The 142,232-nt window shown below is 38.7% G+C and overlaps 3 protein-coding genes across 5 annotated transcripts; 1 reads left to right on the top strand and 2 right to left on the bottom strand.

The window, feature by feature from the left end:
* Window positions 1–19,512: 19,512 nt before the first annotated feature.
* On the bottom strand, window positions 19,513–36,550 carry sfrp5 (secreted frizzled-related protein 5). The gene is made up of 3 exons (XM_036574135.1): window positions 35,671–36,550; window positions 27,273–27,350; window positions 19,513–20,985 (listed from the first exon to the last, which is right to left on the bottom strand). The coding sequence occupies exons 1-3, from the start codon at window positions 36,200–36,202 to the stop codon at window positions 20,657–20,659; spliced, it is 939 nt and encodes a 312-aa protein (XP_036430028.1). The 5' UTR covers window positions 36,203–36,550; the 3' UTR covers window positions 19,513–20,656.
* A 42,790-nt stretch (window positions 36,551–79,340) lies between these two features.
* golga7bb (golgin A7 family, member Bb) lies at window positions 79,341–102,970 on the top strand. 3 transcript variants are annotated; one of them, XR_005007418.1, is made up of 6 exons: window positions 79,341–79,480; window positions 92,197–92,322; window positions 93,693–93,845; window positions 97,760–97,861; window positions 100,015–100,199; window positions 101,748–102,970. XR_005007418.1 is itself a non-coding variant. In XM_036574134.1 (6 exons), exons 1-5 carry the CDS (start codon window positions 79,469–79,471, stop codon window positions 100,096–100,098), a joined length of 477 nt encoding a protein of 158 aa, XP_036430027.1. In that variant the 5' UTR covers window positions 79,341–79,468; the 3' UTR covers window positions 100,099–100,118; window positions 101,748–102,970. The 3 variants fall into 3 exon arrangements, 2 of the variants coding, with proteins under 2 accessions (XP_036430027.1, XP_036430026.1); XM_036574134.1 differs by having other exon boundaries at window positions 100,015–100,118; XM_036574133.1 differs by lacking the exon at window positions 101,748–102,970 and having other exon boundaries at window positions 100,015–100,377.
* An 8,271-nt stretch (window positions 102,971–111,241) lies between these two features.
* Window positions 111,242–141,513, bottom strand: crtac1b (cartilage acidic protein 1b). The gene is made up of 15 exons (XM_036573439.1): window positions 141,415–141,513; window positions 137,049–137,251; window positions 135,996–136,192; window positions 135,540–135,676; window positions 131,384–131,540; window positions 127,997–128,131; window positions 126,291–126,436; window positions 121,326–121,462; window positions 120,435–120,517; window positions 119,331–119,431; window positions 118,857–119,025; window positions 114,566–114,711; window positions 113,650–113,692; window positions 113,372–113,515; window positions 111,242–111,718 (listed from the first exon to the last, which is right to left on the bottom strand). Exons 2-15 carry the CDS (start codon window positions 137,240–137,242, stop codon window positions 111,603–111,605), a joined length of 1,905 nt encoding a protein of 634 aa, XP_036429332.1. The 5' UTR covers window positions 137,243–137,251; window positions 141,415–141,513; the 3' UTR covers window positions 111,242–111,602.
* Window positions 141,514–142,232: the final 719 nt, after the last annotated feature.

The following is a 142,232-nucleotide window of genomic DNA, read 5'->3' as shown; positions in this document are numbered from 1 at the left end:
TATCACCTTCAGAACATCAATAAGATTAGTGATTTTTTAACTGAACCAGACCCCGTCCACACCTTTATTTCCACCAGGATTAATTACTGTAATGGTTTCCTAAATGTAATGGACCAAAAAGAAAAAACAAACAGCTTCAGTTAATTCAAAATGCAGCTGCCAGAGTCTCACTAGGAGTAGAGGGAGAGAACACATCACCCACATTCTTAAATCCTTACACCAGTTACCGGTAAGTTAGAACAGAATAGAGTTAAAGGTACTATTACTGGTCTATAAATCGCTTAATGGTGTAGGACCAGTATATTTATCTGATATGCTGCAGCGATATGAGCTGAGCAGACTCTCAGATCATTAGGAACTAGTCAGTTAGTCCTGCCTAAGGTAAAGACTAAACATGGAGAAGCAGCATTTAGCTACTATACTGCTCTTAAATGGAACTAGTTGACAGAGAGCATTAGTAGAGCATCAACATTAGACACTTTTAAATCTGAACACTGAATACTAAACATTCCGATTTAGCTCAGATACTATATAAATCAACTTGCTTTGCCTTGCCTTGCCTTGCCTTGCAATACCCCAACACTGGGGTTTGTTGTATCTGCACACATAGACCATTTCATCAACTCAACTTACCATATATGTGGATTTAGTGATTCTACAATTACAGAATGTAGTCCATCTGTTTCTCTGCATAATTTGTTAGCCTTACTTTACCCTGTTCAGAAATGTTCAGGACCTCCACAGGACCACCACAGGGCAATTATTATTTGGGTAGTGGAACATTCTTAGCATAGTGGCGTGTTAATGTGTGTAAGTGGATCAGACACAGCAGTGCTGCTGGACAGCACTGCGTCCACTTACTCTCCACTCTATTATATACACCTGCCTTGTTGATCCATCTACATGTGAAGTCAGAGATGATGGATCTGTTAGTCCTCTGGTCTAGTTCTTCATCAATGGACACTTTTTTGCTACAGGGCACAGCTGGCTGGATATTTTTGGTTGATGGACTATTCTCAACCCAGCAGCAACACTCCAGCAACACTCTATCCAGCCACTACTAGTGTCAGTATCATTGTAGCGCTGAAAATGATTCACCACTTAAATAATACCTGCTCAGCAGGGCTAGAAGTTGATCTCAAAAAGAATAAATTCCCAGCAGTGCTGAGAATGATGCACCACCTAAATAATATCTGCTTAGCCGGTCTGTCAGTTGAAAGAGTTAGACAGTGCCACAGTACCATATTTAGCTAGCATTGGCTCTCCAATTTCCTTGTTAAGGTAAAATATAATTAATATTTTACTCATTATGTTTGCCAAATGTCTTTTTTGTATGACTTATCTTTTGGAATCGAGATTATTGTGTGGAATCATGTGGATTTGGAGTCGACTCCAAAATTCCTGGAATTGAAAAGCCCAGCTGCTCAGTGGTGGGCCTGTAGGGGTCCTTACCCTGGGTAAATGGGGGAAAGGAGGGCTGACAAATTAATGCAGACACAGATGGACTACAGTCTGTAGAATTACGAAGTGCACCTGTGTAGTAAATGGACCTGATAAAATAGACAATGACTCTGCATACAAGTTAGGTGTACCTACTAAAGAGGCCAGTGAGTGTATATCATAGCACACTGTTTGACATGCAGTTCACTGTGAGGCCACAGTGGAAGAGGGGGCGCCAAAGAGCAATCAGAAACCCTAACCTACCCCTGAGAGTGTGTGTGCTGTAAGCTATAGTGAGATCTTATCACATAGCTGGTGTGAGATGCTGATTTAAGAGGCTATTTGGGTTTGAGCAGCAGCCAGTAGCACAAGGGCAGGAGTTTGGCAGCCAAGAGGTGAGGCAGTATGTTCTTGACAATTACACCTGCCTTCCTACAGCCTTGCCATTTATATTGTTTATTTGTATGCTTAATTACACTTTCTGATCTTTGTTTACTTCTTTTATAACATCTCAGGCCAGCAAATATCTGAAAGTATGCTTTTAGCACAGTACTGTTGATCAGCTCTTGGATGAGAAAGCACTGCCCTTGACATACATTTTTTATGTGGTAGATCATGACAGCGTGGTGGAGAGCAGAGGCTGGAGTTGGTTTCCTCTCTTTATGCCATGTTGCCTGGGAATATTAGCGGTCAGATCAGAAGGAAGAAATGAAGGCAGGCTTCCCTGTCCTTGTGGCTGCACGTGACCGACACCCCCCCAAAACCCTCAAACATCTTGCATACACTACTTCCCCACCATCCACATGCTCTGAACAGTCTAAAGTTTGGCTGTCTTTGCACTATGAGGCAGGAGGGAGGTTTGACTCAGCACAGGAGGGCCAATGGCTCTCTGTGTGTGTGTGTGTGTGTGTTCAGTACTACCATTAAGAACAGCATGATTTCAGTTTGATCTTCCAGCTTTGGCTCCTACCACTACCCTCAACAATTCCTGTGGCACTTAAACTGTGTCACATGATTTATAGCATACGGCATAAACAGAGAGACATGCCGGCCTTGGAATCTGTGATAAGGGCTTAAACCCTGTCAACTGCTTTGAAGTGCATGATCACTCGCCTTGGAGAGAGATCACTGCACACATAAATAGAGTTCTCAAATTCGCGCCCTGTATGAACATATATAGAGTAGAAACAAAGAGAATGAGACAGAGGGAAATAGGAGGAGAGAGATTTTCCAAACCCCAGTAAGCTGAGTTAAAATAAAAAAAAAGCTGAAAAGAGCAGTACAGTTGATCATAAATCATTTCAGTATGTGTTCGAAACCAACTCGCTCCTGCAACATGGCCACAGCTACTTTTTCTCCCCCTTTTCAACGCACTCTTAAATAAAAGGTTCCTAAATGGTTCTTGGCTTGGACTTATGGTTCTAAGAAAAAGTTTTAACAGCATTATGTGAAGGATTTTCAAACTTTAAAGTGTTTTTAACTTTTGAACTTCTCATTTACAAAAATGTCTTTAAAGAATCATCCACTTAGAGGTTCATTAGGGAACCAAAAGCAGTTCTGCTGTGGCATTACTTCTGTTGATTAGACTTCAGCCATGTTCTTGTTACTGTTGCATGAAGTTCGATACTATAACATATAAACAACTCATTCAAAACATACTGTTCACTCCCCAGTCCATTTGAAACTAAGCTACAAAAACAGCCTGTTCAAGAATCACTGTTTTTGAATGTCACAAAAACCAAAACATTTACATATATCAGCTAATTAAGCATAGAGCAGGTTAGCCCTGCCCATTCATGTTGAAGCTATAAGGAGTGCTTCAGCCCAGACTACTCTTTGAATGAGGCACAATACAGGACAGCCAATCAAGACATAAACGCACAGTAACAAAAATAGCCTTTTTAATTCTAAGGGATAAAGAGAGGTGGGGTTGGGGGGGGCGGGCGGTGCTGGAGCCTATCCCAGCGGTCATTGGGCGTGAGGCAGGATACACCCTGGACAGGTCGCCAGTCCATCGCAGGACAGACACAGACATATACAGCCACACACACATTCACACCTGGGGGTTTAGTGTGTCCAATTAGCCTGACTGCATGTGTTTGAACCCAGGCCCTTGTTACTGCACCACCGTGCCCTTTATAGAGATACATTACATTGCATATAATGAAATGTTATGTTTTTGGTACACAAACCCATGCCATAAGAACTAGGATACAGAAGTAGGATACAGGCCCATAGGCTAACACTACTCCGGTACTGTATTTTGTACACTATTAAGCTGTAACATTTTAAATAACGTTCTGTGTCTAATCTGACAAACACTGGTTTTATTTTTTTGCCATAGCATCGTTTTGGTATCGAACACTGTGATACTATAGTTGGTATTGAAATCAAAATACTGGCATTTTGGAAACCTAGTTCCTGTCATGTACAGTCCTTTCATTTCACCGCCTGTACTTAAATGCTCTGGCAAGGAAAGTGGCCACAACCACATTCTCATCCTCCATCGTTCCTTTTTCTGCTGTGTCTGCTTCACCTTAGAGTCTTGAAGACGCGCAGTAATCATTCCACACCATGACTTGGCAGGTGATAACCTTCAAGTGACACTCCTGAATAGATGGATGTGTTTGGGCGGAGCCGTGATGTAAATTAAAAAGTGAGAAGGAGATATTATGGCAGTGACCGTGTGCTTAATGAAAAGCCGTGAATCACAAGTCTTCGCTTTCCATGTCCCAGACTTGTTCTGCAGTAATGACACAGTGTAGAGCAGCACTTCCTGCAGGTGGAGCCCCAAGTTCAGCTCTCAACACCTTTACAATTCATACACATTTGCTCCATATCTTGCTATCAATAATTTCTTTTTTAATGCCTGGGCTGGATTAATCCAGTACAATTCTGCAATCATATCCATAGTTTTCACAAGTCTGGCAAATAATAATTAAGTGGAATGAATTTAAAAGCCTTATTATAGACAAGGCCATGCACCATGTTGTTATTGTTATTGAGTGTGGTGCCTATTCAGTAATGGTGATGCTAACATCCAAGCTATGACTTTTCAGTCTGGGCTGTATGTGGTAATTTGAAGTAATACACTTTATCTTATATGAATCTGCATGTTATATCACATTTTTAAATTACATTGCAGAATCTCCTCTAGAAAAGTACAGATTAAGCAGTGCTATATACAAGCATTTGATTTGTACTGCAATGCTTTACCCAGCATTTTTTTCTCCAGAGCCAACTTCCTTCCCAAAAGCATGCTAGTTTTGACCTGATGCTTGTGTACATGGACAAATTGGGCTTGGTGCTGCAGATGAAATCCAGAAAAGAGCTAGGGCATTTGCAGTATGGGAGGTGTTGGATGACACCATTATGGCAGGTCTGTTAGTCTTGTTGGGTACGGCAATGCTGGCACATGGTTTCCTGAATACGAGCATTGAAAAGAGTTTCCAAGTGAGGTGCCAGGTGGATGTGTTCTTGCTGCTGGTAAAGGCTAAGCAGACACACAGCCAGGTACACACCAAGAAACACGTCACACTGTTGTATCGAAACACTCTCCTCTCACAATTACATCTGTACTGCAACACTAACAGACCCTCCCTTTTGATAAACATCACACTGGCAAGTGTCTTATTCACTCATTGCAGCAAGAAGACAAATTCTTTTTAGATATGTGAACCTGAAGTTTTCAATTAATACAACATTTGCGTTTGTAAGAATTTTAATTTTTATTTTAATTTGTAATATTTGAATTTGATGTTATGCATATACAGCCTGATTATGTGGAAAGGCAAAATACCGTCTACATTTTGCCATATTTTATTATTTTTTGACATCAAAACAAACAGAAAAAGTCTGAAGTGCAGACCTGTTGATACAGAATGTAAATTGAGTGTAAATGTAATTCATAACTTAACCATGTAATTGAATATGCAATTATGTAATTGGATTTAAATAGTACATCAAAGCAAGAATAATAACTTTAGGGGGAATTGGGAATACACAAAATTTCTCTTGTTCAGAGTTATGTACAATCATACGCAGAACGTTTAAAAACCCCTGTCACATTACATGTTTTGATTTTCTAAGTGAAAAGAAGTTCATACATTAACTTATATAGCATTTGTGCAAATTTTAGAGCACAATTTCTACTCTTAACATATTGGAAAAACTAAAATATTAAATATTACCAACTTTTGCACAGGCCATATTTTCCCCTAATATAGTAAATTCAGCAAATGGATAGTATTTGTAAATTAACCATATCTAGATCACTGTACCAGTACCAACAGACCAAGATCATGACTAAAGCACAAAGTGTGTGGGAACAGTGAACCCTTTTATTTTAGGTATTCTATTGTAAGCAAAAATGGGGCAACAGTTAACAGGTTAAAGGTGCTGAAATGTCTTCTCTGTAGATTATCTGTGCTTATTTTCACTTTGAAAATCAACAAAACATAATTTGACCAGGAGCACCCAAACATTTGCATTTGATGACATATAGTGTCAACACAGGCTTAAGTGTGGCAAAGATGTAACATCTAATGGCTTAACTTCACATTCAGTATGCATGATGCCCTGGTATGTATAAGAAGAAACAGTGCATAATGAGCCTGTTAATAAAATCTTACTTGACTCTAATGATCTTAAGGCAGCTATAAATGGACTGCAGTGACATAGTATGTTGTGCATGAATGCTGGGTTCTATGAGTGAATGAAGAAGATTGAAGGTCACTGTTACGTGAACAAAGACATTGCATCCTGTGAACTTAGAGTTCTTTTGAGTTAAACCTACTTAGACAACATTCAGCACCACATAGCATATCCAGCACAAGATTGATCTTATCATTGAACAAGAAAAAACATTCAGAGTCAAACAAAAACAACAAAGATGACACTAAAAGGACTAAATTGTGTTATAGAGAACTCCACCTTAGTAGCAGGTCTGCTCCTCTGATAAGAATAAGTGGTGTATAGTAACATCATGGCCAAGGGGTGAAGTTAGTTCAAGGTAGTAGGCCTATTGTCCATGCACATTAACCCATGGTGTCTCAGCAGGGAGAGTCTGAGTACCAGGAAGACACAGTTTGAGATAATAAACGTGGACTGCCTATGCTATTTAAACAGCATGCTATTCTAAATAAGAGGAAGTGCATATCATTCCAGATCAGCAATATGTGTGACCTGCTTTGGTCTTTGTCCTCACAGCATTCATTTCCTACTGACTGAGAATTATTCCTCAACACAGGAGAGATGCACCTGTGATAAGCGCTTTGTGTAATGTCACACTGTGCATGAGAACCTCGTCCAATAGGCATTTCTCCAGATGCATGGAGCAAGAAAGCAGGACTGGGAAACTCTGATCAGATTATTTAAATGGCTGTGTAATGCTATGAACCACCTAACACTGAAAGTCCACTTTTTTGAGTAAAGATATAACTGTTAAGGCCACCAGCCCCAGCAATCGCAAACAAACATCAAATCTGGCACATTTTCCTGCTCTGAACAGTGACACGCAGAAGTGAAACACTTGAATCCAATCATGTGGTTGTAGTTTATCTGACAATTCAGCATCAGACCATGGAACATAATTCTTTGAGGGACACCAAATGCTGTTCTTGTTGACTTTAAGCATGTGTGTCTGTAAACAGATGGTGAATGTACTGTTGGAAATTGGAGATATGTCAGGGCTTCAGCTGAATCACTTTGGATTGAAAATCACTGGATTCAGTGAACACTTAGTTCTGTATTAGAACCTCTCTTAACCAGCTTTAGGATGGCTTTTATTTTGTGCGTCAGCAGGCTATAGTATATGTGTGCTGTCTAACAATGAAAGTGCAAATTAGAACAGTGGACTAATACCAGAAGATTTGCCATAAAAAAGGAAGTATTACATGATCTTTACAACTTGTGTTTGCAGTAAATGTTGCACACTCTTAAAATCCTTCATTTTCTTATATGTCCACATACAGCATTTATGAACCAAAATCATAATAAATATAATTTTTATATGACCATTTCAAATCTCCTTTATTTGTTAGATAAACTATGTTTATTATGGTGCTTTTAAGACTGATAAATGATAAATGCAAATGAACTCTTGGCTGCCCTGTATTGTGGCTCATTCGAAAAGCAGTCCAGGGTGAAACACTCCTTATAACTTCAGCATCAAAGGGCAGGGCTAAAATGCTGTAGGCTGAATTGAAGGTGGTATTTGTAAATGTATTGGTTTTTCTGACATCACAAAAACAGTGAATTCAAAGAGAGCTGTTTTTTTTCAGCCGGACTGTGTGGACTGGGGAGTGAATGGTATGTTTTGAAACTTTAACAATGCTTACAAACTTCATCAAACTCTCTCATGTCAAGAAAGTGATGATATGAGTCCTTAGGTTCTTAATTGGTTTTTACGTGGTCTTACAATTCTGAGAAAACCCTTTCACTTGCTATCGAATCTTTCAATTATGTGACAGTTCCCATTTACCACAACGGTTCTTTAAAGAACTGTCTGTTGAAAGGTTCTTTCAAATGCTGGAATGCATCACTCCAGCCTTTCTAACAACTTTCTATTTAAAGATTGCCTAAATTGATCTGTGCAGAGGCCTTCAGGTTTGGTCGTATGTCCAATTTTTAACAAACAACACTTTTGGCCAAAGTATCCGGACAGTGGATATTTCATAAAAGTGGGAAAGATTTGAACCGAGAACCCAGCACTCAAAACACCATGACAAAATACTTTGTCTTTCTCACACATATATATTTTCGTGAGTATTAGAAAGAATAGGCTAGTTTTTTATCCCATTCTCCATTGTGTTCCAACAAAAATTCAAATTTGATATAAATTCTACAAACGCATCACAGCCAGTCGACTTCATCAGGCCAGTTCCCACAGATCACTCACAACAATGTAGCATTGTGTTTGGCAGCTAACTAAGCCCTAGTGCAGAAGAGGCAGTCTGTTTGAATCGCTGCCACTCTCCACTCCAGCCCCGGCTTGCTGGAGGTCTTTGTGATTGCCTCAGACGCTGCATTGAGTCTTCAGACAGTGGGCATGGATTATTGTGCCACCCAATTGTGAGATAGAGTTAGTGTCTGTCATATACCTGTTTGTTTGGCAGGTCTGACTGACACATTGATTGGCAGGTTATCAGTCTCTGAGCTGCTGTCAGTCCAGCATCTTTTCACAGCAACCAAATTCATATCAATGAGAAAGAGTGGTGGGGGGGCGAGGGTGTGTGATGAGGGCAGTGAGGGAGGTAAGGGTTAGAATGGGGGTGGCACAACCTTAATGACCCCAATTCTTCCGCTCTCATAGAAAGCTGTATTACTGCCCCAAAAGAGGCATTGTGCTCACCCCCCTTCTCACATGGGAACTGTGTTTGAGGGGGGACTGGAAGAGGTGGGCTGCAAGAGCAGCTATGGCAGTCAGCCATTGCTAATGAACAATGCCACAGAATAGCTTTATTTGTCAAAGCTTCCTCAGGCAGTACATAGAGAAGCTTTGGAGGCCTTGAATGGGCCCAGGCTATTACCCCCCCCACACACACACTTCCCCCTCACCCAACTTGCGTACCCCATTGATTAACCTGGTTCTACGTCTGAAAGGAGGCTAACAAGACAGAGTCTAAAGTTTATGTCAATTAGCAGTCATAGAGCGACAAGACAGCTGCGAGGTTTTGTGTGTTAACTCCTAGCTGTCCACTCTTCCCAGGCCTGGACTCAGGGCCCTGAGGTCAAAGTTCACAATTCTGCTGCCAAAACACATCGGCTTAACCAACAGCGTCACTGCCTGCGACCTCTCTGACAACCTTGACCCCCAGAGGCCCTATATTGATGAGACTGACAAAGAGGTGACAGAAGTGCAGGATTGTCATGAAGTCGCTTGGGAAATAGATTTATTTATTGGATATTGTTGTTTTTTCCACAGTGGTGTAAATCTCCTTGGCAGACATGTTTGTTTTGTGAAGCGGGCAGCAGGCCTGGGACACTGTGATGGACATCACAGATGCTCTGTTCTTAGCTTATGTGCTCCTGTGTGGCTAATGCCATTACAGTCATTTTTAACCATAGATGAGTCAAGCAATGCCTCTTTGCTTGACTGCTTTTCAAGTTAGATGCCCATGCAGTCTGCCCACTGCTGCTGATTCATTTACAGAGGGGCTCACTGTGACTCATGTTGTTCAACTGTCTACAGCTCTATTCAACTATCTAGACTCTCTGTCTGTTTTATTCACTCTCTCAGTCTCTCATTCATTCAATTGCTGTGCATTTGCTCACTTGATCCAGCATTTATAACTGGGGTCAAAATGACCCAGGGTCTCAAGGATAGTGGTGAAATGCACCATTTACTAATTTTCCATGCTTTCCACTGAAGAAAATAATTTGGAACCTGTTTCACTCAAAAACTTTTTGGTAACTTATAAATCATCACACTGTGTTAAGTGTATAGAGTGATGTTGCCTATATGAAGGCATATATGAAGTACCACCTATAGAATTCATACCTTGGGTGTCCTTGTCTTACAGTAGATATACACACACACACACACACACACACACACACACACCTTCTAAGCCGCTCATCCTTCTGGGTCGCGGGGGGAGCTGGAGCCTATCCCAGCAGTCATTGGGTGGAAGGCAGGATACACCCTGGACAGACACGGGGAGAACATGCAAACTCCACACAGAAAGGACCCCGGTCGCCCGGCCGGGGGATCGCAAGTAGATATACAGTTCATATAAAACTTTGCAGAGTTGATGTTTGTTGAAGTCCATGGCACATAATTTGGATTGAAGGTCTATTCATGTGTCAAAGAAAAGGAAGACAGTAACTCTCCCATGCATTATACCGTGCGTGCACCATACCAAATGATGAATACCAACACCTGTTAACAAGATGGGCAATGGTTCTCTTTTAGATACGTCTACACTGCACATTGCCCAGCATTGTGATTAAGAAAGTCAGTGCACTGTAAAGAACTGCTATAAATTTATCACGGAAATCCTGCAGTGGTCTTCTGTATTCCCTAAATACAACAGATTGTTGGAGAGGTATGCATTGTACAGGTACAAGGTACAAGTCTGGCTTCCTTGCCAAAGAATTAAAAATGCCATAATTTATAGTAATTAGCTATAACTGCAAAGCAAATTTGTAAAGTGACTTCCAATTTATGCAGTCTTGTCAGCTTGTCTCTGAATATTGTAGCACAGGAGGCAGAGCTTCCCAGCATTTCTTATGGTTGTTGATTTCTGTTAATAAGCTTTTATTTATTTACAGTCATTTCACGAGTTTTTAACGTTATTACTAGCCCAAAGATGTTTTAATACATTTTAAATGCTATATTTTTTTCTGATACCGTTATCTAGCTCACCCTATAATGTCACATTAAAACAGTGTTATTGTACATGGTGCAAATATGCAGGCACCCCCCTCTTACCTGATTGAAACCCCAGGTGGTACAAACAATCAAGCAGCTCTTGTAAGCTGAGTTGGGAATGTGTTTGTGAGATCTACTCAATATAAGCATACCCTTAACATAAGAGACAAAGTCCCCTGTAACAGAGTTAGGGAGTGTGCTGATAATTCCCCCACTAAAGTACTCCCCCAACACAAGAAACAAGCTCATGTAAAGTGAAGGAAGTACTGGCAAAATACGCAAAACAAAAGCACGCTACTAACACAAGATGAAAAATAAAAACAAGCTAAAATACAGCAGACATGTGGTAGCAGACCTCACAGCCAGCTTGAAAATGGCTTTTAAGCATTAGGCTCCTTGCCCTAATTACACCAGCCAGGCTTTTACACTGTTAGAAATAAAAGTACTCTGCATGTATATTTTTCGTTCATCAAGGTACAAGCAATGGAAATGTTCCCTCAAAGGTACAGCAGTGGTTTTAAGGTACAACTGTGTACCCCAAATAAGTTTGCTCCAGGTGAAAAGTGCATATTTGTACCTTTTCATAATCAAATGTTTTGAAACAGAGCAATAAAATAAAAAGCCTGGAGACGAGACGGGGTGTGTGGAGAAAATGTAATTTCAATGGATCATGGTACAATTATGTTCCCTGACTAAAGGTACTGAGATGTACCCTTCAGGGTTCCACCCCAGTGACAGTTTCATACCTTTTATTTCTGAGAGTGTGATTGGTCAGAGGCCCTCGTCAGGACTGATGGCAAAAGCAGTAGACCTGTGAAGGGAGACACCAGGAAAGAGAGAGAGAGAGACAAACACACACACACGCAAAAAAAACAAATAAACCAAAAAAAAAAACATGCTCATATTTAACAATATACATTGGGTTTCTGTAATCTTTGTAATTTTAAAGACTCCATGTAACTAACACAATGTCTTGTGTATGTGGTGTGCTTGGTAACCAGTTTAACGGTGTTGTAATTAATAGTGTGATCATGCTGTTAGCTTTAAACAGCTATATTTAGCTTAAATTCAACAATACATAGTATTTCCATGTACTATTTATGTCACCACTATACTGGAGAAAATCCTGCCAATTAATTAGTCTAATATTACAGATCAATTTTTCACTCTGTAGTCAGACCACAAGAAGATGTCTGCAAGATGTTGTTTAAGGCATTTATAAACAGTAAAGATACAAAAAGAAGCACTTTCCAACTTTCTACCTTTAACTATGTATAAAGCAACTTATTTGGCATATGAAACCAAATAAATTCGTCTTTTAATTCTTAATGAATTTGACCCATGTTGTGCAGAGCAGGGAAGTTCACATTATGCATTAAAGGGTTAATCTTTGGCATGAGCACAAGTGCTCAGTCTTTCCGTACCCTCTGCTAAATTTTTTATCTATTTATTTATTTGGTCCACAGTCTTCACATGGTGTTAATTCTAGTATACAGAGGGCTTCGTTTAGGTGATGTGCTCTAGGGCCTCATATTTGACAGGCTATGATAAACAACATACCCATCAAGCCCACAGCCTGAGACCGTCCTAAGTAACACTGTATATAATGGAGCCGCTTTTATGCTGTCAGCAGTGGGAGATGAGAAACATCCCGAAGAATTCTCACACAAACACACCACACAATTAGCTCCCCTTTAGACGGGAGAGCTGCTGAGCTGCAGGGTCACAAGAGCTTGTTTCAAACCCTGCACAGCTGCCAGAGAGAACTTTCCATTTAGATTAGAATGCTGGTGCTGAACAATATACACACTGCCTGGTCCACATGACAGTGTACACTGGCTTTGGTGAAAGACTTACTCATCTGAGTGCATGTTTTAAACTCCATAAGTGAATGTAGCTTTAGCACCTACTCCTTCTGCAGCAACTGATGAGTCTCAGCATAATGTTCTTCATGAGCTCCTTAAAATAGCTTGTTTATATAGAATCGTAATTACACACTGGCACAGAGCATGAGAATGTCCATCCTTTGAGGCTCATTAGATGTACTCAGTGATGAAATTATAAGTTAAGTAATTTAGGCCTTAAATTAGAGCCTATTTGGGCATAAAAGCAAACTGTGAAGTGGTTGCACCATTTCATTAATTTAAAACGTCATTGTAATGACACGATTTTAAGAGCTGTTCATGAGCACCATAAAAGAGTCTGTGCATTGGAATTCTAGTAGAATGTCAGCACAAAGCTAAGGCAACTCACATGAACATCTTCTGGCTGTTCTAGATTAATCACAGATTAGACATTTAAAGCTTGTAAAAGACATTCCTCTACGGTGGCCAACAAGACACTATGCACAGTACAGTACACAGTAAACTGCATTGCAAGTTCAGAAAACACTTTCATCAACATGACTACACCTGAGCTACATCTCACAAATGCTTTGCAAATACAGAAAAAAATGTGATGAAAAATCACTGACAAAACTTGATAGGACCGCAAAGACTCATATTCCATGATTAACTTGGCTGGCTAGTTAGCTGTCAGACATGTCATACTACAGTGATGTAAGTTTCATACTAAGAGGTTCTTGTACTGTTACAAAGCCAAGCATGAAACAATGGAAGAACCCTTTTGGTTCTATATAGTAATCATTTTCAAAAAGGTTCTATATAGAACCATGTCCAACACATTCTCCATCAATCTGAAAAACCATTTCATGATGCAAAGAACCCTTTAGCTCCTGAAGGCCTAACTAAGGCCTACCTACTCAGAGCCCACTGGGCCATGTCTATCTAGACACCATGGAAAAAAACCTGATATTACAGAAAAATCCCTAATTTTACAGAAAAAACCCTGATTTCACAGAAATCTTCAGGCATTCTCTGAAGGCCTAGAAGGCCCTGAGTGTTCCATAGTTATTAAGCAATTTAAGATCTGCATGAAATCACTTGCTGTTGACAGTGGGGTTTACGAGCTGGACTTGCACTGAGACATGACTGACCTGGGTGATAACACATTGGACATAACTAATGATTTTTACTCAAAAGCAAAGCATAGTCTGCAAATGACATAAAGACCAGAAAAACCTCTGAAATCACATCCATGCTGTGTTGTTGTGTCTTACTATTAACCCAAAAACGCTCCATTTTCTCATGAGTATAACTGTATTGTTTATCATATTATGCCAGTACGGTTTAAAGAACTAAAGGGCACTTTTACTTGTGTCGGTGTAACTCTGGATGCATTTCATTGCATTTCTGTCTCATTACAAACCACTTACACACTTTTTGTGGAACACTAAACAAGGTCTCATAAAATCTTTTTCAAAGATAAAGGCAGATAATATATACATTTGGAAATTCGTTACAGAGCTCAGACTGCAATGGGACAAACAGTACATAGCTTTTCTCTACACTCCTGAATCAGTGAGAGAATGAGGAAAAAATAAAGTCAATGTGTATCAAAATACATAATGAATATAATGCAAATAGGTAAGATAGACATGAGTGTTTAATGAAGTATAATGCATGTATGTATGTTTTACTTTATTTAGTAAAGCCACAAAGTAATGTTATGAACTGGCTATGCCTGCCAGCATTCAGCCAATGAGCTTCAAAACAGCAACGGACACATGAATAAAATACAGCAGCTACAGTTACTGCACTGCTACCTGCTATACGATGAAGCAAGCTGTAAGAAGAAGGGAGGAAGAAGAAGGAGTGTAGAGGTAAAGAAGAAGAGGAGCAGTAAATCTCTGGTCTGGGCCTGTGTTACCCAGTTGAAGTCACTCAATCTTCTTTCCAGGGCCAGCCAAAGCCCTGTTTTACCCCTTACACCATATTCACAACTTCTAAATCCAAATGAAGAAGTTTTTCTTTCTTTATTGTGGAGGGTCTGTGAGGACAGTCCTCATCAGCAGATCACCCTGCTTCAAGTTATGGAGGATGGATTTTGGAACATTAGAGTCAGAAACTGCCAGAACCATATTATATAACACATTCTAGATTGTAGAAGATTTTTAGAGCACTGTTTGGCAATACAGCACACTGTATGTAATGTAGATCAACATTTTGTGGCTAAATAAAGATAAAAGACAGGATCCTGCAGAGTTTCATTCATTCATTCATTCATTCATTATTCTTTTGTCTGTTGTTTCGTCTGAGTTTACTTTTTACATTCTTGAAAGTATGCCAGTCCTCCCTTGGGGCTATGTCCTCTTCCCTGGGTTGCCGGAACAAAGAGACTGAACACTGCATCTTCCTGCCCAGCACGGTGGACCTCCTTGAGTCTCACGGCATCACTCCGCGCACTACTGGGTGTGGTAACAACAGCAGCGGAGCTCCCTTAGCTGCTCTCTGCCTCCTCCACCACCCACCATGGCGTAGATGCCAGTGAGTTTGCTGTTTGTGTAGGCTGGAGCTCTGACGCCTGGCCTTGACAAACCATGCTGCCGGCACCTGCACGAAGCATTGCTAAAGGCTGTGGTAAACGCCACCAGGCTGCCACGCTGCCCTGCCGCTGTCTCTTTTGCTGTCTTCCAGCTGGGCTCCACTGCTGAGCCTCATCGTACCTTCACCGCTGTCTTTATCACCTCTCCGGACAGTCCTCAGCTAGGCTCGACCACCTCCACCATTTTACCTTTGAGTCTATAAAAGTGGCATTCTCCTCCAGACAGCTGTGGGGCACGTCCCGCTTCTGACACCAATGTGGCATCAGTGAAGAAGAAGATGCAGGTGACATAGTGCTTTAGGCAAATGCTCTTTGATTGAACACAGTAGCAGTGGAGAAAAACCGTTCAGCGCTAGCTGAAACGGCGGAGATAGGAGGCAGGTCACTTCTAACTCTACACCCCATGTTCATAGTAGACACAGACTGCACCAACTACTCCACAACCCAGCACAGAACAGCAAATATAACATAGCTGCACTAGTAACATCCACAACTTATTTACGGTTTAAAGGCTCTCTTACTGGGAGTCCAGTACTCCCTTGGTGCCATGTGCATTGCTGCTTTGCAGAACAAGACAGTTGCGGGACGCTACAGCATTTTGTGTCACTTACAGCAATACACTGAAAAACACTAATAAGACCAAAAAACACACATAATAAAGCCATGTATGAATAATTCAGTATATTTATATGAAGTGTCTTTTCATTGTCCAAAAACAGCGGCAAATTTACCGTGACAACTGCATTCTTTATTTCTCTTTGCAGTGTGAAAGACCAGTTTTGTTGTAGAAACTCATAGGATCTGTTTGGTATGTTGATGTGAATATTTTATTTTTAGGAAAGCGGTCATGGTTTTGTAGCCAGAGGTTCATTCTGCTCATTAGCTAAATGTGTATAGTGGTTTGAGAATGTATATGTGAGCATTTGAGAGCATTCACACTGTGTCCTGAATTGTGTGTAAGCAATGAAGAAAAACTGTAATTGGAGTACTTTGCACTCACTTTTAGGCCTATGCTCCTTGCACATCATGAAAAAATGGCTACCGTTGAAGTTGTTTGAAATGTATTAATTTGATTAATTGATAATCATTAGAAAGTAACTGTGTAGACGGAATGCGTGCACACATGCACTGTATGTGCGGTTGGGCATCTATGTGTGTGTTCTGCACTTACGTCTGGTATAAATCAGTGGAGTCGCTCTAGGAATTTTCCAGGTAACTGCTGAGGGCAGGCAGAGGCTATGCAGGACTACCGCATGTGCCAGTCAGACGCTACCTCAACATGACTTGTCAATGCACCCAACAAAATGCACTGAGGGAATAGACTTAACCTAACTAGAACTCCTCATTAATGGACAATAACAAACTCTCAAACTCCTCATTTGGGGACAATAACATATGTATATACTGCGTTTGGCATATAACTAATTATAATTCTACTGTAATCTCTTTTGACATGTGCTATATTCGTATAAACCAAATTTGAACCGCTCATCTAAATGCTTTTGCAGGATCAGCTCTTATGTCTCTGACTAAATCTCTCAGCTGGCTGACAGGTCACTCAACCACCTTGCCATCTGGAAGCACTCTCACCTTCTAACTTGGTTAGAAAGGAGCTTCCCGTTTAACCACAGAACAATGCGGCCCACGGCGCTGTCATCAGCAAGTCTGCTCGCAGCCAGAGCTACAGATGTTTGGTCAGTGTAATGAATCCCAAGGTGGCTTTCTTAGGCTAGACATTACAAGCAGACTGACCCACTGCATTTGCAAACTGCTGAAATGCCCCAGTCGGTGAACACTTGTGACAGGTGAATCACATTGTGCTGAATGGGTATCGTTTCCCAGCAATAGAAGGTGAATAATTTGTGTCATAGTGAATCTAAATAGGCTAAAGCCCTCGAAACATACATGGCTAGCAACTAGCGAAGCTGTGAAAAGGTGCCTACTATCACTGCAGCAGCAACAGAAGCATACAAAGGCCCTATTCTCCATCTCAGCCAACAGAGGAGAGAAAGAGAGAGAGAAAGAGAATGAAAGGCAAGGAGAGCTCTTGGCGAGGCGCTGCATTCCCAGTGATATTAACCTTTCAGGGAAATCAGTCTGACACAGAAGCTGACGGAGGATCTAAATTACCTTTTGATTGCCGCTGTGACGGCCTGTTTATATTATCGGTCATCTGGCACAATGCGGGCCCCTGTTCAGCCCTTCTGCAGTCGTCAGGCTCTTATTAATTATGGTAAGCGACCTTTGAGGAGGTGATGACAGAGGCACGAGGGTCGGAGGCCAGGCCCACAGACAGACGGCTTGTTTGATGAGCTCCTATGACTAGGCTCTTTTTCTCCGGACGCTCTGTCTGTCTGTCTTTCTCTTTTGCTCTCTCTCACGTCTCTGTTGCTATCTCCTGCTCGCTATCTCCCCCCTCCTCCTTCTGCCTTTGATTTGCTTTTTTTCCCTGGGTTACCTCTCATCCTTTGGGTCTCTAGAATGTTCTGTACATGGCATGTCTTGTAAATGTGTTTTATTTTCTTTAGGATTTGTACTTCTTTATGAGATGTACTATATTTGCAATGCTTTGAGTGGCTATGTTAGTTACATTTGTCACAAGGGCCAAAGCAAATGACTCTATAATGCCACAAGCAAATGACTTCATAATGTTCATTCACTATTTTAAAGGACAATTTCCATGTCCTAATTCTGTCCTCAGTATTACTCTCTTCCTTGTTTTTAAAGAAAATTGACATTTCCTTTGGAATATGACCGCTTTCTGCTGATATTGCCAAAACCACATGCCGTTTCTCAGCAGATTTGCTTGAAAAAATATCAAAAAAATGTAGAATGTCCCAAATTACCATGCTTCTATGTCACAGACAATCCTCACAAACAAATGAATGAAACTAAAGGCGGTACTTGTGTTTTAAAGCAGTGATACACTCTTAAAAAATGATTCCTTTGGAGTGGCCCCTCAGAGGAACGACATTTGTTTCCCTAGTGCACCTTTTGATCATTGATTCTTTACCAAATTTTTAAATGAGATGTGCGAGAACACTTTCTTTAAACTTTAAACACATTATGTAAAGATCCTATCCAAATGAATATTTTTTTCCTAGCCTATACATCCAAGCCAAGATCCACTAAGGAGCCTTTATTTTTAAGCATTTTTTTTGCATTTTCTTTTTCTGAATGGCTGTCAGAAACAGGTTTAGTGTCAATGGCAGTGCTGGGGACTGCAGTGTGTATTAGAGGCAGCACTGAATGTGAGGTGTGATGCAAGCTGTGTGGGAGCGTGAGGGTGTGCTGATTGGCTGCCTATTTGAATGTGAGCGTGGGATTGTGTGAGTCAGTCTGGCCAGCAGGCTAATGAGAGGCGCAGGGTCCTACTGTGTGCTGGGCGGACCTCCCCCAGACAGCAGGCCGCTCATGACAGAGCCTCACACCCACAACCCTCTGCTCCAGCAGCAGACAGAGCCTCAGTCACTGCTGTATTAGAGGGCATTAGGTCAGGTCTTCGAGACCTCAGGCTGCAGGATGGCTGCAGCAATCAGTCCAGCTACAGCAGCTTTTATGTGCCTCTGTTCTGGAACAACTGGTGCTGAGAGCAAACAGATGGAGTGTCTTTTCTAATTGCGCCGAGTCAGGTCTTTGAGTCTAATTGCCCGTTTCAAAATAGGCTATGGTTCATTTAAGTCATGTCAGATGTTATCTTTCTATTCTTTGTTTTATTACCACCTTTCATTTGGGGATTGGTTAATTCAACAATATCTTTGGCAACAAATCTCTGATGTAAGGGAAAAAATGCAATTGGATAAGTTGTGCTTGAAAAATTAAAGGGCTCATATCATGATAAAACTAATTTTCCTCATTGTTTTTTATGTTTTCATTTTCTCCTCAGTCTGTACGGTCCATATATGGAAACAGAGCTGCAAAAACAACCCAATTTGAACACATTGTTTTTGTATGTCACAAAACCCCACTAATTTTACATATATCTGCTTATTCAGCCTAAAGCAGGTTAGCATTAATGTTACAAGGAGGGTTTCAGGGTGATTTAGGTCAGTGACTCTCAAATCAGTTCTCAGGGACCCTCAGATTTTTGCTTTAACCAAACTCACAATGCATACAATAGAGCAATAATGTGGACCACCTGGGGGTCCCTGAAGACTGGTTTGAGAACCAGTTTTAGGGTATTTTTGAATAAGGCAAAACACAGGGCAGCCAATCAGAACAGAGCTCATTTACATATATGAGTCTTAAAAGCAAAGTAACCAAACAGCCTGTTTAATAGTAATGGATAAAGAGAGTGAGATGTGAAATCATGATCCATGAACAAAAAGACACATCATAAGTGGAAAAACAACACAAGAAACATGTAGTATATGGGCTCTTAAGAAAAGAAAGAAAGAAGAAAGAAAGAAAGAAAGAAACAAAGAAAGAAAGATTTTTTCCCTTATTCAGTGCTGATTAATGACAATTCTAGCATAATGATTTTAGCATTTATTTCAGAAACAGTGAATCCAGATGCTATGCCTGCCAGATGTTTTCATACTATAAAAAGTATATTTGAAGCAGTTGATAATTTCAGTTAAAATAAAAGAATGTTTCATGTTTCAAAGGAAAAAAAACAGAACAAAGGAGGCCAGAGATCTCACCAGCCAAACTGTTAGGTCAGTCCACAGTCTGTGTCCGGCTGGCTGGTGCGAGACGCTCTTTCAGGACAGGGAAATGGTCCAGGTACAGCTCATAGTCCAACTGACCAACAGTCAGGGACAACTGCAATCAGTTATCCTTCTCCCTTTTCGTTTGAGCCACATCTCAGGTGGCTCTGCATCCTAGAAGGTTTTTCATAACCATAATCTTATCTACATAGTACACAGTATAGCATTTTTCCCCCATATCTACAAAATAAAACAGAACAAGAAAAGCTAGCTGGCACTATGTTTTCAAAGTGAATACTCTTTACGCTTTTTAATCAAATATTTACTCACTGATTGTTTTCCCTCACTCTGACATTAGCACAATCAGCTCAACATGGCTTTGACGTTTTTCTTATCGCTCCTGATAATTTTGTGCCACCCTTTGTGGGAACTGTTTACCGGAAAGAAGGTGGCATTCCACCTAGAACAGTTTCTTTGGGAATGATATATTTTATCTTTTACTATAATGAAGAAAATGAGTTGGTTTCTCTCAAACATGTATGAATGTACTGATTGTGCCATAAAGCATTTTCATTTAGCATATATATACAGTGAACAGTAAAGAAGAAATATAAACATTGCTGAAGTATCAGACCATTAGCAAATGAATGATTCCCAAAGGCAGCTTTTGAATAAAAAGAATTGTATGTGCTAACTGTAAAAAAGTGATTGGAAGGGTTTGGATGAGCAGACTCTGTGATGTGGTCATTGGTCACTGGAAGACAGTGTGGTAAGTTGGGCACTGCTGGGACTTCATGTATTTGACGGCGTACTTGAGTTCCTTGCTCTTCTTATCCCACTTGTGGATGGACGTGAGCAGTAACTGCTGGTCCACCTTGCGGCCCATGATGAGGAAGTTGCTCCCGAGGTTGTCCAGTTGGGAACAAGGGCAGTTTGCTCCGTTCTTAATGTACAACGTCAGCTTCTTCAGGTCTTTTTTACGCAGGATGCCCATCTTCAGAGCCTTCTTCTTCTTCTGCGCTGCGATAAGCTTGCGGTCGCCTTTCTCCTTCTTAACTTCTTTGATCTTCATCTTGAGTACTGAAGGAGAGATGAAAGGATTAGATCTTTTAAAAACAAATGACATTCACTGGGCTTGAAGGAACACCATGTGTCGATGGAAAAAGGCCTTGTTTGTGTGTATATGGCCTGTCACTCATCTTTACACATCAGAAAAATCGGGAAATCCTCCTTCCACTTTGGGGGCTCCCTGTGTCACACTGGTTCTTCCATTCATTTGTACTAGCTCAAGCAGCAAGACATTTTACAACAAGCGCACAGGAAGAGCCTGGGTATTCCCATTCAGTGGAATAGTTTACACTTCCCCAGAGGAGCATCATTTAACCGTGGACAGCACTAATTGCAGTCACCCGGGAGAGGACGGAGAGACGGATGGAAAGTTTCAAAGACAGATGTGAAACACCCCTTCAGTGGCCCTAGCACATCCCCATCTCTTTCACTGCTGTTTCACAGAGGCACAGAACCTCCAGCTTTAGAAGCAGCCTCGCCAAAGAAAATCATAAGGACGTTTAATGTATTATAAATGTTCATTCTGACATGCAATTAGATGATTAAATGCTCTATATATTACCATGTCATATAAAGAAAATCTGGCCCTCTCTTCGCCAGCTGGTGCTAACCTCAATACATTTCTTTCCAAACAATTAAGACTAAACTCGCTGACTCGAATAAGTCAAATGATAGCGACTGATGAGATTTTTGCTAAGTGACCTGAATTAAGGGCTGCATTTCTAAGAAAAAAACTTCATAGAAGTTCATAGGAATGTTCTTACATGAAATTATCTTACTTAAAAAAGTTAAATTCTCCAATATTTGATTTAGAATGTCAATTATTTTCTACAAAATAGTTTTTGTCATGTAGACTGTCAATATCATGTTACATTTTACAGATTCCCAGACATTTTACCATATTTTGTTAACCAGTTTTTCAGTTTAATCACATCAGCATCTGAGGACAGCAAAATGAAGGTAAACAAAATCAAACCAAATGTTCAAAAGAATTAAGCAAATAAAAACTAGACATGATGGAGGAAAGAGCCCACATGAAAAACCTCTTTGGTTTATTTTTTAAAATTATATGTTATAAAAGACATTAGAAGATACAGTTTATGAGGTTAACCTTAACAATTTAAGTGAGACTGTCATAAGGAATATATATATGTATATATATATATATATATATATATATATATATGAATACTACTTGTTCTTACAGTTGTTCCTTTTAGAAAAATCTAAAAATTAAATTTTCTCTTTATTTTAAGTATGTAATTGACAAACATTTACAACAAAATTCTACCCAAGTGCAAATGCCACAATGTAAATTGACAGAATGAACTTTAGTCTCTGACGAAAGGACTGCTTTGGAATGCTTCAAATCATTAACAGTTCAAGCCTCATCCTGTGTTTTGTAAAAAACATAGTACAGATACATACACATACATTATCTCTGCATGCTTGCTGTCAGTGCAAGTTGAAGTGGCTTCACCCAGGCACTGATACATTTCCAGCTTCGCTCTCTGAGAGGTTTGGCAACAGCATAAATATTAGTTCAACAGCAACATTTTGGCGAGAGTCATCATACTGAGAGAATGCAATAATGGAAAAGCAAATAGCACGATTAACAAAAAAGCCCAATTAAAGAGCACATGTTGAAGCTCCCACACAGACAGTGTGTGGGCCGAGAAGTTCGCAGGCGGTGGAGAGAACAGAGCAGGACCATCTGGGTGGCACAGTGACCAATCACACCAAACACTGGATACTAACCAAGCCAAGGATCCTTCAGTCTCACATGTACTCTTAAATAAGGGGTTCTTCAGTGGTTCCTGAAGAAGAACCATTTGAATGCTTAAAGTTCTTTGCAGTTCAGAATTTAGCTTAAAATGTTCTTTGCACTGTAGTTATTTTTATGTGTGTCATTTTAATTATGCTACAGTTGCCCCCACAACGTTATCAATGCTGATTATTTATTATTATATTATTATTGTGTGTAAACTTCATGATGGAGAACTCATTGTATATGGACCATTTGGAGGTGGCTGTCCCAAAGCCTAACCATTAAATTTTAGCTTGTGAAAATAATAAAATAATTCTTATTTTTTTCCCAATTTTTTAAAATTGTTTTAGTTTCTTTTAAAGTGACATTGAACAATTTATATTTACTATGAGTTTAATTTTAAAATAATAGTAAAAAAAAGCATGTTTTCATGTCACAACTTAAACATTCTGGTTCATGGGTGGAGCCTAATTTTTGCCACACCTCTGCATTTTAGACCAGGAAGTGAGACTGCATCCCTGTCTCTCATGGCCACATAGTGAGCAGTTATATTCCATACTTTTAAAATAAATGTATCCCAAAGCCTGAAAATCAGTATGTAACATTAACAACTATCAATACTAAAACACACATATTCTACAATTAAGTAAACTTTTTAATATAACACTATGATAATATGTGTGTACAACTGTTCAAAGCTGTGTTTGATAGTCATGTACTGGCTAGCTAAAATTGTCACTATTGATACAGTCACTACTGAACCATTTGGTAGGGTTTCTGTAGTGTTATAATTGTTTTGGTAGTGACAAAATGGTATGTTCAAGTATTTGTTTTAATAAAATTAATAAAATTAAGGTAAAGAGTCATTTAAAACAAAAGGATTTTAGTCTAAGTCAGTTAGGAGTCCAAAAGGTCTTTTCAACTCTGACTCTGAATAGCTTGGTAGAATGACCCATATAGTTCTTTAAAGAACCTTTTATGGCTTTATAGATCAACAAATACTACTACATAGAACCCCTTTTGCTAAGAGAACAGTTACCAAAACATATATATTGTGAATGAGATAACAATCCATAACACAGTGTAATTGTGCATAGGTTTGACATCTGAGTTTGGTATTCTCCATAAGCCATAATGCTTGTTGAGTTTAAGCTTGCCTGGGCAACATCGTGATGACAAGCTGAACCCACTTTATAAACAGGAGCTGGTCTAAATTGCAGGCGGTGGGTCTGATGGGCGGATGAATGCAGGTAGAGAGAGGTATTCACTTTGAGCTAAAACAGATCTCACTCTTTAAGAGGTTTTGAGGGAAATATAGCAACAGTGCTAATACCCAGGAGCTTGGATAGCTTAAAATAATAATAAAAAAAGAATGAATAAAAAATATAAAAAAGGAGTTCAGCTTTTTAGTGGTATAAATGGGGAAGCTGATGCTGAAACTTTGGCGTTTGTGAACAACATTCCTTGCAATTTCTTAAAAGCTATTTTTGTCCGTTACATTTAAGTGAGTGTTGTCAGTAGGCCTATCTGCGTAAATCTCTGTGCATCACTTGGCATTTAGTTGCTGATGTGCTTGTTTGAGGACGTAACTTTGGACTTGTTCTAGACTATAAAAACAAACGAAGATAGAAAGAACATCAATAACTGAATCTTGACAGAGTTCCCATTTTTCTGGTGGTCCTCGGCCAATAAAACTATTAAAAAGAAATTCATTCTGGAGAGCACATTAAAGCGCTCAGAAAACAAATGAGAAACGAGCGAGGGTGAGCAAATGACTAATGCAGTACATGAACCTATGTATATTTATACTGAAGTCATTCTTGGCAATCTGACAGCTATACCTCTGTACAGTACGTACTGCTGTGATCAGCTCTGGATTCTGTTCAGCTCCAAAGCCTGTCTGCTCCAAGCCACAGGCCAGTGCTTTAATGAAAATAACATTTGTCTTGTGCCTTCACGTGTAATTGTGTTTTACACTAATTAGTCACTTATTGTGTAATGTTTATACCACATAACATTTTGTTTAGCACTCTATCTGAAGAATTTGAAGCTGCAGGAAAAGTACTTTGTAAACTGGGATCTGAAACTTGACTGGAAAGATATAATGAATAACAATGGTAACAGACAAAGAATACAGCTGCATTTTGAAAATCTGATGCAAGTAACCTCATTTAACCTGTGCGTAGTGTATTGCTTTTCCAACTGTGTAAGTGAATCAGACTAGATTTTATGGTTGAGGAATCAAGAATTTGGTTAAATAATTAATTTTTTTCAACATAGTGTTAATTAGTAATTCAGTAAGTGGTCTTCTCAATCAATTCTTACCTTTTTCACCTATTAAGTTGTATTAAGAATGACTTGTCATGTTTTACAATACTTTTTTCCCAATAATCTTCCATCAAAATGTAATGACTTGTGCTCAGCTCTAAAACGTCTTCTGATTTTTGGCTGTCACGGTGTACCTTCCACTCCCATCACCCCCACCCTATTTTTCATGCAGAACTAGCTCAGAGACTCCCAGATGTCATGTTTTACTTATTAGAAACACATCACAGTATAGAGGGAAAATTCGTTATGATTTCTGATTCTCACTGGCTTTGAGTTGGGCTGCACCGTAGATCTGTAATGGCTTTCTCAAACACAAACACATTTGAAAGCTGTCCTATCCATAATGTAGGCAATAATTGGCCATGGAAGCAGTCAGGGGTGTTTTTGGCCATGCATTCTGTGACATTTAGATTCCAGTCATGCACAGTGACTAACATTCTGTTCCATCTTTAAAGGAACATTGAGAGTACCGCTTTTGAAAAGGAGAGCTGAAAATAAGTAACTTTGCTTGTAAAAGCAATGATAATTTTCTTTCTTTTAATGTCTTAAAATCCCAGGCTTATTACATGCTATTACATGCATATTATTCAGTAACTACTGGGATCAATGCAAATTGGCTGAGCTATTGTTAGGCTATAGAAGTGTGTAATAAAAGTCAGGCCATTTAAAGGGTTAATACATGGTTATTTATATGAAAACCTAGTAGTAATTCTGTCTCATCTTCATTAGTTGTCTGTTTCATTGACTCTTCAGGCTCATTAGAGAAAGCTGCTCTCACTCTGAATGAGTATAGAACTATTGATAAAGAATAAACTAACAAACATTTTAATAAACATGTACTATCAATAAACCATGATAATATTGGTGTTGTTTTGCAGCCAGTGAATACACAGAGACAATGAGTTCTCTTTCAGTAATGGACTTGTCAATGCTCAGATATGGGACTCAGCCGTAAATCAAGTAATAAGTGTGTTGGCTGAGTACCATGCACAGAAGCACTGATGTGCTAAATGTTACAGTCGTGTGGCAGCTGGAAGCAACACTGCAGAAATGAACATTTCCACAACATCCAAGTGAGTCAAATGAACCATACATTTTACCATAAAGCATAATCCTGTTATAGATTATGGCATAAAGACAACAAATGAATACATCAGAATGGCACTGGAGGTAAGACAAATTATGCTATACACAATGAAAGACTATTATTAATTAGGTTTATTTTGAAATAGCTGATTGGGGGAGTCAGAAATGTTGAAATGTTTGGTTGTGGGCAGGGGCAAATATTTCTCAAATAAGATTGCTCTCTCTCTCTCTTAATTTCTGCAGGAACAGTCAGTCCTCCCACTCAACACGCTGGTGAGGGTAATTTGTCATACTTAAAAGTGGCTACATATAAAGGAGGCGTCTGCATCCAAGTGAAACACACTTCACAGCCAAAGACAACCGAGGGATGAATGAAGCCTCTTTATTTTATAATGCTCTGGTCTGTTTAGGGTAGGCCATGCCAGTGGCTTTCAGGTTTGTCCCATGCAGGAGATATAAGCTCTGAGAAAGCCATCTCTGATAGGTCAGTATGAGGTGTATCAGTAGCTGAGGATCCCATACTTTAAAGTAGAATTCAGATAACCATAATTTCTGAATGTTGAGTGATTGAGTGATTTATTGATTGCAGTTGGCTTACAGCTTACTACACACTGTGGAAGACACAGTATTATCGTACTATTGCATCTTGCATTCCAGAAATGACTTCTTTATCATGAACTTTTAAATGCAAAATTCAGTATAATTCATACGTTTAAAGAGGCGTAGAAAGATGTTGGCCTAAATACCAAAAAAATTTCTAAATCTGACTGAAATCTTTCATCATCATTCTTGTCTTGCCACTTTTCTCATATCTGATGACATGAACATTATTTTTCCTCTAAAACTATGACAGCTCTAAAGTGATTGCTTTCCCACACAATAGAGTTCACCAGTCCATTTGAATGCTGCCAAATAACACGGCTTATTTCATCACTTTAGAGAAATTAACTAAGCAGGCAAGCAACCGTTGTCATTTTCCTAGCCAGTACTATCAACACAGCATTCCTCTAATCAGTGATGGTCCCACTGGTATCTAATCACTGACCTACCACTTTCTCCAGCTTGACTTCTCCACATATTGGTGTATGTGTTCATGTAGTGCTGGAATCTGTCTTACCGAAGTCACTGGCGCAGAAGTGTTCCATCACTGTGTCGGCCTTCAGTTCGTTGTCACACGGTGGACATGCTTTGGAAACTGTCAGGAAAAATAACAAAAGAACAACAACAAGAAGAAAAAAAACTGATTATGTGAGCATTTGATTTCCACAGTGCTCTGTTTAGTTTAGCATTTTGTGATTTTAATAATCCATTGTCTTTATATTTTAATCTCATGCAGGACTGACACAGTGTTAGGTCTTGTAGGACAAAGCTGGAGAGATATATAGGCCGACGGTTATGCCCACTGAAGCACCAAGTACTTTGTAAGCACTTTGTAAATTCCGTCTTGTCAGATGCTATTTTCTGCAGGGAGGATACGTCGAGCAGGACTCTGCTGCAATGTTTGCGTTGCAATTAAGGCGATGAAAATGTTTGAATTTGGATATCTGTATATTTTAAGTGAACAGGCATGGCAAAAATCTACTGGGGAAAAGTGCCCTTTTATGAATTCAACTTGTTAGTCACAAGTTGTCTGTTGAAGAAGTAAGTTACAGACTTTACTGGCTGGTGGGCCATCATCTTGAAAACAATCAGACAAATACTAGAGATTGCTCTCATCTTTGAGTACTTAAAAAATCCTTGAGATCTTCACAGAATCTGTTGTCCATTTCCAGGACATGCTTGAAACTTAAGGGAGATCAAGCATTTACTCTTTAGACAAACTCCTTCCATCTCTGTTTTCAAGTCCAGTCTGAAATCCACTTTTTTCTGGCTTGAGGCTGATTGCTGAACATATAGTCTGCCAAACTGCTACTTATTTGTTTTTGCGTTGTTGTGTATGCAGCACATGCGTGATTGGTTGCTTCTCATCGATCTAATTAATCTATAAGCATTTCACGAGCTCTATGATATTACATTAAATTTTCCCACATAAAACTTGGTGAACAGTGTGGCTGATAACATAGGCTATGATTAAAATTGTAGCTCTTGCTCTTTCAAATTTCAATTTCAATATAAAAACAATTCCTCTGTCAGTCATAGTCTTGAAGAGATCTCAGTTCATTGCACAGGTTTCTTAAACCATATTATGAATGTAACCTGCATTTGAGCTATTGCACTTTACTAACTTTTGTGATTCTAGCCTGTTTCACAGCTTTCCTTGTGTGTATATCACTGCTATCGGATCAAAACCTCGTATCTCCATGTTTGTAGTTTTTCAGTTTTTGATGTTATTTGAAAATGCCTGTTGCCATTTACATTGTCTGTCATTTTCATGATGAATGGATCAAAAGAAACAGCCCAAAGTGACTTGACAAAATGCCTGGTTCCATTGAACTACATTAAAAGTAAAGCATGTTTTTCCTTCTCCTGTAAAGTTACCATTTTGGAGATATGAGGTTTTGTTCCGACAGCAGCGATATGCATTCTATGTGCATGGAGTGTGCAGAGAGCAGTGGAGGCATGCAGGACGCGCCACTCTGCTACTCTCAAACAGAGGCTAAAGGCCAGCGCTAATGGTGCTTAATCCATAGCTTTCAGATTAATGAGTGCGACCACTCCTGGCGACCGGATGTTTGATTTCCTCAGTGTGAAGGGAAAGTCAAGCACTTTCGCTTATTCCACAAAGACAAGCAAATCCTGACAAGCCTATGCAGCTGTAAACACTTTGATGAGGGCTTTCTACAAAAATCGACTTTGTTACAGGCCATTGGTGTGAAAGTGGTGGTCTGCCAAATCCATAATGTTGTACTGCACAGGCCCGCCAGAATCTAACAGCTCAAGTTGAACTAATGCAAGGAGACTCTGGCCTACTAGTGTACTATAGCCAGAGGTTGTCAGCACAGTCTTGTGTTTTAATAGGCTTTAACAAAGGTTGACCAAAATATGTTTGGCCTCATGAAGTCTCAGATCAATGCAGAAAAACAGGATTAGTTTCTGGTAGTCATGGGAAAAGATTTCAAATATTAATGTGCAAGTGTGAAAAAAACATCTTAAAAACAAAATCAGAGAGACTGAAAGAAGAACTTTCTCACAATTAATAAAGCACCATATAAACAGGAATAACAAAGTGTATAAGAATGTACAGTAATGTGCAAAATTTAGAGAGTAAATTGACCCTTAAGTACAAGTAATTCACTGTCAAAAAAAGCAGCTTCTCACAATCAAAGTAATCCCAAACATCTTTGGTATTGTTGAGGTCTAGGCTCTGGGGCAGCACCAGCAGCTTCTTTACTTGATCTGCAATTTATCTTTTTTTTGTCTATTTCTTTTCCTAAGTAACAGCTTATTGACAGCTACACATCCTTTCAGATCTATAGCATTGGTGAGTTGTCTTCTAACAATGGACAGAAAACTAAAGGGTGGAGCTTGACTTTCTCTCTCAGATATGAAAGCTTTAATTACTGTTTATCTGATGGTGAGAGTTTAGGTGGTCTACCATTGTATGGTTGTTGAGAGCTTCATTTTTTAAACTTTTAATCATTTTTTGGAACACAATTTTTAGAAACTCATGTTTTTTTCACTTATTTTCATAAGAGTGGATTATCTCCTCAGAAATATCTCCTGAAAAATGAATAATGTACTGAATGGCTGTTTTTTGACAGGAAATTAAATAAACAAAGGGTCTCTAACTTTTGTACAGTACTGTATGCATAAATGGTAATGTAAAAAAAAACGGTTCCTCAATGGTTCTTGGCATTGATGCATGGTACCGGAAAAACTTCAACTGGGATCAAATCTTTACATTATGTGAAAGTTCTTTAAACCTCAAAGGGTTCGTCTGACAAAGTTGGCTCCAAAGATCCTTTATAGGCACCTTCATTTTTAAGAGTGTATGAGTGTAGGAAATGTTTTCAACATGACTGAAGCAACAAGCATTTATACTGTACCCTCTGCTGGGTCACTGTGTTCCTGGGCCCTGTATGAACACTAACATTCTTTGAAGTAATCTCTTTCTTCGCTGTTTGCTCTTTCCCCTAGCTGTTGCCTTTATTGCTAATGCCAGCAGTATTGCTGTAAAGTGTTGCGTGCTCCGTTTGTGGACCTTCAGGTCTTCTATCACCTCGTTGATCTACTAAACAGAGAGGTTTGGAGCTATGCAGGATGTGGCTAGAGAGGATTTGGAAAAGTTACCCCTTAAAACAGCTAAAAATACAGAAATGACTGTTCCTAGGAGGCTGTTCGGACTGAACAAACCATGATCACTTGTAACGTGTGGTTGGCGAGAGTCACAGGGTTCCTCCTGGAACTGCTGCCGAGTCTAGATCTTTTTTCACACTGTGAAATGAATGTGATTTTGTCATTTGCTCACCACAACATCTACAACCCTTTGCTCCAGCTAAGACAACAGAAACGCCTGGTGGCAGGCAGTTACACGGCTCCCTGCCTGATTCCCGCTTCCAGGTTAAAAAGCGAGGGTCAGGGTTTATCACCTCAGTCACAAGCGCAACCACAGTGGAAGATAATAAGGAGGGTCAGAGTTCAGCAGGCTTTAGTGTTTGGGTGGCGGGGAATTGAACCCCCTCTGTGCAAACTAACCAGCATTTGGTGCCAGTGCACAAATTCCCATACATTCCCTGAGAGCGCTGCAAGCCAGCGGGTCGGAGATGCGATTGTCTGCCGATGACATTCTGGGATTTCACTCATGGCACCATCGCTAACTCGGCCCGAGAGCCACACTCTTGACGCTGTAATGTCTTATTTGAACAGCAGAGTAATTTATTCACTTTTTCAGGGTGGTTTATTGGCAGGCTGCCTTCTTGAAGCGGAGCCAAAGCATGCGTCTGACGACAAGCAGTGGGAATTCTGCAAACTGAGTTCCTGTGTGTGCTGTGGATTTACTGATTGACTCACATTAGTAGACTAAGACAAGTTATTTACAGCTGATTCAGTCAGTCGAGGGTGTTGTTGGATACTTCCTGATTGTTGTGTAATTTTCTTGTCATTTTCTTTCTCTTTTTCTGGTCCTTAGCTTTGTCATGGCAACAAGTGAATAAGACTGACTATTTCTGCCATTAGCACATTATTACACATGCCAACTAATATTTTAACCCCTTCTTCTCCAGGTGTATTGTTTTGTTATTAATTTTAATGCTTTTCATACAGTAACTACTGTGAATTATTCAGCAAATATGACTATGGACCTAACATGTAAGCTATGCTTGCAAAAGTGTTGGCATTACTGGTCAAATTACATGTTTTATTGAATTTAAACATAACAGGTCCTCTAGAGAGAACACACTTCTGCACATTTTAATGCACAATTACTGTTTGCTGAATTTACCATACTGGGAAAAAAAAAAAAACATAAAAAGTGACCTGTGCAAAAGTTGTGGCACATTTTATATTTCATGTCAATATGTTAAACTTGAGAAAATAAATAGAAATTGTGCTGTACAACATGCAAAATACCAAATTTAAGGTTGTTCCCTGTAGATGTTTTAATTTTTTTTCTTTTAGAAAATCGACAAACCATGTTATTTGACTTGGGAGGTTTAGAATTTTACACATGAATGTAGTCATGAAAGTGAGAAAGGAATATCTGGAACTGACAATAGTCACTTAAAGTTTAACAGGGATCAAGCTGGCAATTACAGTAGCAAAAGCTTTAATGAAACACTGAGGCACCTCTGAAAATGATGACACTGAATATCTTGTTACACGCTATTTAATATGCTGAATACAAAAAAAATGCAAAAAAAATCCCTGCTTGATTACTGAAAGTCTCATTTAAAATAACTTTTGATTTGAAAATACCATGTATTCAGCAGCGCTGCTGCCTCTGTTTTCATCTAAGCTGAAATAGGAAACCTGATGTAATAAACTCTAGTTGTATATCACATGCTGAGAAGCCTTAGCTCAAGATTGCAGCCTACCCACTGTTTACTGGGACATTTCCTGAAGGCTGCTGCACTGTTTTCTAGGGAATAAAGTTCCATTTAGACTACTCAGAGGTCATAATTTTATGGCTTATTTGGACCCTTGAAGTTATGAGCAGTAACACATATGACATAAAACATCACTACGCTCAGGATGAAATACGGCGAGTAATTTATGTCACAAATCCCAACACATCTGTTTAAATGTGCATGGTGTATAGACAGAGGCTGGTTTAAATATCTCCCCTCGAGCAACCCCCTAGGGGTCCTAAAAACACAGCTCGTACTGCATTCACTGGGATCCTATGAATAATAGAACGTACATTTTCTAAAAAGATAGAAAGTGTTCTCCATAGCCTGTTTTGATGTTGTCCCAGAGTGCTTGTGGCTTATATCAACCAAAAGAATTAGCTGAGTGCACTACAATACAGGACAGTTACTGAAAGTAATAACAGGCACAACCACACAGCCTACATGTTATTTGGCTGTTGTTTGTTCTTCAGTTTAATCCTAAACTCTCAAAAATAAGGATACCAAAAGGGTGCCATGGAAGAAAATATGTATACAGCTGTGTCAAAATGTTGTAGAAAATAAAATTTGATTTTTTATTTTAATTGCAACAATATAATGTCAGGATTCCAGTTCACATTTTTACTAAAACCATATTTTTAAGCCAAGAATCAGTGAAGAACCTTTATTTCTAAGAGTGTATAGATATTACATATGCATTGCTCACTCACTCCTCCCCGCTACCACTGTTGAAAAAGAAAAAAAAACTCTATTATTCAACCAACGGTAAATTGATGACTCAGTGCTTTAACAGTGGGTCACTTTTGTTACTCAGTCAGCTTGGCTTTAGATTTGAGAGAACAAGTCTTATGCCTCGCATTTGAAAAATGCTCTTCTGTTAGAGTAATTAATGTCTAAAGAAAGCCCCTCGCTTTGCTTCCCCACTTCAAAAATGCCATTTACCAGAATGTATCCATCATTTAGCCATGGCGGTCTCTAGATACCAATTCAGGAACATGGATCCTGGCTGTGAACTGGCCTCCCTGGACTTCACCTAAGACCACAGAAGAAAAAATTCCTGTGCTTTCCTCGGGCTGCTGCTCAGTGTGCGCTGGAGCTACGCTCTTCTCCAGCTTGCTGGGAACAGTCCAGACTAGGCCATGTCAAGTGTGTTTGTGTTGCCATGCTATCTGCAGACTGCTGTTTCAGATCATCATGCACCCTTACCAGAACGGACATTGATGCGAACGTTTGGCTGCTCTCCAGCTGCGAGGTGGAAAGTGAATTTTACTCTGTACTGCTACTTTCCACACAAACACTCGAACCATGCAATGTCATGTAATTGCAGAATGGATACAGTGTGAACCGGGCCTCATAGTCTCATAGAGTTAGCTAAGAGAGCACTGACTGACACTGGACGACTCACACTTATGGTTATGTGATCAGTATCTCAGGGAATTCTGCACAACAATTAAGTGAGATTACTGTAACAACAGAAGCCAAGCTACTTAACTGGAGGAGGGGAGTTAAATATCAGAAAACAGAGTAAAATAAAACTTTTTGCATAGCCCTCTTCCCAGAAAACATTCTGCGTCACCAGAACATTAAAGTAGCTATAAGTTAGAGCAGAAAGCAAATAAGATTGATATTTCCCTCAGGCAAAATGTGTTACATGCTCTTGCCTTTCGTCAGCCAGTGCCCTCAGATACATATAAACTCTTTTGCCCATAGTTGTGAATAATAGACTACACATTCTGATGCGCAGTGAAATCACCAGTGCCTTGTTAACTTCTTTAAAGTTAAATGACAAATGACACTAAAGTTAAATGATTATTCGGTTATTTGGGCCCAGAAGTAGAGAAGTTAACACTGTGTATCGCTGCTGTTGGATCAAAACCTAATATCTCCAAAATGATAACTTTACAGGAAAAAACATACTTTACTTTTGATGTAAGCCAATATAACCAGACTTTTTTCCAAGTAGTTTTGGGCCATTTATTTTAGTCCATTCATCATGAAATCTACACATAATGTAAAGGCAACAGGCATTTTCAAATTGTGTCAAACCTGAAAAATGACAAACATTGAAATATAAGGTTTTGTTCTGACAGCAGAAACATGTTCATTTAATATGTACTTTCCATTATACCAAGTAATTTAGATCAACTAACCGGAAAGCTAAAAGTTAAAGGTTAAGCATATACAAGGAAAACAATTCCTATATATTATAGAACAACATTGACATTTTCCATTTTGTACACCTTTAAGTTTGTTGACACCGAACAGAGCTACCTTTGTTTCACTGAAGCCTCTCCTTGTTTAGTATTCTGTATACCGCATACTTATTATGATGCAGCTCTTAAAAGACAAAAAAAATGCTGATTCAGAGTAAAAAGAAAAGAATTCACTGCGCATGTCTATCATTTTGCCTCACTTCTTATTTTCTTTGTCTATTATGTCTGCACATGATCTGAATATCGATCCAAGAAGAACACACTTCTCAAAACTTCCCATGGCTGTGTACTCTCACTCCACCTCTGTTCTCTCTTCCCTCTTCTTTCAGCTCCCATCTCCATTCTTTTCTATCTTCAATGACGCTAACTAATGTACGACCATCCAGACTAATTAGTGATCCACAGTAATTGGCTCCCTGGCTAATTGGCTACCTAACTGCCAGATTAAACAAAAGAAGAGAAAGGCCAGACACAACAGGAATTGCCCCTTCACATTCCAAATGAGATTCCGTTTTTAGATAGTGAAAGCTCAAAGTACTTATTGTCTTTCGAAGCGTACAGTGAATTCCCTCACTTCACTTTCTGGAGATGCTCACAGCTTAGAGAGATAAAGTGTAAGAATGAGCAAGAAGATCTGGCTGTGTTTTTTTTATCTGTGAAAGCAAATATGGCCAATTATTTTATCAGTTAATGTGGTCACTGCTTCACATTACTCACGACAATATTACAAATGCTGAGTTGTGATTGTTATTTTAAGCCTGGAAATACTGATGGCATTTTCTTATGTTTCTAATGAGATTGTTTCAATTGTTTGATATTTACTCTCAAGTTAATTACAGAATCAGAAGATTTCAATGTTCATTTTTGTTGTAGATGTACTCACAGTCATTGTTCATTCATAGTTCACAATCATCGTATTACCAATAGTTGCTGAGTATAGGAGCTTGATGCGTTTTCTGTATTTTGTTGTTTAGTGGACAGATTTTTTAAGATGACTTCATAATATAATATTATTGGAACAGTGTTGGAGTAGATTTTGTTCTGTATTGTGTTTTGGCATTTTTATGACTAATCGTTTATTCTTTCCATGTCCACATACTGAGACTTATTGCTCAGAAAATGCATGAAAAACATTTATGCAAAATGAATAAGTTATTATAAAGTTATCTGGACTGAAGTTAGCTGAGTCTGTGAATGTTATGTGGTTTCAGTAACTGTAGAAATGATTTTTAATTTGCATGTAATGGACAACGACTGACCTCAAAACTAATGACTTCAAGCTCCATAAGAGTCCTACCTGGGGTCTGAGTGGCAGGGTTCCCAGAGAACTGCATGGGGATGCAGAGGTCATTATCGATGGGGAACTTTTCGCACTGGAGCATCTCTGGCCAGGGAAAACCGTAGGTCTCCATAACTGGAGCACAGCTGTCTCTGACGGCCTCACACAGTGAGCGGCAGGGGTAGATGGGCCGGTCCAGGCAGACTGGAGCAAACAGAGAACAGAGGAACACCTGTGTGTCGGCATGGCAACGCTTGGCCAGCAAGGGTACCCAGCTGCCCGCCTGCTGCTGCACCTCAGGCATGGTCTCGTGGTCCAGCAGGTTGGGCAGCCGCATCTTCTTGTAGCCCACAGTGTAGCAGAGGCGCAGGTCAGCCGGGATGTCCACACACTGTGGCTGCTTGGTGTAGAAGCGCCCGTTTTGAAAGTTGTCGGACTGCCAGCTGTAATAGTCGTACTCCTCTGCTGAGGCACCTAAACTGATGAAGAAAAGTCCTAGAGCCAATGTTAGCAACCTGGCCAAGCACACATGCTTCTTCTCTCCGGCCATGCTCCTGAAGTTCTGCTGTGAGTCAAAAGGGAGAGGGAGAGAAAAAGAAAACCAACAATAATCCTTTTCTTCTTGGTTAGGAATAAGAAGAGATGATAGAAAAGCTGTGAAATGATGTTAAATGTCTTGTAGTATTCTCCCTTTTGCTTCTTGTTCAGTATTGTCCTGTTAATCTTCCACTCTAGGAGGCTCCTGACTTTCAGTGCTTCAGGTGGCTTATGAAGCTCTAACTGCTGTGCTCTTTTCTACTCTAACTGAGGTGCACTTAGAGTATATGAAGAGGAGTGGATTGCTGGCCTTACCAGCCGACAGCCCCCTAGCAAAGCTGCAAGTCCACTCCACCTCCCACAGGCTTCTCCTGTCCTCATTTAGCCCCGCCTTCCCAAACCACAGCCAACTGCTGCAGAGTGGGCGGTACCCCGGCCTGCTCTGGCAATCCCCTCCAGTCCGGACACTCCTACAGGCAGTCACACGGCCTGGCCTGCAGTGCAGTGTGTGTGAGGAGTGTGCTTAGCCACACACACCCACACCCACACATGCACATACACACACACACTTATTCTTCCCTTCCTTTTCAGGTTTCCATTTACTAGGAAGTAAAGCATGTGGTGAGAGAAGTGCTTTTATAGAGTATTGAGATTCAGCACAGCTACAGGTGGTCAGGACGTTTGGCCACGCTGTTTGAGATATGCTAATGCCCGGCCTGGATGTGAATAGAGTCAGGCTTTCTCTCTGTCGCCTTCTATCAGCTGCCGTCACACACACAGGGGCCCTGCCTTCGGTTTGTAAGCAGTGTGCAGCAGGGGGTCTCGCTGCCATACTGCAGCCCACTCCAACTAACCTTTAACAGGTTGCAATATCAGCCTTAATCATAGACCTCACACCACATCTGCATCAGTTTCAGGAGTTTGTACTGTACACATTATTAACTGTATAACATTTATACTGTACACATCCTTAACAATGGGCATGTATATATATATATATATATATATATATATATATATATATATATATATATACATATATATATATATATATATATATGCATAGTGTGCCTAGTATCTACATGATACTATAAAACAATTACACCTACAATTATTGCTAAGTGTAATTAAACTAGAAGATATATGTGTTGATAGAATTTATTCATGTGGAAACTATTAATTTTTTCTTGATTTCAGTCAAGTAAATTCACTGCATTACTTTTTTGCAATGTACTCACAGTTCACTGAATGATGTAATTGACCTGTGTACAGATAGATATGTCCGAAGGCTACACAGCAGAACCCAATGCAGAACCCTCAGGCCTTCTATTAAAGATTTCTATGAAAAAAAAAAAACAAATGTCCTATACATTTGTATTCACTATATACATCATGCTTGTTATACTGAAACTCTGCAAGTATTGCAGTTTTACTCTTATTTGACTATTTTCATGTTTTGATTTGAAATCAAAGGGTTAAAATCTTAAAACACCCAGTAGAAAGTTATACAATCAGGATTTTTACACCCAAGCTGTCTCTCCCATAGTTTAGGACTTCAGGAGTACAACTAAAGGCCTGAAGTGTCTGGTTAACCACAAACATAATTAGGACATGACAGAGGAATCAACCAATCATGTTTTTACTTCCAATGAATGGGGCCAGTTTTGTGAGAAAACCATCACTATAGGCCTTCTGGAAGGACTATATCACTGACTGTGAATATCAGTCAGATGTCAGACACAGTGGTGGCAGCTCTGTGCCAGGCCTCTCCTCTGAAGGAGTTACTGTAAACTGCTACATGGTAAAATATATGTTGATATGTCTGTTACAAGCTATAGATGTACATGTTTAATTGTGAACAGCTAGAAGATGTTTGTGTTCATGAAAATGTTTAGTGCGAACATGATACTAGCTAACAGAAATTAAAGGAGACAAAGCAAACAACCCTACATTTTTCTTGCCAGTTTACATATGCATTATTTGTTACTTCATGTTCCATTTGAGAAATCCTGAAACGTTACATCTCTGCTGTTTTGGCGTATTTTCCAAAAAGACAAAAAAAAATTCTTTTTAATTCTACAGCAAAATAGTGCCTCACCCTCCACTAGAATAACCACACCCACCAATATGCCTTCACCGCCGCCTCTGCCTTTTTCTAATGTGATTTCACAGTGAACACTATTTCGGATGAAAACAAGAATAAATGTGCTGTCACTCACAAAACAAAACAGGGCTGTGAATGTGAACCTAAACTCTTATTGGGTAACATCGGTAACATCCTGCTGCATTCTGGTCAGTGGTTGGCCTTTCACAGCAGTCTCTTCATGTTCTTTGCTGCAGTTCGAACATACGAGGCCACCACACACCAGAGGCATCGCACAACATCTAAAAACTCATGAAGCTGTGCACTGGTGCAGTTACTTCACATCAACACACACCCTTCATACAGAGAAGTGCAGTCAGTCTTCTAGATAAACAGACAAATGCTAATGGTAGCTAATGTTATTAGCCTAGTCTTTTTTTCACCTCATATCTTTCAGCTCAAAAACAGCAAGTTTGTAAAGAGGTAGTAAAGTGGTTCCAATCATGATAAGTCATGTTGAAAGAGTGGCATGTAAAAATGAACATAAACTTGCACTTATAAGCATTCTTTGGCACAGCTCTGCTATGTAAGGCTATGAGTTTTCACAGTGTTGTGGCCCACTGTGGCTGTTTTTGTTCTATACACAGCAATGTTCAAGCAATGATGACCCTGATCACACCCCCCAAATGTTTCTGCTCAACTTATGAGAGTCTTCTCATTTGAATATAGAATCAACGCCCAGAAAATGACCCTTTCTGCACAGATGAGAAAATTCTAGGTTAAAACACACTACACCATACAAAAGCCAAGTTAAAGCATTTTTCCCCACTCTCACCACCAATGTCTTTCATAAAGTCTTTCATAAAATATGTCTTCTTAAATATTTACCTTGTTTTTGACAGAGTTTTGATGTTTATGGCCTGTGAAGGCCTAGCTCTAATAGTCACAATATGCCCCTGCTATACATACAACTGCCCACCAATCAGTATCTTCAACAGTGTAAAACACTGCGCTGTCCTGTGCTTTAACACAATTCAAGCAATATTTAAAATAGCACTGCTTTCCCCAGGTGAGCACTACAAACATGCAAAGTAGTAGAATAGCAAATCAGGGGCTCATTCATAATGCACAAAGCAACACGCAATTCCAATGCTCCCCTTTTCAAATTTAACTGGCTATTCAGTCTATTTTGTCATGGTTACTGTAATTTGGCAGTTGTAATGTTGAAATGTAGTGTCGTAATGTTTGGTTCAGACAGATTGTGGGCCTGATTGAGGAATCTGTATGTGTGCCTCTCCGGCTAGACAGATAATGCTGGAGACATAACCACTGTATAGTGTCACTGAAGTAGAAAAGAAATGCAGCCAGGTGACACAAGTCAGAGAAATATCCTGGGCCTAGTCAAAAGATGCCAAGGTACACTGGAGCAAGCCTTGAATAATGGACACTATTGTTGTCTGTACAGGCTTCTCTCCAGATGCAGCAGAACAGTAAAAACACTGCCTTTAGCCCAGTAAAACTGATAAGAGCAGATGGATTGGCAATCACTCAAAATTCTTATTGACCCGATGCAGAGCGATAACGATCTAAAGGATTACACCATTTCACTGTCCTTCCTTGACAGATGCAGGAGATGTGCATTTTGACACAGGAAAATCAAGACAGGTTATCTTATGCCGTATGCCTCCATGGTTCATTGCTGAATAAGTTAATAAAAGGGAGCTCCCCTCCCCATGCTGCTCTCAGTGGAAGGAAATGGTGCTTGGCCAGCAGTGCTCTCTGAGGTTCTGCTTTAGTCACTCCTTCTCTCACATGGAAACTCTCTCTACTGCCCAGATTGTGTCAGAGGCTAGCAGAAATAGTGTCCTCAACCTTTGCCCCCTGAAAAATCAATAACTGAGGCAGCAGTTATAAATGAGTCTTATTCCCTCTGAGTGAAGATGAGGAATGTTATCAGGGTAAATATTTAGATGAGTTTATTGTCTGACCATGAGGCATTTGCAGTGTGTATTACCCTGTGACACCTGCTGTTATATCAAGAGAGAAAAAAAAAACAATTAGAATTAAACATTACCTGGAATGCACTATCACTCCTTCAACACTCTGTACTGTGACCTTTCACAGTCAGTAAAACCACTAATCACTCTAAAGATTTATCTTACAATAATGGCACCTCTGCATTATTTTATGGAACTGTTTTTGTTACATGACAAAATAAAAGAAAGATGCTGAGAGCTACTGACTTTTTCCCCTTGGTTTTATTAATGACAGATTTGGTAGCACTTCCAAAAACAGATTTTCCTACTATTCTCTCCTGTCCTCTTTGTAAAACACACCTCATGGACAAAAAGAAATAAAAGTTAACTATTGTGCTACCAAATTAGATACTCGTCTGTAATGCAATTCTGAAGCTACCATGAAGTAAATGTGTATTTAGCTTTTAAATTGGCACTGCAGACTCTGCTCTCTACTCCTTTTCTGAGGATCAATAATTGCATTCCATTCAGGTCATACTAACTACACCAATGAACGCACAAATCATTAAAAACATTACTTACACTGACTAGACTAGATATTCAAACAATGCTAAAGGTTTGAGGAAACACTTTGATTATTGATTGTGGAGGTTTTTTTTTTTTGCTTTACAGCAAATCCTGACTTTGACAGCTTCAGTGTATTTGGGAACTTTTCACACTTGGGGTGGAAACAGGCTGTTCTGAAGTCTCAACTCATTGAAATGTGTTTAAGTCCAGTGAGAAGCTGGAGAGGAGTAGTATGTTACTCATTACATGTTTACATATTGCTGCTGTTAGAACAAAATCTTGTATCTCCAAAATGATAACTTTGCAGGAGAAAGAAAAAATGTACTTTACTTTTCAGTGTACGTCAATGGAACCAGACTTTTTTCCAAGTAATATTAGTCCATTCACTGTGAAATTTATATACAATGTAAAGGGTGACAGGCATTTACAAAAATGGAGATATGAGGTTTTGTTCCAACAGCAGCGATATTCATATTTGTATTTAATCAGTATTGTCAGAGTCAGCATATAATACTTGAAGTAAATCAAAATAGGCTATTAGGTCACCTGAGAACAGTGTGTGAGTTGGCTGACTCCATCCCCCACCTCTAGCACTGTTATGTTTAAAGTCAACGTGAATGTTATTTTGTTCCATATTGTGATGAGTGGGGTCTCTGAGCTGAGCATTCAGGATTCAATCTGAAACATGATATTATTGGCTAATATTGTTTTCCCCTGCCCACTGGTGCATGGTGACATAATCAAAAATCAGAAGATATTTACACGGTGGGCAAAAGTCACTACATTGCAATCGAAGATTTATAGGAAAACAAATATGTTGTCTTTTAAATGATATATGATGAATCGTGTTTAATATGACAACGGACATGAGCTAAGGTAAAATTTGATTTCATGTTGACTTTAAAAATAAGTAAGTGCTACTATGATATGTGTTTCATTCCTGTGCAATAAGCTTTTCAAAACTGAGTACAAGCTGAGGATGAAGTACAAAATGGCCAGTAAATGCATTCATTGGTTCAATGAGTTACAGTTATAGTGGTTCAGCTGTTTGCGGTGTGTTCGCTTTGTAACTCTTTTCCTCACTGTTGTTCTACTCTGATTAGTATAAGACTTTGTTCTGGTGCTGTGTTCAAATAATGTCATTTGTGCTGTGCTATTATTTCCAGGTTTCAGCCTTCATGAATCTCTGACTTTCTGTTACCGCAGTCCTTTGCAATGTGAAATTCACATGGCAATGATAATAAGAAATATAATTCATCCTGCAGCCCCATTGAGAAGGGTCTTTTGCATCAACAATTTGCACCAGAACTTCTCTGCTGAGACTGTAAGCTTCTAGATCTTCACATTTTCTTGTAATTTACTAAATACACAAAGGAAACAAGCATCCATTTGTGTCCTATAAGCTGGCTTCATTTAAACAGTCTGGTTATTTTCTCCTTGCATGTCTGTGACTGCAGTTTGTTATGTAGCCATATCAGTGCTTGTATGTTGTTTAAGTAGGCCAGGTCCTAAAGCCAGGGGTGCACAAATCTGGTCCTGGAGGGCTGGTGTGCAGCACAGTTTGGAGGTTCCCCTACGCAAACACACCCACTTAACCTGGCAATTAACAGATAAGTGTAATCAGGTGTGTTGCAGCAGGTACCACCAACCCTCCAGGACTGGAGTTGTGCTCCCCTGTCTCAAACTTACAGTCTCCACTCTGCTTATTTATCATCACATAAATCTGTATAATTGTAGTAAGTATGATAAAAGGAATGACTTGAGCGGAACTTAAGCATGTGGCTTTGAGAGATTAGGTTCAGCAGGCCTGAAAGGACACTTCAGGTCAACTGCATTTAAGATGTGTTTGGGTGGTCATAAAAAAGGGCTGGTTTCAGGGGGCTGGAGAGATGGCCCGCTGCCCAGATATACTCTGTAAATTCTTGATAAGCCATGCAAGGAAACCCTGAAGAATGGAGAAAATCCTCATGACCATACAGATGTGCAAAGTGTTTATTTCCTCACAATGTACATTTATTCCTTTGCACAATATTGACATCGATGTTCTCACAGTATACAATTCAAATATGTTTACAGGACAAGCCACGCCTGTTTAACAGAGGAAATAATATAAAAGGTTATTCTTTCTCAGGGCAGCTTTGAGTAAAGTTGTTATGGGATGCAAAGAGAAATGTTTTAACAGTCCAGTTATCAAGATCCAGTGTTGAGGAGAATGCACTGTCAGGGTGTGAGCCACCTCAAAGACCTGTTCTTAGTTCATTTACCTAGCTGTCAAACAAGTGGGCTACAGAGGCCAAATGAAAATCAGCTCTGTTCTAAAACTCAAATATTTGATTTACTAAGAATTGTCTATTACTGCTGTGCTTTGTTTGAGACCCAGACTCTGAAAGACACAATTCATAGTTTTTGAGAAAAAAAAAAAAATTGTAATTTGTATCAGAAATTTGTACTAGAAAATGCACCTGTAGTCTTTGATAGGCAACAGACTCCAATTTATACTATACATTAGACCTAAGACGTTTTTGCTGTCATCTAAATCATTTGAAAACAGCTGGCCTTTAAATTTATAACATTTCATTATTAATGGACCAATTGAAATGGTGCAAAATTTCTTGAAATAAAATCTTGTTACATTTAAATACCTTAAAGTTAAAGCCACACTTTATGTGTTAATGTTACATGCACCAGCTCAAAAAGAAGGTCCGGCTTGGTATTTAGGTTGTCATATTCATCTGCTCAGTCAAGGGGTCCGACGCATAACCAACGTTATAAATAATTCTTCTGCATGGTGCATGCAATTACACATGTCCACCAGAGAGGTCTCCAAGTCCCAGAATCTTAGATGGTGTAGCTTTAAGTAAATAAAATGACCATGTCGTATTCAAGCCGATGCATTGTATTAAAGACTGTGCATGAACACAACAAAACTGACAGGCAAAGTCATGTAAAGTTGGTTTTATTTACATACTGCATTAATGTTGGTGCTCCTAGTTTTGTACATGTGAAATTCCATGAGTCTCAAGTCTTGAGTCTGAATCAAGATGCGAGTCAGTTAAGGGCAAATCTGAATCGAGTCACGAGTCAGTTATGGGCAGGTCTGAGTAGAGTTGTGAGTCAAAATGTGACTTAAATCTGAGTTGCTGACTCGAGTCCCCATCTCTGGTGATAATTGCAGAGCCTAGACCATATGTCTCCAGATTGGTTGTTTCAAGGGAATCAGGTCTTAGATGAAACATATTTGCTTGTGGGTGTGAAGTTTTTGTCCAATAAAAGAAGCTGCAAAAGGCAACCTGGAAGGTATGGATAATATTCAACATCTAAACAAATCATGAACTTCTTGAGATCTTGAGATCCAGTTGAAGGAAGAAGAGGGCCAGGTTTTGCCAGATGACTTCCGCTAAAAATAAAATGTAAATGAAATAAAGTCATATTCAAGTTTGGGCGCCCCTAGTCAAATAACATTTTGTTGATTTCTAAGTGAAAATAAGCACACGTCCTCTGCAGAAAACACACTTCTGTGCATTTTAAAGCAGAATAATTATTTGATCATTTTTATACATTGAATAAAAGAACAAAAACATAAATTGTGGCCTGTGCAGAAGTTAGGGTACATTTTATTTTATTCTTTTCCAATAAGTAATTTTGCACTAAAATTTGCAGAAAAATGCCATATTTAAGTTCTCTGTAGAGGATATGTTAATGTATTTTCACAAATCAACAAAACATGGAATTTCGACCAGGAATGTTCAAACTTTTGCATACAACTGTATATGAGTAAGAAGAACATTTGTAAAGTTTAAAAAAACCTCTATATAATTTTAAAAGGTTCTATATCAATTTAAGGTTTATTCTAGAAGTATAAGTTTAAGCCAAGAATTTAGAAACCTTTGTTTTTAAGAGTATAGATACATTTCATGTCTGTGAGTAACTGATGCACTCTTTGGTTGCCAGTACAGGCATGAGGTTTTTCAGAAGTAGTGATTGAAAGCAGCTGTTGGCATATAATCCAAATTCACATCACAAGGTGGGTTAATAAACAATGAGAAGTCGTCTGAGAGCAGATCAAGAGGAAGGTGAAGTGCCAAGCGATTTAGAATTAACAGAACCTGACACTTTAATATTTTTTGCCCGACATGCCTCAACCGCATAAGGTGATACAGCTCTGCTTTGTGCTCAGTGTTTGCAAACAGTTTGAGGTCAAAGCCCTCATTGGCTAAAAGTCTATAATCCAACTCATAACTGAGAGGGTTTGTGCTGCATGGTCAGCGCAGCCAGGCTGCAGCGTGTTCAGTTATACCTGATCTGTCTCAGATATTTTTATTGTAGTTAGCTTTTTAAGAGTTAAAGACTATAGTACAGAACATTCATTTTTACTAACATGCATCTTGAGGTCTTTTACATTTTTTCTGTGAAAATCACGTGCCATAATGGCATCGGAAAAGCACATGCAGAAATGTCATCGGAAATGTTTCTCCTTGCATTTTTGAATTAGAATAGACCTCAAATAGGCTTCATTAATAAATGACTGAAATCCAGACAGACATTTAAAGAATCATTTACTTAAATTGAATCACATACTGAGACAAGCTTTCAGGTTTTGGATGGGGAGCTGCAAAACAATTTATTTATTATCCCAGGAAGTTCAGGCTCTCTTTTTTCAGTTCAGTAAGATCCCTGCTTGGCTCGCAGCCTTCAGGCCACCGTTGGAGGGTCACCACACATGCACGGCAGCCAGGAGTCAGGCGTGCTTGTGGGCAACGCACTTCACTTCAGATTGTGCTTCCTCCAATCATGGGGGAGCTCTTTTAAAGGACCCTTGAAAAGATTGTGGTCATGGACCAGAATTCAAAAAGACAGATCAGAGAATAGCAAGGCCTCAAAGGCAGGAGCCGGCCCTCAGCGCGGGCCAGAGGAGAGCTGGAGGCCTGGGGGGTGAGTGTCTCTCTGGGCTTTATTTCCACTGAGATCTGACTCAGTGAGGATGTGAAACTTCCACTGACATTCTGTATGGGAGATTAAACCATAAGAGCTCAGGGAGAATAGAAATACAACATATTCATATATCTGTATGGTAGGGCTGCATGATACAGAGAAAATGCTATTAAATTGCGATTGCTATTAAAAACATTTGATATGACTTGATTATTTTGATCAAAATTATTTGCATTTCTTGGATCATGTGAATGTTTCAATACATCATAGTGTAATATCTGAGGCTGTTCAGGATGCTCACAGCACAAAATGAAAAAGAAACCCCAATATTCTACATAAACAGTTTTGCAAGAAATTGGAACTTGAGTCAGTGACTCGGACTCTAGAAACACTAGGCACATTCTGACTTGGACTTACAGTCATCCTTAACTGACTCATGACTGGACTCATGATCATGAGATTTCAGCAAGAGACAAAATACAGATTCAATTAGAACCTCTTTTTTGGGGGGACAGGGGGTTCCCAGTTTGCTCTTAAAAAATGTAGTCATATCCAGTTCCACCAACTAGCCTCCCCAGTCACATGATATCACCAGTGCTAGGAGGGCGAAGGCTAGCACAGCCTTCCTACAAGACCCATGAAGCCAGCCACTGCATCTTTTCGAACTGCTGCTAACGCAGCGTCATTGCACAGCTGAACACGCTCAAAGGGAAAGTGCCAACTACCAGTTCTGTTATGGCAGCACTGACTAGCATCATGTTAAGTGATTGGGGGAGGTGGGGGATCATTATGGATAAACCTTCAGTCTCTTAGAGTGAATGAAGCGCCATGTGCAGTAAACACAGCATTTAAACAGCTGCACAGTCTGTAGTCTGGATGGTAAGTTTGTAGCAAGTATGCTACCAAGTGCACAAGCTAATTTAGCTGATGGCAGCTAATGTAGCTGAAGATTTAGGAGTAAGATCACATTCCTTTAAAACATAATAAAACATCAGCTAGATTAGTTGTTACACTCGCACCCCAAAGACTCAAGACTCGACTCTTAACAAACAATATATACTGCTTCCCTTGGACTCTGAAGATTGTATAGATTTTAGTTTAATGAACATTATATACAGAATTTGACTCTTCTCTTGCGCAAGTTGCATTTATTTAATTAAAAATACTGTCTAAAACTGTGTGCTAAAGCAAACTCAGACAGACATCATGATGAATATTACTCTCAGAGTTGAGAAAGTGCCAGTGTCGCCTTGCTGTCTCACAAACCATTCGAGGGGGAGGGGATGCTTGGCACAGCACTGCAGCCAGCGATGTGGGTTACTGTGTCAGCAATTTCTGCACAAATTGGAGCATTAGTGTTAGAAATCACACTGCTGGTGTGCGCGAGTGGGGCTGCATGTGTGTTTGTGTAAATATTGTTATCTAATATGTTATTATGTAATGTTTGCTCATGGTATCTGTTTTATATGACATATGCAGTTCATTGCTTTGATATTATTATTGTGTTAAAAACACGTCCACAGAGTGCAATGTAAACTGCTTTTGCCAATTGCTTGTGGTGTCAGAACACAATAGATGAGTGTGGATCTCCTGTCCTGGCAGTCAGCAGCAGTGTTGAAACAAAACTGGGACCCAGACAGCTCCACATTGTTTCAGTGTTGGCCTGCAGATGGAGGCTTATGAGCATGCCACGTCTTTCGTTCTTCCTCTAGCAATTTCATTTCCCTTTTCAGTGCTCTGTGAGGTGAGTCTGAACTTTGTTGCCATAACAATCTGTCATAGTAAGGGTTCTTTATGTAGAAGGAAACTTGAATGAGACAAGCTCTTAGATTTTGCCCAGAGAGCTGAGAGAACAAGAGAAAACACACAGGGTGCATATCAAAACACGTTACATGTTGTGCTCTGTCCACTCCATTACATCTGAAACTGGAACTGGGATCATTTTCTTGTGATAATAAACCCTTATCTGCCCACTTTACCTCCTGCTCTGAATTTATAAGGGATGTGTGCATGCAGAGACCACAAGTAAGTTAATCCTTTCTCTCTCTCTCTCTCTCTCTCTCTCTCTCTCTGTCTCTTTAACTCTCTCTGTCTGCAGAGAATATGAGAAGGATGAGGGATCAGAGATGCGATATGGCTTTTACACTATGACCTTGGTTGGATTGTGTGTTGTTGCTTGTATTAGATTGCATACTCTTGCTGTATTTGCATTTGCTGTGTTTGTGCAGTGTAACCCACACTACGCATCCCCTCAATTCACAGTAAAAAGACCTGATAGCTCATCCTCATGAATCTTGTCTGTTTTCTTCTCACTTGTCTAATAGATTTCCCAACAGAGTGTACAGGGTCAGTGCACTAGAGCAGAGATGATGTGAATTACCCATACTGTAGCACATACTCTCCTGTTAGCCATAATATCAGTCTTACATGATGTATCTGTGCTGACAGCTCCTGTGGTCTGATTATTTGAGGAATGATGTAGCCTTTTGTGGCTGAGCCTGAGGGCTCATTCTTGTACCTCTCTTTTATCTTTTTTATCTTTTATCTCTTTATCTTAGATTTCTTTCTCTCACTCTGTCTTTTTATGTACATATCAGTGTATATATAATAATATATATATATATATAATGTATATATAATAATATATATATATATATATATATATATATATATATATATATATGTATATATATATATATAATATGTACAGCGATCAGGCGTAATGTTATGACCACCTCCTTGTTTCTACGCTCATTGTCCATATTATCAGCTCCACTTACTATATAGGTGCACTTTGTAGTTCTACAATTACAGACTGTAGTCCATCTGTTTCTCTGCATACTTTGCTAGCCCCCTTTTACCCTGTTCTTCAGTGGTCAGGACCCCCATGGACCCTCACAGAGCAGGTACTATTTGGGTGGTGGAGCTGATAAAATGGACAATGAGCGTAGAAACAAGGAGGTGGTCATAATGCTGTGCCTGATTGGTGTATATATATATATATATATATATATATATATATATATAGAGAGAGAGAGAGAGAGAGAGATTGTTTTGGTAGCTAATTCTGAACATAAAGTGCATGTCTAGCAATGTCAGTGTGTGACTAGCACAACTTTGATCAGTTGTACGTATACAAAATCATCATAATATTTTTCTTAAAAGGTTTACTTAATTGGAGAAAATGTGTTTCGGCAGAAAGAATTGTTAATTTTATACACTGATTTTCAGACTTCGGGACACACAAAATCTAACTGCTCACCATGTGGCCATGAGGGACAGGCATCACTTCCTGCACTAACATGTAGGGGTGTGGCTACAATAAGGCTCCACCTATGGAATAAACTGTTTGTTGTTCAGTAGTGACATGAAAATGTGGGACAGCATTTTTTAAAAAATTAAATCTAAATCTTTCAACTTCAGAAAAATCTTACAAAATACTGAAAAAATATATTCAAAAAATCAAGAGTTTGGGACAGCTACTTCCCAATAGAGAGTACCCGATAAATAATTATTTTGTATATATTTAGGTTATTTCTCATAGCATAATTATTGTAATTATATTTGAGTTCTGAATACTTCATTGTTTTTGTTTTTTTTTGTTTGTTTTTTACTGTGGGAGTGCAGTTTGAACTAATTTGGTAGAATAGTGCCTCTCATGTATGAATTTGAAAGTATATGAAAATAAAAAAGTGTTTCTGAGTCTAAGCTAAGCTATATTTTCTTCCCAGGTGTCAATGGATCCTATGAATTGCAAGGCTATTTAGCAGTCAAAATATAAATGATGCTATGTGCTATGAGCAAGTTAACAAGTTTCCGCACACTGAAATGATGTTGCATTAAAGTAAGCCTACTATCAAATTTCAAAATTGTTATATACTAACACCAGCTATTCAAACTGTGGCCTACTACTGCCAAAGCAACCTAACTACCACATTTGACAAAGCACACTGGTTTGAATGAGGTATTTTGGTGAGGTTGTCTTGTGATGTCAATTCAGTGCACAATAGTGTTAGCTTGCATATAGCAATAATGTCATATTTTGGCTCTTTAATGACCTCATAATTCAGAGGATCTGGCAACATTTGGAGGAAAAATCTTTGTTTTTACGAAATGTAGCAGCTTTGGGACATTTTTGTTTACCACCGGGTGCAATAGCTGATTTTCCAAAAAGCTGTTCCTTTTTCTAAGAGTGAAAATTAAACCTGGGTTCCTAATATAGGCATGACACAGACTACAGAATGAGGATGTGACCTTAATATAGTAATGATAATTACTTACTATTCATTGCTCATTTGGCTCTGTAGCAGGATACAATGGTTCACAAACCTCTGTTAGCTGTTACCAGTGGCGAACCATGACTATGAGAGCTAGACTTTCAGTTTAGTCCATAAATATCAAAGCAAACCTGAAACCAAAAACACCACTGTAATAATGCTAATGCTAAGCACATTTTTGGGTAGTTCTAGTTCATGTATTGACATATGAAGCTCTTAAAAAACATTTCATATTGTGTATGGCTGGAGCAGTGTAGGAGTATATTTGGTTCTTTTGCTTGCTCAGAAGCCTTTGCATAGCCCTTTCATGGTCTAAAGTTAGCCTTCTTGCCGTAATTACCTGTGCCTGATGATAAGTGTGCGCACTTCATTGATGTATGTGTCTGTTTAATTAGCCAGTGAGCCTGGGAGTGTTTAATTACCCCCTGTTCATGTGAAGACTAGCTGAAATTATCACCCCCCTGTTGCTTTCCTGGTGGGTCAGTTGGTTAGCCAGCCACCCAGCACTTTGCTACAGTGCTGTAAGAATGAGCAGGCTGCTGAATAAAGAACATACACGTTTTCACTGATGCTTCTTTGCCAACATCACAATGTTTTATTTAAAGCTTTTTACAGACATTCACATTTGTTACCTTCTATATTGCATTTTTACAGTGACTTTTTGGAAACATTTGTCATACTTCTGACAAATCTGTCATTAGATTTATAACTTTGTTTTTATGTTTGATTCAGTATTTTGGGGCATATTTTAAATTCGGTAGAATGCAGAAAATACTGAATTTAACAAAATCCCAAAATACTGAGTTTAACACAAACCCAAAATCCAGAAACACTGGCATTCTTTTATATTCAAGATTATGTTAAATTAATATTATTGTAGGTGTGATTAAAACATGATTTTCCACTACTTAAAACAATGTAATGTCAGAATATTGCACACCATTATGACATTAACTTCATTAGATGCATATTTTTTTACACAGTACCATTTATATGCCATTGCCAATCATAACTGCTTCATTTACATATGTGCCTTTCTAAAGACGTGGAACTGAAGACAGCAGTGATATCTGAAGAGAAGGCAATCGAGCAAGGCTCTGGATAGCATACCAGCCAAGCTGGAATGGTTGATACACTAGCAGAAAACATAAATGCAGTGGAACTTTGACTCAGGAATATATTTTATTATTTATTTAATTTTTTGCCAGACCTTTCACTTTTTTACCTTATCTTTTCACCTTTCAGGGCTCTTGTAAATTAATTTATGTCCAAAAGTGTTGTCCTAATTAGTGGCTTGTGTTCAGTTGCATGCACACAGTCATATAATATCTATTGAAAAGACAGTGACAGTAGAATGGAGCAGCTGGACAAAAGCCTAAGGTCACCAGGAGCAACGGCAAGCATTGGCTAAAGCGTTGTAAATGTCTCTGCCACTGGACTGTCTGCCACTGGCCTTTTTGCTGTAATGTAAGCATGTCCGTTGCACATGATGGAGCATCATCAAACACCTTTAGGATGAGCTGGAGGGCTGTTTGTGAGCCAGGTCTAATTGGCCAACATCAGATGACCCCACTAATGCTCTGGTGACTGAATGTATTCAAATGCCCATAGCAACAGTCCAACATCTAGTGTAAAGCTATTACAGAAGAGTAGAGGCTGTTACTGCAGAAAAGTGTGGAGCAAGTCCCAATTATTGCCCTTCATTTAGGAAGAAATGTTAGATGATATTGTATGTAGACCCATGATGAATGAAGATCAGATGACCTTTTTGTACAAAGGCCTCGAACATGGTCAATATCATAAATATGCTTAAGTTTGAATAGTGATCTAGCAATAGTGCAGAATCTTAAATTTTTTCTTCTTCATTTAACTCATGACTTTTTAAGTTTTAAGTTTTAAGTTTGTATTCCCAGGTTTGTTTTATTTTATTTATTTATTTTTTGTATTGCTCCCCTCAAATTAACAGAAAATGTGTTTTATGATCATACACATATTGCTATATGCTTACAATTTACTGCTGAAAGCCAAAAATCTTAGACGCTCTTTGTATTTTATAAAAATAATTTTTACAGAGTATATCACTGAAGAGACACCATCTGTTTATAGTTTATAGCCCAGATTTGTGGAAAAATGGGTCAACTTTCAGTAGACAAAAAAAATTGTGAGTTCAGCTTTTATTATAAGGGTTTAAAATTACATTACCCATCTATTTGACTGGAAAGAAGACAGTTACAGCTCTCATATGACACCCACTTTTTGAATATAGCTTATGAAATATGGAAGTTATGAAGAATATGACCAAGTGCGTTCTGGAACCACCGGTGGTCTCAAGGAGTTGAAGAGGTTAAAAATGATTCTATATAGGATTAACCAGGGTTTTGCTACTGTTACAAGTCATATAACCTTTTTTAGTACTTTATAGTTTTCAGTACTGTCTTTTAGCAAAGAGTATAGAATTTGTATAGTTTTAAATATACAGAATGGTCATGATTTGAAATCATATCAACAGAAATATAAGCTTGTAAGTGACTGACAAAAGAGCAGTGGAGAGTGTGCAATGTTAGCAATGTTACTTTTGTCTCATTGCTGACTTTTTTCATAGCTTTACACCTCAGGGCTTAAATATCAGTGTGCACTGAAAAAAATGAAAAGCTCACCTGTTTGCTAGATCTTTCCTCTCATTCACTAGAAAGACTCAGCCGCATAGTAATGTGACTATTATCGATCTCTTCTGTCCCTCTCTTGGTATCTGGGTCTAACAGCTGCATGTAAAGTGGGGACACTTCTCAGTGTGAGGAGCCAGGGAGCTGCTCCGAGGCGAGGAATGACTGTAAGGTTAAAAATGCATCTTGGCTCCGGCTCCCAGGCTTTGTGTGCAGTGCTCAGCATGACCCCTCTGAAGGCCTGACTGGCCTTAGTCCAGGAGACACATGCCCCACCTCCACCACAAGATGGAGTTGCAGCGAAGAGGGTTGGCTAGATCAACAGTGGAAGACTTGTTAAAGGTATGCACCAGCATTTTTCAACATAATTTCTATCTGCTGCATTTGTATTGTATACTTCAGCACCTGCCCACTGGCTTCTATTTAATGTGTTTTGAATCAACATGTTTTCATTTCTTTCACCAAGTACAGTGAAATGTATTAAAGTTATCTTCTGTGGTAATCAATTGAATGGGTACATATGCGTCAGATAGAGATTATGTTGAAAGACATTGGGATATCCCTTTAAGTCATAAGACTTTCGGTGTTTACTAATGCTGATTAGGCTCCTTTGTTGGAATTTGTGTGAGATCATCCTAACATGTCTAGGTTTATTGCTATCATTACTGAATTCAGTTCAGAGACAGTTTTGCAGTACCCCTCCTAACAAGTTGCAGTATTTGAAATCATGGAGTTATTTGGGAGTGATTAATATTGCAAGCCAACTCCATACAAGTTTATTTAGTCTTGACAAAAGCCAGTTAGGAATGGTCCAAGGTATGGAACAGAATCAGTCAATGCACCCCTTACCATCAATGTATGAACCCAATTGTGTAATTACTGAGGGTGCTTTCACGGTACATTTTATCAGTCACAGCTGCCGTGTAGTCATATCTGCTGAGGTCAGAGCACATTGAGGAGAAATGAAATGAGACCAGTGTTCAGTGCAGCTTTTCTTCAATACCAGCAGGAAACTGGACCTGCACCAAGCCTTGATAATGGCTCTAATAAGCACTTTTCTCATGACTAGTATTCAAAAGACAGAAGAGCTTATTGATGAAAATATGAAGCTCTTCAGTTTTTCCTCTGACTCTGCTGAAACATCCAGGTGGTCCACCTACGGTCATTTTTTTTCTGCAGGAAGTATTTGAGTCTGTTTCTCTGCGAGTATGTACATGGGAGATGTTTAAATGACCCTTTTCCTTTTCAAAATGCAAGAGGTTCCAAAAGCAGCAGGAGAATGTGAAGACTAGTGATTGGTATGTGAACTGAAGATGCATATTCACCTACTGGGGGAGTTTGCAAACCTAGGACAATATTTAACATGATATTTAAAGCAGTATGTTTTGGACCCCTCCTGTCACTCCATATGATGGAAAACTGAATTTGAGCACTTGGAAGATCCCAGAGAAAACAGTGAAGGTGCTCTTTGGTAGGGAATTATGTGCTGAATGAAGAGAAAAACCAAGGCACTCTTCTCTCCAAACATTAAAAACAAATGCTTCATTTACTGTGTACAAACTCTGAAAACAAGAACAGGTAACCTACATAGTAATAGGCATTCAAGCTACAGCCTAATGTAGTAACAACAATGTCTTCTTCAGGGCCTTTATTGATTAATAGGTGAAGAGACATGTTCACCTAGCGGAGGGCTGAACAAAACTAGAAAAATATTTAACATGATACATAAGGCACCTCCACTTGTACCTTTCTTAGGGCTGGGCAAGGTGACAATATTTATCATTATCATGATAAATTACTTCACAACGTGACAATATGCTGAGCATACTGTGGATATCAGTACTTAAAAGCACTTCCCAACTGCATGTTTTATTACAAAGAAAGCATAATTAGTCCTGTTTAATTAGATTTGATGCAGTGTTGACTACAAATCACTGTATTCATAGTTTTAGATTACAGAAGACACTAGTTTTCCAACTTACCATATATCAGAACAAAATATTGTGACAAAGTGTATATAGTGAAAACTACTTAAAGTCTTGTGAGTTTGCATTTTTGCCATATCGTGCACCTCCAGCCTCACTAATCATTTTCTTTAACGTACCAATATGATGGAAAATCCCTAATTTTCCTTGCCTTCTTGAAATCAAAGTGTTGAACCTCTTAAAATCCTAGGCTTATTACACATTAAGGCTTATTATTCATTAACTATGGGGACTTCAATGCAAACTGGCTGAGCTATTGTTAGGTTATAGAGGTGTAATAATATTTTAGGCCCACCAGCAGGCCTATGGTCATTTAAGGGGTTAATGTAGTTACTAAACAAAATGTCTGGAGTGCTTGAAAGATCCCAGCAAAAATAATAACATGCTCTTTGTGCTGGATGAAGAGAAAGTTGGGTGGAACCACTCTTCCATCCAACTTAAAAAATGCTGTATTTGCTGCATATAAACTCTAAATACAAGAACAAGCAACCCACATAGTAACAGGCATTCAAGCTACAGCTTATAGCAGCAGCAATAAAGCCTTCTTCAGGGCGCTCTACTGGTGATCGGTACATGAACTGAAGAGGAACACTCACCTAGATGAGGGTTTAGAGAACATGGAACAATGTTTAACATAATATATAAAGTACCACATTTTCTAGCCCATCTGTTTATTAGCCCATATCATGTAAAACCACATTTTCCTTACTTTTTTTTTAATAAGAGTTCAAAAAAAGGTAAACAAGGTTAAAGCATTAGCACTTACCATTCACCCCCAGTCCACACTGTACATATTATGGAAAATGTTCTGCTCATTTCTTGTTTTTATGTCATAGAATCCACCTCTTCAACATACAGTGAATATTTCAGTCTAGACTGGTTTTTGATTAGCACAAAACAGGTTGTTTCATTCTAAGGGATAAAGAACAGTTAGAATATGGATATGTAAAAATGAATTATAACTGTTTAAGCTGCATAAACTCAGAAATGTCAGAAATAGACCTCAGAGGAAACAACAGCATATATGAAAATGTAAGATATTGCTCCTTTAGTGTATTATTGACTAGATTTTGGCCATTTTCTCCTCTGGACTGCATGAATTTTAAAACTAAAAAAGTACTGTGGTGAAAGATGAATAAATGTGGAGGATCGGATATTGTTTCAGTAATATGGCATGTCAGGCTGCAGCTTATTTGCAGTGTCAGTCTGACCTACTTTCAGCACTAGGGCATTATGCTGTCGACAAGATAGTAGTGATATCTAATATAGTTGGGTCTGAAATCAGCCATATCTGATAAAATATATTACATTTGTCTGGAAAATGGAAAAAAAAAAACTCTGGAGTGTGTAGCTTTAATGTATCCCCCACAGAAAAATGTGGATATTTCATATTATCTGGTCAATCAGTTAGGCCATGATGCAGAGAACCTGCAGGAGGTCAGTATGTAACACTGTCCAGAGCAACGTTTTGCCATGTCAACACAAACAGCATAATCATAGAATGTTACACTTGCATTCCCATGTCAGTTCTGAGGGGTTTCAGGGGGCACAATAAGATAAACGGGCAGCTATTCGTTAATCAAACTGCTTATTTTGAAAGAATCCTTATCTTATCAAAACATCTTGCTCTGTTCTCGTTATATCTGTTAACTTAGGTACCTCAGGAAGGTCATGGGATGTCCTGAAAATATGGATAAACCCAGATCAAGGAGGAATGATTTGTTATGCTGTTATTATGCTATCTGGGAAGAGGAATCATTTGTCTCAAGGTTGGTCTCTCTTTATGCTACTTCATGTTGCCTTTTACTATTCACTGTTAAAATGATGGCCTTTGCAGTGCTCATTTTGGTAAGTTTATATCAGAGTTAACCTTCCAACACGGATGGCGAACAGCTGGGCCGTTTTGGCTGGATGTTGTATCTGTGAGGATGGCTATGCAGAGATAGGAACAGAACCTCTGAACTATCTGCTCTCTGCAAGTGAAAAATATTATCTTTAGAAAATGATTAATTTGTTCTGAACATTAAATTATGTGAAATGTTATTTCTTAAAACATTGCAGAACTTCAACAGACCAGGACTTACTCTGATCATCTGTTATATGTTATATTTTGCAGAGGTGTCCAAAAACACGTTTTAAAGATATTTCCTAAACCAAAGGGCCAAGCACTCATGTTTGAACAGAGATGTGAAAATGTAATCAAATCTCTGGATAAATTCATTTCCAGTGAGGTGCTGAGAACAGTATGTAAGGTGCAATGTAATGCAGATATGAACTCAGAAAAACATACACAGAAAAAAGACTAATAATTCTTCTAGCAGAAGACACTTATTAAATCAAATGGTGCGGCATTTAGTTTAGTCTGCTTATGTAATACTCTTCTTTTGACAAAGGAATTGATTTCTTATATCAAAGAAACAGCATCCAGGAAAAGTTACCTGTTCTATTATAAAGGACTTAAAACCTGATTACATAAGAAAGTAGTGTGAGTGCTTTCCACTGACTTTGAGTTAATGTACACTTTATTATATATACCCCACTGATGTATTAAATGAAACTAAACATATTTCTACCTAAAGAATGCCTCATTATTGGGAGGAATGATTATAGTCTGTATGTAATGTTTAATCATTTTGTACCCATTGGTCCTGTCATTAATCTCCTTCACACTAAAGAGGAAAAAAAAAGAAAATTAGACTTACTTCAATATATCACATTCACAGCTATAAGTTCAAAGAAGTACTGTAAGTGTTGGCATACTTTTAAGGTATTATTTTTATTAAGATATTACAGACTGCATTTTTAAACTAAAACATTTAGCAATATTTTGTTTTTTCTCCTTTCTTCAAAGTCTCTTCTAATCATCTTTTCATCTATTTATTCATAAAAGATGTTTTCCGTTTTATTCTCCCTGCAGATGCCTTAAAATGTTACAAATTATACAATCTTATAAATTGTTAGTTTACCTTAAAAACTGTTGTTCTTTTGCTTTGCAAGGCTGTTGTACGTGTTTACTAAATGTCACAAACTTCCAAAACAGCTGGAATGCCTTCACAGATGTGCAAGTTACTCATACATGGGCACTAGCTTTTGAACTTGTCTCAATCGTTCTTTTATCCTTTGGCCTGGACAAGATGATATACATTTTTCCATAAACTCTCTGAAAGGGTCATTTGTGAGGCCACAATACAGATTTCTATTGTGCATCAGTCAATTTGAGCTCGAGCCCAGAGAGGTCAGAAGCATTTCTGGATTGTATGGCTTGATGTATGGCTTCTGCTGTGCGTAGCCCAGTGTTAACTTGCATTTATGGATACAGCGCTGAACAGTGTTTATTAACAACAGTTTGTCAAAGTATTCCTGAGTCCATGCAGTGACGTCTTTAGCAGAATTCTTTAAAAGAGTTTTTTGTTCACTGCTGCAAATATTCACTCAAATGCATATATCAGAACACACCAGCAGAATGGCGCCCTGCTATCTGAACTCATAACATATCATTGTTGTAATACAGCCGTGTATATCTGAAATAGTGACTTTATGGACAAAAGAAATTGCAGTTATTGGCAGCAATAACAAATGCATAATTTTAAATTACTCAAAGGTAGAAAGTCTATTGAGAATGCATTCTAAGATTCTAAACCTTTGGTTTTTCAAGTAAAAGAGGAGATATTTTATTGTGATTTGAATTTTATGAAAAGTTGTTGTTGCCTATAGACTTGCTTTGCAGAAAGGGTAAAGCACATTCTTTGCCATTCTTACTCACTCACTCACTAACCTCATTCACATTTAGCCGGCTGACAGGTCTCCACAGGGGGGCACTATTATCAGTTAAAAATTTTTGATGCTTCACAAAAGCTGTGCTTCACATCAGTAACACTGTGTGTCCTTGTTCGATATACTTGAACCTGTTGAAAAACAATGTAAATTGAATATAAATGTAATTTATTATGTAACTATATAATGAGTTGCATAATTACAAGATGACATTTAAATAGTATTGCAAAATGACAGTCATAACTTCTAAAGGCTAATGTAATGAGATGTTACCCCAAGTGCTTTAATCAGTTCTACTGGTCCATTTGACAGGAAGTGAAGGGGAAAAATTGCAAGGATTTGATTTGGGAGTGACGAAAATGCTTGTAAAAGGAAAATTAGATCTAGTCATAATTGCACAACTGTTTTGCCTCTCCTATTGTCGTCATCCTTTAAGTTGTTTTTTGAGAGCATTGACAGAAGAGTACTGATTCATGCTGGAGTCACTAAGTGGTTCTGCCCCATGTGTATAAGAGCAGAGACATCCTGTTGTCAATGGCTGCCTTTACTCTCGATCCCAGTCCAAGATGTGCTAGTGCTCAGATCTGTCATTTCCTTTAATTTCCTGGGTTGCAGATTTGATTGGATATTAAGCCTGGTTAAGATCAGCTCTACTCCAAGAGCAGAACGTGATCCCACACAGGGCTTTCACTGCACTCTGAAACTCATAAAACCTCTTTTTACTGGCAATTTCATTTTAACATATAAAGTTTTGCAACTTAAAAGACAGACAGCATGAAACTGAGGGAAAAATGCTCACGAAAAATGCAGTCTTTGACCTCTTGGCTTGTTATGAGGGTTGTTTGAGGGTTTCTTCAATGGGAAAGGAGTTACCCCATCACATGGTTAGCTCTCATATACATATCCAGAGACCCTGGCCTGGATTTATTCTCTGCTAAATCAGACCAGTCACTGCAGCTGAGAGCATTACCTCTTGTGAATAGAAAGGTTTACCTTTGAGAGTTTCCCTGCTGGTATACAGCAAGTGCTCCAGCTATGCAATCATGGCATCTGGTTTTGAAGAGATACAAAGCAGCCCGATAACCTTTTTTATGTCATTACACATTCTTCATCTAAAAACCTGGCCTCTGGAACAGATGTTGGAGCAGATGTTGAACAGAAGGAAAAATACATAAACTCATAAAAACTGATGGATCTTCACCACGTTACTATCTTTTGCCAGCAGCCCTTGAATGATGAGTAATGTTTTCATATCCTTCACTCTTCAAGATGCCAAAAAGCTTTCCTTGGAATGATGCCATAGAAGAACTACTTTTGGGTCCCTAAAGAATCTTCACATAGAAGATTATTTAAAGAATCATTTGTGTAAATGAAATGCATGAGTAAGAAGAACCTCCAGACATTGGTGTAGGAACCGGGCTGGATGGGTGGGATGTGTCCCACTCAATATTGGAAACAGCTGCAATTGTCCCATTCAATAATTATACTGTGGGGGAACAAAAAATTGTTTTGAAAGCATGTTTTGCCAGCAAATCAGACCACCTTCCCATTTAATGCTATGTTGTTGGTTGGGTGGCGCTGGGGCTCCTTTTAGCCTTTGTTAAGACTTGTGTTGAGGTGCTTGTTCAAAAATAAAGAGCTTTTGTCTAAAATGAAAATCACTGGCCTCAGCTTTCGCCTTGTCAGAGCATCTGGTTGGTAGTGAGGTTAGCTTTTACTAGCTTTCAACCTGTGGCCAGTAATGAGAGCACAAGGAATAGCACGATGGCTAATTATAGCTATGAAAATAGCTTGTATAACTTCTTGTTACGGTGTAGGAGGATTTGGGTTGCTAAACGTTAAAATTAACTATGCTTAAGTCATCAAAAACACCCTGAAACATCAGGTAATGTCAGTGTCTGGCTGCGTCCCAAACTGCATACTGCCACACTAAATAGTATGTGAACAATAGTACACCACCATTAGGAGTGCTTTCAATAGTGTAGTATGTAAAGTTCTAGAGTGCGTTGTTTAGGACGCAGCCACTAACACTGACGTTAGTCTTGTCTCAGTCTTGTAACACTAGAACTTTCTCAGTGTTAACCTTAATGTAAATTGTTTTGTCATTTCATTTTAGTATAATGCCACCAAAAAAGATTAATAAAACTGTCACAGGACACAAGTTTTTTTTTTTAAAGGGTAGCCTTAAGCCCTATTCAAACAGGATTAGTTTTTCATAGTTAGGTGGTTAATGACAGTTAGCACTTATTTCGTTTACCATTGCCATTAGCTTGGGAACCACATAAAATCAGACATTTTTCTGTAATTTTTTACATGTTCTGAGTTATACACCTGAGATAGGGCAGTAACGTTACCATATCAGCCCAATTTTAGCCACAGCAAATAATGAGGCTGAGGTCAGCTTCCTATTCCCCAGCTTCTTGTTTCGATGCCCGGTCCTCCTTAATGGTGCAGCAGTTACATTCTGGCGCTAATAACTGCTGCACAATTTGAGTTAGAAGAGGAAAATTCGAAGCTGTCAAATAAAAAGCTGACTTCACTTTCATCAGAGAACACAAGTAAATGCTTCTTCATGTGTTTCCATACTGTTCAATGCAAATTTCTCAGATCAATAAAAAGAAATAATACAATATGCTGTTTTTCTCATAAGCCCTCTTGAGTCTCTTTCAGAATTGTTTTCAAGCAGCTGTTCAGCTCTGTGACTTCAGTGCAGTTTCATAGTAGCAAATGTGTCCCCTCCAGTGTCAAACTCACTCCTACGCCCTTGCCTCCAGATAATGTTAAGGATATCTACTAGTTAAGGTTTTTTTTTCCAAAAAGCATATGTTCAAGCAGGCCTGGGTGCCAGAACTAAATCAAGAGTGGAACATTTGAAAACTATAGAGGGGCTGGGTAGTGGTAGGGAGAATAATGAACAGGAAAGTAACATTTATAATCAACAATGGTCTACTCATTAAGGAAGACCATCTGCTGATTTATCCTTCCACAATTTACAGCACATGCCTAAATTCCATTCAATACAGTGTGAAGCATGCAAGCCCTCCTACACTGAAGGAGAAATCCACTGATTCTACTGACTTTTTCAAAATGTATGCAGAATTCAGCTGTAGAGATGTAAACAAAGTCATCCATAGAGGTTTGAAATGAAATGCGCTGTTCTATAGAGCGGTGTTGGTTAATATTGGTGGTGATGATAACAGAGTCAAAATAGGTGGTGACGATAGGACCCAGACATCTGAAGTGTTTAATATCTCTAAAAGCTACATCACAGAAAGACATTATACAAAATGTTAACAAATGCATTACCTGATGCCTGAGACATTGTTTTATGATACTTTGAGATTCGCTATTGGTCTAAAACATTTTTAAAAATATGTTCATGGTGGAGCAGAATATGCAGGACATTGTAAGGCAAAATAGTTCACCGCAAAAAAAGAAAAGTATTTTCACTGTAAAAGTACTGTAAAATGTTATGGTCAGTAGCCATTTAAAAAAAAAAAAAGTTAAATCCTTTTAAATAAACCATACACAGGCCAATGGTTTATTTACAAGTATTTGGTATTTTTAACATTGCTGTATTTTCTTTTAGAAATAGAATGTAAATTCACAAAAACAAAGGCTCAGCTTTATTTTACAGACATTTATTATTTGTTTCAGACACATTTATTTTCATGGTTGTTACTGTTATTATTATGGTAAAACTTTATGTCTACAGTGTGTTTATACTAGTTAAACTAGTGAAACTGTTTTGAATTACAGAAAATTGTAGTATTTCTATTAAATTAAATGACAGTAATTTTACATTTTTACCATCATTGAAAAAAACACATTTTTACTGTTAATTATTGGGTTTTTGTCTGACTGGCACCCCTGCTGCCAGATTGTTTTTACATTTTTACAGTGTACCCAAAGAATGTATTTTCCAATTTAACAGTATTTTACCACTATGAACATTACATATGAAGACCTGAATACATGTGTAGGTTCACTGGTTATTTTGGATAGCAAATGAAATGGCTATATTTGTGTTGCAGACATAATGAGCTCTGGTTCCTATCACCACCACTGTGAAGAATTCTGGGTTGTTAATATAGCCACAGCGCAGACAAAGTTTAGTTTCACTTTGTTTTTGCTGCTTGACACTATAGATGTATGTACAAAACTGTGGATTTGGTGGGGCCTGCATTCAAACCATCATTTAGGAACCTTTGTTGGTGGATTCTGTGCCGACTCCAAAAATAAAGATGATGTTGGAGACTCGGCTTAAGAAAACATTCCTAGCACAGACACAGAGGGACAATACCTTGCCTTAATGTTCCATTCCGGAGTGCAAAGAGGGGATGGGGAAGAAAACATGGGTGTGTCAGTGTGCAGCACAGGATCAGGAAATGGTTCCCTGGTGTCATCTCCTCGCGCGCACACTGCTGTGATTATCGGCCTCTTCACCATAATGAGGCCGCCCAGATTTTGGCGCGTCGGCCATAAGCGAGGTCCAAGGCAAAGGGTGGTGTGCTCTGACAGTTTGGAAAACAGACATGACTTCAAAGCATGGAGGGGTTGGCAAATCATTCATAAAATGGAGTGAGGGACAAAGAAAATGAAAGGGAGAGAGGGAGGGGAGGGGGATGTCTGACAAGTTAATCCGGAGAGGGGGAGGAGGGGTTGGGCTCCAATCTATTATTCCCTGCCCCGACCACTCACATGCTTTTGAGGGGTCTGTCCTTTTCACTTTTTTAAAGCATGGTGATGGAGAAGAGACTGTAGGCCCATTTTTCTTCCCCATGGTGCAAGGAGACCAGTATGAGAAGAGCATGTACAATGCCTTTAGCATTCAACTCTAACTGATTAGGTGGGGGAGAAAAAAATCAGTGCTTCCAAGAAAAGGGAGGGGACTTGGCCTGTGTAAGATTCTCGTAAGGACGCTAATAGAATCCATGATATGGAGTCCAGTGCTAGGCTAATGAGCCATGACTTACACCTTTCACAAGGAATGGATATAAGATTGAAAAAGAGAGCAAAGAACAAAGTCCTCTTGGTACCTCATTACTGAAGAGTTCAGCTCCCCATTTCTCATTCGAGTTGGAGTTCACATCTGTCACAGTGCCCTGGAAGTGCACATTAGCAGAAATCTCTCTCTTATTATGTTGCTTGCACTCTCAGTGACAGTTGCTATTGTTATTTATTGTTAATATGGTACACTAAATTACTGTGAAAGTAATGCAACTAATATCTAATAATGTACTGTAATTTTACAGAGAAATTTTGAACAGTGTCACCACAGACTGTTAAAATGCTGGTGTTTGAGAGTCACTTCTACACTCTTAAAGCTAAAAATTCCTGGATAGATCTTAGCTTGGACCTATGGTTCTACAAAAATCCTTTAATTGGTGTAGAAGCTTTATATCATGTTTAGATGCTTAAAACTTTTGAAAACTTTCTTCACTTTCAGAGAGGTGAAATGTACTGATCTTTCCTTCAATCAGGAGGCATCACACCCTTCCATAAAAGGAAAATACTTACTTTGGTACACATAAAAGGCAGGAACTTTGAAATGCTCCATGATGCATCAGCACTTCTTCTTATTATACAAGACGTATAGGCAGTGTAATGTGAGAGGTGCTGCTGGTTGCTTGGGCCTTTCCAGCTGTGCGGTGCATGCAATGTCTGTCGCCTCAGCAAATGATATGGATACAGTCAAGCATGGTGTGTGGGAATATTAAGATCCTTATTAAGAGTGAATGATGCTTGTTGTTGTTATTGTTTTCTTTCTTTGTTCTAAATATGATTAATATGCAATATATCTGTGTAAGCAAGCATGCACAGACTATTCTCTCAATATAATACAATACTGTATAGAATCACTATGAATTTACAGTAAATCTATATACTTTAAATGATTCAGACTGTGTTCCAATGATTTCACTCCCTGTCAAACAGCATTTTGTGATCTGTACCTTTAATTGATTATTTCTACATTCTAGCATCTGTGATTACAAGACATTCTCTTAAAAGGCCTTGGCTTCATTCTTCTCTCAGAAGCAGTATTAAGTTTCCTTTTAATAGTCCAGTTTTTGTCTTTGATTAAACATCCGATTATTCTTCCTGACATCGAAACCACAGATTTATTAAGTATGATTAATAATAGGCAAAATAATCCTGATAAATGTAACACACTGACACACACACACACACACGTATATATATATGGTGGTCTTTTGTTATTTCCTGAATGCTTAACTTATGAAACTTAATCACTGCATTGTTATTTCCTCTTGCATTCAATGTCCACTTACGTGATTTAGTGTCCAAAGCAAAGGTTTAAAAGAAGAAAAAAAGAAAAAAAGTCAAGCGTTGCTGATGATTTGAGCTGTGTTCCTTTTCATGTGGACTCCTTCAATTCATCTGTGGCCACTGGAGGGTGCTGAACCTTTTGTCTGGCCTCAAGCCCTCTTTGACCTAAGCTATAGCGCCATAAGCTCCAAATATAGAAACTCTTAGCTTTCTGTCACGTCATCCTTTGGCTCCGATGTGTTGACTGGACAAGCAGCAGAATGACAGAGTGGCTGATGAAACAGGAAACATGTCCCATACAGGGTTACTCTTACCCATGCTGCTCTGTGTGGGCTGATGGAAACATGCCACTGGTGTGTTTCATGGCAAGGACTAAGGCTGTGTCCATCTGGTCTGCCATATGATAACAGGAAATCAACCATGATTTTGCCACTCTCTGCATCAAAGCTCAGATTCTGGGCCCAGTTCAGGATTTGATACTGAACAAATCCAACATGAAACCTTTTATGGTTCAGTAACACTTCATGCATGGATTATTGCTATTCTTGGAGGTTTGCAGGCAATCTTCACCTCATCAGTTTCTGTCAAGTCAATTTCCGATCCAAGAGATAATAGGATTTTTGTTCTTCTTTGTTTTGTATTGAGCCACGCTTATTTTAGGAAATCTTCTGCAATACAGCCACTTTTATCTTTAAAAGAAAGCAGCCAGAAATAGTCTGTGTGTGGGTCTTTGATGAGGTAAGAGGATGGCTAAATTTAGACACCTAAAATAGTCAGAACTGTGGATTTCAAACCTCAAAGGCCATGTACCAAAATAACTGTCCATACAGAATGCTGTTGTGATGGTATCTTGAAGAACTCTCCCATCATGTTAGAAGAGTGCCATTTCTGATCCAATGTCTTGACGACCTCCTGATAAAATAATGATTTCATAATCTAAAAGAAGCATGGATTGCACTGGCTGTTAGAAGCACTTTGTGAGCCAAGTGACAGATCATAATGTGAGCAGTTTGGCCAGATTTTTGTGACAGAGTGATTTTTCTCCCAGAGGCAAGAGCGCTAGTGGTTAGTGCACAGAGTAATCATGTTAGCAGACAAGCGGAATACTCAGCGCTTAAAATATATCAACTCAAACTATGCAGCTGTCTGTATTAGCTAGCATTTTATGTTTACACTTATTTCATTTTCTATTTGCTACAAACATTAATGATTTTAAAAATTAGTTAAATAATAAAGCTACGTCATGTCTTTATTGTATCTTTCTGAGCTGCTGTTTACATAACATCCTTGAAGAGCTCAGATGAGGGTAATGTAATGCAAGCTAACAGATGCCTATATCTGACATCATGGTAGCTTTGCAATCTTTTGTAATCACGGACACAGGTGGCTGGCAACCCCTGAAACTTTAGCCAGCTTGAAAATACTCAAATTCTCAAACTATTATTATTGTTGTTGTTGTGTTGTTGTTAAGTGCCTTCACACTCCTGGTGACCAATCTCCAGAATGTCATGTCTTCTGTTTATGTCTTTAGGCTTCTGAATTGTTGGCTCATGCTTTCTCTTATTGTATCCATCCATCATGTAGCTTGACGTCGCCTTCATCTTTCATCTTCAACTCTTCCAAGCATAATAGTCTTTTCCAGTAAATCAGTTCTTCTCACAATATGACCAAAATAAGTTTAGTTTGGTCATCTAGACTTCAAGTGAAAAGTGAGGCTTGATTTGGTTGAGGATCCATTTATTTGTTTTCTTTGCCATTAAAGGTACTCTCAAACATTTTTACCATCATCAAACATCAAAGGCTTCAATATTTTTCCTGTTTTGCTTGTTTATTATCCAGCTTTCACATGCATAAAGGACCACAGAGAAGGCTGGACAATTCTGATCTTTGTTTGTAGAGATGAATTGTTGCATTTGAAGATCTTGAAGTTCCATCATCCTTGATCTGCCAAGTACCAATCTGTGTTGTGTTTCTTTAGTGCTGGATCCTTTATTGTTAACTGATCTGAACAGGCAAAAACTCTCCACATCCTCTCCATCAATGGTAACATTAGTGGTCTTTCCTGTTGTCATAATCTTAGTCTTCTTCATACTGAGATGAAGTCCCATCTTTTTATTTAACCTTCCTTGTAAGGGCCTTCAGGTCTTCCAGATTTTCCACTATGAGTGTTGATGTTTCTTCCACCAATCTGGAATCCTTGATCATTTTCTTCCAGTCCTGCTTCTCTCATTATATGTTCTGTATATAGGTTGAACATGTATGGTGATAGTATGCAGCCTTGTCTGACTCCTTTATCAATGTGGATCCAGTCTGCTTGTCCATTTTCTGTCATGGCTCAGACTTCTATAGCCAAATACTGGTGTATATTAAAACCCCTAAACATAACTGCAAAATAAAGGGATTTATGAATATAGCAATTAGCTGTAATAGTACTTTGCAGCTGTGGTGCCATGTGGTTTACCCAATGAACGCACAGGAACATTTGAACAAGCAGTCTGCAGAATGTGTAATAGCAAAATTAGCATAGATTAGTTGGTAAGGGATTAGCTGCAATCCTACTATAAAAATCCAATAATGAAATAACAAATAAGACGTATTAATCTTAGTTGTATACCGTGTATTATTAGCAAATGGCATTTTTATTGCTGTCTTTTTTATAAGATGACCAGTCTTTTTCTCAGTTTTCACCTGTATTGTCCTACATTAAAAAAAAGAAAAAGTCAGATGAAATTTGTAGCATTTTGACTCTGAAAAGACATCTTTTTTTATTCATAGTGTAGTGTATTTTTCTTTTCTAACTGGTTCTGCTGATTAAAGTGGAGTCGCTAACCCTTGTCATGGACATCTGTGTTTCTGCACTGTTTTGTTCCAACTCCAAGAACAGGATTGGGAAACATTGGCCTTAAGGAACAAGCATATTGTATTTCAACAGATGGTTTCATAAGGTTTGCTGTATCATGTTGTCAGCCACAAGCTCCCAAGCAAAACACCTTTAGTCATTAGGATCTAAACAGGCCACTTTCTCTGTGTTTAGTAATGCCATTTTATTGTTTGCCAGGCCAAACACTGTCTCTTTAAATGTATTCTCTTATCACTGACAGGCAAACGACAAAAACTAAACTAGCAGATGTTCCCTGCATGTCCTGTGATGCTATGCATGAGAAATGCAGATTGCTTTTAACCCGTTAAATGGCCAGGGCCCACCTGTAGGCCCAAAGTAGTATTACGCACTTCTGTAACCTAAGAATAACTCAGCTGGTTTGCATTGAAGTTCCTGTAGTAACTGAATGATAAGCCTTAGCATGTAATAAGCCTGGGATTTTAAGGGGTTAATATCTGCTTCACAAGAAAAACCGATGTAACTTTTTTTGTGTGTGTGTGATTATAGATGATAAGGACGTTTATGTCCTTTAATATCATACAAGGGTCAAACATGTTCTAAACAAAATTGAGCTATTTTATGTTCTTTCTCCATTCTGGAGCAGCATAACTGTTGAGTTCATTCAAGCAGAATGAAAACATTGAAGTAATCATATCGGATTAATCAGATACAGACGTGTAGCAGCTCAGTGAGCCGCAAACTGCCAGAGGAAAATCCACACAGGACATCTCGGGATCACAACAGGACACAATGTCTGTGTAACTAAGGCATGAAATTAAATGTCATTATGATGATTAGCTTTCTACTGGGGACCCCAGACTGCCATTCATTTACTCACATGTTCCTGTTTTTCCCGATATGACCTGGTTTTTCTTTACAGTGCAGTGGGATTGTGTATGGCTTGTTTGTGCTCCTGTGTGTTCCTGTTTGTCAGTGTGTCGGCCGGATCTTCATTAGTTATTCATAGAAGTTCTATTTTTGGCCTATGACACGTTTTACCTGTTCATTTCTTCACATTTCTGCAGCAAGAACTACTATAGCTGAAACCATGGCAACAGTATATGCGGCATGTTCCAATACCTCAGCCTAAAGATATTTAAACTGCAGTGTCCTCCTGCAGGAGCGTGGAGAGAGCAGTCGGAACCAAAACATTTCCCCCTGCTCTGCCCTTGCCTTAATGGAAATGTAAACCTACGAGTGAGTGCAGTTAGCCTCTGTATTGCCTTTTAAGGCGCTCTCCAGGGCCCTGTGAAAGGCCCTGATTTTATGTAGCCCCAGGTTTACACTGTGCCTGAATCCACACCATCTGAAGGTGTCTGTGTGTGTGTGTGTGTGTGTGTGTGTGTCTGTGTGTGTGTGTTGGGCTCCCGGGGATTAACCAAAAGGAAGCACAGGCTTTGGTCAGGATGTCATTTCTTTTAATGAGGTGAGAATGATCTCTGCTCAGATCAGAAGACTGACAGATAGACAGAGACTAATGACCCACTTTTTCATCTTCAGATTTGCTTTTTTTCAACATAGGCCTGGTCATCATAGCTCAATATGAAACACTGAAATTTGTGTCATATTTCTGCTTCTTAAATCACCTGCAGTATTAGGAGAAAGCCGTTTTATTGCGCATGTTGATAAGGGCTGGAAGATTCATCATTTTTATATCAATAATGCAATTTGAAAGAGTGCAATCTTAACAAAAGCTGTAGTTTAAATTATAGCCTACACGTTTTATGTGGAGAATTTTTACCTAATAACATGGAAATTGGAAACAACAAAATCTTTTTTCACCATTCTGTGCAGGTACAAATTCATAATCATGTATTTTGTCATAATTTCCACACTCTGTACCAGCTGATGAATTGGGTTAGCTTTTTCACTGGAGTCACAAGCATTGTGATGCTAGCAATGGTGGTGAGTAGTAATGGTGCAAACCATTTTATTCAGGCAACAGAGGGGGACTTCCCCCTTTATGCAGGCAACAGAGACCTAATTCCCCATTCATACTAGTGAGAAATTCTGCTCATTTTACCAAACAATTTGACAATGATTTGTCCCTCCTTCATGATTGCAATGAACTTGTGGCTATTTTTGTAATTAAGGTGTTGTGACTAAAATGTAATCAGAACTTGAAGCTTGCTAGTTGTTTGCTGTTAAGTTGCATAAGAAATTATGTGACCACACAAGCTAAAGAGAAGCCTGCCTACTTTCATGGTTCTCTTTTGCGATGGGAAACAGACACAGGTACTCAACCGAGGTGCAGATAGTTCTGAGTTCGGATTTGCGATAGTGTGCTGTACCGCACTGCCCAGTGGAAAAATGCCATAACTGCCTGTCTCGCACACTACAGTCAGCATTCAAGCCTGAAGCCAGAAAAAGTGGATAAGCTGGTATTCTCGGCCAAAACAGCAGGCCTGGACCTTAATCACAATACTGGTCTGAAAAAAACTTCCCATTTGATCATCCCTAATCTTGATCAATTATTCTGTTTTCTGTGTTTACCTATCTTCTTTTAATGTTTTATTCCTGCTCTTGTTTCTGTGAATGTCTTGCTCCTGTTCCTGTTGATTGTATTCAATGCCTCAACCATTATCCCATACATACTGATTTCTTCATCATATTATTTATTCATACATTTTTATCTTTTTCTTTATAGTCTAATTAGTTTATCTACTCATATAGCATTTCTGGCAATGCCAGATTTTAAACATGCTGTATAAATAAAACTTACTATTTCACTTTTTTACTTAACTGTTTAACCATCTGCGTGTTTACTTTTTTAAAGTGTATCTGAGTTTATGTTCATCTCTTTTGCATGTGTCATGATTCTGTTTTATGACCTTATGAAGCTGTAATTTTTCCACTGTCTCCTCACAGCTGGTCCTCGGCAGCACATCTGGTTTGGGTGGAGCTCACTGTCCCATCAATGTGGAGTACAGAAGAGGATGTATGTATCATTGGTGTGCAGTCTGCAGTATGGTGCTGAGGGTAGACCATCCTAGAAGGAATCATACATTACAATGAGCTTAGTTCTTAAACAAAAAAAGCCATGCAGTGAAAAGATGACTGTACATGATCGGGATAGGGTAAGTCTGTAACTGATCACCCTATTAGAGTAACTATGGACTGATGTCTACCTTGTGATTCATCCAGTCATTCTACACATTGTACATATATCTTGCAAATGTACTTATTGAGAAACTATGAATGTAAATGTACACTTTGTGCATTTTTTATGTTGACCACTAAAGACATATTTTGCATAATACATTGCCATTACTATTTGTTTTTTTTTTTAAATGACACCATTCTGTCACATAAAAAAGGGACTCCACTAACAGTTTATAAGCTTGGCAAACATAAGAGGATTTTACTTTAATGGCCAGGAGCTGGTCTCACAAATATTTTCTCCTGTAATCCATATACCCAAACTTACCAACTTGATTCAGTCAGTTTTATGAGATTCACGTCCAAACAGAAAATAAACTATTGCCTGGGGATTAATTCTTTCATGAGTGTGTCACTCAAACATTACTATTGGTCTTCTTGATGGATGCTTCACACATATGACCCAATATTTAGACTCTCTGAAGGAACAATTTGGCTGAAAAGTCAAGGCAGCAAAAGTGATTATTCTGTATATATAAGTAAATGTAATATTACAAGTCTTAGGCCTGGTCCAGTGAAGTGATGCCAGTGTGGGAACTACTTGGTTGTTCCTCCTTCGTTCTGGATCTGCTTGATCACTGTGGAACCATTTGCTTGTTCAGTTCCCTTCTGTGATGCAAAGCCTCACTTAGATGCTCCAGCCATTAATACCCATGTGTGTTCCAGAGATGTCAATGTCTAGTCAATTAAATTGCTCCTGAACTCCTAATCAGCTTCAGAAACTGTAAACCCCAGCATGACCTCCTGGCTTGCTTCTTGATGTTCTGTGTTTGACATACTTTAAAATTTCTTCGTTAATACTGTTATCACTGGCTTATCCCACTTAGCTTCTTTGGCACACTGTCTAGGATAAGAAGTTCTATACAAACAAAACTGACATGGCTGTCCAAATGCAATATTTCAGACATGACGGTATGTCATTTACAAGAAATCAAACAAAACCTCTCTTTCTCATAACATGAATGCCCTATAAAATTTTCTCAGGATCATGTTTGATTTGTATCTCCAACTGATGACTTTACAAGAAAGATTTGTAACTGCATACAATTGTTTTTGGGGATTTTTTATATAACATATATTTATTTACAAAATCCAAGCTAACGTACAAGTGTCAGTTTGATATAATCTGTATAGATGAGACACTTCACGTAAGCTGAGAAGCTGTGATAACCCCACTGCAATATGTGTGACTCAGATAGCTTCCTAAACAAATCCTTATGAAGCGCAATCCCAGCACAATCTCTGTTAATTAGATTCACCCCCAAAATAGCTCTGGGCTGATTGCTGTTTTTATCCACAAAGCAGAGTTTCAAGCTTCTCTATTTCTCCCTTTCTTCTCACAGGCTAAACGCTGTCCTCCGCTGTCCAAGTCATCATTTCTCTCCCTTTCCCATCTGTCCTGTCCCACATCTCCAACATCTCCTCCTCTCGATTTAGCCATAATGCTACTTTTCCAGCTGAAAACATGGTTCTCTGTACCATAATGCTCCTTTTTACATACAGAGTAATCTCAGTCCCCAACACTCTTCCTTTCTGCGGCTTCTTTGTTTTGAAATTTTTTCCCCTCAAAGAGCAGCGTCATTGTAATTCAAGAGGAATCGCAAAAAATGTCTGCGAGGGCTTTCTGCTGCTTCATCTTAACAGCCAGTGAGATTTGATAGCACAATTCAGCAATTTATGATCAAATGTTCCACACATTCATGAAGACATGCTGCAAGCACTGCCAACTCCAGGCCCATCGGAATACCTCCGAGGAAAAAAAGAGACAAAGTTTACTTGACCCATGGGCTTCCAGACATGGAGACTCTGATCAGTGCTTATTTGCTTTTCCAGAGATTCCAAGTTAATAATATTTTATTTTTGCATTTTCAGAATTCTCATTTCCTGTCTCCGAACGGAACATGATTTGATCAGATTCCAGTCGGCTCGTCCTGTTGTTAAGTCAACAGTTAGGCAGAAGATATTTGTAATGGCGCAGAGCCTGACCAGCCTCGCACATGTACGTGCATACGCACACACGCAAGTACACACACACGCACACACACACACACACATAACACCCCATATAAAGTCGCTTATTGAAATAACACAAGACTTCAAAAGTCGTAATTGAGTTTTGAGAGGACACTATCTCAGCCCAATGTCATTACACTGGAGTCCGCTGCCAGATGCCATCATGTTGTGCAGACAGTTTAGAATTCCTACAGGGTCAAAGAGCATGTGGGGAGTGTGTCTTGGTCAGTATTTGAGAAGTGGCCACCCACTGTCCTCCTGTCTCCAGACTTCTTTTTCCACTGTCTGGGAAATCCTCCCAGAACTGGCACTCTGTTCCCCTGAGTGTTACTGCATCAACAGCTCTGAATAAGGACAAGAATTTTACATTATTTGAAAATTACACCTTTTGAATTATAATTGCTCATAAACTGGACACCACAGAGTGTGATGTGTGTGTGTGTGTGCACGTGTGTGTGCATGTGCATGTGTGTAAGGCTGTTATTAAATGGCAACCTGAAATGGGGTGCTGTTCTGCTGCACTGCAAGTTTATGTATGGATCATTCTGCTGAACTGGTTTAAAGTCAGAGTTTAAATCGAATCTCAGCCTTTTAACTGATTTGAAGCTGAAAAATTGAAAAACTTTTGCTTTGAATAACTCTATACCTTAATATGTTTATTTATTAAAGTAAATGATTGAACATTTCTCTTTGTCACTAACAAAACAATCACAACACCACTGAAACTGTTTTGGTAGTGAGTGCTTCACTACTGACAGTTTAGCTTTTGAGCATAACTTTGAACATAAACAGCTTTGAACTGTTGCACACATTTCATAAAAAATGATTTCATTATAAAAAAACTTCATTAAAACAAAAAAAAAAGTTTACTTTATTGTAAAAATGTGTTTTAGTTGTAGCAATTCTTAAAGTTAGATCTAACTGCTCATCATGTAGCCATGAGGTACAGGGATGCAGTTACTTCTCTAACATATAGAGGTGTGGCTAAAATAAAACCCTGCCTATGGACTAAAGATCTTTGGGCCAGATTAATAAAAACGATGATAACAACATTATACAGTAAAAAAGAGCTATTTATAAGTCGTCATGGCAGTGTTTAGTGCACAGGTGTCTTTTTTAATCCTGTGGTATTTTTTTTTTTAATGTCCAGGGCAAGAACCAATCAGAATCGACATATAAATGAGCTCATACATTTTGAAGACTCACTCCAAAAAAAGCTCCAGTTAGCTGGCAAAATAAATGAAACAAAAGGAACAAAGAAATCTAAAATTCTAAGAAACAGAACTGCAAATTTAAAGGGAAGACGTTCTGCCAAATAAAAGTACATACTGACATATGAAGAATTAATCGATTGAATACTTCAATAATAATAATATAATAATAATAATAATAACAATAATAATTCAAGCCCTTTTCAAATTCATTATAATAACTGAATTTTTTTACTAACATACAGTTTAACATTACAATAAAAAATTAAATTAACATCCTGAAATTCTAATTACTATGTCAAGCTCTTTAGCTTTTGTTTTCTATTTTTCTTGATCTCAGTAATTCAATTTGAAAATTCGATTCATGTGAAAAATCAATTTCAACTAACAACTATATAACTTTGATATCAGTATATTGGATATGTGGTATTTATGTTATGCAATAGATTATGTTGTTTTATGCAGATGACTAGTTTTTATTTATTTATTTATGTATTAGTTTAAGGATTTGTGGTTTTATTAGCATTTTAACTCTTTTTTTTTGGTTCCCTTTTATTTTAATATGAGGACTTCTACTTGAGTAAAGTTCTTCTCTTCGCACAAAGCACACCTAAGTCTTGATTATTCATTCACTATAGTAACAGTGAGATACACAGTGTGTTGAAATGCACGATTTTAAATGTAAATAAGTTTCTGATATTCCAAGGAATAAAGTAAAATAAATTGCAGTGACCTGAGACATGAATTTGCTTTTCCTGGCAAAAATGCTTTTGTTATTCAACATGCAGGTATAACTAGGAGGAGCCAGAAACAGCTTGACTGAACTGAAGTTTTAGTAAAATGCTGAGGATGGAACACTCTGGAAGAAATTTCCACTGGCTTGATCTGCATTCCCTGCAAGCAATCTGGAGCAAGCTGGAATCAGCCAAAGCTCCTTTTTCTGCTTGCTTCCCAATGTGGTGACTCAGCCAGCTTAGGAGAAAAGAATTTTATAGTGTTTACTAGCATATGGAGGAGCCCCACTTTCTAAAAAAATGTCTACTGAAGGAAAAAGTTCTTATCTCAATGTTCTTAAATGTAACAGGGCTTTATTCCAAGTAATTCTGGATAGTTTCTACTGGTTAGTTCATCATGAAATGTTCACACAATGTAAAGGGCAAGTGTTGTAAGAAACTTATTCTCGCTGTCCAATAATACAAAAAACAAACAGAAACCATGTATCTCCATTTTTTTATTTTTTACATTATGTAAACATGGCAGCTGTCTTTTATATTGTGTGAAAAACTCATGATGTGTGGACCAATAAAAATGCCCCAAAATCACTTAGAATAAAACCTATTTGCCTTAACTTGCATTGAAGGTTAAAGTAAATTTACTATTTTGGATTTTACGTGTTTCTGTGTTTTTCTTCAGACAGCAACAATATAAAACATGCACAAGCCTAAAAATAGAAAACTAAAAAAGCAGCACTATGTTTAATATCAAATCTATCAGTGTTTAATTTGTACACTATCACATCTAACACTGAAAATAATGGTTCATGCTTTTTGTGTCAACTGCTTGCACACAGAGTATATATTACATCAACACAACTGCCTTCTTTAATTTTACTTGGTTTGACAATTAAACATGTGCAACAAAAAAACGTGTCTGTGACCTTTTTAATAAAATAAAGTATAGTTTGGCTATTTAATGTAAAAAGCTTGTACAAAACAAAATAGAAAGCAAAACCGATAATCCAAAAAGGGTAGAATGATTAATACACAGTTTTTCATTGGAGGGGCTCAATTATTGTGTTCTTATAATACATTTTATTTATGTCAATTCAAAGCACCATTAATAAATATATTAAACAGCACTTAAAGCTTTTCTCTTTGAGACAGAAGAGAACTTCAAGCTCCACTCTTGTGTCAGATATGAAAAAATTCACAAGTGTTTCTGTCCATTCTTCCACTGTAACAAGACAACCCAGCATTATGGTTCTGAGAGGATGTGTAGCTGTCAAGAAGCTGTTACTCAGAAAAGTAAATTGACAAAAGAAAGCTGACACAAGAATATCAATCTGAGATGTGGAGAGAGTCTAAGTCTGTAATTGGGATTAGTCAAATAGTGAGAAGCAGAAAATGCAACCAACCTTAAAGACTGATAAATACTGAAAAAGCCTGATAAATTAAGTTTACTCTGTGACTTTTATATAGGACTGCATTTGTACCAAACCCAAATCCAAAAAGCTGGGACAATGAATAATACAAAAGTTTGGGAATGTTTCTCAATGCATGCTTGCAAGGGATTTCATCATCTACAATCCATAACCTTATTAAGATTCAGAGAATCCAGAGCAATTTGTAAATGGCAAGGCCAAAAACCAATATTGAATGCCTGTGACCTTTGATTCCTTAGACAGCACTGCAATAAAAACCAACATGCTTAAGGAATATAGCTACCTTGTCAGTAAACACAGTCCGTTGCTGCATCTACAAATGCAAGTTAGGAGCCATGTGTAAACAACATGCAGAAATGCCAACGACTTCTCTGAGCTATAGCTCATCTATAGCTCATAGATGTGTGCTGTGGTCTGACAAGTCCAACTTTCAGATTGTTTTTGGAAATTAACGACATGGAAGTGGCTTCTTTCTCAACTTTTTCAAAATTACGCAAACAAATAACAATAAAGTTCATTAATTGAAACATCAAATATCTTTTCTGTGTACTGTTTTAGGGCGAATACAAGTCAAAAAGGATTTGTAAATCATTGCTGTCTTTTTGTATTTACATTTTTCCTACTACTCCCCCACATGCAGCAGCATTATTTCTTTGAGCTAGAGGTTGTTTACCCAAATAAGTCAGCCTATATGCACCTTTCTAGACTGAGCAAACAATGTCATTTGACCTGAGTTAGTGAAGGTTTAACAGCCTGTATTTAGAGATGTGGGTGTAGACATTTAGGCGAACAACTCTGCTGTTCAGTAGCTCAAACCTCAAAGACAAGGCATGTGTGAAGAAATAGAATAATAGGTTTAAGCTTCTTTAAAGTCTTTACAAACTCTTTTCAAATTCATAAGCATATCACAAACCAGCTCTAGCTGATATCCTACATAATTCATATGAGTGAAGGAAAATAATCTCTGTGAGCAATTATTCATCTGATTAAATTCACTACAAGCAAAATGGTAGATGCATGTGGTCAGTTAACTACATTCTATAAGCCTACTTAAAACAGGACATCTTCCTCATCTACACCTAGCCATATTGTTTTTTTGAGAAATAATGAATTCTCAACTAATACATTCAAACCAAAGAACTGGTAAAAACTCTAGGCTATCCAACAGCTGATGCATGTGAGTGATACATTTTTAAAAGGCTTTGCTCTTCCTCATGAATTATGCAGGCTGCTTCATAGATGTATGAGTTGGACTGGTCCCCATGCTGCTCTCAAATATTCAATAGAAATGAAACTGTTTTTAGCACATATCCTAAACTAAACTCAAACTGTACCATCCAGTGGTGGAAACAGAATCCTATGGGTCCCGGTGCAAAAAAGAAAAGAAATAACATAAACAAAATTATATTAATACAATTAAATAATGGCACCCCATATGAAAATTAATATCAATTAACCTCTTGAACTCCCTGGGACCACCAGCAGTTCCAGATTTGTGCCATTCATCCTGTACACAATGAGACTTGACTTGACAAGGCAATAACTATTTATAATTTCTATTGTTATTGTCCAGCAGCTCACACATGTAAATCAATTTCATATCATTGTAGTGTTGCAATGCAGCCTAGGAAATGAATGTTCAGACTTATGATTAATTCATTGCCAATGCTGTGAACATGATGTGATTTGATTATTAATGGCTAAGAAGAGAAAATTACCTGCCAATCTGGACTCATGGGTAACACATTATTCAATGCAACATTTATGTATAGGAGTATAGTAGGAAACTATAAGATTGTGTAACACATAGTTTGGTTACATTAGTTGGCCATTACATTCCATTTGTAATGCTCTTACTAAGGCTTGATAAGTAACTGGCTGCTCACCGCTTCTTTATTAAGCATTAAATAGTGTGCAGTAATTGTGTGCTTAATGTGATTCTTATCAACACTTTGCTTAAAAACCTCAGCAAGTCTCCACTCGATTCTCATCAATATGTCAATAAATACCTCAGTACATCATCAATTCATTCTCATCAGTACCTCTCATCAGTTGCCTGTTAGCTCTAATTAAAAACAAACAAAAAAGAAGGACTTATAGTTAACAATTGCACCTAAGAAAGTATTAACTTCTGTGACACATCCTATTCAACTCTCCTGGAGGCCCAGCGTCCAGCACAGTTTAGTAATTGACCTACTCAAAAAAAATAAATAAAATAAATAAATTAATAAAAAATAATAATAAATACTAAACCTGTCAATGAACAGGTGAGTTGAATCAGGTGTCTTGAACAAAGAAACCAGTCCTCTAGGACACTGAACTCTGGAATTAAAGACCCCTGGCTTATTTGCTTATAAACATAGCTTATAGTCAATCCCATGTCAGCTTGAGTCTCATTAGACTGTTTGAGCAAAGCACTAGTTGGATGTCATCATGTTGCAGTGTTTCACTACTGGCTCGTGCTGCTGTATAGGCTCATGGTAGGAGCATGCCCTCTGAAAAAAGGACTTGTTGTTTATGTTGTGTTGTGTTAGTTTAAAATGTGTGTATGTGTTACCTGTGTCATTTTGTGTTGGGCAGTTGGCTGAGGTAGTTCACTACCTGAAGCAGAGAAATATGGCTGGTAATGACCTCCTGCTATTCGTGCTGTGTTGTTGTATGTGCATTTCTGCTTGGTATTTAATAAAAGAGCAAAGAAAATAACGGTGCTGTGGAAAATGCTTAATTCAACCAATAATTAATTAACAAGGTAGAAATGTGCAGCCAGTTGATTCAAAGCTGTTGGCTTGATACACCTTAATAAGGGTGTTATAAAAAATGTTACCTTCTTCTACTTCTACAATAACCTATAATCATTTCATAATATTTTTTATAGTGGTTTATAGTAATCTATAATACTTATGTGGTATCCTACTGTAAATGTTCAACACTTATAGGATATAACATCCTGTAGAACATCCTGTAGTATTACTGTTGTTCTCAGGTTTCTTAAGGAACACCCACAGTTCATTGTTTCCCTAGAGCTTTAACCACTAATCACCAATCCCCTCTGAACACTTGTCTGAGGCGCTGGACTCCCCCCTATAATTTCTGAAGATGAGCTATTCTGCTTTCGCCAAAATTAATTGAAGCTGGTGTGAAGCAGGCAGCCACCCCCACTCCTCCGCGATGGTTAAAGCTGTGCTCGCGGCTGCCTCCACCCTCACCACTCAGCTCGTCCCTCCCTCGCGCCAACCTCTGTGCTATTGTCCCACGAGTGGAGACGGTTTCAGCACCGGGACAGATCCGCCACCGTCTCATGGCAACATGGCGACAGAGGTAAGACACCATTTACCATTAATCACACGCGCTCCTCTGAGCCTCTTCCGAGATTACTGGCGATAGAGGGGCTACTGGAAGACCCCAGCGCAGCAAAAAAAAACGCGTTTTCCTCTCCTGATTTCACACGAAGTTCCTGGAAAAAGTACTAGGCTGCTGAACGTGCTGTACTCTGTAGATTTAATTCAACACGACATAACTCGAGTTTCCCTGATGTGCTAAATATGCCGTGATTACCGCGATAACGGGATTTAAGGGTCTGAGGAGAGTAGGACAGTCTATATGTGCTGGACCACAACGTGAAGAATTACTCGAGAAGTAACAGCTGAGCGTTAGAAGTTCGTCTGTGATTTATTTTCTCTCAGGCAGAAAAAGGCTGAGGTTAAACACGCTCCCAGCCCACGCTGTTGCCACAGAATAGACAAACAGGCTGGATTAACTGAGGTTGGGAATTTGTTCAGCACCGTGGACAGGGGCTTCCACTTCACACTCAGTCTGCTCCCTTCCGTTCACTGCGTCCTAACCCAGTCAGCAGTGCTATCTTTAGTTTTGCTAACTAGCAGACCCGAACTGCGACCCCTCTGGTACCTTATCCCTTTAACTTTTACAGTTCAGCTACGGTCTTGTGTTCAGGGAGAGAGCGCGTGTTGTTGCTTTAGCTGCTGAAAACTCTGACTGAAGCACTGAAGCCAAAAGATGCGCAAAGATGGTGAACATACCCACAGGTGAGCTCCTGAATATACACAACAAACATGAGGGGGGCAGGCGAGGTTTTATCAAACTCTTTTAACAAAATTAACAAATGAATGGTCTATATGCGCTGTGACATGGCTGTTAAAGGGGAATTCCACCCATTTTTCTAGATTTCTGCATGAGTCAATCATTAAGATGTTTAAAAATAAACAAAGTCATTTAGAGTGGTTTGATGTGAATTGCTCTGTTCTGGAGAAGCTTACTGAGTCAGATTTTTATGCAACAGTGATGACAGAAACCAGACGTCTGAAGCATTTAATGCCTTTAAGAGCTGGTTGCGAATACACTGCATTGGTTTACGATAGTTATGAGATATCATTTTGGTTTAACCTCTTAAAAGTTTTATTATATATTTTTTATAACCCAAAAATAGCTCAGCCAGTTTGCACTGAAGTCCCTGCAGTTACTGAATAATAAGCCAGTATGTAAACCTGGGATTCTAAGGGGTTAAAATATGTTTTAGCAGAAAGGTACATGCAAAGTATTGTGGGGCAAAATAATCCCCAGAGAAACCTATGAAAAGAAAAAGTTTTTTTAAGCAATACTTTCTTTTCATTATCAGCATAATACATAAAAACTCAGAAGGCACAAGTAGGTTCACCGGTGGTTATAGATTGTAAATTAAATGGGTATGTTTGTATTGTAGGCAATGCAAACCCTGGTTTCTGTCCTCAAGTCAAATCAGTCAAAGTTTATTTATATAGCACTTTTTACAACAGGGATGTTCCAAAGCAGCTTTACAGAAAAATCTGGGTCCAGGCCCCCATGAGCAAACCAATCGCAAAGGAGGCAAGGAAAGAAGAAGAAACCTTGAAAGGAAACAAGACTCAAAAGGGCAACCCATCCTCCTCTGGTCTTCACCACAGTAAAAAAAAATAAGTCAGTATGTTTCACTACAATGAACCATTTCACATCAAACCACTCTCAGCATTTGAATTATGCAGAATTGGCCCCTCTTAAGTAGTGTCTACGTAAGTTCCCTGTTGAAATCCGTCTTTCCAAACAATATTCAACAGTTCTTTATACCAAGGCTATCATTAGGCATTCCAAACAATGAATGGTTTATTTTTAGGCTCTTCTATTGACCGCATGGCAACCCACCTCCACCATATTCAATACAAAATACAATAGCTGATCATTAAGTCCTAACTATGTTGTCTTAAGACATGTCTTCAAAATGTCTAAAAAAAGAACACGTGTTAAGGTGTCGATGTATCAAAGTGTCTTAAAACATCCTACAATATTGTTGATGGCTGACGCTGTTTATTATTCTTATTTTCTGGAGATCTTATCTAAATGTGATGTCACTTTCACAATGTGTCAGGCCTAATTAACTTGTCAGTGTATCCTCACTTAGAAAAGGTCACTCTTAACTAAAAGCAAGTCAACATTTGTTGGAAAAATGCTCACATTTTCAGTAAACTGTCATGAACATTAGAGTTCTTCTATCGCTCTAGGCTTGTTGTGTTCTTGTTGTCCTACATTCTGTTCAAGCCAACTCTACCTTTTTCCTCTCACATTCTGATGTGCAGCATCTCATTATCATTAGAGCATAGTGAATCATTTGTATGCTCCAAATGATATCCTCCTCTGGTCCACTGGTTAATCTAGCATTCAGTGTAATGCTCTCTCTGTGCTCTCTCCTATCTTGCAACTCCACTTAGAAGATCTGCTATCTCCCATAGAATATACCATCCAGATTCTTCCACTTTTAAGCCTTTTACCCCTTAGCTAACTGGTGTTCTAGGTTCACTCCCTCTGTCTTAGTGTTGATTCATTCAGACAACACAGTGAGGGCCTTCACTCTTGCAATGCCTTAGGCTGTATTTGCTCAGTATTGCTACAACAGACTGCATTGGAGGATGCTTGTTTTTTTGGATGGACCTCTTGAGCTATCCATTCATGCAGGAGAAACAGCAGGGTTTGTTGAGGGTTGCCCTATTGATTTGTTGCGTTTCCAGGCTAAGGAGCTGATAGTAGTGCACACACAGGCACACACACACAGCCATCTCTGGTTGCATGCCAGCATCTAATTAATTATACATGTCATTTTGAACAGGACTCTCGCTGGGATTTTTCACTTAGCCTTTTTCAGAATTTTTCTAGGTTAATTTACCCAAAGCGTCTAAATATGTTTAGAGCTGCTTTTGACTTTCCATACAAATATATCTGTGACAATGAAAAACAAAGGATAAGAGGCTCATGATAAAAGAAGTTGATAACTGCATGAAATGTCTCTAGCTTCAGATTTTACCAGTACATTATGACTCTGGAAGGATTTGTGTCTCAGTTTGTTCTAAAATCATCTGCAGTGGAAGGGGGAGTGCTGACGCTTACAGAAATGACAAGCAACGGTGGTTGTCATATGTGATCTTGAAATAAGTGGTGGTAGTTAAACATGTTGTGTTCTTTGTTCTGTAGTTTGTATAATCAAATTATGTTACAAGTTTAGAGCCAGAAACACAGAGGAACAGAGACTAAGAAGCTTTTAAATAGTTTTTAATGTGACATAGCATGAACAGAGATTGAGCTGGAAAAAAGCCAATTGCTGTTATCAGTCCCATGGTGCCGAAAAGACGTTGCAAAGAACAGCATCAGATGGTAAATGGGCTCATCAGCTGGTAATGAGGCAAGCTTTGGTTACTGAAGGTTTGTAATTCAGAATATATGTGATAATTAACAACAAGTATGGAAGTTCTAATAGTTAAATGCAAAAATCAAAAAGGAAAACAAGCAGTAACTCACTAGCTTGTCCACTATATATAATTGCCTAATGATATATAAAAGATTTGTAGGGATAAATGATTCCAATGAATACTACAAAACAGGACATTGATAGTCATAGACAATAACTTAATGTACATTACCTTGTACCAAGCTACTTTATCAGGTGTATCTACTATAACTGCATGGTATACAGGTATAGGTATACAGTTATACTGGCTGTATCCCATCTGTTGGGACCACTATAGGACCACCACTGACCAGATAATATTTGGGTGGTGGATCATGCTGAGTGTTTTGAACACTTTGAAATGCACTTATTGGCCACTTTATTAGAAATTCCTATGCACTCTGAAAAAAAGTTACTAAACTGTCCATGTACCCCTAATCATACATAAAGAAGTGGTAGTCTCTTATTGAAAGGGAAGAAACTGGCATAACCCCACACCAGGGTAGGTTACTGAATTAACTCAAGGGTTTACAGTAAAATTACATCATAGGAAATAAAGAATAATGTTATTTTAATGATGCATTTTGAGAACCTTTATTTAGAGAACATAATTCTGTTGCCTGTACGTATTTATTTGAGTTGCATTGACTTTAAGACACCTTGACTCCAGGCTTTTAGTTTTCTTTTTCTATTTAAAACAAGTTAAACTATGAAAAGGTAAAAATATCTGTTAATATCCATATATAAAAATATCTATACATTGTTTGTACTTTTGGGAACTAAATGTACCTGTACAATACCTTTTTTTCTTATAAATTGCTTACTAAGTCACTCCTCAGCATTCAGCAGGCTGAAGATTCTCTACAAAGCTGAGCTATTAGCATTCAAGTAGGTATTTTGCACATAACTAAGAGAGAAGAAACTGGCATGAACTCAGATTAGGCAAGGCTATAGTATTTACTGAGAATTTTGCAGTAAATCTACCTGATCAAAAGTGAAGCTCACAAACGCCTTGATCTTGTCATCTCATTTGAGAACTCCTTGGTCATTCCGGCTGAAGATGCATGAAGACTTAATGTGTTTCTGGATGATCAGCTATCATTCTCAGCTCAGATTGCGAACCTGACTCAGTCATGCCTTTTTCTCCTCTACAAATGCAAAGGATTCAACCCTTTCTCTCTCACAGGAGGTCATCCAGGTGCTTGTTCAGTCACTTGTCATCTCAAGGCTTGGCTACTACAAATCACTTCTGGCTGCTCTTCCTATGTGGGCCATCGGGCCCTTGCAACTGATCCAGAGTGCAGCAGCACAGCTTGTCTTCAATCTTCCTAAGTTCACTCATGTCACTCCACTGCTGTGTACCCTTTACTGGCTTCCCACATCAGATTTTAAACCCTGCTGCTTGCCTACAAAGCCAAAAATGGACCAGCCCCTTCCTACTTTATGGCAATGGTCAAAATGTGAACTGAACCCTCAAGCTTCAAATACAGCTCAGTTTGACCCACCATCCTTTAAGACGCATGGAAGACAAACATCAAGACTCTTGTCTATCCTGATTTCCAGGTGGTAGAACGAACTTTGTCCTAACAGCAAATTTCCACACAGTCTTCAAATGAAAACTGAAAACCTTTTTTATGAAGCACTTAAAGGAGGACTAATCTAAGTACTTCTTGAAATGCATTTTATTGCAATTGTGTTTAATTTTGTATCCTTCTTTCTAAATATCAGCACTGGCTTTTGTTTCTGGCAGCATCTTAGCTTAAGGGTGCTTTTGACTTTAACCTATTTGTATTTTTCTGAGTGGACATCAAAGCAAATTTGTAAGTCACTCTGGATTAGGGCGTCCACTAAATGCCACAAATGTAAATTAAGAACATGTTACTTGACTGCTTCTTGCAAGCAGTCTAAGGTAGAGATGCCAACATGTCAGCTTGACGCTAACATAACAGTGCAAATCATATAGAGAAATGGAAATTAGCATGGAAATTAGCATTGCCTTTGCAGTGGTCAAAATGAGGAAAACTGATGCAGAGAATCATTGAAGAATGAGGATGTTATCTTGTGAATAAAATAAACTTCTATATTAGACAAAGCTAGATTGTTTTTTGCGCTTATGTTTCTACCAGTGATAGTGATTGAACAAGTGATCAATGTGGGTTTTTTTTATTTTTATAATATTATAATCTTAATAGAAGTGGAAAAAAGGTCTGGAGGATGTGTTGGGGCTGGGGTGAACTTGCTCGTGTTAGTCATACTCTATCCTTTCATCAGTGGTCAGTTTCTGACCACAGTGCTACAGTTTTCTGCACATTTCTGGTCAGTGGACATTTCTCAACCCAACAGCGAAATTAGGGGGTTTAACAATCCCATCTATGCTTTTGTGCTTGATACATTTGTATCTTTGTGAGGATATGCCACGGCTATTTTGGTGTCTCTGCAGTGCTGAGAATGGTCCACCACCCAAATAATATCTGGTCAGTGATAGTCCTGGGATGCCCCATTTCCAGTGATGCACAAGGCAGTCCCCAAATTGTGCAGCAATAGATGGGCTTAATCAGTAATCATATACCAACAAATCTATATGGTAGATCTATCTGATAAAGTGGCTGATGAGTGTGCATAGAAGGTAGGTTTACCTAATAAACTGGCAGGTCATAGTATAAAGCAGAGTATAGAACTATGTAAATGATACATAATCAGCTGATATATGCATAACAGAAGCAGTAAAATGAGGTGAAACTGTATAGAGGCTGAATGCAGTATGCGACTCTGCTTCTGTTAACTTATAAGCGTGTGCTAGTTGTTATGTTGTGTTTATAATGTGTTCTGCTTGGGGGAAAAGCTGTTTTTAAATTTTGTGATCAGCATTTTGATGCTGTAGAACCTCTCGCCAGACCCAGGAGGCAAGAACTGCTGCGGTCCGGGTAGTCTGGGCCCAGTATTATTGCACTGCCTTTATTGTGGAAGCAGTTTTCCTTCTGTGGTACTGCTGTGCAGAAAAACTTGAATAGTCACCATACATATATTCTTTCTCTGGGTCTTTTTCAAATCAAAATGACAAAACTGGGGAAGTTGTCATGCTGATTTCCAGTTAATCATAAACAAATGAAACTGAGAGAGACAGAATTGGTCAGGCAAGTTTGGCCCTTGAAGGGAGAGAGAGAGGCAGAGAATAAGGCCATGGCATGAGACACAAAACAGTTCCACTACAGTATATAATGGCTTTCACAATCAGTCACAGCTAAAATAAGCTGTAACTCGTTTGTTAAATGTGACTGGGTGGCCATGTGTGGTCCCTCGGCTTTGGCAGATTCTGTCGGCCTTTAAAAAGCAGCAGCATTCATATGCTTCCCAAATGACAGGTCTCATACGCAGGTTATGCTCACAGATTCTTTCATGGTAACATTTTTCTTTTCTTCTCTCTTTTCTTCTGCTTAAAGTGACAGATGCCTTTTACTGGAATTTATTTTACTGGTTTCTTTAAGCACCATTACATTTTTATTACACTGTGGACCTCACAGACAATGCTTTTTCAAACCTTTAAACACTAATCGACCATATTTGGGACCATATATGGGTCTTAAATTACTTATGCTTTAATTTCATAGGAGTTATTGAATAATTTATAACAGTTACTATGTAATAAATAATAATAAGTCTTAGTAATTCTCTTAATAAGTCTTAATAACTGACCATTAAGCCTAGGGAGTAAGTTGTTCAAGTAGACCATTTTCTCAACATATATTTAAGCTGCCCTCTTGAATCTGTTTCAATTATTTGATGACCTTATTGATATTGATATGACCTTAACTCATTTGTATTGTAAACAGGTACTAGACAGATGGCAAAATCCTTTAAAAGCAAAACCTCAGGGAAATCAAACACAGGGTTTCAATCCCTTCATAGCACTTAATAAACAAGAATATGGTAAATATTATGATTTACAGTCTTAAGGACATCTGTGCTCTCAGACTGATGTATGTAGTATGGCCCTACTTGAACTTTATACAGAAAACTGGAGTTGTTTATCCATATCCATGAGTATAAGTTTGGAATATGATGTCTTATAGATCTATTACTTGGAAAGAGTCATCTTACAATATGTCTTTGTGTTGTGTGCGGTTGTATATAAGAGTTTGGGCATATTCAGCCAAATTACGTATCTTGTTAATTGTTGAAGTGAAAAAAAAATAGAAATAGTTATTGTGACATATGCAAAGGTCATATTAAGTTAGTATTTAGTAACATCTCCTTTGGAGCTTGTAAGTGCTTTTTGTAGCCAGCTAGGTGTCTTTCTATTTTTGTTTTAGCAATTTTCACCCACTCTTCTTTCAGAAGGCTTCTAGTTTTGTTATATTATTTGAGCATCTTGCATGAACAGTTTAAGATCTACTCACAGGCACACATTTCACTGTTGTAGAGGCCAGATGCTTGTCAGCTTCAATTTCCTGACTGACTGTCTTATAGTTCCAGAATTCGCTGATACTTAGTGGAATCCATTCATCCATATACATCTGCAGTGTTGCCTGTGCCACTGGCTGCCGCACAACCGCAAAGCATAATAATCTGGCCATGCTTAAGAGCTGGCAAGGTGTTCTTTTCATCAGATGATGCTCCTTTTTATCCAAACACACTTTTGGCGATTGTGGTGATTGTAAGTTCCATTGTTACTTTCAATCCACATCACTTGTTTCCAAAATGCCTCTGGCTGTTAGAAAGTCAGCACAGATCAGACACGCACAGATAAAAAGACAAGGTTTAAGTTTCTTTGACAGTTTGGTAGTATTACAAAGAGCGTAGTCATAACAGGCTAGGGTCAGTACCAGAGAGCAGGATAACCAAAACAAGAGGGACATCCAGAGATCGACCAAGAACCAGTCCAAGATTGAAAACCAAGAGAGCAAAACCAAACCTAAATGAGCTAACACGAAAAGGCAGGTCAAAACATGAAAAACAGGTCATACACAGAAAAGGCTTTTCAGATGAAGAATGCTCAGTACGCAACAGAAAGAGTTGGCAATACTTTGCAATGAACTAAACTAAAGCCTTAAATAATAGCTAACTAATGAAATGAAATGACAAATAGATGTGACAACTAGAATTCAGATGAGGAGGAGCACTGAAATTAATGTTCAGTGGTAGATAGGTGGAGGGTCATGTAATCTCCCACTGACTCATGGGAGTTGAAGTCCTCTAGACAGTCCAGGGACTCAAGTGATTCTTCAGGGAAAAGGGAACAGGCAGAGGAGGTATTCCTGGCAGGAGGTGTGACACTGGCTTTTCTAGATGTTGTTTTGCATACAGACATTGACCTTTGTGATGAGGTCACATTACTCTTCTATGTTTCTGCAAGCAAGATAGCACAGAAGAATGGTGCACCACCACTCCTGTGTCCACTAAACCTACCAGCAGGTCTTTTGCTGTCATATGAGGGTTTTACTTGGCCTTTCTGGCCAGGATGTGAGCAGTTCTGTCTGAGTCTTCTTAGTTTTGGAGAGCTTGCCTTGACTTCCAAAGTTCCCCTTAGCTGCCTTAATGACATTTTATAATGATATTTCAGGCAGTGGAAACTGTGAGATGAAAGTACTTGGATGTGTTTTTATAGAAAAAGGCTATTTTTAAAAAATAGTCTGTTGCAGAAGTTGTGTTTACTTCTTTTCAATTCATAAAAATAAAAAAAAAATAAACAAAATATGTAATTTGGCCAGGAGTTCCCAAACTTTTTTATACAACTTCACATGAACTATATTACACATATATATATTATCACATATCACACGTTTACACATCTATTGTTTTTCATGGATTCATGGATTTTTAAGTAATATGCAAGTCAAATGATTTCTGTCAATTCATCTCTCCCCTTAGCCAAGCAGAACAGGAAAACAACTGTCCATGTTAGCTGATCAGCATGCTCCACTATTCCAAACAGAGATGCCAAACACTGATAAACTGAAATAAGAGTAAAGCTGTGAGAAAGCGAGTTCATACTCTGGCATCAGTGCAGTTTCTTACTGTGCACTGGGAGGCCATCGCCATTTCCCTGACTGTGTGCGAAGAAACCAGACACCAGTAAATGTGCAGCATCACTCACTGCATCTGTTTAAAATCAGTTGATCTTTCTCATTTATGACTGAAGAGAAAGGAAGCGCCCTGAATACTTGAGAGTGTCTGCCATTGCCCATCACTCTTCCTCATACGCCTCTGCAGTGCTTCCCTGCTACTTTAAAAAAACTACTTCTCAGTGCTGGCAGCATGCTGGACCAACCTCGATGTCTTCTAAAATTTCAGCTGGACAGGTCTGAACTATTGTGTAGTAATTCTGCTGAGGATACATCAGCACTGAGGGGAAATCCTAAAGATCGATAATACCCACAACCCTGAGTGAAGAATGTAATGTTTGTGCCATTGTATCCCGATCTGGCTTGAACGAGGACTCAGACCATTCAACTATGATATCTTTGGTTCAGTGCTAACTGCTCTGTGAATGGGTGGTCTTCAAGCACACAACACCTGCTGAATTACAGACACTTTGATCTGAACTCCAGCCTTACAAGATCATGTGACTGGTAGAGCCATATATCAGTGTCCTAACTTCGTACATTATGTTAGAGCACAAATCTCCTGAGGATCTCTCTGAGGATCGCCTCTGCTGACGGAAGTGTGGGTCTAATTAAGCTTGTCTCATTTGCTTTGATGTTTCTTATATCAACAGTGCAGACTAATTAAACTTCACACACCTTAATTAGAAATTTAGTAACCTGACTTTGACTCTCCTTCTAGTTTCTCTAGTGCCACACAAAGTTAAGCCTACAGCCAAAACGACTAATGACCATTTCATGCTTCAGTCTCTAGCCTTAGTTCATATGGCTGTAAACTATTGGAGAAGAAGAATCCTCCATGCATTAGTATTAGTATTTGGTATTCATAATAACCACACTTAGTTAAGCTACAAACATTATCAGTAGAAGGATCCTTTATTTAGTGTCCAATCTCTGGGCGGCAATTACCCTAATGAGGTCATGTCTCCAGAAAATGAATCTTTGCTGTATCGCTGTCTGTGAGTTTCCTCTGATGTGGTGAGCCATTAAAAGACTAATTTGCTTATAGGGTATAATAGGCTTCCTGAACTGGAGGGGAAATTGAGTACAGGGTGAGAATCAGGGCTTATGGCCAAACTTTTGATGAGCTCTCAGCTGACCCATGAAACAATTTCATAGCATTATTGCAAGATGGTAGGGCTCTGGAAAGTCAGGGGTATGTCCTCAACTGAGTTTGCCAAGAGCAGTGCTTCAAAAACCGCATTACTTTTTACCATAGACATAACGAAGCTGTAATTGCAAACCAGCAACAATGGCTTTGTAACACAGTACTAATGTTATTCATTACAAAAGCACTGGGACACCCCTCCTAATTATTGAGTTCAGGTGTTTCAGTCACACCCATTGCTAACAGGAGTATAAAATTAAGGCTTGCAGTCTTGATAGATAAACACTGGCAATAGAATAGGTCGTATTGATGAGCTCAGTGACTTTAAACGTGCCACTTTAGTGACTTTAAAAGATGCTACCTCTGCCACAAGTCAGTTTGTGAAATTTCTGCCCTGCTAGATCCACCCTTGTCAACTGTAAATACTGTTATTGTGAAATGTAAGCATTTCACAGCACCTATCCTCCACTGAATCACTCACTAAAGAGTTCCAAATTGATTCTGGAAGCAACATCAGCAAAAGAACTGCATGTTAAGAGCTTCATAAAAAGGGTTTCCATGGGCAAGCAGCTACACACAAGCCAAGGATCAAAATGCACTACTAAGTGTGGGGGAAGGGAAAGGGTGTAAAACACGCCTTCACTAGACTCTGGAGCAGTGGAAACGTGTTCTGCGGAGTGACGAATCACGCTTCTCTATCTGGCAGTCAAATGGATGATTCTGGGTTTGGCAAATGCCAGGAGAACGCTACCTGCCTGACTGCACTGTGCCATTGTGTAAAGTTTGGTAGAGGAGGGATAATGCTATGGGGTTGTTTTTCAGGGGTTGACCTGGGCCCTTAGTTCCAGTGAAGGGAAATCTTAATGCTTCAGCATATCAAGACATTTTGGACAATTGTACGCTTCCAACTTTGTAAGAACAGTTTGGGGAAGGCCCTTTTCTGTTCCAGCATGACTGCCCCAGTGCACAAAGGAAGGTCCATAAAGGCATGGTTGGGTGAGTTTGGTGTGGAAGAACTTGCCTGGCCTGCACAGCCCTGACCTCAACCCCATCAAACACTTTGGGATGAACTATAACAGAGAATGTAAGCCAGACCCTCTCATCCAACACCAGTGTCTGGCCTTACAAAAGCTCTTCTGAATGAATGAGCAAATATTCCAACAGACACACTCCAAACTCTTGTAGAAAGCTTCCCAGAAGTGTGGAACCTGTTATAGCTGCAAAGTGGGGACCAACTCCATATTAATGCTTGTGGATTTGGAATGGGATGTCATAAAAGCTCCTGTAGGTGTACTGCGTATGTGTCCCAATACTTCTGTCCATATAGTGTATGTGGAAGCCGCTCAATGTTGGGCGACATGATATACCATTGCACACATCCAAGCTTCAGAGTCCAGAGAGAACTTGTACCTAATTCATGTAATTATTCAAAACTGTAATGTTATTTGAAGCAGGAATTTATGAAATGGATCACTTGCCTGCAGCCACTGTTGTTAGAGTAATTCAGTATTGAACTATTTCCGTTTGGCCGCCACCTGTGCTGTCTATTAGACAGAAAGGGTAAAAAGCATATTGTGGTAAATGGCTGCATAAGCTCAAATGGCATCCCAGTGGATAGATCGGATTACTTTACTTTCCCATAAGTGTTACTGATTCTTTAAATATAAATCTTTCTAGATCCAAAGTTTGTGAAGATTGTTTTTGCATACATAGCTCTATAACAACTCAATGAGTGTTTTTGACATTCCTTTAAATGTACTGATTTATGCACTGGAGCAGAATGTAGACATAGTTAATTCTTATCTTATTAACTCAGATGATCCTAAAAATGTTGTATAATGAAAAGAAACATTTTACAAGACAGAGAAGTTCTATCATTTTGTATTGTGGTTTTCAGAGGTGCTACACAAGTTTAGCTGAAATGATGGATGTTCCTGGGTCATTTTTCTATGATGAGCAAATTCACAAGTCTGCAGAGAAATACATCATATTTTACACGTTGTGTGTATGTTTGTGTGTGTATTTGTATCCATGTGCAGTGTATTGTTGTTTCTGATAGTCTAATCCTTGTTTGTTATAGTTTCATAACCTTCAGGATCTAAGGCATACTGCCTCTTTGGCCACCAAGGTGTTCATTCAGAGGGACTACAGCGAAGGCACTGTCTGCAAGTTCCAGACCAAATTTCCTGCTGAGCTGGACAGCAGGGTGAGTGGCTTTTGGAGATGACTGAGGCTTCATGAGTCTATTAACTAACCACAGCCGCTGTCTGACAGGCCAGGCTAGAATTATCTGTGGCTCCTGTACAAGGCAGGCAGAAGGAGAGAATGACAGAGATAAAAGGCAAAGCCACGGGCCTACGCACTTAAAGTTCTTCAAGGCTTCTTTACTAAAGGCAATAGTTATATATAGAACCATGACTACTCAAAGAACCATTTGAATGCTTAAATAGTTTTTTCGATGGTTAAATTGTGCTCCTCTGTTAAGAAGAATCTGTTAAATGCTTCTTCAAAGAACCTTTTTACCATCAATATAGTGAATCAAAGAATGCTTTTTTTTATACTCTGCTAAAAGTGTACCTACAGGCGGGAGGCTGGGTGACTTATCTATCACATTACTCACTTTGACAGAAACATGTAGACCTCAAAGAAATGTGTTTTATTCTGAGTGTCTCAGATGTAAAATATACTAATGAATTAGTACCTGGGTACTTATGGAACACGTTGAGTGGTATTTGCAAGGCATGTGGTAACTATGGGATTAAATAATACACAGTAATGTGCAAAAGTCAGAGACCAACCCTTTACAAGCTATTCATTTTTCAGTGTCAGAAACAAGCAGGGAACATATATTTAACAGAAAATTAAACAAAGGCCTCCAACACTCAGTATAACATCAAATCAAATAATTACTTTGTCCACTTTTTACTTTTGTGCACCTGCTGTCACTTTAACAGTTTGTGAGGCTTCCATGTAATGTTCTGCAAACAAATGTTTTCTGTTCATTTTCCTGATCCTGAAAATGAATAACTTTTACTTAATGGCTGTAATGAAACATCGTCTCCGACTCATGCACAGTACTGTATGACAATGACGGTTAATGCCCCCCAAAAAGACAACAGACATAAAACCACAAATGCATTGAACGAACTTATTTCAAATGTGTAAATCAAAAATTGTGTTTATGTATTATGTTTTATTCATGGGGAAGTGATTTGAATGAAGGACATGCAGTGTGTCAGTGTATTACGCAAAAGAGATTTTAGAGAGTGCAGTACTTTAGAGGAGGCGTTTACTGATGAAGTTAAAATGGTTTTCTTGAGCCTGTTTGTAAAATTGGTGTTTTGGCATACATAATTGTGCTTTTTAAAAACATCAGCAGAAAGTTTGCATATTTTTCATCCTGATTTCTTTACTGTCATAATTTAATACTTGAGATTTTTCGATCTGAACAGTAAAAATGTTTCTAAATTGGGAGCACTGGTATTTTTGGACTGGAGATGGAGTACGGTGGCAGGAGCTGACAATTTGACAGTGTTTTACTTTTCTTGTCGTTTACTAAATTGCTTGTATTGACAGATCGAGCGGACACTGTTTGAGGACACTATAAAGACACTTAATAACTACTATGCAGAAGCGGAGAAGATTGGTGGACGTTCTTACCTGGAGGGCTGTCTGGCCTGTGCCTCAGCTTACATCATCTTCCTCTGCATGGAGACACGCTATGAAAAGGTATTCAGATGCACTTCCTGTAACCTATTTAGATCATAATCACCAGTTATCAAGCAGTCCCCTTATCTCTTTGTGTTGAAACATAGGCCTCAGAAATCCTTACACGAAGCCTAGCCAGCTTTGATGATAAGAGAAAACCTTTCAGGCCGGGTCACCTAAGGCCTTCAAAGCATTAGTAAAGTTTGAGCTCAGTTTTGACATGCCGCCTCATTCAGGTGTGACCACAGATGCATTCAGAACAGCAGACGTAAAGTTCTTGTGAATGTAAGTCTAAAGACGTTCTGATAAGGTTTGATATGCAAGGATCCGCCATGCTTATCAATGACTCCATTTCAGTATAAGCTTGCTTTGTGACCACTCTGTGCTGAGGTGCTTGCACCTGTTTGCCAGTAGGCATACCTGAATCTTAGCACTCTGTTTTCTGTGCCAAGGACCTCTTCCAAAGGGCACCCAATTAACCCATACAGTTATGCTTTACCTGCCAGTTGTTCAGATGGAATGAACATGAAAGAAACACAAAGCCCCTGCCGACCCTTTGTTCTTCCTCCTTTCCCTCATTTCACATGCTTAAGCTTTTCAAAAGTGGACATGCTTTCATTTGGTCAGATTTTGCACACCACTCAGATCTCATGAATCTATGCAGAGCATTATTTACCCAAGCCTGAGAAATGAACCCCATCCGAAATGAACGATGAGAAACTGCCCCCACCCATGAAGAATATTTTGGTTTGCCGCTCCAGCTGACAGAGGGCCACACATGAATGGACATGGATGGGTGCACACATGCCTAAAGCTACCCAGATAAGCATCTTCCTCATCAAAGACAAGTGATTGCGCACGTCAAGGCAGCAAAGGAAAAGAATGAGAGGTTGTAGTGTCTGTGGGGTTGAGTCCAAAGTCCATAAATCAAAGAACACACTGACCTCTCTTTATTATACCCCCAAACATTATTGTGTATTACTGTTATTGTACATGATCATGGGAGAATATTAAACCATATAAACTGTCCATCAAACATTTTTTCTAGCTTTTCACAGCTGTTTTCTTTATCAACGTATTAAAGGCATACAAGGTTTATTTTTTACAATGTAAAAGATAAAAAGCTCAACTTAAAATTGTCAAGTTATTACAAATATATTTTTTTTTCATTCAGACACCAGAGTTCACCCAATTCAAACTTTAGTTTAGTCAAAAGCAGGAGCTTTTATTTAAATCCGTAGGCATTAATATGGAGTTGTTCCCCCTTTTGCAGCTATATCATCTTTTAGTCTTCTGGGAAGCTTTCTACAAGATTTTGAAGTATGTCTGTGGGAATTTTTGCCCATTCATCCAGAAGACACTGATGTTGGACGAGAGGGCTTGGCTTGCAATCTCCATTCTAGTTCATTTCAAAGGTGTTGAGGTCAGGGCTCTGTGCAGGCCAGGCAAGTTCTTCCACACCAAACTCACCCAGCCATGCCTTTATGGACCTTGCTTTGTGCACTGGGGCACAAACATGCTGGAACAGACTTCCCCTAACTGTTCCCACACATTTAGAAGTGTACAGTTGTCCAAAATGCTTTGGTATGCTAAAGCATTAGATTTCTCTTCACTGGAACTAAGGGGCCTAGGCCAACCCCTGAAAAACAACCCCAGAGCATTATCCCTTCTCCACCAAACTTTACATTTGGCACAATGAAGTCAGGTAGGTAACGTTCTCCTGGCATTCGCCAAACCCAGACTCGTCTATTAGACTGCCAGATAGAGAAACGTGATCCATCACTCCACAGAATCCAGAGTCCAGTGGCAGCGTGCTTTACACCACTCCATCCAACGCTTGGCATTGTGCTTGGTGATGTAAGGTTTGCATGCAGCTGCTCGGCCATGGAAACCCATGCCATGAAGCTCCAAGCGCAGGTTTTGTGCTGATGTTAATGCCAGAGGAGGTTTGGAATAGTTATTGAGACAGCAGAGCGTTGGTGACATTTATGCACTGTGCGCCTCAGCACTCGGCGACCCTGCTCTGTAACTTTATGTGATCTGCCGCTTCGTGGCTGAGTTGCTTTGGTTCCTAAATGCTTGCACTTTTCAATAATACCACATGGACTATCTAGGAGGGAAGACATTTTGCAAACTGACTTGTTGCAACAGTGGCATCCTATTACAGTGAACTCTTTAGAATGACCCATTCTTTCACAAATGTTCGTAGAGGCAGACTGCATGGCTGGGTGTTTGATTTTATACACCTGTGGCAATGGTGTATAAATGAATGAAACACCTGAATTTAGTGATTAAGAGATACAATACATGAAAATACATTTTGGACTTTTAACCCACTTGACCCTCTATCTATAATCATGTTTAATTTATTAAAACAAATGATTGAACATTCCATTTTGTCACTACCAAAACAATAATAACACTACACAAACTTTACTAAATGTAGACTGTTTCAGTACTGACAATTTTAGCTACTTAGTATAATTCAAAAATATTAGCCAATACATAACTAGCAAACTCAGTTTAGAACAGTTGTACATACATAAAATCATAATATTTACATTAAATCACAAAAAAACTTAATTGCAGAAAATGTGTTTTAGTAGTGACGATTCTTAAGGTTGTACATTGATTTTCAGGCTTTTTGGGACAAATTTACTTTGAAGCAATTCGAAACTGTTGACTATGTGGACATGAAGGACAGGGATGCAGCCTCACTTCCTGCTCTAAAATGCAGGGGTGTGGCTAAAATAAGGCTCTGCTTATAGACTGAACCTCTATGTATATCTGTAGTGATATGAAAATGTGCGGCAGCATTTTTTGAATAATGAGTTTTTATTTAAGAATTAAACTCAAAGTAAGTCTAAGTCTTTCAACTTAATTTTAAAAGAAGTTTTAAAAACCATTTTTTCACAAGTTGAAAGTTAGGAGTTAGGCTTTGGGAGAGCCAACTCCCAAAAGAAATGATCCTATAAATGACGATTTTGTACATATTTAGCTTTTTACTATCTCAATTCATGCCTTGAGTTTAAATACATCATTACACAATCATTGTAAATATCTAAGGTCTGAATACTTAAATGTTTCTAAATTAAATAACATCTCAGCGGGTTGATAATAGATATTGATTCCAGTCATTATTACCAAAAAACGTTAAGCATGTGGGAAGAGGGCCTTGGAATTCCCAGAAGTTTCAGAAGCACACTACTGTGTTCACTGTGAAACTGTAGTTGACAGAAAGCATGAGGGAGCATGATGAACACTTCAAAAGGCATGGCAGAAAATCCTTGCTGAATAAGCATTTAAAAACAGCTATTATACCATAAATCATTGCAAGGTTTGTTCATGGTCACTGAACTCAGACCAGATCAAAGTGTCTTTTCTCTGCACCTTCTCAGAATCATCTTGCTGCTCTTCACAGCTGGTTATGTAAAGTGGAAAGGCAAACAGAAAAGTACCGCACAGTTTCACCCCACTGAGGCTGTGAAGCAGCAGGCAAGCACCTGATGTGATGCCTACTTGCAAAATCTAAAATCATATGCTAAAGCAATCTAAATAAACTCCTCTCATCAGGTTTTACTGAAGTTCTAAATGGGCCTTATAATCTACTACAAAAAAGGCCGTGCCTCTTAGCAGAGGTTATAATAGAGGTCTTGTAAGTTCTAAACAGATATTTATTTCAATGCAATGTTATGGGAGTTAAAAGAATACATAATTACATGATGGAATTCTCCTCGGTTTAGATTATGGGTCTGGGAAAAAAGGAAAGTTTGGTAATTTATTGTAGTTTGTATCTCTCATGGTTGAGCTTTAGAACTCCGTGGAAACCATATGAGTCTGGTAAATGGTCTTCTATAGTGATATTTTCATGCTTTCTTTTCCATGTGATTTAGTGAACCTATTTGTTATCTCTGTCTTCTCTACCTCCTATATAGGTCCTGAAGAAGATCTCCACATACATTCAGGAGCAGAATGAGAAGATCTACGCTCCCCGGGGCCTACTCATTACAGACCCCATTGAGAGAGGCATGAGAGTGGTATCCTTTATACATAATACAAGCTGACATTCTGGGGAAATGGGTTAACTCATTTTGTACGGCTGACCTTTAATCAGTATTTAACCTTTACATTGCGTAGGGATTCTTTAAACTTGTAAAAGGTTCTTCACACTCACACATTTACAAAAACGAGCCATCCACTGAAACATTCTTAAAGGAACCGAAAGTGTTTCTTCTATGGCACTTTTATGCTTCAGTTTATGGCACTGATGGGAGATCATGTTGTTTCATACATGAACCTGTGACAAAGACCACCAAGAGATTTATTTTCCTTTTGTCCTTCAATTAAAATTAACAAATCCTTTGGTGGCATCCATAGATCTAAATCCAGTCTGGTCAGGAGATCTTGGGACCACAATAACAGCTTACATGAAGCTTGAGGTGGCAGATGAAAGGAAGCAGTTGGTGAACTTTCTTTTCATTGAAGCTAACACATTTACATGAATTGCACAAAATAGGCACTCTGTAGGAGATAATAAGGTAGGGTTGTATAAGGAGGGAGGAAAGGCATGATCCCTTGGCTCGGCCAACCTGATGATTCATTCATGATTCATCAAGTATATATAATGACTAGAGTAGACAAGCTTCTGACTAGAACATCAAAATCTGTGAAAACATGGAAAAACTTTATAAGCAATCAGAATGTCATGAGTGACATATTACAGCCATGCATAATGATACATAAGCAAATGAATAAATGAACTAGGTCTTCTGCTGTAATATGCCCTCACTGTGACCCAAGGGATGGCTGGACCTCGATATGGGTGTGTACTTCACCATTAAATGTGCAAATGTATCCCTATACACCTGACCTAGTTTTTACCCACTTTCCAGGTATGGTGCTCTAATCAGAATGCTTTAATTGCCATCCAGGAATATATATTTTTTTAATTCCATAATTTATGGTGTTTTCTTTTGGGAAATGACAATATCTCCAGCAGACCATCAAGTATGCCTGGCAGTGATGTCCTTGTGTCTTTCAACTATTCCAGTTGCCTGTGGCAAGACTGCAGCAGCTCATGCAACTTCTCATGGGTGTTGTCACCTCTGCTGCAGTGGGCCAGCAGTAGTCTTTCCACACTGACCACCAAAAATCTTTCACAGGGCCTTGGGTGTTCCAACAGAGACATCAATGTCAAGTCACTATGCAGAAAGAACATGCTTCACTTTTCAAGCAAGATTGTCCATATATAGGTAGATAGGGATGTGAATGAAATACAACCACTGGAGAATGAATATAAATGCATTTATCTTATGAATATCCATAATAAAGCAATGTGCAAACCAGAGACCACCCTTCATTTCTTTCATTTCCAGTCAACTAGGTATTCATTTTTTAACATAAGGAAAAAAAACAGAAAACATATATTTAACAGATGATTACAGAGAAGCCTCAACAACAACATAAAGTAATAAAAATTTAATATTTAATGTGTCCATCCTTTATTACGGTTTCCATTCTTTTCGGGAGATATTTTTCTCACACCTTCAAATTTCAGTCTTGGTTGCATTTTCTCCTTCTCATGATCCACATAATCCCAAATACTTTTAGCAATGTACTCTGGCTTGGCCGGCCAATTGTTCTGAGAACACCAGCAGCTACACGTTCATAACCATAGCATTGAGTTGTCTTCTCACAGTGGAAGGATGGACAGAAACACCTGTGAATTTTTTCAGATCCGAAGCAAGAGTCGAACTTTTTTCTTCTCTCTCAAAGATGAATACATTTAACAGTGTAGACCATGGTGGTCTACCATGTCTTGCTCACTTGTTAAGAGTCCTATTCTGTATATATCTTTTTATGATTTTTGAGCTTCAGTTTTGGAAGCTCCTGTTTTTTCACGTTTTTTTTTACTTTCCCCTTCCATATGCAGATGGCTTTTCTTATATCTAATCTTATCCTCAGAAATATCTCATGAGAAATGAATAATTTGATGGGTGTTTTAACTGAAAATAAACTAAATGAATGAATCTGACTTTTGCACAGTACTGCACATCTCATATTAATGACCACCTGATGTGAACAAAAAAACTTCATTATACATTATGGCCACACTTTATGGAAATTCAGATTGATCATAACAGATTCATGTATTTGTTCTTTGTTATAACCCTTGACTACAATGGTGTAGATAGAAATCTCCATCTTTGAAGACCGCAGCTCCAGTGGCTCCAGCTCCAGTGGTAGCTCCACGTCCAGCAGCAGTGCTCGGTGACTGGAGGAGCAGCACCAGGGGTACGGGTATCGGGAAGCCAGGGGGCTCCCCAAGATCCGCATGTTGAAACATGAGAGCACCAGATTCTGAATGGAGAGGAAGTAAATGCCACTTCTTCCTCTTCCTCTGTCTCTCTGCTGTGCCAACCATCGCAAAAGCAAGGAGCATAAACTCACACTTAACCTTCCTTAACCCTGTCCCTTCATATTATCCAATCCTCTGCGTTTCCATTAGCAACAAATATGATCTCTGTGCTACACTCACCAACAATCAAGTTAAATCTTTCCATCCATATAATTACCATTACAGAGATATGAGGTTTTGTTATAACAGCGTCAATATGCTTTAATCAGGATATTTTCCTAAGGTTACTGTTTAGATACCCATCTATTCCTGTCCATTTCGAGAAATAGTTTTGCATTTGGCAGCTGGGTTGATACTGGATAGTGGCCGAGTTCTCCTTGTCCTTCTACCTGGTCTTCTTTAGAGGCACTGATGCAGTTCACTGCCAGTCCTGACCCGTGCAGAGCTTGAGGCTTCCGTTCACCCAGCCATCTCCACCATTCACCTGTGGCTCAGTGGCTCAGTGTTTTGTGGTGTGGGCAGCATGCCCAGCTGGACAGAGCTCTCTCAGCGTCTCACCTCATTGGGAATGCAAGCAAGCTTCAGCCCTTCTGGGGCCTTTTGTCTCTGAGATGAAAGCTACCCATCATTTCTGCTTGTACACAAAGCTGCACAGTTGATGAGGGGAACAGAGAGGAGGAGCAAGGTCAGGCTTCCAAATGAACATCAGACAAAGTACATTTAGAGGAGCTTAAATCAACAGCAATTTTATGTGGGTTCTACAACAGAGCAGCTTTGAAGCAATCATGTGTGATGTACATTCTGATGCAGTTCCTCCTTGGTAAGTTTTGTATTAATGAGAGCCTCAAGGCTGCATGTCTGAATGCACACTCGGAAGCTTAGTCTGTAGAGGGATAAAAAAAAAACAAAAAACCCTTTCACTCCCTCTATGTGAAATATGATGGAGTTTATGTCAGAGAATGAGAACAGATTGTGATATGATTGCATTTTTCTTTGCCTGGCCTTTGATCTTCATTAATTTAGTGGCACTCTGGGCGCTGCAGCCACAACATGGGAGTTCAAAGTAAGCTGGAACAAACATCACTGCTATGATTTGTAGTATGAATAGCAGTTGTTTACTCAGATTTGAAAGAGAGGCTGATTAGATTCAAAGCAAATGGAAATGTAAGAAATCTTTGCATCAGAGGTCTTTTCATTCAGTTCTATGGAAACGCGGGTCTTTTTATGTCCTTTTTCACATTCTTCATTCTCCTTTTTCAATACATCTCCTACTTTTTATATTATTATTATTATTTGTAAAAGAATGTTGATCCATATATATACTGCTTACAAGGAGTGCGTTATAGTCTGAACATGTGCAATTTGTGCTGCACATACTATAATCCATGTTCATGTAGCAGAAATTGAGTTATTTAAACACATTAAGCACCCTTGTTGCAGATATGCATGGGAAATTCATTATTTTTGCGTTATTTTGAGTTACTTAAGTTTAAGTAGCTAAAGTCTATGGTGTACTACTTTCTTTATATATTGCTTCATTTGTTTCTTTTCTTTCTTACTTTCAGTTTTCACCTGGCTATCCTAAAACCCCTTCTGATCTTTCCTATGGTTGGTTGCCTTTTTTTATCCCCCCAAGACTCCTCAGTAAGCCAGTGCTGGTCTCTGAGCTGGCCATCAGATCAGTAGTGCTCTAGTGCGCACCTCCTTGTGCCTACTGCCTTCATGTTTCATCGCTGTGGGGATACCCAACCTGGTGCTGACCAACTGGAAAATCCTGACAGCCAGAGAGCCGTCTGTAAATTGTACATGACTTGCACTATAGATGCATGAGATTTGTTCTGTTTTTGTGTGGCCAAAAAGTAGAACGTCAGTCTCCAAGTGGAAACTCTGTATTGGCGTTCAGTTATGAAAGGCCCTTGAGTTTAATATAAAGATTGTGTGTTCATGTATGCATGTATAAAGTGAGAGTGTGGTCATGGACATATATAGGTACAGTGTATATAGACATACAGGGATATTTCAGATTTATACAATGTATAGGGGGTAGGTGAGAGTTTTTAAGCGTGCATGGTTTACGATTTTTTTTTTTACTGTGACTTACTGTAAGAAAATGCTAACTTGAATTACTGAATTACATAAAAATGGACTGGTGAAATGAAAGCTAATGCCAGTTGTATTTGTGTTATCGTTGATATAAGACAGTTAGCTATAATGGATTAGACAAGGCTGTGACATTGCATGTTTTGGAGTGGCTTATGGTTGGCTGAGACTGACTCTCACCATGGAGATTGGTGTCCCTCTAGCAGAACATATGTAAAACTGTTTCCTACAAAAAACATGACATAATAATGCAACACACATTAAGACGACATATGTTACCATATGTTTGTATATACAAGCTTTCTATTTTGGTCAGGAATGTATCATTCCTCATGTGTAGAGCACAGTCAAGCCAATTCAATGAAGCATCCTACACTTTTTGGCACATTCACTGCTCGGGTAAAGTTTAGTTAGACTAAATAGAAACGTGGAGGAAAAGTCTGGTCAAAGTTTACTTACTACCATTGTAGCCTGTATGATGTTATGTGTAAACAGTCTTATTTTTGTATAGATAATTATTTTCTGTCTTCGTATCAGACAGGAGTATAGTATAGACTCTCAAAACATACTGACACTATCAGATTATTCTAATATATGAAATGAGCTAGTGGCTCATTACTGCTGCAAGGCCATTGACAAATTTGTGACATTTTTCACATACATTTATTATTGTTGTTTGCGTATAATTGTAAAATATATAATAAAAAATATATTTCAATAGATTTTGTTTATTCTAGTATTGCTTTGTTCATGTGTCGGATGACAACCACAAATGACCGTGCCCAGCTTAATCAAATAAACAAACCATACACTGCCTGCACTTTAAATATGATAAACACACAAAAGGCCTGTTTTGAGGGTCTGTTCTGTATTCCAGAAAAAGTGAGAGATGTGTATTGTCACCTTGCACTCATACCCTCCTGTATAGGGGCATTTTCACACTACAGGCAGGGTGACTCAGGGGTGACTCAAGCAAGCACCAAAATGGAATCTATCTCACTCTGTCCCTGACATTAAGCTCCAGTATTGGCGAGAGAATAAGCAATATATTCTTATTTCCGAGGAAATGATATTGTCCTTGATCTGACAGTTAAGTATCCCATGCCAGGGATGGAGGATTAGAGTTACGACTTTGGCAACTCCAGGCCGCTTTTTGTTCTGTAGCATAATGGAGCATTAGCAGTGGATCTGTTCTTCCTCCAGAATATTGCTTCAGAAGAACAAGTTCACCTGCTTCTGGTGTGATGAAAAGAGCCCTCGAAAGCAACAATAGGAAAATCATTTGGCTTTTCCTCGGAGATTAAAATCCTGAAACAATAATAAGCACAAAGACAATATTCATAAAAATAGTTATTGTTCAACCCAGTCTTCAGAGCAGCTTTGGTCTAAAGATAACAGAGCGAAACAAGCCTGTTTTACACACAGATGTACTGTAAATAGCCTGGGACAGAGAGTTCTGTTGTCCTTGCTGTTGTCAGGCTGGGGGAAAGTAAAAATGCAAAGCAACACATCCATCAGAGCCCTCTCATAAAGCCTGCGGAGATAAGCCTGGGCCAGGTTTTTAGGCTCCTGCTGTTGTGTAGCCTTAAAGAAACAGACTTGAGTAACTGTCCACTAAGAACAGGCACACCTGTAGGGAAAGGTCAGTGCTGGATCTTAGGACATCTGACAACAGCTTCCAGTCTTTTTACTGTGGCATCACACAACGCAGGGTCTGTTCAGGGGAAGAAAGGGCTCTCTTCTGTTCCTGTCTGGGCCTGCATCTCTCTATACTCTGTCTAAATACATGTGTAATGCTTTTGGTAGTCTTCTGAGTCTTCAGATAGGTGCTTTTCAATTGACAATTCAGTATCCAATCAAATACTTTAGCTAACAAATGTCCCTATTCACATAAAAAAACAATATTACATTTGAAAGTCACATTTAAGATGACCAGATCTGTCCTATTTTATCCTTGAGTTGTTTTTTTTTCAGCTTTCATAAAATAAGGGCAATATATTCAAACATTTGGTCAACACATGATCAAAAATTGGTAGACTCCCCCATAGCACCACCCCAACACACATCCAAGTGCTTGAAGCTTGTAGTCTAAACCCATACTCAAGTAAAAGTAAGAAAAGTTCACTTAATTTTGACTTAAGTAACAGTAAAAGTAAAAGTATTAGGTAGAAAAACACTTAAAACTGTGAGCAGAACTTACAGCCAGTATTTATCAGCACAGGAACTGAGGCTTGTTGCATTCTGCTACACTGTTAGTCTAATTTAAAATGCTGAAACCTCAAAAGTCGGCAATCTAACTAAAGGTGTCCAGTCCAGTTTGATTCTTCCAGTGTGGTACAAGGTATCACAGCACTCCAGTTTTATTGAGGTTTGTTTTAATAAAAATAGCTTCAAAAGCTAACACAGACCAAATGCTTTTATCAATGTAACACAAGGAAATGAAACACAAAAAAAGGAATTAGTAACTAAATATTCATGTCTAAAATGTAACTGATTAAAAATTGACTACAACTAAAGCATTAGCCTTAATCTCATCTTCTCTAACCTCTCCTGTTCATCATCCTGAATACAAAATCACTATAATAAATAGGCTTTCCTTCTTTAACCACTGGGTCTTAGAGGACTAGGCAAAAGGCCTCACTCTCTAAAATGTTCTATTTATTCTTGGCATTAGTAGCAATAATAAATGCATCGTCCCCTTGGTGGCTTGTACAGGAGATGTGAATTTTATTGGTATTAAATTTCTTGGTGATCCGTTCTAAGCTCTGTGCCAGTGCCTGCTCTCTATCTCTACGCAAGCCACCCAGCGGCACAAGCCTTTCACTGATTAATGCAGATATTTCTGTCCAGCTCGCGTCAGACAAGCTGCAATAATTCAGTTAGGAGCATCAAGACTGGCTGGAAAATGTTTGAAATACTCAAATATTTAGATTGGCCACAAAAGGCTGGGCCAGTAAAAATTCACTCATTCCAGTTTGGAGAATGGATGCCAGCTTTGCAAACTAAATCTGAAAAAGTGTGGAACAAATGAAAGGAACGGAGGGAAGTCACAAGATGGCAAAACACAGAGGACTAGACATACTACTATAAATATGTCCAATAACGCAAACATACAACACACTGTGACAGCCTACTGTAAAGAAAAATAGACTGTAATATTTTTTAATTAAAAGAACAGTCACTCTTCCTCTTGAGCGAGTCTAACCACTCTTTTAGTGAGACTGGACTGTCTCGGCTCGTTGTGCAGTATCAAGTGGTTCTTAGTCTAACATTTGATCAGAACAGAAAAATAGTGGTCATTACAATACAGCACAGTTCACTCAGCCAAAGCACAGGCCCTCAGCATCCACCCACAACCTTCCAGACATGCACTCTTAGAAAAAGGAGCCCTCTATTCATACATTCCTGGTTGCACACTTCATTGAGACCAAGTGGGCACTCACCAAACTCATCAGTACGAAAAGTATCTCATTCATAATCTTAACAAGCAGCATTTATCCATCATCTGAACACTCCAAATTTGGTTTTACAGCTACCAAGCACAAGTTTGCAGACCTTGTGATTAGCACAATCTCCCTGCCTTTCTCTTCGGTGTCTGGCTACATTCAAACCCACCATTTATTATGGTTTGCCTACTCTTGGAAACTCCTCGAAATTCACTTTCCCCCAGAAGGCCTGCCATGTTAGCTTTGGCTAAGGCTGTTAAACCTCAAATACTGACACAGGTTTTGTTGTGTCTCTTGCTGAACATCCAGCATACACAAAGTCCCTAAATATACACAACGGCAGTGAGCTTTGTTGTCAGATATATTTAGTACTGAGTCCCATCACAGAATCCAGCTCAAGGTTATGGCATACTGATGGGAGATCTAGGGAAAAGACTGATCCTTTCATAACCTGCAACATATTCGTCTAAATCCAAAAATAATCAGTGGACCACACATCGAGGGAACAAACTACCACACAAACCTTAGTCCATGAGTTATTGCTAAAACATTTCTCTGTTTTTGTTCATTTTAATGGCAAGCTTTGACTGCTAATTGAAAGTATAGGAATTACTTGTTCCTTTTCAATAGGTATGTATTTCACAGTAGTTTCTCCTACTTGTACTTTAGTTCTGGCCTTTTGATAGCCATTACTTATTAATAATGACTAAAAATTAAACATGTAAAACATAATAAACAGTGTGGTGAAACAAAGTGACTCTTTAAGGCATAGCCTTTTTACAAAAATCCAACAAATAATAGATTCAGAAAGTCCTTTAATCCACACAATATGTTTTGTATTTGTTCCCAAAATATGCTTTTACAGCTAACAGAGAGCCACAGTGGTTGAATGTTCTGTTCCATTTAGGCAGTGTGTTTGTAAAGACTTCAGTGCCTAAGCTTGTGTGGAAGAGCCCCTCTGGCACAGGCCTGTGCTGCAGGAGGAATGCCAGTGGCAGGGAATGCGAGACTGGCCGATGGAGTGCAGCATGCCTCCCAGACTGAGACTTATCCACCAATCCAGCAGTGATGCTATCAGCTACACCCTCTTCCCTGCAAATCTCTCTGCCATGTTCCCTAGCACGCTATCTCTGGGTGCATTTCATGCTCTTTTATCACGACAGGTACTGATTCAATCATTACCTTATCACATCTGCAGCCACAGCATTAAGAGGTTTGTGGAGCAGAGGTTGAGTATGTTTGAAGTCTCTGTATTTTTTTTTTTTGGATATTATAGCCAACACTAGGATTATATGATGGCTACTCATGGCCATCACAGTCCACTCAGAACATTACCCCAACCACACTCATCTCCCACTCATCTAAAAAGCACAAAAAAGGAAAAAGGAAAAAAGGAAAGCCTAAATTTCACTTCATCACTGGCTACCTCAGTGGAAATGGAACAATTCAAAGTTCTTTCGAGTACAAAAGCAAATGTTTATAATATACTTCCAATGTTTAACTGAACAGCAGAAACTTCTTTTAGCAGTCCATAGATTTCCACAGATATTTAGCTGCCAAAAAGAGCCTGATGTGTGCTGTGTTCATGACTGTAACATCATGCTAGCTAAAGTTAGGCCTTTAACAGAACCCTTAAAAGAACTTAGCAGTGTACATTTTAGGGGTACCAGCATCAATTAATACGATATAGATGATTTGACAATATGCATGTCAATCAGACGTTGCTACTTTTCTAATTTTCCTGTCCACTTATGATGTTTGTGTCTCAAAGCATTCCTACATGACCTTTTTCTAACCTCTCTTTATCCTTTAGAATCAAACAGGGTATTTGTGTTACTGTGCCTTTAATACTGATCTATGTAATGATCTCTGATCTGATTGACTACCCTGTGTTCATTCAAAGACAGATGCTGACCTGGTACTTATGTACTTGCACTGAAAGGTACTTAGGTACTTTTACATTGTAAAAATGGTTTGTCATTTTAACCTAAAAAATACTTTACGTGGTAACATGCAATTTAACTGATTTTATTCAACTCAGGTAAATACTTTAAATGAAACGAGGCAAATTGTAAGTTTAAATGAACAACACCAATGTTGTATATGACTTCAAGCCTCAAAAACACTTCTTCTGCCATGCCTGTAATGTACCTGTCACTATTTCGCCAAAATAGTATGTTTTGCTACTCTACATACCTCTGCTATCAATTTGCATCTATGAATGTGAAGAGTAACACAAAGTCCCAGACCTGTTTCAACTGTGGTCCTGGATTCATATTAGCAAAGATACTACATTATTTCCAGACAGGATCTAAAATTCCACTGAAAACACACAGAACAGAAGCATTACTTCAGCATATGGTCATAATATCAAGCCTTGTTACGATTCAGCATGTACTTTAAAGAGCTGACCTGATGGTCATGCATCCTTCCCTTTAGTGCTTGGACCCCATGTTTCTCGTTTACCTTGCTGGCTAATTGCCCAGCAAATGGCCAGAGGACAGCACCTGGAAAAACAGGTACGTCAGTGGTGTGAGCACTGTGTTCCACTTGCTCTGAACCATGGGAGACATGGACCATGGCCCAGCGCAGCCCACCCCCCCACCGTGTTCCTTGGCCCCCAAAGGCACCGGCCTTTCAAAAGGCCCGAGCAGGCCTTAGGAATCTAATGTTGCATTCAAAAACAACAAACAGATAGCGACCTCACATCATGGCAGGCTAAGTCTGTTTGGCTTTCCTCTGCAAGATCTAATCTCACTCTTTCTCTCTTCCCACCCCTCCCTCCTTATCTGTAGCTACTGCCTCTGTCACTCTGTCTCTCATACCTACTCAAATTACTTCAAGAATTAGTCACCTTCTGCAGAAAGTCCTGAAGACACTTTTAAACTCACTTCACACAGTTTTCTATGGACTTCATCATTCAAAGTTGTCTATCAGTGTACTGTTGGAGATACAAGCATGTTCTACAATGCTTTTCCGAAAGAACACCAAGTACACCAAAACGACACAAGCAAGAAAAGATTCCAGACTTTATTTTATACAGAGAAATCTTCATTAACATTTAATCCTGCAAAAGACCGACGCTCATTCAATACATCTGAAAGAATATAGACTGAGTCTGTTTACAGTCAACGTCCTTCATCACTCACTCCAGAACACACATTTGTCTGCTTTCTCCATTCGCTTTCACTTTAAGAGCCTCACCATGGGGAGCTTCTCATTCCACAGGCTGACCTCAACATGTCATTGGGGAAGATAATGACCATTACTACTCCACTGAAGAATATCAAGGGAGACTTGCTCAGAACATTTTTGCATATCCTGTAAAAATATTATATTTGCTTATTGATTTTTTTGAAAGCTACTGGCGCTCGGTTTCCTGTTGTGTTTTTTCATCACTATGCAACTGTGGAATGTCCTGCAGTAAAAAAAACCAAAACTGTTTTCATCAGCTCTGTCACCAGTACACGTATTACTGGAATTACTTGGTGTTTACAGGACATGTCCGCCAGCTCTAGTTAAATTAGATGCTTTTTCTACAGCTTTAGCCATGTTTGATTCTAAATGTTGTGACTGAACCACATAATGCAGAATATAATGGAAAAGAAAACCGTGTCCTTCTCCTCCTACTGTCAGCCACTTCTGGAGAGATATCAGGCTATAGCTGCACAAACTTTCAATATATCTCACTGGAGTTGTTAATTATAGCCTACATTAGAACATAAATAGATTATCCCTTTCAATTTAAAATGACTGATTTGAATAATAATAATATACAGTGGTTCAGCAATGCAGTGAATATACACTTAGTAAGTAAAAATAACAACATTTTGAACATTTTCACTATGGTTCTTTCGGGCCTGTTGAATTATTCATGGCATGTACATCCGGGAGATAAAGATTTTGAATATGTCTACCAAACAGGCTATGTAACACTGGAATCTTAATGTATAAAGCTAGGAAAGTTTGCATAGCAATGACTTGGTTTGGGGAGAAATGAGGTTTAAACTTGAATTCCACAAGCACACCTGTGATGCCTTTTGCATCCTCACCATAGAGACAAAATAAAAAGAGCACCGGGCAGACTTTATTGTTAAAATAGGTCAGGGCCTTTTGATTGGATTTCTGATAACTTTGGTATTTCATCCTTTAATGTATTTCAAAAGAACTGATGGGTGATATAGAAAAAATCTAAATCTGACTAAATATGTGATGCTAATATGTCATCTACGTTTTGACGCTGTTGGGACAAAACCTTGCATCTCCAATTTTGTTGTTTTGATTGTTTGACATAATTTAAAAATGCCAACAGTCCTTAACAGTGTGTAATCATGAATGGACCAACAGAAAATGCTAAATAACTCGGAATAAACAGTTTCTACATTAACTTCCATTAACAGTTAAGAATGTATTTTTATTCTCTTGTAAAGTTTGGAGATATGAACTTTTGTTCAGACAGTGATACTGAGGTCAGTTTTTCTCTATAAACAATGCCATTAGCTTTAACTATCATGTTTTCTCTAGAAACAATTAGCTTAATTTACTGTATAACTAAGTCAAATCAGACCTGAGAAAACTGAAAAGCTGAAATCTGAGCAGTATTCAGTGCTTTGGTGGGACGGCTGAATTCAGAAGCACATTTCTTAACAACTTTTGTGGTTCTGTTTGTTTCTGCATGTCTTTTGGACTTTACACTGTGTCTCCTCTACACTGGCACTTAGAATAAATGAAGAAGAATATTAAAGACCTATTAAAGTGATGCACACTTAACTACCTGCTATGATTACATCAGAGTTAATGGCCTTTCCAGGAGCTGATGACATCCATTGTTTTTTGTGGACTGAGTATAGGTCAGAGTTAAGAATGTGTAGTGGCGACACTTGGGCATGTATTATTCAGTGTTTACAGACTGTAACCTTGGATAAAGCAGATGGCTGGGCATATGTTCCCTGTCTCCAACAGTTTCTCTTCAGGTCTCACTCAGAGGCTTAAAAAGCAGCAGTCACACTGAAGCCAGGGTACAGCCAACATGAGCTAACGCTTTATAGCAACAAGCAGGCAGTATAAATAATAAAACATGACCACTTTCTACAGGAGCACAGTGTTCAAACATCTTATTTCAGCCGACTCCAAACTTCTTCACTCCTTCACACTCTCAGTCCGACTACTTTTAGGGCCTGGACAATACACTTAAGAAACACAAGCAGACAATTAGGAGTTCTTGTAATGCCTTTTACAAAAATATGGCAGCAGAGAGTTCAAGAAAACTGCCTCAGATATTTGCCTTGCAAAAGCAAATAGCATAAATCCAATTTCAGTTTCATTTCCGTTTCACTGTGGTTGTGCACATGGTTTTGATAGAATCAACACCAGCAACTTGGTCGTTGATCTATTATATTAAATATTAAACTGCAAGCACTGCTGAAGATGATTCTTTGCACATATTTCGATATGTAACTTTGCACATATTTTCACATTATTATCGCATTGAAACAAAATTAGGGTTGTGTATGAAAAGGATACACCAAATAATATGGGAGGAACTGGTGAATTGTCTGTTCCATATTTGGTCAGAGGTTGATTTTATCCTCCATGCGATGGCTTTCTCACTTCACAGCCTGCCTGTTGTGACAATGGTGATTTTTCTTTTTTTTTTCAAACAGGTATCTTCTGTAGGTTCCTGTGGGCATGCTCAGTGTCTATTCTACAGGTCTGTGAGTAATGAGAGCTGAAAATGAGATGCAGCAGGGGCCACAGAGGGAGTGAGTGAGTCCAGAGAGAGTCCCCTTCATAGTCAGCTCCCAGCGCACAGAAGGGAGAGCGCACAGGAGAGGGATAGTGACAGTGAGAGGGAAGAGAAGAGGTATCTGGTCGTCAAGCCTCCAGGCAGGAAAAATGAACAGCCAGCAAAGTTAGAGAGAGTGGCCAGAGGTGAGAAGCCCACAGTTTAAAGGCAGAAGACCTGTTACCACCAAAGTATGCTACCTGAGCTGCAGACAGAAAGCACAGAGAAAAGAGAAAAGCCAGGACAGTTGATATCATTTTCATGATTATAAGGCAATGGCAAATTTAAGGCACACTATCACTGCACCGGCATGTGTGGTTGTGGCACATATATTTACCTTAGCATACACTGATCAATCACAACATTCAAGTACAGCATTGTAACACTGATATGGTGGCAGGTTAGTGTGTGCTACGCAGGTAAGAATGGATCAGACACAGCTGTACTGATGGAGTTTTAAACACCTCAGTGTCACTGCTGGGCTAGTAAGATCCAGCCAACAGCGACCTGTGACCACTGATGAAGGACTAGAGGTTGACTAACACAAACTGTGCAGCAACAGATGAGCTACTGTCTCAGACTTTACATCTATAAGGTGGACCAACGAAGTAGATAATAGAGTGGACAGCGAGTGGATAAAGTGTTTAAAACTCCACAGCACTGCTGTGTCTGATCGACTCGTACTACACCACACACTAACACACCACCACCTCAGTATCACTGCCATGGTGAGAATGATCTACCACTCAAATAATATCTGCTCTGTGAGGGTCCTGTGGAGATACTGACCACTGAAGAACAGGGTATAAGGGGGCTAACAAAGTATATAGAGAAACAGATGGCCTACAGTCTGTAATTGAAGAACTACAAAGTGCACCTATATGGTACGTGGAGCTGATAAAATGGACAATGGGTGGAGAACCAAGGAGGTGGGGCTGATCATTGTATAATAATATTGTAACCTGGCAAAGAACTCCACACTTGTAAAATGTAGTTAGGTTAGAATTGGTACATCATCAAGAGGTGTGTTGCAGTAATATCCAGTTAAAATAAACTGCTTCTGTTTCTGTTCCTAATTGCAATTGATAAAATATTTCATTCAGCTGCATTTAGTTGGTCTTTTGGTTATTTATACTGAAGTGGGCTGATACTAGTAGTGTAAATCCACAAGAACCAGTTTTACGAAATGCACTTTGAGGCCTGCAGTTGAAGCGAGGGAAATAACATTCTGCATTAAAAGTAGGTTTGGGGAGCTGGTAACGCAAGCGCAATTTGGGACCATTGTGAGTTCGAAAATACCACTCTGTGGCAGATTTTCAGTGTCACACTCCAGCTGTGCTACTCCACCCACATGAGCGCAGGCCATCACTCCTGGCCAACAAAACAGCAACTGGGCGAGAACAAAAATATATTGGCTTATGCTCAACCAAATTACCAATACGTCGCATTAAACCACTAAGCATACTTGCAGCTGCATGAAAATAGAGCCCACTATTTTCATTCCAGTGACGGAATCAAAATCAAAATGTGAAAAAGACCATAGGACAGACTGAAGACAGGGAAAGTTGAAAGTTATGAAGCAGGAATGGACATAGGCACTGTAAAAAAAAAGCAATGCACTAAATTTACCTGACTTAAATAGAGACATAATTTCTACATCGATAAAATACATCAACACAATTTTGTTTAAGTTTGTATTTTATTCACGTGGAAATTATGTACACATTTGAATCAAGCAAATTCACCGCTTTTTTCAGTTTAATGTAATCCTTAAAATCTCACAGCAACGCGACAGCTGGAAGACCTTTTTGCCTTCATGGTTCATGGTATTATCCTTGGTTTCCAGCTTTTTACTCACCCACACAGGCCGTACCCTCATCATTGGGCTCATATCCCTGGTTACACCTCTTGTTGGCACGGCACTTGAAGCTACCATAGGTATTGGTACAGACAGGACGTTCAGGGGGACACACAGATGGGAACTGCGTACACTCATCTTGATCTGGGAGTTATAAGGGAGTACAGTGAAATGCAGGATTGCACACAGGGGGCTGAACAACTTCATAAGAGTACAACACTGATAACACAGTTCGGGGGGTATGCAAGACGACATTCCTTAAAGGGTATGAAGCTTACCAGTGCAACGGCCATTTTCATTGACAATAAATCCATGTCCACACTGCAGAACAATAAAAACCATTTTAAAGAACTACTCTGAAACAAATGTACAAAATATTCTCCTTAACCCAAATGTTCCCAATCAGCCCAAGACGTGTTTTGGTTTTGACATTTGCGTCTTTAGTTTTACAATGGATCTATGAGGCTAACGTAGCTAACAAATAATGAAAGCTCAGCATTGTGCAAACTGCATGCCTAAATCATTTGTAGGACAGCCCCAAACTATTTTACAGGCTTCAAACAAATTTTAAAACTGCAGTAAAACTTGGGTGACATGGATGCCTGGATTGATTTATGATGCATTCAACTAAACCAGATAAAATGTATTACATTTTAACGTGTCTGTAAATTACTAATAATTGTTCTTTCTAAAGGCCTTTGCTGATGAAATCTATTCTAGCTTAGATCATAATTTTTGTGGCTTAAAAACAACAAAGAAAGAAAAAGAGAAACAAACACGCTTAACAAACTTAAACAAATACTGGAGTATTCAAAGTATTCAGGCACGTTCTATACATTTGACTCAAAATGTGTTGAGTTGTTAAGAAATCTGAAATTATGTACATTATGCTTTTGTAGTTTCTGGCACTGTATAACAGTTATATAATATATAAAATTATATATATATATATATATATATATATATATATATATATATATATATATATATATATATATATATATATATATATATATATAAATTGGATAAAAGCATGAATACAATTCAAGTTTCAAGATCTGCTTCTCAAGCTATAAGCCATAGTTTCATCCTTTTATAGATAATGGTATGTCATATGGAAAGGGAAATTGTTTTTTATCCAAACCATCACTTTAATTAGTGCATAAAGTAGGTACTACCAGGGCTTGCCCACACCTCAATCTCAACTGCTGGAGTTTCTTCTTCCTCAGCCATCGGGTAAAAGATCTCCAATACTGTGTTCAGGTCACTGAGCTCCAATGGTCTGGCCACGGAGCGTCCATCAGGCCAGTACACCTCCACATTGGTGGCCACGTCTTTCCCTGTTGGTGAAGTACATGGTGAGGATGAGGGAAAAAAAAGCCTCTCAGCAGTTTGAGAACAGTCTGCCTTTGTAACTTCCCCTCAGGGTTGGGAGACACAATGAGTGATTTCTTCTCTTTATGTAAGGCTCTCAATGGAAAAATTCCACTCAGGAGAAAAGGCCTCCCAAGAAGCTCTTCGGCAAAAGCCAGGTTGGAGCAGGCCAGGGTTTGGCATGAGAGTTGCAGGCTCTTAACAAATGCACAGGAATGTGCTCGGCTGCAGCTGTGCACAGCACCGTGAGCACTAAGGCCTGAACATGTCTCAGATGGTGCCTCAGTCTCACTTGATACAGTGAGAGCAGGTCTCTCATGATTAACAGCGTATGAGAGAGCATAATGGGTTTGAGCCCACTGGCATAGCAGGTAGCATTCCATGGAGGTGCTCAACTCTGAGATGAACACGAACACTAAGACTCCTCTGCGTTAGAAGCCTGAAACATTTACGTATATTCAGTTAATGTTGACACATGCCACTGTACACCACCCAGACAGTCACTGCTGGGAATGCCACCAACAGAGGTTGGTTAGCTGGTCCAGCAGTTGGCATGGCAACACCAAAGACCTTGGCATTGTATGGTGATCACCATAGAGGCGGTCCAAAAGAAACAAACGCGGCAGAAGAGAGATGCAGAACTTCAAAGGGCCAGAGATGAGAAGGTAGAAGGGGGGCAAGCGGCTCCACTTTCCTTCTATTCCACTCTTTAGTCAAGCATGGAAAGAGGCTTTGAGGGCCTTCCCGGTCTTTAATTAAAGCACCATTTCTAAGGTAAACAGATCCACCAGGGCTCCTGCCAGGACTCAGCCTACCTCTACAGGTGCCCCTCATGAGAGAAAAGCTGACATTTCACCTGCAGTGGCTAAGGAAGACAGTTGGGCCAGGAGGATTACTATGCAGAATATCAATGTGGTCCATAAATAATCCACATTTAGCTCTCCCTTTTTCACATCCACTTCCCAGTTTATTAGGTACACCCACCTTGTATCTACATTCATTGGGTATTTCATCCAGTACACAGGCCATATGTGTACAGTTATTGAATGTAGCCCATCTGTTGCTACATAACTGTCAGCCATCCTTTCATCCATCAGTAGAAAGGAGCACCATAGAACCACTAATGGCCAGCTATTATTTGGGTGGTGGATCGTTCTCAGCATTGCAGTGGCACAGACATGGTAGTGGCATGTTCATGTGTAGGAGTGTGCTAGTACAAGTGTATCAAGAACAGCAGCTCAGCTAGGGTTTTTAAATACCTCAATGTGACTAGAGAGTCCATCAAGAATAAATGATAGTCCACCAACTAAAAATACCCAGCCAACAGAGGTCTTGTGGTCAGAAACTGACCTCTAATAAAGGGCTAGAATGTGACTAACGTGACTATTGACTATAAACTATAGTGACTCTTGAGGGTACACAGTGTGTAAAAACATGGTGCTCAGAATTGTCCACTACCCAAGTAATATCTGACCAGTGGTGGTCCTATGGGGTCAGGATTTAGAGTTAAACAGATGGCCAACAGATGGACTACAATCAACAACTGAAAACCTACAAATCCTACAAACGCCTGTAGCAGTGTGCAAAAGTCAGAGACCACCCTTTATGTATTTATTTATTATCCAGTCAAATTGGCCATTAAATACAAGTTATTTATGTTTCAGTGTTAGAAAAAAGCAGAAACTTTTTTTAAACAGAAAATTACGAGGAAGACTCAATAACTAAATATTATTTCATTTTTTCCAGTATTTAGTGTGTCAATCCTTTTCGAGAGAGTTCTGCAGGGATATTTTTCCACACTTCCAAAATTCAGTCTTCAGAAGTTGGTTGCATTTTCTGCTTCTCGTGATTTAATTAATTCCAAATACATTTAATGATGCTGGGGTCTGGACTCTGGGGTGGTCAGTCCATTGTTCTAAAAACTATAAGCAGATTCTTTGTTTGATTTATAACGTCTTGACAGCTACACATCTTTCCGACCCATACGGTTGGCTGTCTTCTCGCAGAAGGACGGAAACACGTGTGGATTTTTTTTTCAGATCTGAAGCAAGACTGGAGCTGTCCTATCTCTCAAAGATGAGAGCTTTAAGCACTATTTATCTGATGGTGAATGTTTTGGTGGTTTTGGTGGTCTACCAGGTCTTGCGCATGCTGTGCATACTGTGCAAACAATGAACTCTCAATTTCTCTATATGTTTTAATAAAATGCATCATAAACTTATTTTCTAATTTATCATAAATTAGTAAGTAAGTTTATGATGAACTAACTTTCTTCCCCCGCTCCCTCTAATTTCTCATAAACTAATTTATCATAAACTCTCCTCTTCCTTATGGAAACATTATCTTATTTCTATTCTCCTCAGAAACCTATTAGGAAATGAAATAATTAAAGGGTGATCTCTGACTTTTGCATCTTACTGTATGTCGCTACTGTCAGAAGAAAACCTTGTATCTCCATTTTTATTGTTTTTGAGTTTTTAACATAATTTGAAAATATCTGTTGCCCTTTACATTGTGTGTGAATTTCATGAGGAATGGACCAAAAGAAATGGCCCAAAAGGACTTGGAAAAAAGTCTGGTTCCATTGACTTACATTAAAAGTAAAGTAGGTTTTTTCTTTTTCCTGTGAAGTTATCATTTTGGAGATACAAGATTTTCTTCCAACAACAGCGATATGGTAGGTGTACCTGACGAAATGGACAGTGAGTGCAGGTATAAGACAATAAAGTGGCAGCTCAGTGTATAATGATTGCTCGATGATGAGTCAGAAAAGGAGGTTCCACATGACAAACCTTAGAAAATGTACAATCTACAGCTTTATTGTTAACAATCAAGGGGTCTAACCACTTGAAAGAACATGGAGTTAGTATTTCTCTTCTTAAGTCTCCTGGTGTGATTTGCTATTGTCTTTTAGCTGTGATACACACATTAGCGCTCCAATACTATATATACATGTCTGGCTGTACCCACAGACACGTACACACATATTTAAAGGCCCTCAGGGCGATCGTGTAACCACTGATGGAGAGCGTTTTGTTTTTCACAGCATATTTAGAACCATCCAGGCTTCCAACTGGCTCCCTAGCACTGCTACAAATCTGCCTGATGGCTCCCTGATGAGCTGCTGAAGCCATGCTCCGCAGAGCATCTGTAAGCGAGCCGTGCAGAGGGAGCAGGATCCCGTGCTGACCACCAGCTGCTACACCTGTACCCCAGCGTCCGCCTCGTCACCGACCTCCAATCAGTGAGGATATTGAAAACACTGACCTCGTCCTACAGGATTATATTACTGCTCTGTGATCGCACATGACACAAGCACCCTCACGGAACATAAGTTACATCATAGTGGGAATCAGCAGAGTGCATGTTTCATTCCTCACTGCGTACTTACAACTGCTGTTTGAAATCAGGGCTTGGATGCCTTCATAGCATAGCTGTTACATAAGATTTTGACAAGTGTACTGAGATTACATTTATTGCATTAGATATGAGCATATTTGTATTTTATATAAGCTGGTGTTCATATGTTATTATTGTAATTAATGATGATACAAAAGAATGCAAAGTGTCTTTCAGACCAACAAAGTATAGCAATATATAGTCTATATTTTTTATATAGTCATATTTTACATTTTTGATTAAAAGGAAAACCCAGGAATTCTGTTAAAAGGCCTACATTGTGCAAAAATCAAATTTCACCTGCATATCAGCCTATTCAGCCTACAGCAGTCTAGGTTCACCCATTCAGGTTGAAGTTATAAGGAGTGTTTCAGCCCATACCGCTTTCTGAATAAGGCCCAATATATGGCAACCAATTAGAACAGAGATCATTTACATGTATCGGTCTTAAAGCCACAGTAACAAAAACAGCCTATTTTAATTCTGAGGGATAAAGAGAAGTTAGAAAATGGTCATAAAAACTGAATTGTGACTTTTTTTGACACACAAACATCATAGGTGGACCTCAAGGAAAAAATTCAATGCAAGAAAAATGTAGGATATGGGCCGTTTAAGCTGATTTAAATCTTACACCTAGGACACTAACCTTTCGGGGTCTCTTTTTCAAGCTGTTTAAAACTTAAAGATTTTGAAGTCGAAATATGGCACATACCAAGCCCAAAGTGAGCTACGGGTTCCATCTCACACAGGTAACCAGAGCCACCATCAATGATGCGTGTGTGAGCGCCATTTCTTTTCGTGTAGACCACCACTTTGGCCCCTCGAGCAAAAGCCCCAAACTGCGTGCGAGGAATCACACGCAGCCATCTGTTAGATGATCCCTGTGAGGACACAGAAACACCATGAGAAGGTCTGAAGAGAATTTCTGGAATCAATGATGATAAATCCCATTGAGATGATAAAAATGTGGAAACTGGATTTTCAAATGAATAATTAATTTGAAACAGAAAAAGAAACATACACAGCAACCTCACAGAAATAAATGGCTTTCCAAATTGAGTACTGAATGGTTATTCTTTTGCATCATTTACATGAGCACCTGAACCACATTAAAAATCCATCTGCAAATTCTCCCCTCATTAGCAGCTTGTTCCATGAGTTGTGAAGGTGTCAGTCAGAGGAGTACCTGGACGACTCTATACACAGAGATGGGCTGGGCTGCACTCTCTCCATGCGTTACCAGCAGATCTAACTGTCCATCTCCATCAAAATCAGTCACGGCAGCTCCTACGAGACAAATACACAAACTCTTCAGACGCGGAACAAGGCCCGGTGTCTCGTCCCTGCAATGGAAGATTTTGTTCTTTCGATGTGCTCAACATGCTCAATAAATCAGAAATGTAATGAAGTACTACGTGATTTGAATTATTCATTTTGGTGAATATTTTACAAGACAGATAGCTCTCCAAATTAAAATACACAGAGCAAATAATTGGGAGGAAAAGGTCAGTCATTCATGTAATTCTTGCTAACCCACTGAGTCTCCATAAATGACTTACCCTGAACACACTTATACTGAAGAGACCCTAAATTTACACCTTAAATGACCTTACTTCACATAATGATGACTCAGTTTTAAAAACAATTACCTCTGTTTTTGTGATTTTCAGTTTTCTGCATAATTTGAGCTCAGCAATATTTACACAATGTAACAGAGGCTTCTTACATCGTGTGAAAGTTTCATGATGAATGGACCAATAGAAATGCTCCAAAATTCCATGGAATAAAATCACTTTACATTAACTTACATCAAAATTTAAAAACTTCTTGCCCTCTCCTTTAAAGTTACCATTTTGGAAATACTTGTTTTTCATTTCATTTATGATTATCACAATTATAGCTGAACTAGAGTCATACAGTTTGACTATAAACAGCAGGAAGACACCACAGTAGACCTCTAATGCCACCCAGTGGTAAAGAAAGCACATGAATCTGTGCTTGGGATGTTTAAATTATAAAGGTTGAGTCTATATAATGCATACATTTGCTAATAATAAACAAACACCAACACTGTGGTTTATACCACAATAGCCATGAAAGATCACATAGTTGTGGAAAGTTTCTGGAAAGAAATGTGCAGAAAAGAAGTCTCTAAAACACTTGTTTCAAAAGATTACATAACATTATGCAACTGAATGGGTACATGTTTTAAATCATCACCCAATCCAAAAACAGCAGGGTATAATTATTGAACAAATATTCATAGAGTCGTTGAGCCAAAGACACATACCTGTTCCCCTCCCTTCTGGCTCAGCTGCCTCCCCAATATTCAGCTCCTCTATCTGCGGGTCTCCATGTTCTCTTCGGGACACCCTGCCAGAGCACTTAGCTATTACATTCACTGTCCTTTCACTTCAAACAACTCAACACCACAAAGCAATATTTGTATGCTTCCATGTCAAATATATTTCATTTTCTTTTCTTTTTTGTTCAATCACTTGTTATATAACAGGTCTCACTGGTAGTATTCCTTTACAAGCTTGCCTTTGGTAAATGAATCCTGCTATGCTGATTTAATTAATGAAGTTTGAGAATGGACTACGTATTTGTATGCCAGACAGGCTTTTTCAGTAATAAAATTAAGCCAATGGTTACATTAATTAGATTAAGTGAGCTACTCCATGTGCTTGTAGAAAGCGGAGGTCATTTAGCAAGGTTTGTGTATGGGCCTGAGAGGGATATGTTCTTTGCCTAGATCCAATATTATCTTTATGGGAAGAGGGAAAAAGGACCTAGGAATGGGGAAAGGAGGGGATTTCCCATCAGGTAGCGCTCCAGGTTAGAATGGAATGGAATGGTGCTGGACTGTGAGTTTGTGGCCTGGCTGCAGGACCTTTTGGCTAACTGTCCCGTCTAGCTTTACTCATAAATCCATAACAAGACAGGGTGTTTCCATAATTATTTCCTGCCTTAAAGAATCGTTTTGGGTTATATAATGTTTTTTGGCTGTGCTTTGTTTCTGTGTCCATTTTACCTGAAAGATTCTGATCAGATATGAAAATGAAAGTTTAATTTGTCCAGGAACACTTAACATTTAAAACTAAATAGCAAGTTTATTTTTCTCAGCTTCGATTAAGCTACTGAGACCTGAGGTGAGGTCCTCATAGTTTATGTAATTTACCTAAATAGCCTGTTTGCTGATGCCCCTCTGTATGCAATGTTGTTGAAAAAGACCTCCAGCTCGTTGTCGTTGTCGAAGTCTGCCACAATGACCGTACGCACAGGAGACGGCATGGAAAACTTCTGCGAGGCGATGTCCTGAGACACACACAAGGATATCAGCATATCAAAGGCTGCGCATACAACTTAATCAGACTTTCATCTATTCAGTGTGAAAGGAGCAAGAATGAGGTTAGAGCAGATAGTGAGAAATGCACTACATTTCCTCTGACAACTGAGAGAGAAAAAGTTAAACAAGTACATCTTATGTGCATCCTTAACCTGGATAAGTAAATAAATAATGAATGATGTCATCACTGAGGGGTAAATCTGTAGGTAAATCTTATAGGCCAGAGACCTGGCTGCAGCAGGAAGTAACTGATATCTCCATGCTTCAGTGGTGCAGCAATAAGTCCAGGAAGAGTTATAGAGCAGCCCTGTACTCCCTCAAGTATTTACCCCTCATTTTAATTATAAGGCTCATAAAGTCTGCTCAAGGAGTCCCACACAGTGACCTTGTCCTCTCTGGGTGAAGGAGAGGCGATGGACAGTTCTGGACAAGGCTCACACAAGGGAGGGAAGGAGCGAAAGCGAAATTAAAGTGAAGCTTTCTTAGGTTCTGCTTCGGTCATTGTGGTACTATGACTCCCATATGCTAAAGAGAGCATTAAGCTGTCAAGTCTACATTTTCTTATTACAATCCTGATAGTGAAGCACTGCTGACATTGCAGCACTGTCTTTTCTTAATCTTAGAAGTAACAGTCATAGTCAGCAATAACAAAAGCATAGTGCTGTATTAATCATTTCTTACTTGTAGAATTTTCAAAGATTCTGCACTGTTCAATCATTAGGATATAAACAAAGTCATTCGGAGTGGTTTAATGTGAAATAATCTGTCCCATAGAAACTTACAAAGTCAGAATTGTTTACAGTGGTGGTGATAGGAACTGGACGTCTGAAGTTTGACGCCTCTAAAAGCTACCCTTCCAAAAGCTGTTGCACAACTGGTTATGATTACGTTGTCTGATGATCAAGATGTTTCTATAGAAGTTTTGCGATTTTTCACTAAAACATTTTTTAAAAATCCACTCCTGGTGGAGAGGTTCATGCAGGGTGTTCTAGAGCAAAAGAGTCACCAAAGAAAACCACCAAAGAATTTACCAACATTTGGTAGCTTTGTCAGCATGATAAAAACTGAAGATATCTGTAGGTTCACTAGTGGTTTTGGATAGTAAATAAAATGGCTATATTTGCACTAAAGACACTGTGGTTCCTAGGACCACCACTGTAATGTAAATATGAGTCAGTATGAGTCTCCACAATAAACATTTTTACACGAAACCACTCTGAATTACTTTGTTTGCATTTGAAAAAACAGTGGAATTCCCCATTGGAAACAAGCAAATAAATGATGTCAAAAGTGCCAATCCTAATCTGGATTATTAAGTATAAGAGGAGATATTTTATTAAGATTTGAAATTCTCATTTTACATTTGTGCCATGTTTTTGTTAATTTAGATTGTTTTAAGAAAGAAATTGACTCAAACCTATCAATACAGAAACTAAACTGAATGGAAATGTAATTCATTATGTAATTACTTATGCAATTAATTATGTAATTGTTTTCATGATATTAAATATAGAGGCCAAATGACAGCAATAACTGTAAACTTTTAAGAGTTAATGTGTGAAACTGGCTTGTATTGCCCAAATGTGCACTTTTTTGTGCCTAAGTGGACCATAGTTGCTTGTACAGATTTAATTAGCAATTCACTGAAGTGACAGAACCTCTTAATTATAGATGGCACAGGTCACAGGAGCTAGCAGTGCGTTTCAGCTGCAGACGCCTTTCTACAAGTGCTCCCACAGGACATTAACCCAGCATGTGACCCCCATAAAACACCTCCCTGCTGACATTTATCTATGTGGACACCAAAAAAATAATCACTAACCATAACATCAAAAAGATGCCAAGACAGCTAAAGCCACAGCAGGTTTACATCATACTGTTCCACACAAAACCTACGTTTCTTTTAATTCTAACTGACTTCATACACTGAGCTTGGATATGCCTACTTCAAACACCCATGCTGCAGAATTAAAGATCAAGCAAATAACTTCACTTAATTTCTCCAACAGCTTGTGCTGGATCAATCTTGCACTGTATAGTAGCCATTGATTTTGGCATGAATACAAACTATTTAACTTGCCAGTTTCTTGGAGAATGCTTATAGCTATATTGATGCAGACAAGTTTAATATGCTGCAGAGTAATATGGAATGTGGCTATAGCTGAGTATTGACAATGTAGTTACATTGAAAGAGCCATATTACAAGCAGCAGTTATGAGCAATGAAATGTTTGCAGGTAGCATTAGTTACCCTAGAATTAGGTAACACAGCATCCAAGTTTCATAAAAGACCACAATAGGTGAAGAGGAGCACTTACATCAGTATAAGGTAAAGCATGGTCCACAGTCCCCTAAATACTCATAAATTTATTAAGCAATTTTTTGGCCTAGTTGGTCTTCTTTAGGGCAAAAGAAAAGCAACACTGACAGATAAATACATTTAAAGGCATTTAAAGGTATGATCTGTACTTTACCTTATACTGATATGAGTGCTCGCTGTACCTATTGTGGTGTTTTTGTTTTGTTAAGTAAAAGGAGATTTTGGGGTCAGGCACCAAATTGGATTTCATATCCAATTTGCTGGCTACTTTAGAGTTAGAGTTTCTTCCTAAGTCTTTCAGACACAGATCAAACCTACTTCTAAAATAAAACAAGTTTAACAAAAAGAATTTAGTATTATTTAATATTTAACTCAGTCATTCTGATTCTGAGACCAGGCTTAATCTTTACTCAAGAATACAGACGTGCATTTTGATTGGTTAAATAAATTAGATGTAATTAAGTATGACTGTGTCAGTAGCTGTACTGTGGTCATAACAATGCCCCCAAGCACAGTCATGGGTATGGAGGGCAATCACTCCTCCATCAGCACTTTCTCCTCCAGCCTCAGTATAATCAACACTGGCCCAATCTGCCAAGTAATCATCAGGGACCATAAAACCAGGCGTGGATGCAGTAGCTATGTTTGTCTCAAGAAGAGTGATGAGGTGTTTAGAAAAAAATAACGATGAGAACATTTCACCAAAAAACAGACGGCTCAGACAAATGCTGAGTCACTTCTCCAAAATTCTGCACAATGTGTGATACAAGGCATTTTCTAAATTTATAAAAGTTCTTCAGATAGACATCGTACAGTCAGTTTGATGTCTAATTGAGAATCAATGAGAAATCATTTTCCAAGCTGATTATTATTAGTAAGCAATGGCATTTTTTTTAAATACTAAACTAGTAGTTCTAAGGTAATTTATCTGGTTTAGGGATTTAAATCTCTAATCATGCTGAAAACAAAGGAATGTAGCAGCTACCATTAACATTAAATGTAATACATCAAAATGGCTAAAATGTTTATTTATGAATAATTCTGTTGCTGGAAATTCCTAGAAAAGGTCAACAAAATCTCAAAGTGTCAAAGCAATTTACTGATATTTAGCAAATAATATATTGTTATATTTTGATATTTTGTTTGTCACTCAACTTAAGAAACGTATGAGGTAGGGTTGAGTAAACGACATCACAGGACACGAGCAGTATCATCAAGTTATCAGCCCCTGGGCACAGACATTTGGTGGGCCCCTATCTGGCGACCTATTTTTTAGTGGTCAGTGAGTTTTTTTTTTTTTTAATTTATGAGCAGGTTACACAAGGTCTATCCAGCACCACGATGACAGCCCACTAACCTCAGTGTCAGGCACATGATTGCTATAAGCTAATTTTTTTTTTTCTAATTGAGACAAACAGTAGTAAGATTATGCTCCCACATTAATGAGAGCACAGGTTAACACAAACAACCAAGGCACCACTTCACTACAAAGCATGCATCCCTAAAAACATTGACCACAATTAAGAAGACATAAAATCAGACAGCTGAAATGTACATAACCATAAAGTATACTGCTGTGGCAGGCATTTACTTTTTTTCCCATTTATGTCTTACCTCTGATGACAGTTTGCAGACCACTGTCAACAAGGATGTGGCAACTTTTTTTTTCTTTAACTTGAGTGGCTGATATTTTATATTTGGCTTTGGAAATGGGCATCCTCTACTCTGTGGAAGTATCAGGCCTCTCTTTTACACATTCTCCACGCACATCTTTTGAATGTCTGGAGCTCACTCACACATATTTGAGATGGCCTGAGCAGGCTGTACTGACACCTAACAACTGACAGAAGCAATGTGATACATTTAAATTGTATGTTTAAAAACAGTAAATTACAATATACACTTCATGACATTTCATTACAAACTCTGGTGCTGCAGCATCGTGGCACTTGTGGCTGTTTCCACCGCTTTTAAAATTTTTTTTAAGCTATGTGTGTCTGTGGGAGATCGAAGGTCTTCAAGGTTACACCAACTGTATCCTTTGAGACTATTTCTTGGCCACATTCAAAGGATTTTACAAAATCAAACAGTCTTCAAATGGTCAAAAATACAGACATCCTTGGCTGCATCCTTAGCTTTTTAGATGCGGCTAATGTCAAATCATTAAATTTCTTTTCACTGTGCCGCTAGTAAAGTTCCCACCATGAGTCAAAATAGCTGTCTATATTGTCTCAAAATTGCTCACTTCTCCTAGAGACCCCTGGGCATGTGCCGTAAAACCATGGGATGATCTGGGCCTGGACCTGAGGTATGCATTTAAGGGTAAGAAGATTTTTTTTAGGCTTCAGAGATATAGAAGGCAGCGTCCAAATTAGAGCCAAGGACAAAGTAAGTACAAAAAGCTTTCGAAGAAACAGCCAGAAATCACTATGTAGGCACATGACCATGGATACAGATATCAACAAACCTTAAACTCACCTTGAATCTCTGTTTGCGGTTGTTGCTTAATTGCAGGAAGAGCCGATGTGGCCCATTCCAGTTTCCATACACAATATCTGTCCTCCCATCACGATTAAAATCTGCTAAAGCCACCCCTCGGCCATGCTGCATTGGGTCCTCAACTCCTGTAACAAGCATATGTCATCCTTTACAAAGCTGGGTTAAACTTACAAGCAGTATATAAAATATATGGCATCTACCTAAGCCCTTAATTACAGCTAACATAAACTTATATAAATATTTTTACAGGAGTAATCTTACAAGTCTCTGATCATGTAGCATCTCCTGAGACCAAGGAGGTAAGTCACACTCCAGGATGTGGCAACTTTTATTTTTTCAACAATCAAATTGAACCATAATCTGAATATTACAGCACAATATTTGTTAAATTCTGTTCAAGTTTTCAATCGTTTCTCACGTTAAACAATATATGGTTTGTCTGTGTACGACATACAAACAACATAAGAATGTCACATAAATCAGTATATCTGCTCATATCCCTCCTATCTGCATTCTGATCACATTACTGTTTAGGCCAGTTAGTCTTAAACCAGTGGATGTGGTACCAGGGAGGTCAATAGAATGGTGCTATGAAGATATATACCTCATAAAATACATAGAAAATAATTTTGACAAGTGGCTGGCAAAAAAGCCATGTCATGTAAATGAGACTGAACACAAGAACATGAAAAATGAACTTGTTAAATTTCGCTTCGCACTGAGGTGGTCTTTAACTCTGTAAATTTGTGAACCTTGTGAGCGTCAGCCATTAGAAAACAAAAACTGCTGTTTTATGCTGAAACAATAAAGTAAATAGAAAATAGTAAAAAGTACACACAGTATCTATTTAGCTAAGTTTAGTTAGCCAGTCTGGCCACTGCTGGTTCCTCAGGCTGGAAGTTGAGTTGTAAAAAAGCAGAGATTGACAGGTTTTGGTTTGGGGAACGTTTGGCAGCTGGTAATAATGCTATTTTTGTTCAGTACATTTAAAAAGAGAAGATGACATTTTGAACATAGTACGTTCCTCATGTGTTGGTAAAACAGAAAACTGTTCTTTCTCCACTAAACTTAACACCTCTACAATCATCAACATTTAAGAGTTTTGTGGCTGGGAGCTGCTAATTTCTTTCTTCAAATTGGTTTATGAGCTGAAACACACGCTTGTTTCTACTCTGTAACATTATTAAAATTTAAAGCAGCAAAAAAGTTCTTTATTACAAATGAACTCAAGAAAAACTACTATGATTTAATTCTACTCAAAAAAGTACCATTACACGAAAATATTTACTCAAGAGCTGTAACGACAGTCAATTTCATTTAATGTTTTTCCACTTCTTGTTATATTTTGACAGTTTCTGACATAACAGTATTTCAGTATATTTCTTTTTTGTGGTAGTGTATTTCTGATAGTGTTTCATTTTTTTAAGTGATATAATGCTTTTTTAGCTCTACATTACACTGTCTACATTATCCGACATAGGTGTTATATCAACTTCATATCAAAATGGACAAAAGCTGTTTTATGACAGCTGACATCAGTTGAAATATTGATGCAGGTTTGGTCATGACAGGCTTATGAAGGTGTTAATAGGTCAGTAATTTGCTATCAAATATTGCAACTGGTAAGCTGGAGATGTATCAGTGTACATGATGACGATAAGAAAATGATTCCTTTTTCAGCTCACCTGCCTGTGCAGCCACATCTGTAAATGTCCCATTTCCGTTGTTGCGGAAGAGAAAGTTGGAGCTGTACTCATTGTCACAGAATATGTCGGGGAGGGTGTGGCTCAGGATGGGCCCCACCACAACCCCCCGTCCCCCTACAGCACACAGCAGAGATATCACCATCACCAAAAGCAATGTGCAATCATTGCTGCCTTTCCAGGCCATTTCTCTGTGCAGGCACTCCACTGTTTCTGCTGACACACACACACACACACACACACACACACACACACTGCCTGCCTACAGTCACATTACAGAGAGCACAAACAGTTACAGCATCTACACACTGCACACATCTCACTCTACTGCTCCAGCACCTCATAAACATGACTAAGAATCTGAACGTGTAAACCCGATTTGAGCATTTCTGCTGTAACAAGTCAAACATATTTAAAATTAGCAGAGTTTTCTTGCACGAAACAGTTAACACAATATTTACACCGTTACTTGACAAAGGCTTTTCACCTATCCAAAGCAGGAAAACCACATAACAGAGCATCTGTTTACATTAGGGATCAACAAATATGCAAATGTTGAGAGTGATACAACACTGTTTTTGAGTTATTCACAATGAATCTGAAATCAATAATTGTATATGGTCAAAATGGTATGGTATAGGCTCCAATTCTTTAGTTAAACACTGCTGTACTGATATGATTGTCACTTGCCTACTGGGAACTGTCAAATATTGCTGTCAGTTCTTAATGTTACATTTTTTAAAACTAATAAACATTTTTAAACTCACAAAGTTTTCTGTAAAAGAAACATTTTAAATAATGGGGAGACCAGGGAGGGTTGAAGCATAGGGTACATTGTCATACCTCCAGTTTAATGGATTAGAAATAAGCCACAGGGGTGATAGTGTTACTGTGCACATCACATAAAGACTTGATGGTTTATGTAACAAAATCCAATTTTGGGGTAAGACAGCAAAATTCACATTCTGGGTTACACTCATATTAACGAAGGTTGAATGCCCTGACTGATACAGTCTAAATAAGCAGTGTCTTGTGTTTAATTTGCTGTGTAAAAGGTATGCTATTTTTAAACATACATGCTAAAAAATCTAGCAATATCACGAGTGACGAGGCATGGGTGGGTTGTAAAATACAAAGAACAATAGGCCCACTCATATTTCTGACATTAACCCACTACAGTAAGCTGGGGCAGGTTGTAACTATGAATCTTTTTGTATTTGAAGCAAATGATTTGTGGATAAGCAGTAGATTTCTTTTCTATTGCTATTCGTAAAACAAATTACTACTTTTTTTTTACAAATAGCAATAGAAAAGAAATAGTATAGGAAGGTATAGCAGAAAGGTATAGCAGCAGAAAAAAAAGTTACAGAGGCTGAGACAAAAAGTGCTACAACTGCTTCTTGGTCTTTCCTAAATATTTTAGCACATAGGGTGGAGCTTCCTGTTTTCTTATTGTTAATAGTACTTTTCAAATAAAGTGCTTTGTGTCCTACCATGTCCTGTTATCCTCATGCTAAAGGTTAGGTTTTACGTGTTTGGTTTTTTTTCAACAATGATAGGTGTTTGTGTTCAGGTTTATCCCTTCAGCCTATATTGCTGTGAAATACAGTCAGGTCCATACATATATGGACGTCAACAAGATTACTGTTATTTTAGCTGTCTAACACAACAGTGAATATGAGCTCAAAGTGCTGACTTTCAGCTTCAATATGAGGGTATTTACATCCAAATTGGGTAAACAGAATCATAAATTTGTGACTAACAGAATTTGCAGTCAACGACTGCCTGTAGTCTAGAATCCGTGAACATCAGACACTTGGTTTCCTTCTCTGGTGATGCTCTGCCAGGCCTTTACTGCAGCTGTCTTCAGTTACTGCTTGTTCTTGGGCCATTTCACCTTTTCTAATACAAGTTTTGCCCTGAGTAAGTGAAATGCATGCTCAATTAGATTTGAATCAGGAGTCTAACTTTACCATTGCAATACATTCCACTTCTCTGCTCTTGGGATGTTTCTTTGGGTATGCTTCGGGTCATTGTCCATCTGCACTGTTAAATATATATAGCCCTATACACTCAAAAATTCATCCTGCTCCTTTTTTTCAGCAGTCACATCATCAATAAATACAAGGGAACCAGATCCACTGGCAGCCATGCATGCCCACACCACAACACTTCCTCCACCATGCTCAACAGATGAGGTGGTATGCTTTGGATCATGAACAGTACCTTCACTTCTCCAGACTCTTCTCTTACCATTATTCTGGTACAAACTGATCTTTGCTTCCATAAGATGTTCCAGAAATGTACACGCTTTTTTAGATTTTTTTGGCAATCTCTAATCTGGTGTTTCTGTTTTTGAGGCTTATTGATGGTTTACATCTTGTGGTAAACCCTCTGTATTTGCTCTGGTGAAATCCTCTCTTGATTGTTGACTTTGACACAGATAAACCTGCCTCCTAGAGGGTGTTCTTGATTTGGTTAACTGTAGTGAAAGGGTTTTTCTTCACCAGGGAAAAAAATTCTTCTGTCATCCATCACAGTCGTTTTCCATGACCTGTCTTCCTGGCCATGACTGTAGTATGCTGTGGTAGACAGCTAAAATAGCAATAACTTTGTTGCCATCTAATTGTTTATGGACCTGACTGTAGATGAGCAGTTTCTATTAATACTGACACAAAGCGCATACGATCAATGAAATCCTCACAGATTATTATTTTTCCTTTTATTAGGCTTATTTGTCCATTACGATATATCAGTTTTATAGCTGATATCAATATCAATGTGTAACCTTAATATTGACTGACTTCATCAGCCAAACAATATATCAGCCAGGACTTGATTTCCCTGCACTAAAACATTTCAAATGAGCCTCCTTCTAAAGGGAACTCCAGGATTTTCTTCTTTATGACCTTCTTTCAGCAACATTCTCTACTCCATCTCCCTCTGTCCCAGTGCCCAGCCTTCCACAAGCGTGCTTCCACTGAAAGAGCGCTGAATGGGGGATCAAAGCGCACTTCACAGTGTACACTGATTAATGGAATGTTTGGCCCATTGAGCAAGTCTGAGTTGAAATATGGCTCTGTCGTCCTTGTGCCTCCCTATGACTTTCACCGTAGTAAACAGCTGAGTGGGCCAAAAGCTGCCTCTCTCCTGCGGCAGCGCTGCCTCCCAGGCCCCCTGCTCTCTCTATTAGGGCTGCTTTAGCCGATAAACACTGTCCATAACTCAGTGACGCGCAGCTGATATGAGCTCTGGGCTCTGGTGTAAATCAGCCACTGGGCAAAGCACACTGCTCCCTCAGCCAGCTGCTTTTAGAGGGTCTCCAGTAATGGATAACCCTCTCTCACACACACGAATGCCTATACACACCTGTAAATTTGTTGACCCCAGCCTGCTCCGCCACATTGGAAAGGGCAACAATCCCTTTGGACAGGTCACTGGCACTCTCGTCCATTTCAATCAGAGCGTGTGGCCCCACGCTGCCACTGGCATAATTGGCAATGTAGATGGCATAACGTCCTGTTCCCTGAGACAGAGGAGAAGACAATAACAAAAATAGCCAGATCAGAGAGCATTCCAGTACAGATCAGTAGAAAAAAAAATAATAATAAATATATCAGTAAAAACACCTTAAAACATACATATACGCTAGAACAAAAAATAATCAAATTGCCTGACAAAATTGTTTAATACAGATGCATGAGAAATACATTAGAAATACATGGAAAAAGCCATTTAAATTGGATGACAAATTGCCTTCAGAGTGTGTATTATGGGTGGTAAAAATAATAATTTCTTGGAGGCACTGCAAAAAAAAACAAGTCTGCATCGATGCACTCAACGTCATAATCAGACCTTTTTATACAGTAGTGTTCAAAAGTTACACCAGCTACAACTCTACAAATTCAGAGATTTACACTAATTTGTAGGAAAATAAGTCCAGAATGACGAACAGAGCTGTAGATGGTTCCTTAATGACTGTTTCATTTCATTTATGCAATTTCCAGTCTAAACGGCCATTAAGTACAAGTCATTAATTTCTTAGCATCAGGACAAAAAAAGCAGAAAACATATTTAACAGAAAATTATGCTGAAGCCTAAGCATAATTTTTTTATTTTTACACACCTCCAAAGTTCAGTCTTGGTTGCTTCTTCTGCTTCTCACAAACCAAGTAATCTAAGTTACAAAGTTAGGTTCATCAGTCCACAAAGCCTTACTACATATCTCAAATGTGTCAGGTGTGGTACTCCACTGCAAATGTTATTTCACTGGCTTCTCGGCTGCTACACACCCTTTAACCTTTCAGACCTATAGAGTTGAGTTGTGTTCTCACAGTGGAAGGACAGACAGAAACACTTTGAGGGTCTATCAAATCTTGCATGACTATGAGAAGTCCCATTTTCTCTGTGTCTTTGAGTAATTTTTTTAACTCTAGTTTTGGAAAGTTTTTTCCTTATTTTCCTTTGACTTTCCTCTTCCTTACGCAAGTGAATTATCTTACATCTAATCTTCTCAGAAATATCTCCTTTAGCCATTTTAGATGTCCATGAGAAAGAAATTTGCAAGGCAGCTAAGGTGTGTTCGGGTAGAGGCTTGAGTGAATGTCTCTTTGAAAGGGAACATAATGTCAGTGACTGCGAACCTAGCACACGACGAACAGGGGTGGACAAAGTGGACAAGAGATGGACAAATACTTCTGTACTTTAGTAAAAGTAGAGCAAAGTAAAAGTACTTTGATTTATTACAGATCTTGTATAGTATTATTTTGTTGAACAAGGTCTACAGATAAAACAAAAAAAATCTCCTTAACAGACCTTGAAGGGGACAAAAGCCCTCAGATCTTTGAGCACATCAGTACAGATCAGCAAATGTGCACAGGAAATGAAAAAGAAAAAATTACTGAGTTACAAAAATACTTATTGTGCACATATCAGGTTAAAAGATTTTCATCACTGCACAAAATCAGAACACATGATTGTGCTGTTACAAAACACAGCATGTTTACAGCCATTTCCAAATGCTAACTACTACCTCATTGGACTCTGCTGCCTTCATCTCCCTAGTCTCAGAACTCCCTCCCTCCTCTTTCCCCGCACTTTGCAGCACCCACCCCGTGGATATTAATTTCACACCCCATTATCAGACAGAGTCCCTGTGGGCATGAACTCAGTGAAGGAGCCACGTAAATGAACTTACGCACACAGTTTCAATGAAGTCTCCCGCGATCCCTGCGTTTCCACACAGGCAAATGATGAAATAAAGAAATGTATCCATAAGTACATAAATACCACCACCTAGTGCCTGCAGTCCTAATGAGGCGTAAGAATGTAAATGTCAAACACATTACGCTGCTCCATGCACTCCACCGATACCTCAACTCAGGTCAACACAAACAGCTAAAAATAAGGGGTTAAAATAATATGTTGTGTGCTCCAAATACTTCAGGCCGTCTTGAATTTAAATGTTAGTCAGCTGTAATTTAGTTGTAAATTATGGCATCTAAGGGATCTTTATTCTGACATTTTTCTTTTATTTTAGAAAGAGGTGCCACAATATCTTTTTGTTTCTGATACCGATACTGAGACTTGAGTATTGGTTGATGTCGATACTGACAGTATTTTTTCCTCTTAAAAACTGTTCTAAAATGAGTTATTTTTAATTTAAGTATTTTACATTCAACGGCCATCTAAAAATACATTGCTCAAACTGTTCAGACACTTTCCTGCCCTAAAGAAACACTTACACAAAAGACTTGCAGTTTAACACATTCACAAAAAAAGAGGAAAAAAACCCTGAAAAATCAGATGCAAATGTATGCACCATAACACTAGTTAAAAACGTACTGGATTTGTTCTTTTTTCCTCTTATATCCAATCCAGAATTTTCCTCCCATATTTGAACCAGCTGATATCGGCCCAGTACCAATATTGGGTATTGGATCGACGCCATCTCTAATTTTAATATATCAGATAAGTGGAAATGGGCAAAGACAGGAAGATTAGTTTGGGAAGGTTAGGAGTTTAACTATATCTCCAACTCAGTTCCTTAAGTACTGCAGTCCAGTGGCCTGAAGGGGTCTCTCCATCTCCTTGAGGCCAGAAAATGGCTACTTTTTACCTCCACACTTTATTACATTGCCATTAAGTCTGGGAAAAAAAGCCAGTCCTCTGCCAGTTAAATGCTACTACTTTGCTCTAATGTCTTCTGCGTCTGTTGGGAAGGGTTCCAGAGGCAGCCATAAGCCCATGGATAATTACCAGCCCATGCAGATAGAAGTGAGCAAGGGCCAATCTATCTCCCCTTCAGGAGCAGGTCAATACATCTCCCTGTCCACCTTTAAGAGACAAATGACAGCACTTCATTTTCAAGGAGAACCCAATATTAAAAAATGCATTTGAATATTAGCTGTCCCTCACATTGATGGGAATCTATGGACAAATAGGACAAGCGCTCTATGAGCTTTAGCACACAATATCTCAGTCGTTGTCATTTTAGGCTATGACCTTGCACCACGGTAACTTCTAAAAGAGACAAGAGAAACATTCTCTCTGTATTAGAAGTTCATTTCAATTTCCCAGAGTATCTCTGAAATGGGCCTTGATGCAACAAAATGATGAAGTGTTTTTTCCCCACTTCATTTAAACCCGGACCCTACACATTTGTGTTTTGTTTCACTTCAACACCATCTCCCCAGCCGGGCTAAATCACTTACACAAGGCTGTAGAACAGCATCCTCTTATTGCTCAGTCAAATGAAGCTGCAGTCAAAAAATCTATTTCAATCCCTCGCCTGCTGCTCCACAGGATAAGTGGACATCGTTCATTGCTGACTGCAGTGGAGAGCAGTGTGGAAGCCAGAAATATGAAGCTCAGGTTCAGCTATAGTATTTCGGCTATCACCCAAAACCTTTTTCATGATAGGCAATCTATCATGTCCTCTCTGATTAGGTATCAGGGCAGCTCTGATGCTGGCATGTACAGTTGTGATAATTCACCTGCACAGAGGCAAATTAGGGCAATATGTCTCTCCTTGCATGTCTCTCTACAAAAAACAAATGAGGCCTTGCCTGTTCTAATTATCATGCCACAGGACACACTGTCAGAGACAAATATCATAGCTCTCCACAAATGGACTGTCATAGAGGCAGGCTGGCAGAGGCGGGACGCAACAGGCCTGCTGAGTTATAGCTAGTGAAACCTGTGATCTCCTCTGGGTGAAACATGAAGACAGTAATGGAGTGTAAAATGTCACCTAACAGTCTGCCCAACTCACTCCCCCTCAGAAGCAACACCCAGCACTGGCCATTCCCCTGTCCAGCTGCAGATCAATACACACATTTGGCTCTCCCACACCAGCTCTGTTCCAGATCAGAGGTTCCACAGAAATGAGGTGTAAAGCTTCTTTTCTTTCAGTGTTCAAACACAAGAGCTAAACCAAAGGTTTAGGACTTTCCAGGTTGGCAAAGAGCAATGGCAGAGTCCATCTGAGAGATTCATCAAGGGAGATTTGGTGAGGTGCTGTTACCTTTCTGTCCACACAAGCGACTGATCGACCTGCCATGCGATTGGCCACGTCTCTGTGTTCATTTATCTCATCGTTCAGCAGATCCTCGAAACGTCCATTGCGAAACTTGAAAAGCTTATCCGTGTAAGTTGCTCGACCTGGTCAAAGGAGAAAATATGAAAAAGATGAACAGCATTTTCCTCTATTTCAGTGAGAACCGTTTTGACACAGAAATAACTGCAGTTAATTTACTTGATTGAAACCATTCCTGCGTTTATTCACTTCCAACTTAATGGCAAATGTAAGTAAATTGACGGATGAACCTGCATTGATGTATCTTTTTCATATGGAAATGATGTACATGTTTGATTCAATTAAATTCAGTACATTACTTCAAGTCAGAGAATGTACACTTAGTTTTGTCACTTCAAAACTTGAGTTTGTGTCTTTCTGTGAGAGTATTCACAAAGTAAGTACCTGAGAAAGCATTATTGGTGTTGAGAACATAGATCTCTTCTCTTCCGTCACCATCTATGTCACACGCTGTCACTCCAATTGCATTTCCTTGCCGATCTCTGAGCGCGTAGTATGGTGAACTGCGGTTGTCAACTGCAATGTTCACCAGCCTCTTCTTTATCTTATCATACTTCAGCACCAGGTTTGGCCCATTGTACCTGTGGAGTGAGATATTTAAAAATAAATATTTTAAAATAAATATATGTTAAATATAATCATACTTGTCTTTTCATTTGGTTGTTTTCAACTAACTTCTAAAGAAAAAAAAAATGCTATAAGGTAGAAGTAGTTGTAGCTAAATCAGTTTACTTACAACTTTTTATTACACAATTGTGCTTATAACACTTGAACTGTGTTACTTGATTTCCAACTGATAAATATAATTGAGGCCATATATATGAATGTGGAAATAATACACACATTTGAAACCAAAGCAAACTGATGATCTTCCCTTCCTTTCCTGTCATATCATACTAAATTTATTTAATTATTTAATCACACTCTGGGAGAATGCTTTTAATGATGTGATCTCCTGTATGCTCGCCTCCTCCTTAGCTGCAGTGTATTATAGAAAAAGCAAAAGCCTGAGGGCTCTATCAGTCTCTGCCCATTTCACTGCAAAAATGCCAAAACAAGGCAGGACTGTCCAATTACCTCCATTTTCATCAACACACATCCACTACGGTCTAAATCTTCCTCAAAACCACTTTAGTTCTGTAAAGATCATTCAGTTTCTCATGAAAGATCACTTTCAAATCACAAATTGAAGTAATTGCATCCTCTTGGTAAACTGAGCTCCTGGCTGCTATTTACATTGCTTCTATATTAACAAAACACATTTTCAATTAAGCAGCGCTGAATAAATGTGTTTGGTTTGAAAAACAAAAATATCAGGTTCAGATTCCGGACAACAAGTTAATGAATATATTTATAAAACTGTTTTTTATTGTTTTGGATCCAACCTACGTTCTACCTTCTGAAACCTTAACATCTTTATTCAAACATTTAACTCACCCAGCTACAAATATCTCCAGATCTCCATCTCCATCCACGTCGGTGACGGCCACGCCATAGTTAAGCTGAGTGGGGTTGTTCTCGTAGTCAGGGGGCAGAACACTCTGAGTGACCGCTGCAAACATGGGCTCCGAACGCTGGGCCCACGACTGACCCATCATGCCCAGAGCAAGTGCTATCGTCCAAAGAGACATGGTCACCTGCTAAACCCACAACACATAACATTAGTGTTTCACAACCCCTTCCTGATCAGATGATGCATTGTAAGCTTGTGTAAATGAGAGTTTATTAGGACAAGGCAGCCATCCCCTTCAATCTAGGGCTGCCACAATCATGACATTTTAGCTGAAGATTAATTGTCATATAAATAATGGCGATTAACAATTTAATTGTCTTTTCTTCTTTACTGTTTACAGTTAAATTTCAAGCCTGGAATGACCAACCTGGCTGATGACCCAGCTCACCTGCTAGCTAAGTGTACTGCACAGCTTACACTGTCGAATCAACACACTTATACAAATATCTGCAGCAACACAGAATTATGTGTAGAGTTAGGCAAAGCCAAATGTTCTTCACGAATAAAAATATAAGTACAAAAAAAAATCAATTCTGCCAGCATACATGCTAAAAATGTTAGAATTAGCTAAACAGCTATCAAAGAAACAAAGATTACTCATGCTCATACATTTATCTGCCTTAAATCAGTGTACCCAATTCACATTTTGTTTGTTGCATAATATGATTGTGAAATCCAACAACTGTGGAAAATGATGACAGTCAGCTTAAAACAACTGTGATCACATCAAATGACAGTAATGAGGCGATAAGATAATAATTGTGACAGCCTACCAGAATCCATATCATTTATTTGTGCTCATCAAATTCCTGTTAGCTGGTATAGTATATGATATATATATGATATATATGATGTATGTGATATATATCACAGCTAGCTTGTCTATGGATGCTCTTAAATTTGTCCACACTGAAACAGAATGGAACTGATGTCAATGTGCGTCAACAAGACCCAACTCTCTTTCTTTTTTCTAGATATCCTAGATGCACTGGAGGCTGTTTATTACTCAATTTAATGCAGTTTAAGATCATTTTCATGGATAATTCTGACTCTATGAATCTAAATTACGAATTCACTATAGAAATTACAGGTTAAACTGTAATCAAACTTATGAAATCTCTTATGAAATCCCTGTATTTATTACTCTTAAATATTTTTTTAACCTTAAAAATAACTACAACTTGGTTTTTATCTTACTTAGATTTATATCAACAACATTAGAAGACCACACAACATGACAAACATTATTGTTGTTCAAAATTAAAATGTAATATGCTTCACTGTAGTGTGAAGCAATATTACTTGACAAACATATCTGAAATTTTGAGACCAACTGCATCAAAAGTGAAAAATAATATATTTCACAGTAGTGTAATACACCTCCCATGGTGCAGTAATTAAAGAACCACAATGAGACCACCCCCGACTCATTCACTATCCCTGCGCTGAGTATACAGTCTGCTCTGTCTTTGCACAAAACAATACCTGAAACAACACTGTCCTTCAGCTGGCTTTAAGATGCCTGAATGGTTTCCTCTGTTAAGAGAAAATTACCTGGTCAACATTCCACTTACAGGGAAAGAAAATAAATCGAAAGAGTGAAGACAGGTGAACGTGGCAGGTCCAAATTAAGACTTAAAAGAAAAGGTTGTGCGTCACTGAACATGAGACAGACACTTCAGACAGAAAAATCCAGAAGTGGCAGAGATTGAGAGACATTCTTGGAGAATGAGAATCGTGTACTTAACTGTCTGGATGGGTTAAATTCAGTGATAGTGCTTCAAACTGAGCACAGGACTATTTGTGAATAAAGGCTCATGGTGAGTTAGGTTCAGCGATCAGACAATAAAAGATGCAAAGCGGTGCAACAAAAGCTTGTATCTTCAAAATGGTAACTTTACAAGAGAAGGAAAAAAACAGTGGAATTCAATAAGATCTTTTTTTAAGTAATTTGGGACCATTTCAATTAGTCCATTTATCATGAAATTGTAACATAATGCAAAGGTCAATTGGCATCTTCAAATTCTGTAATAAATACAAAAATGGAGATGCAACAAGCAACAGTAAGAAGGATTTCATTACAATGATTGGGGGTTTAGAGGTTATACTGCTAAAAGAGTGTGGTTTTATTATAGTACTTTAGAAGTAAAGCAGAAAAAGATTCCACATAATGTATGATTTAAAATTACTGCAGTACACAGCCATTCAATATATAAAATATGTTAGTCTGCCTACTTACATTCAAGATGAAAGCCACATAATCTGCATATTTCAACATATATGGATGACTAATGCTGGATTAAAAGAGTAAAAGGATTCATAAACACTACCATATACATTAAAATCAGATTACTCTTAAATAGAATGGGAAAGAAGAAAGGACATGGAAGAGCAAGAGTGAGTAGAATGAAGGGAGATATATGTGGAGCAAGATTACAGGAGCCTTTACAAGCTGGCAAGATTTACGAAGAGACAGCTCTTATTATTACAGTGCACTGCAACGCCCCCAAATCACCTAATCTCATTCACTTTACTAGAGTTCTAAACTCATGCAGCTGCAGAATCAATGTAATGTGCCTTTGATTCAACTTCTCCCCAGAAAGTTCAAATGCTGTAACATTAAATAACACAGAACTCAAGTGAACATTTGTGATGGGATGCAGAAGCAGCTGAACTATTCAGAAGAAGGTCACAACACACAAAATAATAATAAAAAAAGGTTTACAGTGAACGCTTACAGTCAGCTTAATGACTATACTGAATGATTAGATGGGAAGCAGGCTGGGGAAAACATGGTAGCTGGAAAACAAACGTGTCATATTTATTATAGTGATTCTGCTGATAGAGAACATCTATAGGCTTGGAGTAGAGATGCTGCAGTGCTATGCTGATGATTAACGGGGTACAAGTATTTACTGTATCTAGTGCTGAGGGAAGTGCTCTGACCTGGTAGAACTTTAGACTGCACAAATATGAGGTCATATTTACAACCACTGTCCAGCAATAAAGCACAGAAGCGAGGTTAAATGTCCTTTGAATCCGATATCCATGTTGAGGAGGCATTGATGATGCTTCTCGTTACCTCACTGCAGTGGTGGCCAATGCCAGACTCACATGCATTATTGAAGGAACAAGTACTGTACAAATAATAATTATCTATTATATTCTATAATAGTGTATATACTGTACACAGCAAAATTCTCAGCTCTCTCTTATAGAGTCAACTATAAGCAGCGATTTTAAACATACAGGGCTGGTTTCCCATACCCAGATTAAGCTTAAACCTAGAACAGAAAGGCTTTTCCTAAGAGAATTACTATTGACATTACAAGTCAGTCCAACATTAGGCTTAATTTAAGTTAAACCGGCTTAAATAAGCGTCAGGCTATCTATTTTTTTCTTAAAATGCAGGGTTTTACACATAAACAGCTGCCCCAGTGCCTGGTTGACTCTGCAAAGTTCCTTGAACTCTAAATTTCAATTACAAGTTTTAATTCAGACTATTGGCTAATAAGAATAATGAAAAGAAGAAAAGAATGAATTTCAGCAAAGACATCCAAATGTCGTCATGCCTCCCACTGAAAAGGGTGCAGCATTAAAAAGCTGAAAGTTCACCTGTGTCACCAAAAACCTTCTCATCTTGTATCATAAGGAGATTAAAAACCCACAGCCTATTATAAAGCGCTCGTGCGCTGGATCTATGACTCACTTGCTCTCATCTCGCGCACGCTGTCCTGCATCCTCACATCTTGATAGAACTGCGACAAAGCCGAGCATCTTCACTTTCTGAACACGAACTCAAGAGTGTGAAGGACCCAATTACAGCCAGAAACTCGAGAAAACTTCGAGAACACAGGTCATGGTGACAGTGGTCTTCTTCAGATATACACAGGATTCATACAGCTCATTTAGCAACGCGCAGCCCTCTGCACTCTGACTGGAACTACGCAAATCACAGACACTAATCACAATTCAAACGTAGCGTAAAGCACTAACGCAAGAAGACTACGCAAAAACACAGAAAGCAGATCTATAAGTAAGCACATGGATTAAAAGCAGACATTTGATATCCTGATTTCTACTTCAGCCACTTCTTAAGAAGTTATAGAAACTTTACCCCGTACTAAATTAGTGGTGCCAGAATCAACAAACCAGCCACTAATCCGGACACCTAACGCCTCTGAATAATTAGAGGTCACGCCGAGGTTTACGCAGCTCCAGTCTAAGTTTAGGATTAGTGGCGAGTCTTTCAGCCCAGCCAGCACGCAGTGGATAAGCAGCGGTACCTACATGAGGAAGGACGATGGGCAGCGACGGGCAGGCAGTGGCGTCCTTGGCTCTGGCTCTCAGTGGACACGCTGTACGTCTCTGGGGTCCTATCACAATAGTCCTTTCACACAACTTCTGAAGTAATTGCTTTATGAAATCAGTTGTGAATGAATCCATCCAATAACGAGAGGCTTCACTGAATATTTAAAGAGGCAGCCAATGACGTGCAAGGAGGGCGGAGCTAAACCTGCCGCGGGGTGAGCGCTCTTTTACTCTGTTCTGGGATCAGATCCCTCCCTCTCACCTCACACACAGAAAGACTGAGATGTGGATGTGAGGAGCTGATCCTTCAGCAGGGATAAAGGAGGCAGCGGCTACCTAGCATGGAGGCAGGCTCGTGCGCTACCTGAGTTATTCTGCATAATAACAGAAGAGGAAGACTTTTGTGTGTGTGTGTGTGTGTGTGTGTGTGTGTGTGTATATATATATATATATATATATATATATGACATGTTCAAATTTATATATATATATATATATATATATATATATATATATATATATAAATTTGAACATGTCAGCTGCCGTTTTGCCATGTGTTAAATTGAATAGTGCAATAGAAATGCTCCAAAATTACTTGGAAAATTTGCTCCATTAACTATCATTCAAAGTTATAAATGTTTTTCCATTTTGGAGTTACCACTCTGGAAATGTTTTGTTGCATGTATTACATCCAATTTCTTTGGATCTTGGTCAGCTTGCACTTATCTTTCAGCTGCTCTTCACAATGTGTTAAAATTTCATGATAAATGAAGGACTTGAAATGCTCAGGATCGCTT

Source organism: Colossoma macropomum, unplaced genomic scaffold (assembly GCF_904425465.1).
Source record: "Colossoma macropomum unplaced genomic scaffold, Colossoma_macropomum, whole genome shotgun sequence".
NCBI lineage: Eukaryota > Metazoa > Chordata > Actinopteri > Characiformes > Serrasalmidae > Colossoma > Colossoma macropomum.
Note: the sequence above shows the minus strand (reverse complement) of the source record. Positions and strands in the feature narration are given on the sequence as shown.

Coding starts and splice junctions, on each gene's coding strand:
- sfrp5 (XM_036574135.1), bottom strand. CDS start 36,202: ATGGCCGGAGAGAAGAAGCATGTGTGCTTGGCCAGGTTGCTAACATTG. Junction 27,351..35,670: donor CCCTGCCACTCAGACCCCAG/GTAGGACTCTTA, acceptor TTTTCCTGACAG/TTTCCAAAGCATGTCCACCG. Junction 20,986..27,272: donor CTTCTGCGCCAGTGACTTCG/GTAAGACAGATT, acceptor TCTCTCCTTCAG/TACTCAAGATGAAGATCAAA.
- golga7bb (XM_036574134.1), top strand. Junction 92,323..93,692: donor CTGCTGAGCTGGACAGCAGG/GTGAGTGGCTTT, acceptor TTGTATTGACAG/ATCGAGCGGACACTGTTTGA. Junction 97,862..100,014: donor TTGAGAGAGGCATGAGAGTG/GTATCCTTTATA, acceptor ACAATGGTGTAG/ATAGAAATCTCCATCTTTGA.
- crtac1b (XM_036573439.1), bottom strand. CDS start 137,242: ATGTCTCTTTGGACGATAGCACTTGCTCTGGGCATGATGGGTCAGTCG. Junction 119,432..120,434: donor GCCAGAAGGGAGGGGAACAG/GTATGTGTCTTT, acceptor TTTGTCTCGTAG/GAGCTGCCGTGACTGATTTT. Junction 111,719..113,371: donor TGAGGGTACGGCCTGTGTGG/GTGAGTAAAAAG, acceptor TTCTGTCTGCAG/CTCAGGTAGCATACTTTGGT.